Raw genomic sequence first — 144,179 nt, 5'->3', positions numbered from 1 at the left:
GAGTATAATACATATACTGAAAAGAATGAAGCCATTGTATGTCTATTGATATAAAACAATCTTTAAGCTATATTATTAAATGAAAAACAGGACTTGAATAATGTGTGTGCAATATGCCTCCTCCCTCCCTCTCTCTTTTTTATTCTAATTCTGATACAGTTAACATACAGTGTTATCTTAGTTTCAGGCGTACAATATAATGATTCAATAATCCTATACATTACTCAGTGATTGTCATAAGTGTATTCCTTGATCCCCATCTGTTTAACCCATATCTCCATCCCCCTCATATCTGGTAACCATCGATTCTGTATATTAAGGGTATGTTTCTTGATTTATTATCTGTCTGTCTCTCTCTTTTTCCTTTGCTCATTTGTTTCTTAAATTCTACATGTGAGTGAAATCATATGATACTTGTCTCTCTGACTGACTTATTTTGCTTAATAGTATACTAACTCTATCCATGTTGTCACAAATGGCAAGATTTCATTCTTTTTTTTATAGCCAAGTACTTTTCTATTGTATGTATACACCACATCTTCATTATCCAATCAGTCAATGGACACTTGAGCTGCTTCCATATCTTGGCTATTGTAAATAATGCTACTATAAACATTGGGATGGATGTAGCCTTTTGAATTAGTATTTTTGTATTCTTTGTGTAAATACCTAGCAGTGCAATTGCTGCATTGTAGGGTAGTTCTATTTTTAACATTTTGAGGAACCTCCATACTGTTTTCCATAATGGCTGCACCAGTTTTCATTCCTACCAACAGTGCAAGCGGGTTCCCCTTTCTCTACATCCTTGCCAACACCTGTTGCTTTTTGTGTTGTTGGCTTTAGCCATTCTGACAAGTGTGAGGTAATATTTCATTGTAGTTTTGATTTGCATTTCCTTGACGATGAGTGATGATGACCATCTTTTCATGTGTCTGTGGGCCGTCTACATGTCTTGTTTGGAGAAATGTCAGTTCATATCTTCTGCTCATTTTTAATTGGATTATTTGTCTTTTGAATGCTGAGTTTTATAAGTTCATTATATATCTTGAATACTAAATCTTTATTGGTTATGTACTTTGCAAGTAACTTTTCAAGTATCTTTTGGCTTTTGTCAAAGATATTACTGCCTGTGCTCTCTTCTTGGATTTTTGTGGTTTCATGTCTCACAATTTGGTCTTTAATCCACCTTGAGTTTATTTTTGTGTATGGTGTGAGAAAGTGGTCTAGTTTCATTCTTTTACATGTTCCTGTCCAGTTTTTCCAACTCCATCTGTTGAAGATACTGTCTTTTTCCCATTGGATATTCTCTCCTATGTTGTCAAAGATTAATTGACCATACAAGTGGGGGTTTATTTCTGAGTTTTCTATTTTGTTCCATTGATCTGTGTGTCTATTTTTGTGCCCGTACTGTACGGTTTTGATCACTACAGCTTTGTAGTGGAATTGTGATGCCTCCAGCTTTGCCTTTGTTTTTCAAAATTGCTTTGGCTTTTTGGGGTCTTTTGTGGTTCCACATAAATTTTAGGTTTCCTTGTTCTAATTCAGTGAAAAATGCTGTTGGTATTTTGATAGGGATTGCATTAAATGTGTAGATTGCCTTGAGTAGTATGGACATTTTAACAATATATGTTCTTCCAACTCATGAGAATGGAATGTCTGTGTGTGTGTGTGTGTGTGTGTGTGTGTGTTTTAAATGCAAGAATATCTCAGAAAGAATTCACATGAATCATGAAACTGGTAATTTTCATTACCTTCACAGAAAGGAATTGGATGCCTAGGGAACTCCCTCCCCCCATTTGTACCACATGTGTCTGTTACTTACTCCCCCAAAATTGTTGCAAGTTTGTTCAAAATACTGCTTTTCAGGAGGTACCCTTGACTTTTTCCAATGGCCAGAATGACCTGAAGAGCAAAAGTGACCATTATACCTCAGGTTAAGCAAGCTGAAACCCAGATTTCTCCTGCAAAAGAGATTCCTCTTAAAAGATATTACTGTATTCCAAAACATATACAGGCAAGAAAAAAACAAATAGATACAAGAGGGATGCCAAAAAGTGATTTATTCCAGGGAATGAGAGATGTAGTGTGATGGAGGCATAGTCATTTTGGGAGAGCGGGGTGTATAGTGAGGAAGGCATAATAGAAACAATGGAGACATGTATGTGGCAGAAGCCAGTAAGGCTAACAGAAGGGTGCTTGGACATGGTTTGTGTTAGGGAGAGTTGTAGTCTCTAAACACAGAGATCATCAAAACCCTGTAATAAAAGGAGTGTGGGGTTGCAACAAAGACAGTGAGACAAAACTCCAAACATTTTTTAAAGATTTATTTATTTTAGAGAGAGATAGAACAGGGGGAGCGGGAGGGCAGAAAGAGAGGAAGAGAGGCAGACTCCCTGCTGAGAGTGGAGCCCAACATGGGGCTCCAATTCCACAACCCCAAGATAATTACCTGAGCCAAAATCAAGAGTTGTGTGGAATACATCATATAAGAGAAGAATTTTTGTTGTGTTTTTAAAGTCGTTGTTCATAACAAAGGGAAGTCATAGGAACAGTCCTGAAAGTGTGCTCCAATTCAAATCAAGGATAAGAGATGCTTCTCTAGCTAGTGAACTTTGGATGCTAAGATCCATGTAGAGGTGAAGAAGGCATGTATCTTGGTATACAGTTTTGACAAGACCTCTAAAACTCCTTAAAATCCTGATGTGGGCATCTGGGCATTAGCACCTAGTATACCAATTCCCCATTCTATTAGATCCAATAGCAAGACTAAATGCTCCAGTTATGAATGGAATTTTGCAAACATACCTTTCAAAGTTTGATTGTAGATAGCACTGTAACGTAGAGTAATTGCTCTTCACAAGCTGTAAAATCTGTTCTTTTTAGCTGCTTATTAAGTTGTTTTACCCGAGAGTCGACAAATAACTTGCTTTCAATGTCAAAAATAGTAGTCTTACATTTATTAAGTCCTTTATAATTTTAAGAGGATTTTTAATTTTATTTTATTTTTTAAAAAATCTTTTTTTAAAAAAAGATTTTATTTATTTACTTACTTACTTATTGAAAAGAGAGAGAGCACACATGCATGAGCAGAGGTAGGGGCAGAAGGAGAGGAAAAAGCAGATTCCCTGCTGAGCAGAAAGCCAGACTTGGGGCTTGATCCCAGAACCCTGAGGTCATGACCTGAGCTGAAGTCAGATGCTTAACCAACTGAGCCACCCAGGCACCCCAAGCAAGTTCGCTTTCAAGTTCAGCAGTCAAAAGCAGTAATCCAGAGCTGGTACTCAGCAATCATTAAGTGTTCAGACCCATTCCAGTTTGTTGCTCCATTATCCTCAACACAGCTTCTGCCTCATGTCCCAAGATGACTGCTTTGCCTCAACTATCACATTCTCTCTTTTTTTTGTATAATTTTATTGGAGTTCGATTTGCCAACATATAGCACAACACCCAGTGCTCATCCCATCAAGTGACCCCCTCAGTGCCCATCACCCAGTCACCTCATCCCCCGCCCACCTCCCCTTCCACCACCCCTTGTTCATTTCCCAGAGTTAGGAGTCTCTCATGTTCTGTCACCCTCTCTAATTTTTCCCACTCATTTTCTCTCCTTTCCCACGTTCTCATTCAAGTTTTCAAGAAGAGGGGAAGAGGAAGAGTGTCTACCTCACTGTAAAGATACTGCTTAGAAGTTTCACATGTCTTATACACATGGTCTAGAATTTAGTAATATAGCCACAATTCATTACAATGGAAAACTACTGTATTTTGGTGTCTTATTGACCTGACTAAAATTCAGGGAATCTGAACTTTGGAATTCAGGGAAGAAAAAAAGAATGGATAGATATTGGAAAGACATCTACCATGTACAGATTACTACACTGAATAACTCAGAGGATGCTATTTCTTCCATGGTCTATACCATAAATTATTCAGAGCTACTATGTGAATGTAAATTAGTGAATGACACATAAAAGTACACTTATTTTATATATGGTTGAAAAGACTCCACAGATCGAGGGGCTCTAATCACCTCACAGTCTATTGTGAGGATCTTTCTTAATTATTAATATATTGAACATGAAGGTAAGTGATGACTACATGAAAGAAAACATTCCATCTATAGCTGGGTGCACTGCAAATGAAGGGGGGGCCTTCACATCCTACTCTATTCCACAGATTTTTCTGCACTTGATCTTAGCCAAAAGCCAAGAAACAATCCAGCGATCTTTCTGGACTCTATATGTTCAACGTGGAGGTAAAAGATAGCCATATACAGAAGACTTATTCCATGTTTAGTTGTGAGTACTGCACTCTCAGAAGTTGCCATTCAAATCACAATCTATTCCAGGTTTATTTCTGGATTCCTAATATGCTCAAAATAGAGGTAAGTACTAAAAAAAAATAGAGGTAAGTACTGATAATTGCACTGCACAGCCCAGTTGGTATCATTTATGTTGTATATGCCATGTAGTTTTTTGGACTCCTCATATGGTCAATGTGTAGTTAGTGATAGCCTCATAAAAATAAATGTGAATATACTCCACAATTTAAGGGATTCTGTTCATAATATAGTCTAGCTCATAAATCTTTCTGGATTTGTTATATATTTGATGTGGAAGTATGTGTTGGCCACATGAAATTAGATTGTGCTATGTATTTTGAGTACACTGCAAAACAGAAGTGTTGATAATCATATCCTCGTCTATGCTATGGATCTTTCTAATCTCTTCATATACTCAATGTGGAGGTAAATAATGGTCACATGAAAATAAATCTATCTGTATACATTTGGGTACACTATATAACTGAAGAGGATACTACTCACTATCTGGTAAATTTCATGGCTATTTCTGGCCTCATCATACATTAATGTGGAGGTAAGTGATGGTCATATGAGTTGACACTTGTTTCACTTGCAGTTGGATATACTGTGCTATTCAAGGACCGAGAGCCACATTCTAGTCTATGCCATGGATCTTAGAAAGATTTTTCACATGATCAACGTGGAGGTTAATGATGGCCTTATGAAATTAGATTTACTGCATACAGAGTTGATTGTACTGCACAGTTTGAAGGCTGTCAATCACATGATGAGTTCTGGACCCATATACTTGTGGGAGGTAAACGCCACGTTTAAGTAAATTTGTTCTGTGTAAATTTTGGTGTGCTAAAAAATTTAAGGATGTCAGTCACATCCTAATTTGTGACATAGATATTTCTGGACTCCTCATATGCTCAATGAGGAAGTAAGTGATTTCTACAGTAAAGAAGGATTATGCAAAATGAGAATCTAAACCACAGTGAGATGGCAGCTCACACCTATTAGAATGGCTATTATCAAAGGATGAAATAACAAATATGGACAAGAATGTGGAAAAAGGGAGGGCAGGGCGAGATGGCGGAGGAGCAGGGTCCCCAAGTCACTTGTCCCCACCAACTTACCTAGATAACTTTCAAGTCTTCCTGAAAACCTACAAATTCCGCCTGAGATTTAAAGAGAGAACAGCTGGAACGCTACAGAGAGACAAGGTAGGAAAGCGGAAAAAATAAACTAATTAATTAGTTAAAAAGCATCCAGTGGGGGAGGGGCCCCACGAGGAGCTGGGCTAAGGGGGGGGCAGCGAGAGCCTTCAGGACAGGAAAGCCCAGGCCTGTTGAAGCAGGAACTTTACCAACCTTCCCGGAGGGAAAGGCGTCGCAGGGAGCTCGGGCAGGATCCCAGGAGGGGCAGTGGAGCCCCCAGGTTCCCGGGGTCACTAACAGAGGAATTGCGCCTGGGGGAGAGCGCTCTGCACCCCGCGGGCTGAGATCCCTAAACGACTGGAGGGGGCTGAGCGACCCAGGAGCAGCTCCAGCAGCAGCTCCCCGTGGAGGAGGCTGCACTGCCCTGGGAGCGCAATTCCAGTGGCACAGGCCCCAGAGCCCAGGGCGCCGGGGGACACAGCCCAAGATCCAGCGCCTCCCCGCCCCCCCCCCCCCCCGGACAGGCGGAGGCCGAAAGGACACAGGACAGCAAGGACGCTCCTGCCGCTGGGTGGCCCCGAGCTGTGCAGGTCAGCAGCCCCCGCCCTCGGAGCATCCAGGCCTCTGCGGACTGGGAGCTGAGGGAGTTACTGCGGGAGCTGACTCCAGGGCTGGAGAGCTGGCCGCGGCCACTGTTGTTGTTCCTCCTAGTGTCACCTTGTGCCTGGGACTGAGCAGGGGCCTCACAGGATAAACAGCTCCCACTGAGCCGTACACCTGGCAGGGGGCGGGGCAGCTCCCCCAGGTGCACACACCTGAGAGTCAGCACAGCAGGACCCTCCCCCCAGAAGACGCACTGGAAGGACAGGGGAAGAGCCAGTTATTGATCAAGCAGCACTGGAACGCTCCAGGGGAAGTAGAGGGATTTACAGTATATAGAACCAGAGGATACCCCTCCTTGGTTTTTTTTTTCTCTTTTTTTTCCTTCCTCTTTCCATTACAACTTGTTTTTATCCACTCTGCACTGAGCAAAATGACTAGAAAGAAGAACTCACCACAAAAGAAAGAATCAGAAACAGTACTCTCTGCCACAGAGTTACAGAATTTGGATTATAATTTGAAGTCAGAAAGCCAATTCAGAAGCACAATTATAAAGCTACTGGTGGCTCTAGAAAAAAGCATAAAGGATTCAAGAGACTTCATGACTGCAGAATTTAGATCTAATCAGGCAGAAATTAAAAATCAATTAAAAGAGATGCAATCCGAGTTCAAAAAGGGTGTTGCCTGTGTTCTTCTCTAGGATTTTGATGGAATCTTGTCTCACATTTAGATCTTTCATCCATTTTGAGTTTATCTTTGTGTATGGTGAAAGAGAGTGGTCTAGTTTCATTCTTCTGCATGTGGATGTCCAATTTTCCCAGCACCATTTATTGAAGAGACTGTCTTTCTTCCAATGGATAGTCTTTCCTCCTTTATCGAATATTAGTTGCCCATAAAGTTCAGGGTCCACTTCTGGATTCTCTATTCTGTTCCACTGATCTATGTGTCTGTTTTTGTGCCAGTACCACACTGTCTTGATGACCACAGCTTTGTAGTACAACCTGAAATCTGGCATTGTGATGCCCCCAGATATGGTTTTCTTTTTTAAAATTCCCCTGGCTATTCGGGGTCTTTTCTGATTCCACACAAATCTTAAAATAATTTGTTCTAACTCTCTGAAGAAAGTCCATGGTATTTTGATAGGGATTGCATTAAACGTGTATATTGCCCTGGGTAACATTGACATTTTCACAATATTAATTCTGCCAATCCATGAGCATGGAATATTTTTCCATCTCTTTGTGTCTTCCTCAATTGAACTCGGCCATAGTAAGTTCTTGCAAGATACATCCACGAAGGCAAAAGAAACAAAAGCAAAAATGAACTATTGGGACTTCATCAAGATAAGAAGCTTTTGCACAGCAAAGGATACAGTCAACAAAACTCAAAGACAACCTACAGAATGGGAGAAGATATTTGCAAATGACATATCAGATAAAGGGCTAGTTTCCAAGATCTATAAAGAACTTATTAAACTTAACACCAAAGAAACAAACAATCCAATCATGAAATGGGCAAAAGACATGAACAGAAATCTCACAGAGGAAGACATAGACATGGCCAACATGCATATGAGAAAATGCTCTGCATCACTTGCCATCAGGGAAATACAAATCAAAACTACAATGAGATACCACCTCACACCAGTGAGAATGGGGAAAATTAACAAGGCAGGAAACAACAAATGTTGGAGAGGATGCGGAGAAAAGGGAACCCTCTTACACTGTTGGTGGGAATGTGAACTGGTGCAGCCACTCTGGAAAACTGTGTGGAGGTTCCTCAAACAGTTAAAAATATACCTGCCCTACGACCCAGCAATTGCACTGTTGGGGATTTACCCCAAAGATACAAATGCAATGAAACGCCGGGACACCTGCACCCCGATGTTTCTAGCAGCAATGGCCACGATAGCCAAACTGTGGAAGGAGCCTCGGTGTCCAACGAAAGATGAATGGATAAAGAAGATGTGGTTTATGTATACAATGGAATATTACTCAGCTATTAGAAATGACAAATACCCACCATTTGCTTCAAAGTGGATGGAACTGGAGGGTATTATGCTGAGTGAAGTAAGTCAGTCGGAGAAGGACAAACATTATATGTTCTCATTCATTTGGGGAATATAAATAATAGTGAAAGGGAAAATAAGGGAAGGGGGAAGAAATGTGTGGGAAATATCAGAAAGGGAGACAGAACGTAAAGACTGCTAACTCTGGGAAACGAACTAGGGGTGGTAGAAGGGGAGGAGGGCGGGGGGTGGGAGTGAATGGGTGACGGGCACTGGGTGTTATTCTGTATGTTAGTAAATTGAACACCAATAAAAAAAAAAATTAAAAAAAAAAAAAAAAAAAAAAAAAAAAAAAAGAGATGCAATCCAAACTGGAGGTCCTAACGACAAGGGTTAATGAGGTAGAAGAAAGAGTGAGTGACACAGAAGACAAGTTGATGGCAAGGAAGGAGGCTGAGGAAAAAAGGGAAAAACAATTAAAAGACCATGAGGAAAGGTTAAGGGAAATAAATGATAGCCTCAGAAGGAGGCTACATTTCTAAATGTAGAAAATCTACATTTAATTGGGGTTCCAGAGGGCACCGAAAGGGACAGAGGTCCAGAAAGTGTATTTGAACAAATCATAGCGAAGAACTTCCCTAATTTGGGGAGGGAAACAGGCATTCAGATCCAGGAGATAGAGAGATCCCCCCCAAAATCAATAAAAACCGTTCAACACCTCAACATTTAATAGTGAAACTTGCAAATTCCAAAGATAAAGAGAAGATCCTTAAAGCAGCAAGAGACAAGAGATCCCTAACTTATATGGGGAGAAATATTAGATTAACAGCAGACCTCTCCACAGAGACCTGGCAGGCCAGAAAGGGCTGGCAGGATATATTCAGGGTCCTAAATGAGAAGAACCTGCAGCCAAGAATACTTTATCCAGCAAGGCTCTCATTCAGAATAGAAGGAGAGATAAAGAGCTTCCAAGATAGGCAGAAACTGAAAGAATATGTGACCACCAAGCCAGCTCTGCAAGAACTATTAAGGGGGACTCTGTAAAAGAAAGAGAATGCCCAAAGAAATAACCCACAAAAACAAGGACTGGATAGGTATTATGATGACACTAAATTCATATCTTTCAATAGTAACTCTGAACATGAATGGATTTAATGATCCCATCAAAAGACGCAGGGTTTCAGACTGGATAAAAAAGCAAGACCCATCTATTTGCTGTCTACAAGAGACTTGTTTGAGACCTAAGGACACCTACAGCCTGAAAATGAAAGGTTGGAGAACCATTTACCATTCAAATGGTCCTCAAAAGAAAGCAGGGGTAGCAATCCTCATATCAGATAAATTAAAGTTTATCCCAAAGACTGTAGTAAGAGATGAAGACGGCCACTATATCATATTTAAAGGATCTATCCAACAAAAGGACCTAATAATCATGAATATTTATGCCCCGAATGTGGGAGCTACCAAGTATATCAATCAATTAACAAGCTAAGTTAAGACATACTTAGATAATAATACACTTATACTGAGAGACTTTAACATGGCGCTTCCTACAAATGACAGATCTTCTAAGCACAACATCTCCAAAGAAACGAGAGCTTTAAATGATACACTGGACCAGATGGATTTCACAGATATTTATAGAACTTTACATCCAAACGCAACTGAATACACATTTTTCTCAAGTGCACATGGAACGTTCTCCAGAATAGACCACATACTGGGTCACAAATCAAGTCTTAACCGACACCAAAAGATTGGGATTGTCCCCTGTGTATTTTCAGACCATAATGCTTTGAAACTAGAACTCAATCACAAGAAGAAATTTGGAAGAAATTCAAACATGGAGGTTAAAGACCATCCTGCTAAAAGATAAAAGGGGCCAACCAGGAAATTAGAGATGAATTAAAAAGATTCATGGAAACTAATGAGAATGAAGATACAACTGTTCAAAATCTTTGGAATACAGCAAAAGCAATCCTGAGAGGGAAATACATCGCAATACAAGTATCCCTCAAAACACTGGGGAAAAACTCAAATACACAAGCTAACCTTGCACCTAAAGGCACTGGAGAAAGAACAGCAAATAAAACCTACACCCAACAGAAGAAGAGTTAATAAAGATTCGAGCAGAACTCAATGAAATAGAGACCAGAAGAACTGTGGAACAGATCAACAAAACCAGGAATAGTTCTTTGAAAGAATTAATAAGATAGATAAACCATTAGCCAGCCTTATTAAAAAACAAAAGATAAAAGACTCTAATTAATAAAATCACGAATTAAAAAGGAAAGATCACCACCAATACCAAGGAAATACAAATGATTTTAAAAACATATCATGAGCAGCTAAATGCCAATAAATTAGGCAATCTAGAAGCAATGGATGCATTTCTGGAAAACCACAAACTGCCAAAACTGGAACAAGAAGAAATAGAAAACCTGAACAAGCCGATAACCAGGGAGGAAATTGAAGCAGTCATCAAAAACCTCCCATGACACAAAAGTCCAGGGCCAGATGGCATCCCAGGGGAATTCTATCAAACGTTTAAAAAAGAAACAGTACATATTCTACTAAAGCTGTTCCGAAATACAGAAAGGGATGGAATACTTCCAAACTCATTCTATGAGGCCAGTATCACCTTAATTCCAAAACCAGACAAAGACCCCACCAAAAAGGAGAATTATAGACCAATATCCCTGATGAACACAGATGCAAAAATTCTCAACAAGATACTAGCCAATAGGATCCAACAGTACATTAAGAAGATTATTCACAATGACCAAGTGGGATTTATCCCCGGGATGCAAGGCTGGTTCAACACTTGTAAAGTAATCAACATGATAGATCATATCAACAAGAGAAAAAACAAGAACCATATGCTCCTCTCAATAGATGCAGAGAAAGCATTTGACAAAATACAGCATCCATTCCTGATCAAAACTCTTCAGAGTTGTAGGAATAAAGGAAACATTCCTCAGCATCTTAAAAGCCACCTAGTGAAAAGCCCACAGCAAATATCATCCTCAATGGGGAAACATCTGGGAGCATTTCCCCTAAGATCAGGAACACAACAGGGATGTCCACTCTCACCATTGCTATTCAACATTGTACTAGAAGTCCTAGCCTCAGCAATCAGGCAACAAAAAGAAATAAAAGGCATTCAAATTGGCAAAGAAGAAGTCAAACTCTCTCTCTTTGCAGATGACATGATACTCTACATAGAAAACCCAAAAGCCTTCACCCCAAGATTGCTAGAACTCATACAGCAATTTGGCAGTGTGGCAGGATACAAAATCAATGCCCAGAAGTCAGTGGCATTTCTATACACTAACAATGAGACTGAAGAAAGAGAAATTAAGGAGTCAATCCCATTGACAATTGCACCCAAAAGCACAAGATACCTAGGAATAAACCTAACCAAAGAGGTAAAGGATCTATACTCTAAAAACTACAGAACACTTCTGAAAGAAATTGAGGAAGACACGAAGAGATGGAAAAATATTCCATGCTCATGAATTGAAAGAATTAATATAGTGAAAATGTCAATGTTACGCAGGGAAATTTACACATTTAATGCAATCTCTATCAAAATACCATGGACTTTCTTCAGAGAGTTGGAACAAATCATCTTAAGATTTGTGTGGAATTAGAAAAGACCCCGAATAGCCAGGGGAATATTAAAAAAGAAAAAAGGGAATAGAAGGGAAGGAAGAAGAAATGGGTAGGAAATATCAGAAAGGGAGACAGAACATAAAAACTCCTAACTCTGGGAAATGAACTAGGGGTGGTGGAAGGGGAAGAGGGCGGGGGCTGGGGGTGAATGGGTGACGGGCACTGAGGGGGGCACATGATGGGATGAGCACTGGGTGTTATTCTGTATGTTGGCAAATTGAACACCAATAAAAAATAAATTTATTATAAAAAAAAGAAAAGAAAACCAGAGCCAGGGCCATCACAATGCCAGATTTCAGGTTGTACTCCGAAGCTGTGGTCATCCAGACAGTGTGGTACTGGCACAAAAACAGACACATAGATCAGTGGAACAGAATAGAGAATCCGGAAATGGGCTCTCAACTATATGGTCAACCAATATTCAACAAAGCAGAAAAGACTATCCACTGGAAAAAGGACAGTCTCTTCAATAAATGGTGCCGGGAAAATTGGACATCCACATGCAGAAGAATGAAACTAGACCACTCTCTTGCACCATACACAAAGATAAACTCAAAATGGATGAAAGATCTAAACGTGAGACAAGAATCCATCGAAATCCTAGAGGAGAACACAGGCAACACCCTTTTTGAACTTGGCCACAACAACTTCTTGCAAGATCCATCCATAAAGGCAAGGGAAACAAAAGCAAAAATGAACTATTGGGACTTCATCAAGATAAGAAGCTTTTGCACAGCAAAAGAAACAGTCAACGAAACTAAAAGACAACCTACAGAATGGGAGCAGGTATTTGCAAATGACCTATCAGATAAAGGACTAGTATCCAAGATCTATAAAGATCTTCTTAAACTCAACAGCAAAGAAACAAACAATCCAATCATGAAATGGGCAAAAGACATGAATAGAAATCTCACAGAGGAAGACATACACATGGCCAACAAGCACATGAGAAAATGCTCCGCATCACTGGCCATCAGGGAGATACAAATCAAAACCACAATGAGATTCCCACCTCACACCAGTGAGAATGGGGAAAATTAAGAAGACAGGAAACAACAAATGTTGGAGAGGATGCGGAGAAAGGGGAACCCTCTTGCACTGTTGGTGGGAATGTGAACTGGTGCAGCCATTCTGGAAAACTGTGTGGAGGTTCCTCAAAGAATTAAAAATAGACCTGCCCTACGACCCAGCAATTGCACTGCTGAGGATTTACCCCAAAGATGCAGATGCAGTGAAACGCCAGGACACCTGCACCCCAATGTTTCTAGCAGCAATGTCCACAATAGCCAAACTGTGGAAGGAGCCTCGGTGTCCATCGAGAGATGAATGGATAAAGAAGCTGTGGTCTACAGCAAAGGATACAGTCAACAAAACTCAAAGACAACCTACAGAATGGGAGAAGATATTTGCAAATGACATATCAGATAAAGGGCTAGTTTCCAAGATCTATAAAGAACTTATTAAACTCAACACCAAAGAAACAAACAATCCAATCATGAAATGGGCAAAAGACATGAACAGAAATCTCACAGAGGAAGACATAGACATGGCCAACATGCATATGAGAAAATGCTCTGCATCACTTGCCATCAGGGAAATACAAATCAAAACTACAATGAGATACCACCTCATACCAGTGAGAATGGGGAAAATTAACAAGGCAGGAAACCACAAATGTTGGAGAGGATGCGGAGAAAAGGGAACCCTCTTACACTGTTGGTGGGAATGTGAACTGGTGCAGCCACTCTGGAAAACTGTGTGGAGGTTCCTCAAACAGTTAAAAATATACCTGCCCTACGACCCAGCAATTGCACTCTTGGGGATTTACCCCAAAGATACAAATGCAATGAAACGCTGGGACACCTGCACCCCGATGTTTCTAGCAGCAATGGCCACGATAGCCAAACTGTGGAAGGAGCCTCGGTGTCCAACGAAAGATGAATGGATAAAGAAGATGTGGTTTATGTATACAATGGAATATTACTCAGCTATTAGAAATGACAAATACCCACCATTTGCTTCAACGTGGATGGAACTGGAGGGTATTATGCTGAGTGAAGTAAGTCAGTCGGAGAAGGACAAACATTATATGTTCTCATTCATTTGGGGAATATAAATAATAGTGAAAGGGAAAATAAGGGAAGGGAGAAGAAATGTGTGGGAAATATCAGAAAGGGAGACAGAACGTAAAGACTGCTAACTCTGGGAAACGAACTAGGGGTGGTAAAAGGGAGGAGGGCGGGGGGTGGGAGTGAATGGGTGACGGGCACTGGGTGTTATTCTGTATGTTAGTAAATTGAACACCAATAAAATATAAAAAAAAAAAAAAAAAAAAAAGACCAAGAAAAAAAAAAAAAAAAAAGAAGCTGTGGTCTATGTATACAATGGAATATTCCTCAGCCACTAGAAATGACAAATACCCACCATTTGCTTCGACGTGGATGGAACTGGAGGGTATTATGCTGAGTGAAGTAAGCCAGTCGGAGAAGGACAAACATTATATGGTCTCATTAATTTGGGGAATATAAAAAATAGTGAAAGGGAATAAAGGGGAAAGGAGAGAAAATGAGTAGGAAATATCAGTGAGGGTAACAGAACCTGAGAGACTCCTAACTCTCAGAAACGAACAAGGGGTAGTGGAAGGGAGATGGGTGGGGGGATGGGGTGACTGGGTGATGGGCACTGAGTGGGGCACTTGACGGGGTGAGGAGCACTGGGCGTTATGCTATATGTTGGCAAATTGAACTCCAATAAAAAAATATTTTTTAAAAGGATGTGGAAAAAGGAAAGCCTTGTGCACTGTTGATGGGAATGAAAATTGGTACAGCCACTGTCGAAAACAGTAAGGAGGTTCCTCAGACAATTAAAAATAGAACTACCTTATGATCCAGCAATTACACTTCTGGGTATTTATCTGAAAAACAAACAAACAAACAGGGGCACCTGGGTGTCACAGTTAAATATCCAACTCTTGGTTTCTGCTCAGGTCATGATCTCAGGTTTGTGAGATCGAGCCCCACGTTGGGCTCCGTGGAGTCTGCCTAAGATTCTCTCCCCCTCTCCCACTGCCCCTCCCCTGCTTTCTACAATAAATAAATCTTTTTTAAAAAGTGCTAAGTTGAAAAGATAAATGCACCTTCATGTTCATTGCAGCACTATTTACAATAGCCAAGACATGTAAACAACCTAAATGTCCATCATGGGATGACACAGATAAGGAAAATGTGGTGTCAGGGAAAAGTCTCTTCAACAAATGGTGTTGAGAAAACAGGACAGCAACCTGCAAAAGGATGAAACTGGACCACTTTATTACACCATACACAGAAATAAATTCAAAATGGATTAAAGACCTAAATGTAAGACCTAAGAGTGTAAAAATCCTAGAAGAGAACACGGGCAGTAATTTCTCTGACATTGGCTGTAGCAACTTTTTCCTAGATAGGTCCCCTGCAGAAAGGAAAACAAAACCAAAAATAAACTATTAAGACTACATCAAAATAAAAATTTCTGCACAGTGAAGAAACCAACAAAACTAAGACAACTGAACTGAATGGGAAAAGATACTTGCAAAGGACATATCCAGTAAAGACTTAGTATTCAAAATATATAATGAACTTGTAAAACTCAAAAGACAAATAATCCAATTAAAAATGGGCAGAAGATATGAATAGACTTTTTTCCAAAAAAGACATCCAGATAGCCAACAGATACTTGAAAAGATGCTCATCATCACTTATCATTAGGGAGATGCAAATCAAAACTACAACAAGGGACGCCTGGGTGGCTCAACGTTGAGCATCTGCCTTTGGCTCAGGGCGTGATCCCGGAGTCCTGGGATAGAGTCCCACGTCGGGCTTCCTGCATGGAGCCTGCTTCTCCCTCTGCCTATGTCTCTCTCCCTCTCTCTCTCTCAATCTCTCTCTCTCTCTCTCTCTCTCTCATGAATAAATAAATAAAATCTTAAAAAACAAAAACTACAATGCCATATCACCTCACACCTATCAGAATGGCTAAAATCAACAACACAAGAAACAAATAGATGTTGGCAAGGATGTGGAGAAAGGGGAACCCTCCTGCACTGCTGGTGGGAATGTAAACTAGTGCAGACACTCAGGAAAACAGTATGGAGGTTCCTCAAAATGTTAAAAATGGAACTACCTTACAATGAAGCAATCACATTGCTGGGTATTTACCCAAAGAATACAAAAACACCAACTCAAAGGACTACATGCACCCCTGTGTTTATAGCAGCATTATTTATAATAGCTAAGATATGGAAGCAACCCGCGTGTCCATCAATTGATGGATGGATAAAGAAGACACACAGCAGAATATTATTCAGCCATAAAAAAGAACCAAATCTTGCCATTTGCAGCAACATAGATGTAGCTAGAGGGTATTATGCTAAGCAAAATAAGTCAGAGAAAGACTAATACCATACAATTTCACTCATATGTGGAATTTAAGAAGCAAAACAAATGAGCAAAGGGAAAAACAAGAGAAAGAGGCAAACCAACCAACAGACTCTTAATTATAGAGAACAAACTGATGGTTACCAGACGGGAGAGGGTCAGGGGATGGGTGAAGCAGGTGATTGGGATTAAGGAGGGCACTTGTGATGAGCACCACGTGATGTATGGAAGTGTTGGTGGGATCCTTGGGTGGCTCAGTGGTTTAGCACCGCCTTCAATCCAGGGCCTGATCCTGGAGATCTGGGATCGAGTCCCACATCAGGTTCCCTGCATGGAGCCTGCTTTTGTCTCTGCCCGCCCCCCCCATCTCTCATGAATAAATAAATAAAATTTTTTTAAAGGGAAGTGTTGAATCATGATACTGTACACCTGAAACTAACATAACACTATGTTAACCGGAATTAAAATAAAAACTTAAAAAAAATAAAATATGGTATCTACATGTTTATGTATGTGTGTGTTTATATATAATTTATATGTTATTATGTATTATGTGTCTTGTATATATATTATATTTATATAGATACATGTATTCATATAATATACATAATGCATATAATATACATACATGTGTATATATAATCCATGCACATAGTATATACATGCTTATATAATATGTATGGCCCAGTATTATTCAACAATAAAAAAGAATGAAATCTTGCCATTTATGACAATGTGGATAGAACTTGAGGACATTTTACTAAGTGAAATAAGTCAGGCGGAAGAAGATAAATACCCTATGACCTCATTTATATATTGAATCTTTTTAAAAAAATGAGCTCATGGGTATAGAAGAAAGACTGGTGGTTGCCTGAGGTGGAGAGTTGGTGAGTGAAGGAGGTCAAAAGGTATAAATTTCCAGTTATAAAATATGCCATGAGGATGTTGTATACAGTGTAGTGACTATAATTAACAATACTATATTACATATTGGAAAGTAGCTAGGAGAGGGGCACCTGGGTGGCTCAGTCACTTAAGCAACTGCCGTCAGCTCAGGTCGTGATCCCAGGTTCCTCTGATTGAGCCTCACATTGGGGTCCCTGCTCAACGAAGAATCCGCTTCTTCCTCTCCCTCAGCCCTTCCCCACTCACACATGCTCTCTCTCTCAGATAAATAGATCAGATCTTTAAAAAAAAAAACTAGCTGGAAGAATAAATCTTGAAAGTTCTCATCATGAGAAAAAAATTTGCACCATGTGTGGTGATGGATAGTAACTGGATTTATTGTGATTATTTTGCACTATATACAAATATGAAAGCATTACACTTGAAATTATTATAACATCAATTTTTTAAAAAAGGATAGTTCCCTGAAAAGTGTGCACTATACACTCAAAGGTTGCCATTCATATCAGCCTATATTATGGATCTTTCCTGAATGTTTATATGCTCGGTATAGGGGAAAATGATGTCTCATTTAATTAGATTTATTCCATGAATAGTTCTTTGTCCTGCATGCTCAAGTATTGCCATTCAGGGCAGCCCGGGTGGCTCAGCGGTTTAGCGCCCCCTTCGGCCCAGGGCATGATCTTGGAGTCCGGGGATCATGTCCCACATCGGGCTCCCTGCATGGAGCCCACTTCTCTCTCTGCCTCTCTCTCTCTCTCTCTATCTCTCATGAATAAATAAATGAATTTTTTTTAAAAGTATTGCCATTCATACAACAGTCTGGTGGTATGGTTATTTCTGGACTTCTAATATGGTAAACATGGAGGTAACTAAGGGCATCATAAAAATGAAATATTCCTTGAACTTCAGGTACACTGCACAACTCACAGGATGCCATTGATATACTATTATGTGTGTATGCGTAATTCTGATCTCCTGAGGTTCATATAGGGGTAAGAGATTACTGAATGAAAGTAGATATATTCAGGGGCACCTGGTTGGCTCAGCTGGTTAAGCATCTGCCTTCAGCTCAGGAGTCCCACATTGGGCTCCCTGCTCTATGGGGAGTCTACTCCTCCCTCTCCCTCTGCTCCTCCCCCCAGCTTGTGCTGTCTTTCTCAAATAAATAAATAAAATATTTTTTAAAGGAAGTAGATATATTTGATGCATATATGCATACACTGCACAAATGAATGGATTTCATTGACTATTTGGTCTAGTCTTTGACGTTTTCTAGACTCCTCTCTTCTTAAAGTTGTAAGTAATGCCCACATGAAAGAAGGCTTATTCCATGCATAAGTGCACTGCACACCTGAAGTAGTGCCATTCACTGTCTTACCTACTCCGTGGATATTTATGGGCTCCTCACTTCTTACCGTGGAGGTACGTAATGGCCACAATAAACTAGACTGATTCTCTCTGCTGTTTACTGCACTCCAAACCCATTTAGTACCCTTCATATCCCAGTCTGCACCATGGATCTTTCTGTCCATGCTAATGGAGAGGTATATCTGGGACACACAGAAGTAGATGGAGTTTGTTTGCATGCACTGCATAGTCAAGTTATGTGATTCACATCCTAGTCTTTGCCATGGAGTTTTTGGATTCCTGACATGGTCAATGTGGAAGAAGTGATGGTCACATGAATGTAGACCGGGTCCATGTGGAGCTGTGTGCTCTGCACACTCAAGGGTGCTATTGACATCTCATTTTATGACATGGATCTTTCTGTATCCTCATTGCACAATTGGGGAAGCAAGTGATGGCATGTGAAAGTCAGTTTATTCCATTTATGCTTGGGTATGCATGAGAAGCAGTTGGTTGAGCTAAGACTTAGAAGCAAAGAAACTAAAAAAAAAAAACTAAAAAACTAAAAAAACTAAAAATTAAAAAAAAAGAAGCAAAGAAACTGAACAGGATCATCCTCAGAGGGCCAAGGTCACCAAACTCCACCAGCCTACTTCCATTTGTTATCTTCTCAGGAAAATCAGAAATCTTTTTTGTCTTTTTAACACTTTTCCACTCCCTTGAAAACATTCCCACTATTTTGGTTTTAATCTGAGGCAAAAATACAATTTCTTAAGCACTTGCCATGTTTGGACACACTACTAAGCCCTTTACATAGTTTATCTCATTTATTCATTTCCATGGTCTCCCAAGTCAGATATTAGTCACATCTCATTTTTTTAAATGAGAAAATTGAGCTTTTTTTCACCCTCTCCACCCCCTTCTCAGCACTGCTCTGGCTGCACCCATCTTGGTCTCAGCTCTGGGCTCCTGCTATGCAAGCACCACCATCCTCTTTCTCCAGCCACCATCACAATCATCTCCTGGGACCTCATCAGCTAGGATGAGGTGTTATCCAACATCTACAAGATCTGGGAGATTACATATGGGCTGTGCCTGTGGGGGAGAGGATGGTCAGGAGAACAGAGGGTAACACCGATGCCTCACTCATTGGTGAAATGCCTCCACAGAAGGCCCTGAGGGTGAAGGTTACAGAAAGTACAGTCAGCAGTGGTATAGATACTGTCCTGAACCATCACCTGCAGAAACCAGCTGCACAACAGAAGCCTACAAGAAAGTATGTCAAAGATTACACGAGATCAATCAAAGACAAACTTGAAGAACAGAGGCCAGAAAGAGTAAAACCCTTCATGACCCGGGCTACAGAACAAACCAAGCACATCCTCACTAATTGCAAAAACCTTTATTGATGAAAACATGAACCCAGATGGCAGGGCTGCTCTGCTGGACTATTCTGAGGGTGGTGAGACCCCATATAGGATTTTCTTTAAAGATGGTTTAGAAATGGAAAAATGTTAATGAATTTGGCTATTACTTTGGATGTATCACCTGTTGTCATAACTGGCTGCTGTTCCTCATCCATATAACACCAGGACTTTGATGAATGGGACTGAGGTCATCGTGGGCTCTTCATTTATTTTAACATTGATTTATTTGGAGTGGAGGCATTTAAAAAAAAAAGAAAAAAGAAACATGTCAAGTATGTTGTCTACAAATAAAATACATTTAAACTAAAAAAAATGAGGGGACGCCTGGGTGGCTGAGTCATTTGAACAGCTAACTCTTTTTTTCTGCTCAGGTCATGATCTTGGAGTCGTGTGGTCAAGCCCCACATCGGGCTCTGTGATTAATGGGGAATCTGCTTGATATTCTCCCTCTCTCTCTCTCTCTCTCTCCTCCCTCCCTCCCCTCCCTCTGCCCTCCCCCCTGATCACGCACTCTTTCCCTCCCTCCCTCTCTCCAATGGGTAAATGGGTCTTCAAGGGAGAAAAATAGACTAAATAAACAAGGAAACTGAGGCACTTAAATGGCTCTTAAGTAATAAAGCCAAGATTTAAATTTAGGCCAATCTGAAACCAGAACTCAAAGTACATGATCTTGTTAATACGTCTTTAAACTGTGTTGTCGTTCTACTAATGGTGTTTTGAGCAGAGAAATTTAGCTGCTTCATAAATATTACATTTTGGAAAAATGGAAAGTTCATTGAAGGAAAATGTGAGCCAGAAGATCTCAGACTGTCATGTGTATAAAGTGTTGTATTAATTAATGTGCTCCAGTGGCTGAGATTCCATTCTTTTCAAAAGAGATTAAATTTTAAGATTTAAAAAATTATGATTGTAGCCTGCACTTGGATCTTTGCCTAATATGACAGTCAAGTGTGACTGAAGCATAAAGGGTTTATGCACCCCTCTCAGAGGGAGCTCAGTTCACCTTGTGAAAAGTGAGTTACTGCAGAGATAAAAAGAATGTGTCTAGAGGAAGCTATTGTAGCCATGTCTTCTTCCTGCTGGGCCTGAGCCTTCATGCAGATCCTGAGACCATATATCAAGACTTTTCTAAAAGCACCATTATAGGGATGCCTGAGTGGCTCAGAGGTTGAGCATCTGCCTTTTGCTCAGGGCGTGATCCTGGGATCCAGGATCGAATCCCACGTCGGGCTCTCTGCATGGAGCCTGCTTCCCCTTCTGCCTATGTCTCTTCCTCTCTCTGTGTGTCTCTTGTGAATAAATAAATAAATAAAATCTTTTTTAAAAAGCACCATTATATGAATTAATAAGTAAATCATTGAAAAGTGAAATTAAACTGAAATTCCTAGGAAAAGAAAATAAATACTCTAGGACACAATGTAGCTAAATTAGGCCAACATAATTAAGTTCTAGCTTTTAGATCACTCTAGTTTGTCTATCGATGTAGACAAATTGATAACAAATTAGGGATATCTGGTCTTCACCCACAAGCTTCTGTTTATAAACACCAGATATTTCTGATACCACTACTTTTGCTGGGGAGGTTTAATTTTGCCTTGCAGTTTAGTAGGATTGGAGTAGTTGGAATATATTCTCAGAGCTGAAGTATTCCTGAGCTTATACAACAACCAGTAACAAGTACACTTATCTTAAAGGTGAAGTTCAGTGGTGAGCAATTCTATGAATAGTGAATGCCTTTTAACCTACACAATACCACCCTTGACTGATTTTCGTTTTTGGAGTGTCTAGGTTCAGTTCAAAGGATTTCAGCATGAAGTACACAAATAGCAAGTTTTTGTATTAATTTATTTTCACCGTGTTTCCCCCATTCCTGTGTATATGTGCGTGTACAAACACCAACAATCTTCTTTTAATATAGAAATATAAATAATACCCACAAAAGAAGAGCTATTCTACTTTCCTTAGATGTTTAACTTATTGTTCAAATAAAAGTGTTAACAACGCCATCAAAGTCTAGCTGCCTCAAACCTAAAGATGTCTCCTGAACCTTGGATTTTTTTTTTCATTTACTCTGTTCCTGAGTCTCTGCTGTGACTTAGTATGGAAACATACACCTTGTTTGGCTTGCAATCTAAAAGAGACAGTTTCTGTCATGATTCCTTTAGAGTTTATGCTAATAATGCATCTTTTGGATTTCTGCTTCTAGCCAAGATGGAGTAACAGGGTCTGGATTTACAGGAACAAAGTTATGAAACAACAGTTTTCAAAACGTTGGATGTTAGGCAATGAAGGACAATCATCCCCAAAAAACAGGAAACATTCTATGTAAGCTTTATGATTGCCCCAGAATATTGAATCCAATAACATATAAAAAGGATACATCGTGATCAAGTTGGGTTCACTCAGGAATACAAGGCTGGTTTAATATTAAAAAGTAATCAGTAAAGTGGCATCTGGGTGGCTCAGTGGTTGAGTGCCTGCCTTTGGCTCAGGTCGTGGCTCCAGGGTCCTGGGATCAAGTCTCTCATCAGGCTTCCTGCAGGGAGCCTGCTTCTCCCTCTGCCTCCCTCTCTGCCTCTTTCTACATGTCTCTCACAAATAAATAAATAAAATCTTAAAAAAAAAGAAGTAATCCATAAAGGGGCACCTGAGTGGCTCCGTCGGTTAAGCGTCTGACTTCAGCTCAGGTCATGATCTCAGGGTCCTAGGACAGAGCCCCAAATAGGGCTCCGTGCTCAGTCAGGGAGTGCTTCTCCTTCTCCCCCTGCCCCTCACCCTCCACCCCCTACTCCCTCTCCCTCTGCCCATCACACCCCACTCATGCACATGTGCACTTTCTCTCTCTCTCAAATAAAATCTTTTTAAAAGAGTAATCAGTAGGGGATCCCTGGGTGGCTCAGCGGTTTAGTGCCTGCCTTTGGCCTGGGGAGTGATCTTGGAGTCCCAGGATCGAGTCCTGCATCAGGCTCCCTGCATGGAGCCTGCTTCTCCTTCTGCCTCTCTCTCTCTCTCTCTCTCATGAGTAAATAAATAAAATCTTTAAAAAAAATAATCAGTAAAGACTCAACAAACTAGGAATAGAAGGGAACACTCACAACCTCATAAAAGACATCTATGAAAAAATTGCAACTAACCTTATACAAAATGATGACAGACTAAATGCTTTCTCTCTAACATCAGGAATAAGGCAACGATAGATCCTCTTACAGTTCTGTTCAAAATTGTACTTGAGGTTGTAACCAGTGCAAGAAAACAAGAGAAACAAAAGGAATTGGAAGGGAAGAATTGGAAGGGAAGAATAAAACTGTCTTTATTCACAAATAATATACTTTTCTTTGTAAAAAATATCCTCTGGAATTGCACAAAAGGTACTATAATAAGTGAGTTTAGCAAGCTGCAGAGTACAATATGCAAGAAATTACATTTCTATATGATAACAATGAAAACTTGGAAATTAAAATTATAAAAATATCATGTATAGGGACACAAGAAATATAAAATAACTATGAAAGAATCAGACAAATATATGTTATACTTGTAGACTAAAATCAGAAAAAACACTGCGTAGGAGCACCGGGGTGGCTCAGTTGGTTAAGCATTCCTCTCGGGTCATGATCCCAGGATCCTAGGATCCAGTCACATGTCAGGCTCCCTGCTCAGTGGGGAGCCTGCTTCTCCCTCTGCCTGCTGCTCCCCCTGCTTGCGCGCGCTCTCTCTCTCAATCTCTCGCTGTCAAATAAATAAAATCTTTTTTAAAAAAGGAAAAAAGAAAAGTTAACAACTTACCAAATAAACATATGCCAGCCCTATGATTCAATTGTTCCTCTTCTACTTACTTGCCCAATGAAAGAAAAATAAAAGCTTATATCCAAACAAAGACTTTTTTAAATTTTTTACTTATTTATAAGAAACACAGAGAGAGAATCACAGATATAAGCAGAGGGAGAAGCAGGCTCCCCGCCGGGAGCTCGATGGGGGACTCGATCCCAGGACCCTAGGACCACGCCCTGAGCCAAAGGCAGACGCTTAACCACTTAGCCACCCAGGTGCCCTCCACACAATGACTTGTATGCAAATGTCCATAGCCGCTTTACCTGTAATTATCAAATACTAGAAACATTCCAAATGTGCATCAATGAATGAACTTAAACAATTATGATGTATCATGAGGTGGAATACTATTAATAAGAAAAGCAGGGCATCTGGCTGACTCAGTGGATAGAACATGCAACTCTTGATCTCGGGCTTGAGTTCTAGCCCCATGTTGAGTGTGGACATGACTTAAAAATAAAATCCTTTTTTTAATAAAATCTTTTTTTAAGGTTTTATTTATTTGAGAGAGAGAGAGAGCAGGAGCAGAGGGAGAGGGAGAAGAAGATTTCCTGATGAACAGGGAGTCCGATGCAGGACTCGATCTCAGGAACCTGAGATCACTACCTGAGCGGAAGGCAGATGCTTAACCAACTGAGCCACCCAAGTGCCCCAAAATAAAATCTTAAAAAAATAAACCAATAAAGAAGAATGGGCTAGTGGTACATACAGCAACAAGGATGAATCTCAAAATACTTTTTCTGTATTAAAAAAGCCAAATGGAAATGAGCATTCCTGAATGATTCCACTTAGATAATATATAAAACTCTGAAACACGCAAACTGATCAAGAGCAACAACAACAACAAAAAAAAAAAAACACCAGTGGTTGCTTGGGTAAAGGGGATGAAAAGTACAGGAGGGATGTGAAGAAGCTTTTGGCAGTGAAATATTCTTTATCTTGATCGTGGTGATGTGTATACTTCTATCAAAAGTCATCAAATTGTACACTTTGCATATGTGAAGTTCACTGTTAATTACAGCTCAGTAAAACTACTTAATTATTTTTTCTTCTGTAGCAAATTAGCTTGCTGTATCTTCTTACAAAGATTTATTTATTTGAGAGAGAGAGCACAAGCAAGGGGAGGAACAGAGGGAGAGGGAGACAAGCAGACTCGACTCAGGCTTTATCCAAGGACCCTGAGATCATGATCTGAGTTGAAACCACAAGTCAGATGCCCAACTGACTGAGCCACCAAGGCACCCCTTGCTTGCTGTATTCTAAAAGATAGATGATCACTGTTACATTTGGTGCTTTGGTATCACACTACAAAAGACTTAGAAGTATTGAACAGAATGAGAAACATGGTCAAAGGGCAGCTGCCTTGTGGGTTAAAGGAATGTAAAAATAACTTCAGTCATCTGAGAGGTTAGTACAGAAAGGGGAAGCAATTTTAGAGATGCTAATTATTCCTCATTTCATAAATTATTTCTACATATATTTTGTTCCTGACCTGTTTTGTTCCTTGAAGTTAAAGTTATTTTAAACTTAAAATTTAAAAGACAAACAAACACACACATTTCATTGAGGGAAGAGATTGCTATCACTGTGGCCAGTTACTATCAGATACTGTGGCATGGTTTGTAATATAAATTGGGGTGAGAGAAGGCAAAAAAATTTTAAGGTAATAAGACAAGGGTATTACTTTTCAATAAATAAAAGTCAAACACGTATTACAGAGGAAAATGGATTTCTCTTTCTTTTATAGACAGAACTATGGAAGAAAAATTTTTTTAAGATTTTGTTTATTTATTCATGACAGACAGAAAGAGAGAGGAAAGACACAGGCAGAGGGAGAAGCAGGCTCCATGCAGGGAGCCCGACGTGGGATTCGATCCCTGGTCTCCAGGATCACACCCTGGGCCAAAGGCAGGTGCTAAACCGCTGAGCCACCCGGGCTGCCCCTGGAAGAAAATTTTTGTGAAGACAAGATGTATTTGACTTTAAATTCTTTTTTTTAGATTTTATTTATTTATTCATGAGAGACACAGAGAAAGAGAGAGAGAGGCAGAGACACAGGCAGAGGGAGAAGCAGGCTCCATGTGCAGGGAGCCCCACGCAGGACTCGATCCCGAGGCTCCAGGATCAGGCCCTGGACTGAAGGTGGGGCTAAACCACTGAGCCCCCGGGGCTGCCCCTGACTTTAAATTCTTTAGATGATCAGGGGCACCTAGGAGGCTCAGTCAGTTAAGTGTCTGACTCCTGATTTCAGCTCAGGTCATGATTTCAGGTAATGAGATGGAGCCCCTTAATGGATTCTGGGCTGGGCAAGGAGCCTGCTTAAGATTCTCTCTCTTTCTCTCCCTCTGCTCCTCCCCTAGCCATCGAAAAGAATGAAATCTTGCCAGTTGCAATGATGTGGATGGAGCTAGAGAGTATTATGCTAAGCAAAATAAGTCAGAGAAAGACAAATACCTTATGATTTCACTCATAGGTGGAATTTAAGAAACAAAACAAATGAGTGAAGGGGGAAAAAAAGAGGCAAACCAAGAAACAGACTAGAGGGGACGGGGGTGGGGAGATGGGTGAAACAGATGATGAGGATTACGGAGTGCCCTTGTCGTGATGAGCACCAGGGGTTTTATGGAAGTGTCGCATCACTATATTGTACATCTGAAACTGATGTTACACTGTATGTTAACTGGAATTTAAAAACTTTTTTAAAAGGTAAAGAGGGGACGCCTGGGTGGCTCGGTGGTTGAGCGTCTGCCTTTAGCTCAGGTCATGATCCCAGGGTCCTGGAATCGAGTCCCACATGGAGCTCCCTGCAGGGAGCCTGCTTCTCCTTCTGCCTATGTCTCTGTGTCTCTCATGATTAAATAAATAAAATGTTTTTAAAAATAAAATAAAAAGGTAAAGAGAATTCTATAGAAGATAGGAATAGAAGATACAGAGGCTTCAAAACCCCTAGACTCAACATAGAGTGCCCAAGGAAGTTACCTCTCCCTGAAAGCTGAAATCCAGATCTTTTGGAGAAGTCAGGGTCATGACTAACTGGATGACAGAGAAGTCATTGTGGTGTCACAGCAGCAGAATTTGCTGGAAATCCGCTGATAACTTGCTGGAGAAAATCTGTTCCTCTAGGGTTCCTGGGAAGCTGTTCACAGGGAGGTGTGTCACAAGAGGCGCGCTGCTATAAAACCACTCAAGATGGGTGCCAAGGGAAGCTTCTGGATGATGGATGCTGCCAGCTTCGGTGCCCTGTGGGACCTGTGTGCTGAAGAAGTGGCACTAGTGAAGCCCAGCATCTAAATGAGCCTGCTGAGCAAGCATATCAGACCATGATGTGAAATCCTTTCCTCCTGCAATGGCTCTTCAAACACCTCTTACAAAGCTTGACACTGCAGCTAGCAGAGGACAATTTAAAGGGTTCTGACCCATTTTCCCACTGCAGGTGAAAAAGGGTAAATTTGAACCTGAGAGTCAAGGAAGCAATAACTGGCACAGGAATTGCACAAAGTGATGAAGGCCTGGGAGGTGACCGTATAGCACAGCTCACATGTGCCCACAAGGTTCTGAGAAACAAAGGAGCTGAGTGCTGGTCCTCCTCAGCCCTCCAGCCATGGGGTTTTGGATCAGCTACTACCTCTCTGCAGATACAGTTTATTTTTTTTTCAGATACAGTTTAATATATGCTCTGCATCCTACGTGTATTCCCTTCAGAAAACTATGGTGGGGCACCTGGGTGGCTCAGTCTGCTAAACATCCGACTCTTGGTTTTGACCCAGGTCATGAGATTGAGCTCCTACTCGGGCTCCACACTCAGCATTGAGTCTACTTGAGATTCTCTCTCCCTCTCCCTCTGCCCCTCCCACTAATATGTGCTCTCTCTAAAAGAAATCAATCTTTTTTAAAAGAAAGAAAGAAAACAATGGTGTCTCAGGCAGGAAGGAATATCCTCATCTTCCATGTTCTTCAGATTTCACTGGCTGTATTTATAATGTGGCTTATAGGGGCCGACAAGGGTTTACCAAAAAGTGATGGCTTGAGCAGACTAGCAGTATAGTCATTTACCCGGCTTACCCTTCCCCAGCAGGCAACCAAAAAGAAAAGAAAGGGAAATGTCAGAAACATTTATTAAGTATTCTTTACCACATAAGCATTTGTATAAACTCTATACCTATACGGATATATTTTATACACGTACATTTTACAGCAGAGGCATCTGAAAATTAGTGACTTGTCCATGTGGCAGAGCTGTGACTTCAACTCCTACCTTCTGATTCCAGTTCCAGAGTTCAGTTCACTAATCCACGTGGAATACTGGCTCCCCATAAAGATCGCCAAGACAATTTGTTGATAAGACAAAGCTGAGTTTATTCTTACTGCAGTAAAAGAGAGCAACCTTGACAGAATTTTGGGTGGGGAGGAGAAACCAAGCTGTTGTGAGATATTCGAGTTCTAGCTTCAGGAAGGCCTTTCAGTGGAGAGTCTTAGGATTAGGTAAGGATGGTGATGTAATAATTTAGGATGGGTGACTATGAGGTGAGGATTTTTAAGGCAAAGAATTCAGAGTCTGGAGGAGTAATGTATCGTTCAGGAAGTTCCCAGAATGAGCAATAAAGTTATTTGCAACTATTATCTTATTGAGCAAGAGTCTAGCTGAGACAGCAAGTTAAGGTGAAGACAGCAAAGTATGAAGTAATAAAGTCACATTAATGAGGTAACAGTAAGCTCTGTCGCTGTATATGGTTTGGGTTGTCATCCATAAAGGTTTCTCTTTTCTCCGTCTCAATGCTCAAATTTAAGCATGATGTATGACAAGTTATTCTGTTAGTGGAATGATCATTAACCAATTTCAATATTAAGACCACTCAGCATAATGACTAACTCTTACGTAGTCCTTTCTATGGGTTCTTTATATCCCACTCATTGAAATCATTGTGACTCTATGAAGTAGGTAGTATTTTCATCCACATTGTATAGACGGCAAAGTGATGCACAGAGAGGTCAAGTAACTTACTCCAGTTTACAATGCATGAGGCAGTTGAGCTGGAATTTGAATCCAGGCAGTCTAACTCCAAAGTCCTTTTGAGGACCTAATTAGTATACTAATTATTCCATGTTAGGGGTTCACGGTTACTGCTCCTTCAATTCATCTGCAATTCATATCATACAGATCAGAGAGGTGATTCAGATTAATCTATTGCCCAAGGTCATCTAGTTAACAAGTTATGGCCTTCAAACTAAGTTTGCAGACTTCCTCACCTGAGTAATTATTTTCCCCATCACCTCCCTCCAATTTGGCCTCCCACAGCTACCTCTTGATCTCCAAAGAACAATTAACACAGATGCCTGGGTGCCTCAGCGGTTGAACGGTTGAACGTCTGCCTTTAGGCTCAGGTCGTGATCCTGGGGTCCTGGGATCGAGTCCCACATTGGGCTCCCCGCAGGGAGCCTGCTTCTCCCTCTGCCTGTGTCTCTGCCTCTCTCTCTGTCTCTTATGAATAAATAAATAAAATCTTAAAAAAATAAAAAAGAACAATTAACAAATCCATTAAATATTGTCCGACAAAGACAAAATACACCCAAGAAAGCGAATTCTGTATTGTTAGGGATCTCTGCAAGTTAGAGCATGGATTGAATTCTGATTGCTTCTGTAAAATAGAATAAGAAAAAAAAAGAATTTTCATGTTCTCATGGCTTTGGAATAGCTTCACTAAATGACTTTCGTTAAAAGGAGTGAGTGAAAGTAACAATCTTTGTCTTAGAACAAATATTTAACTTTTATAATAGAAATGTAAACAGAGCAATGATTTCTGATTTCTCAATATGTTCTTTCTTGCTGAAGGACATTTAACTAGTTGTGACCTATAGTCAGGATAAGTGTAGTGCAAACTTAAAATTCCCAACAGTAAGGACACACAAATAGGAAAGATAAGCCTTGAGTGAAATCTTATTTGGCAAAGAGCACGGCACCAGTGAATTTCTAATGCTAAAGATTTTTTTGCCATTAACTCGGGAACTAAAGCTTTATGGAAGTCACTAGGGCTGACCTTCTCCTATCCTTTAACAGGATAAAACTCTTGTCTCTTTTAGTTGATGGGCCCTTTCTTCGGACTCTAAAGTTGATGGACAAGTTGCTAGATAGTCTGAGCGCCAGGGGAAAACCAATAGGCGTGCAACTTACAGAACATTGCCAATAAAAATGTAACCTTTCTTTGTTGTGCATTTCACAAGCAGATTACATAACCTTTTGGGGATATGTCATCACCACCAATAGCATTTTTTTTATTTAAGTTCTTATTTTAATTCCAGTTAGGGAACGTACAAAAATATGGAACTTTTTGCAAATTTGCCTGTCATCCTTACACGGGTGCCATGCTCATCTCTATATCGTTCCAATTTTAGTTTATGTGCTGCTGAAGGGAGCATGACAGCAAGCATATTTAAATAACAGATGCTAGGGCACCTGTGTGGGTTAGTTGGTTAAGCATCTGCCTTTGGCTCAGGTCATGATCCCAGAATCCTGGAATCGAGCCCCACTTTGGGCTTCCTGCTCAGTGGGGAGCCTGCTTCTCCCTCTCCCTCTGCCTGATGCTCCCCTCTGCTTGTGCTTGCTCTCTCTCTCTCTCTCTCTCTCTCTCGATCTCTCTTTCTCTCCCCTCCCCTATCAAATGAATAAATAAAATCTTTAAAAAAAAACATGTTAACTGTGCAAGGCTTTTTGGTAGGCGTAGTTTGATTTGGGCTTTGTTTCTTCCCTTCTTTCCTCATGGCAAATGGGGGAGGGGGAGGAATGAGAGAGAGAGAGGCAGGGGTAACAGGAATGTTCTAGTGGGCCCACTTGGAGAAAGGCACGCAGGTGCTTCCTGTTCATCCCCCCAGCCCAACACACACCCACATTGTAGAAAGAGCCCCATGTGGATGAAAGAAGCTCTTTATGTTGCCTTAAAAATGACACAGTAATTATGTGTTTCTCAGTTGCCTCTCCCTAGATTTACATGCCCAAAGCCATGCAAAATTTCCACTCCTTAAGCCACCCTCTTCATCCCCTGCTGTCTTGATATCATTTCCTTGTGAATCAACCACTGTGGAGGCTGTCACCTGGTTTCTAATATAGCTCGCCTTTAAACCAAATTTTTTAAAAAAAACAGTACACTGGAGAAAAACTGCACATCAATGAGCAAGTGAATTAGCAAAGTCTCTTTGCTAAGAGACTGTGATGAGCCCACAGCTTTCCCTGATTCCAGGTAGATCCTATACAGGAAGTGCCCTCCCAAGCAGGAGACTCTCACCCTGTTCTTGGCTGAAGAGGGACTCTCCCGTGTGGGACAGCCACCTCAGCCTTGACACTTTGCCCATCCCTCTGAAATGCAACAAATCAGTATTTTGTCTCCACTTTAAAGAGTGAAACATCTGGAACTGGGAGGCCAAAGATAAATCCTTAAGTTCTGGCTTAGTGGCTTAGAAGATACCACTTCTCTAAGTAGATCGCTCTTGTTCATGATTAATCTCTCCCATTTTTAAAAAAGATTTTATTTATTTATTCATGAGAGACCCAGAAACATAGGCAGAGGGACAAGAAGGCTCCCTGTGGGGAGCATGATGCGGGACTCGATCCCAGGACCCCAGGATCACGACCTGAGCCAAAGGCACATGCTCAACCGCTGAGCCACCCAGGTGCCCAGGATTTGTATTTCAAGTCAAATTGTATTCTCCGTTTCTTTTCCTACCTGAACCTAAAGAGCAGATTTTGTGTGCGTGTGTCTGTGTGCATGTCACGCATATACACCTCAAAAACTTGTTAACTCACACCATTTGTCAGTAAAGAGTGATGAGAGACGTTTCAGCAGGAGTTCTTGGGAGCGTTAGGAGTTTCTCAGGAAGCATGTGGAGCATGGAGTACTGCGGTGACATATTTTCCCCCTAGGAATGTGATCCCGTTGGTGGATGAAGGACTCCACAAAAGAGCAAGAGCACTGATGCCGACATAGGGCCAGCAAATACATCTTAGAAATTTTAAATGGGGGAGGGGAGATCAAGGGTTTGAGCAATTGGGAGTCCTCTTTGCTTCCAGGCTCAACACAGACACAAAACTAACTTAACAGGTTTTCCTTCAGGCAAAACTAGACATACCGTCAGTTTGAGATTATAAAGCCACATTCATCCTCTCCAGATACCAGCGTTCCAGCTCCTCTGGCTCACCTTGGGACCATCCTGTGTAATCCCAGGAGTGGCCGTTGCCCTGACATTCTATGATAGACCAAATACTGGTCGTCCTCCAATGTCCATGTCCTGACCTCTGGGGTCTTCACATAGGTATCCATACATGGCAAAAGGGAATTGAAGTTGGGGGTTGAATTAAGACTGCTAATCAGTTGACATCCTAATAGGGAAATTCTCCTAGATTATTTGGTGGGCTCAGTGTAATCAAGAGGGTCATTAAAAAATGGGAAAAAAGACTGTCAGAATGATGCCATGTAAGAAAGATTGGACTAGCCTTGCCCACCTTGAAAATGGCCTGAGTCAAGGAATGCCAGGGGCCTCTGCGAGCTGGAAAGAGCAAGAACACAGATTCTCCCCTGTGGAGCCCCGAGGAGGAATACAGCCTTGACAGCAGCTTGATTTAAGCTCAGTGAGATCCATTTTGTACTTCTGACCTCAGAACTGTAAGGTAATAAATGTGTGTGGCTTTAAGCCACTAGGTTTGTGGTGATTTGTTACAGCAGCCATAGGGAATTAAAACAGGGCCCATGTGACTTCTTAGCAATATTTTTCATTTATTTTTTTTTACTTTATTAAAGTATTGGATTTATTATTGGATTGGATTTTTTACTCAAAAACGAGGTTTTCTGTCCTTCCTCACCAATCCTATCTAAGATTATAATGTAATGTGCATTCTTCCCCAGATTTTTTAATGAAAAATTTCACTTTGCAACTTAATGTCTTTCACTTAAAATTCTATGGATGTTTTTCCAGGTCCGTTCAGATGTAACTTAATATAAAAGTTAAATGTTTATTCTTTTGATCAGAGCAATATAAAGAAAATTTACAGAAAAGGATAAACTTGGGGCAGCCCGGGTGGCTCAGCAGTTTAGCACCACCTTCGGTTCAAGGCCTGACCCTGAAGACCCGGGATCAAGTCCCACATCAGGCTCCCACGTCAGGCTCCCTGCATGGAGCCTTCTTCTCCCTCTGCCTGTGTCTGTGCCTCTCTCCCTCTCTGTGTCTCTCATGAATAAATAAATAAAATCTTTAAAAATAAAAAACAAAGGATAAACTAGAGACAAGAAACATAAAGAAAAAAATATTAACCCATGATTCTACAATCTGTGTAAAGTCTGCTGATAATTGTAAAATATCATTAATAGATATTAATAGGGAGAAAATCCATACTGTGTGGATTAGTTCAAGATATTAAGTAAGAGCCTCCCTCTTTTCCTTCATGAATATTTGTTCAAAGGCAACTACTACTCAAGGCTTCTTGTGTTTTCTTTTAGATTTTGGATATATGTGTGTGTTTGGGTATGTGTCTATCCCACACATATCGGAGACCATTCATGATTGTGTACCTTGCTCTTTTCTTCTTAATTTATGCTATAGATCTTTCCCAATGTGACATACACAGTCTCTTTTTAGTGGTCTTATTCTGTCTGAAGGCTATTTCCAATTTATTTGACCAGCTTCCAATTAATAAATGTGTTAGTGATTTCTTTCCTCTATAATAATGTTGTAATGAACATCCTTTTGAACACACTTTGAAGAACTTTTACAAGTATACACCTAGGGTACATTCCTAGCAGTGGCATTTCTGGAAGCATTTAAATGATTGTTGGCTATTGCCAAACTGCCCTCCAGAAATCACTGTATCACTTGACACTTCCTCCAACACAATATGGCAATGCCCATTTCCCCCAACTCTCACCATCACTAGATACTATCATATATTTTTATTACTAACCGTATAAGTGATGCATAGCATTTTATTATTTTGATTTTCATTTCTTTAATTATGAACAGGGTTGACGTAATAATACTTCTGACATTGAGTTGCTCTGCTTGATGATTCACATGTCCATTTGGAGGACTGACAAATCTGTTTATGACAAAATAAGTACTGTTTGTATATCTCCTAAAAATTAATTTGCAACTGACAAGTTCTGTGACTTCGAACAAATCTCCTTGGGCCTTAGTGTCCTCATTCTCACAATTAGGTTGAACCAGACAATCTCCAAGAATATACCTAGTTCCAAGTCTACAAGTTGAGTTGATAGAAGAATAAAGAATCAGGGGCACCTTGCTGGCTCAGTCAGTAGAACATGTGACTCTTCATCTCAGGGTTGTGAGTTTGAGCCCCATGTTGGGTGTAGAGATTACTTAAAAAATAATAATTTTTTAATAAAGGATCAAAGGGTATCACAATTACCAACAGTAAATGTCTGAGTCCATTTGAGCTGTTATAATGAAATACCATAGACTGGGTAGTTTATTTGAAAAATTTATTTCTCACACTTCTGAAGACTGGGAAGTCCAAGATCAAGGCACCAAGATTCATTGTCTGGTAAGAGCCCACTTCCTGGTTCATATGTCCTCTCACTAAAACCTCACAGGGCAAGAGGAACAAGGGAGCTCTCTGGGGACTTTTACAATGGCCCTAGTCCCATTTATGAGGGCGCCACCCTCATGACATAATAACCTCCCAAAGGCCTTGCCTCCAAACACCATCACAATGGGGATTAGATTTCAACATATTAATTTGGGAGGCAGAAACATTTGGTCTATAGCAACAAATAAGCCACAATGTATGGATGTTAAAAAAATAATAAGAAGAATGCACAACCCCAGGGAAGAATCTTATTTATCTCTGACTTTTTAAATGTATTTTCATATTTTTATGTTTTAACTTTCTAGTTAAATGGTAGAGAGTCAAACCAAAATGTTTAAATGAAGGGAGAAATCTTCATTTAAAAATTATTTCTTGGGGGCAGCCCAGGTGGCTCAGTGGTTTACCGCAGCCTTCAGTCCAGGGTGTGATCCTGGAGACTCGGATCCAGTCCCATGTCGGGCTCCCTGCATGGAGCCTGCTTGTGTCTCTGCTTCTCTGTGTCTCTCATGAATGAATAAATAAATAAAATGTTTTTTAAAAATAATAAATAAAAAAATAAAAATTATTTCTTGGGATGCCTGGATAGCTCAGTGGTTGAGGGTCTGCTTTGGCTCAGGTCATGATCCCGGGGTCCTGGGATCGAGTCCCACATTGGGCTCCCCACAGGGAGCCTGCTTCTGTCTCTGCCTATGTCTGTGTCTCTCTCTGTGTTTCTCATGAATAAATAAATACAATCTTTAAGATAAATAAATAAATAAAAATCTTAAAATAGATAAAAATTATTTCTTATTTATCAACAAGGTCCTTTCCAAATCTGTGGCTTACACTATGAATTTTATAAGGCTATTATGAACATTGTTCAACCATATCAATTGTTTATTTGTTTATGTAACATAATTTTATGTATTTACTTCCACATATCTATATGATCCTAACATATGTCATTTCTAATGGGAACATTAATTCATTGCCCAAACATATCACAGTTTGCCTAAAAATTTCTCCACAGTGGTTTTTCAGAAGCTTTCCAATTTTGACAAGAATTCTATTAACCAAGTGTAAAAATAGCTTTTTTTCACACAACCCTGTCAACAATGACCTGTTTAAGTTGATTTATTTTTACTAATTAAATACAGTTAAGATGCTCTAATTCACACAATTTGAAATTCTTCTGGAAGCTTAGCTTTTGTGGGGTTTTGGGGGGTTTTTTAAGGTTTTATTTATTTATTCATGAGAGACACAGGGAGAGGCCAGAGACACAGGCAGAGGGAGAAGCAGGCTCCCTGCAGGGAGCCCAATGCAGGACTGGATCCCAGGAGCCCGGGATCACGCCCTGAACCAAAGGCAGAGGCTCAACCACTGAGCCACCCAGGTGTCCCTGGAAGCTTAGCTTTTGAATAACATTTGATATATTTCTTCTACATAACTATACATTCATATTCTTTGACCATGCTTCCGTTAGAAAGTAGTTACTGCCTTTATAAACCAATGTCTCTCTTGCTTACGTATTTTGGGGGTAAAATTTCTGTTCCTACACATCAGTTACAAGTATCTCTCTCACTCAGTTTTCATTTTATTATTCATTGTTATGGGAAAACATTTCACTTCTTTTTTTTTTTTAACATTTCACTTCTTATTGTATCTATTTTTCCATAGGTATTTTTATTAATTTAATTCTCAAAAAATTATCTCCCAAGGGATGCCTGCGTGGCTCAGCAGTTGAGAGCCTCCCTTCGGCCCAAGGTGTGATCCTAGGGTCCCGGGATTGAGTCCCACATCGAGCTCCCTGCATGCTCCTCTCTCTGCCTATGTCTCTGCCTCTCTGTGTGTCTTTCATAAATAAATAAAATCTTTAAAAAAAATGATCTCCCTTCTACAACTGACTTAAGATCTGTGATTCCACTTTCTTCTAGCTTTGTGGATGGCTTTTTAATATTTAACTCTTTAATTTGAAATATTTAGGGCGTGACACAGGTGGTTTCTGTACATTTGTTTTTCTCCATTTTCATATTTATTTTCTTTTTTAAGTATTTTATTTATTTGAGAGAGAGACTGAGCAAGCACGAGTGCAGGGCAGAGGGAAAGGGAGAAGCAGGCTCTTCGTTGAGTGGTGAGCCCAATGCAGGGCTTGATCCCAGGACTCTGGGACCATGACCTGAGCCAAAGGCAAACGTTTAACTGACTAAGCCACCCAGGCGCCCCCATATTCTTTTTCTTTAATACATTTTTTAGTGATGCATTTTTATTATTTTGTGTCACTTGATGTACCATATATTGACATCTTAAAAATGTTAGTAGTTTACTCTTTATTGCTACTGTACTTTATCATTATATTTTCTCTACTTAAGATAGTACCAGAAAATTATGACAATCGTTTAAAGTTTGGCAGAGTAAATCCTACACTATTATCTTTTCATCTAAGAATATTGCTTGGTTGCATGTTTTTCCCTGAGAAGTTTACAGATAGTCAAGTTCTCTTAAGTACACTGTCTGGATTTTAATTGCTAATAAGTTAAATCTATAAATTGTGAAATACCTTTTTTATTATATTCTCTCCCCAAACAAGAGCATACATGTATTTCTTCTTGTGCTCAGGATCCTCGTTTCTGCTGTTAAAGATATCCAATCCTTTTTTATAATTACAGATGTTCTTCATCAGATTAGTACTACACAGTTAATGTTTTTTATTATCCTCGACATTTCTGAAGCATGGGTCATGCAGACTCTGTTTTCACCAACGAGTCACTTAACACAGCAGTTTCCCATCCATTATCTCATTTGAGACTCACACCAACAATGTGAGACAGGTCAAGTTCCAGACTTGTGACTTCAGAGATGAACATGTGTAAGAAGTAAGCCCAAGGTCACTGAGCCAGTAACTGCTGAAAATAAGTCTCAAGCTCCAATTAAGAAGTCTCTCCGTCTCCTTTTTGGATTGCGTTAAGAAAACAGTGAAGGGGCTCAGTCAGTCAAGTGTCTGCCTTTGGCTCAGGTCATGATCCCAGGTCCTGGGATCAAACCTCATGGGGCTCCCTGCTCAGGGGGGAGCCTGCTTCTCCCTCTCCCTCTACCTGCCCCTCCCCCTGCTTGTACTCTCGCTCACTCTCGCTCTCTCTCTCTCCCTCTGTCAAATAAATAAAATCTTTTAAAATTTTTTTTTGTATATTTTTTATTGGACTTCGATTTGCCAACACATAGTATAACACCCAGTGCTCACCCCATCAAGTGCCACCCTCAGTGCCCGTCACCCAGTCACCCCATCTTCCCACCCTCCTCCCCTTCCACTACCCCTTGTTCGCTTCCCAGAGTTAGGAGTCTCTCATGTTCTGTCTCCCTCTCTGATATTTCTCACTCATTTTCTCTCCTTTCCCCTTTAATCCCTTTCACTATTTTTTTATATTCCCCAAATGAATGAGACCATATAATGTTTGTCCTTCTCCAATTGATTTACTTCATTCAGCAAAATACCCTCCAGTTCCATCCACGTCAAAGCAAATGGTGGGTATTTGTCATTTCTAGTGGCTGAGGAATATTCCATTGTATACATAGACCACAGCTTCTTTATCCATTCATCTTTCGATGGACACCGAGGCTCCTTCCAGTTTGGCTATTGTGGACATTGCTGCTATAAACATTGGGGTGCAGGTGTCTCGGTTTTTTTAAAAAAAATTAACACAGAAAATGAGGAGTGATCTCCAAGTTTTCTTCCAACACATATATACTGTCATCCAAGGCTGTTAATTAGGGAAGCAACTTACATTTAATTTAAGGTACAATATTCATACTTGATCATTGCAGTTTCCATCTTTTACTGATGGTGGCAGTGGTTGTCTCTGTAGACACCAGAACTTTTGGAGTTAGAACAATACTGTTAGATTTCACAAAACCTTTATTAGGTCTACTACATGTTGTATATGGCATGTATATGTTGTGTAAGTGGAAATGAAGCGTAACATTGTTTTACGTCAGAATATAGTAGTAGCCTCTTTTTTTTTTTTTTTTTTTTAAGTGCACCATGGGGATGTCACTGGCCCTGAGGTCAGAATTCCTGTCAGGTGATTTGTGCAACTCCAAACCAATTCTTTACACTAGAATGTTACGACATTGCTGTTGGCTGCCACCACTGAGTCCACGTCAGTTCTCTAAGTAGGTTAGAGGTCATCCTGCACATATATATCCTGCACATATACACTATTTTATTGCCTACATGAACTTTTCGTTATTTTTAAAGATTTTATTTACTTACTTTTAGAGCAAGAGTGAGGGAAGGCACAGAGGGAGAGAATATCCAAGCAGACTCCCCCACTGAGCACAGAGCCCATGATGGGGCTCAATCCCATGACCCATGAGATCAGGACCTGCGCTGAAACCAAGAATCAGGTGCTCAACCGACTGAGCCACTTAGGGCTCCCAGCAGTGTGAACCTTTAAAAGTAGAGTTCATGGATGGGAATAAGACACTCTGGTCTACCTAGGAGACGCAGGATTTTGTATACTTTCATAAGCAGAGTTAGTCTTGGGCAAAAACTGTGAAGGTTATGTCATTTATCCTCCAGCCCCTCTTTTCTTCCAGATCCTCTCCTTGACCTTTTGCCCAGTTTTTTCCTATCAGGAGGAGCCGGATCTGAGAGGCAAAATGTAGAGGAAAGAGCATAGCTTTGGAATCAAACCCCCCCCCCCCAAAAAAAAAAACCCTCTGTTGTCATTCCTACTCTGCTATTTTGAATTTGATTGACCCCAAATTGGACCTGGTTTCCTCACTTTTAAATGGCGATGAATAATAGCTTATGAAGGTTGCCAGAAAATAAAACAAATAGGGAAGTATTTATGTAATTTATACATTTAGGTTATTAATATACCAGGATCTGAACCTAAATATTTTATGCATTGCTCCTTACAGCAATTTGTGAATAACCCCAGGGTCTTTGCATGTGCTGCTGGCTGTGCTAGATGACATCTGCCTTTAACCCTCAGGATTCAGATTCTAGAAGGATGGTTAAAATTTCCCTCTTTGAGGCTCCAATAGCACTTGTGCTTACTTCTCTTTGGTCTTTTAAAAAATATTTATTTATTTATTTTGAGAGAGAGACAGAGACAGAGATAGTGACAGAGAGCACGAGTGGGAGGAGAGGGAGAAGCAGGCTCCCCACTGAGCAGGGAGCCCAACACAAGACTCAATCCCAGGACCCCAGGATCATGACCTGAGCCATACTGAGCCACCCAGGAGCCCCTTCTCTTTGGTCTTTACCACATGTTGCAATTCCCATTTACCTGTCTATATCTCCCTCTAGACAAACTAGAGTCTTTTGGGAGCAGACACCTTGAGGACATGCATTTTTAAAGGTCCAGAAAAAATACAGGATGACCAAGAGATAACTAATATGCAGGGAATAGGAGGGAAATAATGGATAAAAACAAGTATATGTGAAAATGAGAATACATGACAGACTATGAGATGTACTCTGGGAGGTAAAGTAGGAATAGGTCATATTTCCTTAAGGGATCCACTTCATGGAAGAAGTGGAACTGGAAAAAGGCTTTGAAGGATGAGAAAAATTTGACAGGCAAACACTGAAGAGACAGTGTCCTAGATGCTGGGAGCAGTACAGTCAAAGGCACAGAAGGAGCAGGATATCTTTGGGGGACTGGACAGCACCATTGGCGGAGGTAGATTACAGATGGGGAAGTTGTGGGGGGCGGTGCAATTGGAAAGGTAAACAGAAGCTTACTCTGAATTCGGAGATGAGGAAGTTGAAAGAGTTCCCACTGCTGCTTGGCCCTTGTCCATTCCTTCCCCTAAGTGCTCAGAACAAGCTCCTCCCCCATTTCTTCTAACACTTCCAGTCAAGCCACAGCCTCCTTGCTACTCTTAGAAACTAGCTTACATCAGGAGCCTCTTCTGGGACAATCAGAGTAAACTCTGCTAGTGATATACTTTCGTTGCCTTTTCCTCCTACCATCAGTTTGGCATCCAAAAACCTCTGTCATCATCCTTACTTGCTGAGTCTTCCAACTTTGTCACCCTGATTGAAATAATCAGAATCAAAAAAATAAAATAAAATAAGAAATAAAAAAATCAGAATCTATGAACATCAGACTGCTCTGATTTTTTTTAATGGTTACATGATTTCGACATGATCCATACATGACAAATAGATAAGGTAAAACGCAACAAATCACCAGTTGAGTCACTTGGACCAGTGGTATGGGGGGTTGGGTGCAGGAAGCAGTGGGCTTACAAGACAAAAAAGCAGCATGAGTTAGCAGGATCATTCCATGGGTGTCTTTTTTTCTTGCCATGCCCTAAGGACCTTCAATAACCCTGCATCTCTGACCCTAGCCAAGTCTGACCAAAGCAGATCTTCTGGGGCCTGAAGTAGTCTTACCCTGTTAGTCTTGGGCCAGTGCTTGCCTGTTATCCTAACATCTTGCCTCTGACCTCTTCAATGTTGGCCAGATGTATGACTGTATATTTGTGTTGCTTTCTCAATGTGCACAGCAATTTGCTTATTTCGGGGAGTACAACTCTTCCCTGAACAACCTGGGAAGGTTCAGCCTCTCCTCTCCACTGTAGGACCATTACATGGCGTCAAGATTGCAGCTGTAGCACCATATTGGATCTTCTGGAAGAATAGTTTTGATCCAGAGCAAGCCACTATCCACCATCTCTCTTTACCACTAAGCCACCCAGGGATCCCTCCACCATCTCTCTTTAAACAGCCATCCTGATTACTGACAATCTGAGAAGCCATTCCTATAGTAAATTAGTTACTCTAGTCCTTAGAGTCTTCTCTTCCAGCTTTTCACCATTCATCACCACCACTACCATCTTTGTTGAGCCAAAGATGAGTGTATCAAAGACATGAAAAAGGGAAAAGTGTACTAGGTTGCCTGGTTGGCCCCAATTTTTCACCCCTAACCAGCAGGCAGACACTTGCCATAGTCTCATCCCGGGTGGAGTGAATTTTCCTGCAACTCAACTTTGAGCTCAGCCACGTAACTTGCTTTGGTGAATTATATCTGGAAGGAAGTGCCACTGACAGTTTCGAGCCTAGGCCTTAACGGGCCTTGCGCATTTCCATTTGTTCTCTCGCACTTATAATATCACCATTAGATGAACATACCTAAGAACAAGCCATCTTGACCAAGAAAAACAAAGAACACACATGGAGCAGAACCACCCTATCTAATACACAATGCATGGTGGGATACAGGGACACCCTAGCTGCCACATCCTGAAGCAGTGACATCCAGCCTGAGCCTGGCCTTGATCAATAGAACTTCAGCCAAACAGCAGATGCACAAAGACTTCCTGCCTACCCTAAATGTCCTGTGTCACCACTGCTGACCAGACCAGGGTGACCACTTGATAAAAGGGAAGCAAAAGGTAAATGAGACAAGCCAACCAAAGCATCTTTTTGAGGGTTTGTATATGGAAACAAATGGTAATCAGTAAGGGAACTGAGTCAGGTAAACTCGGAGTGTGAGGTGTCATTTAGAGCCCTGGGCAACTTGATAAATAAACAGAGAAAGGCAGTCTTGAGAGTGAAGTAAGAAAATGGCACACGTTCAGAGTTTCAGAGAAGAGTCCCTGAAAGACCAAAACAAAAAGATGGTTAGAGTATACTCAGTTCCCAGATGCCTCCAGCACCAGCAGACACAAAGCCAGGTTGAGCTGCAGGTCTCATGTCTAAGAAGTTGTCAATTGTGTCATCACAACCATTTCTCATCTCCCACTCAGCATGTGTACATGCACACACACAAAAACACACAAAGAGTTTTTAGCTAGCTTAAATGGATTTTGTTCCTTGTAACTAAATAAATGGACTAAGGGGGCACCTGGGTGGCTCAGTGGTTGAAAATCTGCCTTTGACTCAGGTTGTGAACCCGGGGTCCCAGGATCAAGTTCCACATCAGGCTCCCTGCACAGAGCCTGCTTCTCCCTCTGCCTATATCTCTCCCTCTGTGTCTCTCATGAATAAATAAATAAAATCTTGAAGAAAAAAAAAAAGAACTGGACTAAGATATTTTCCATAGTGGAAGAAGGGGAAAGAAGAGCAACCAGTTGTGTGGTCGCATTCCCTCACATGATAGAAAACCACCCTGACTACAGGTGGGACCATGTATCCTGTACCTTTTGCTGCATAAGGAACCATCTTGAAGTTTAAGGGTGTTGAACAAAAAAATATTTTGCTCACAATTTTGTGGATTGTAATGACTGGGATACTTGGGACATTTGTGATGGCTCTGCTGGTCTTGTCTGGCTGGGCTGACATGGGATGTTCTAGGATGGCCTCACATGTCTACTGATTGTTAAGCTGTTTTTCTAGTAGGGCCTTAGTGGCAACGATTTGTCTCTCCTCTGTGGGGTCTCTCATCCTCCAACAAGCTAGTCTAGGCTGCCCTATATGGAGGTTTGAAGATGACCAAAGAAGAAGCAAAAGAGCAGTAACCCAAATGAGGAAGTTTAAGTTTCTGCTCATGTCATAGTTACTAGTGCCCCTTAGCCAGAACAAATCACTTGGAGTATACACCCAGGGCGATGGAAACAAAGCAAGGGGTTACATACAGGGTGGAGTGAACACTTTGGAAGCTCTTATTGCAACAACACAGCAAAACTATAGTAGAGAGGGAGGAAGAAAGGAGTACTGCCAAGAAGGGCCTGTGTGCAAGGGCCAAAAACCAGGGGAGTAGTATTTTTAAGGGAATGAATCTAAGAAAGCCTCTGGTTTGCTGTAACTTGATCTGTATACCTCTGGAAGAGTATAAAACTTTAATTCAGGGACTTATTACTCTACATTCATGGAAACATTGATCTAAATAGTTATAAAACAGGGGTGCCTGGGTGGCTCAGAAGGTTAAGTGTCTGCCTTCGGCTCAGGCCATGATCTCGGGGTCCTGGGATGGAGTCCCACATTGGGTTCTCTGCTCAGTGGGGAGTCTGTTTCTCTCTCCCTCTCCCTCTGCTCCTCCTTGCCGCTCTTTCTCTCTCTCTCTTTCAAATAAATAAATAACATCTTTAAAAATAAATAAATAGTTATAAAATACACCCTAAGCATCTGTAGTATTTCACCCTTGCTGGGTTGCCTAACCTCCTTTTCTTCCTTTAGAAAAGAAGCATTTCAGTTGAATTAAACAGGGGGGAAAATATCAAAAGATTGAAAATAAAGTGTTTCCTGAATACAATTGATGTAATAAGTTCTCTTACACTTGATAGCAAAGAAGGCTCCCAAATAATAAACATAATTTTGAGGGGGGGCTATTCTGTTGCAAACACTTCACAGGATGGGGAGGTACCACCTGAGGCACCAAACCCTTACTTGAAGTGGAGCTTGTCCCTTTATGTATCATAACCATATAGCTGTGTATCATAAGTTAAAAGTGATCACTCTCACTCTACTCCTTATTCCTGAACATGTATGCAAGTCTGGGTATCCATATCTAAGAGGTTGGCCGACTGGAAACCTCCAAAGGTCATAGCAGTAGGGACTCTGTCACCTGTGTCATATGCAGGCATCCCAAAGGGTCTAAACATAGGCACTAGATCACAGCAAGTTCTCTTAGCTAGGCAGAGATGTCATATCACCCCATCCAGAAGAAGAAGCCATGAAAGGAGAACCATGCAAATTTATGTTTTCCTCATTGTACAAATGCTAATTGACAAACAAGTTATTTCTCCTTTAACCATGTTCCTCTTGCTATGTTGCCTAACTACAAACCAACAATTGTGACATCACCATCACTTCCAGGCAAAGAAAATTTCCATTCATAGACTGCAGTATCATTCACCAACAACCAGGGAAAAGGACATTCAGGGGAGTGGAAAAGCTAAGGTATACAGCATTTGAAAATAGAAGTTCAAAGCGTATGTGAAAGTTTTCTGAAGAGCAGGGATTGGCAGACCAACTGGTTTTATTCTATTTTGTTAAAAGATTTTATTTTTAAGTAATAAACCGTAGGGCTCAAACTTAGAACCCTGAGATCAAGAGTCACATGGTCCACCGACTGAGCCAGCCAACGCCCAAAACGTCCAACTGTTTTTATTTTTAAAGATATTATTTATTTATTCATGAGACACACAGAGAGAGGCAGAGACATAGGCAGAGGGAGAAGCAGGCTCTCCGCGGGGAGCTGGAAGAGGGACTCAATCCCAGGACCTCAGGATCATGACACGAGCTGAAGGCATATGTTCAACCACTGAGCCACCTAGGTGCCCCACCAACTGTTTTTAAAAGGAGAAAAACACCTCTGTTCCCCATAAGTTGTGATTTCACGTGTGCCAATATTTTACAAGATTTTAAAATAACCTTTAAAAAAATTAAACGTGTAAGCTTATTTAAATACAACCAAATGGATTCTAATAAAATTTATTTTATCATTAGTGAGGAAATAGGCCAACGCAAGCCATGTGGTCAAAAATAAAGAAGGTCAAGATCAGAGAATCAAAATGCCAATGGGAGGGAAACAGGAGATTTCTCAACCCAGGTAATGAATGCCCAGTAATGCACAGTCAGCCAAGGGAGACAAGTAGAGGACAGAACCATTCACATATGTTGAAACTATCTCTACAGTTTTTAAAAATAGACTTTATTTTTTAAGGATTTATTTCTTTGAAAGAGAAAGAGCACGAGTGGGAAAGGAGAGAGACCAGCAGACTTTGTGCTGAGCGCAGAGCCCGACACAGGGCTCCATCTCACAACCCTGAGACCATGATCTGAGCCAAAACCAAGAGTTGATAGCTAACGACTGTGCCACCCAGCCGCCCTAAAATCGACTTTATTTTTTAGAGCAGGTTTTAGTTTCACAGGAAATTTGAGCAGAATTTTCTTCATTTTCTTCAGCTGTAATCATATATACCCTCTGCCCCCATAGCCACAGCCTCCTCCATCATCCATATCCTCCACCAGAGGAGTCCTTTCATTACAACTGATGAACCTACGTTGACATATCACCCAGAGTCCATAGTTTACATTAGGGTTCACTCACAGTGTTTGTATTCTCTGGGTTTATTTTATTTTTTTTAAGATTCTTTTTTCTTAATTTTTATTTATTTATGATAGAGAGAGAGAGAGAGAGAGGCAGAGACACAGGCAGAGGGAGAAGCAGGCTCCATGCACCGGGAGCCCGACGTGGGACTTGATCCCGGGTCTCCAGGATCGCGCCCTGGGCCAAAGGCAGGCGCTAAACCGCTGCGCCACCCAGGGATCCCCTATTCTCTGGGTTTAGACAAATGTATAATGACATGTATCCACCATTATAGCATCATACAGAGTTGTTTCATTGCACTAAAAATCCTGTGTACTTCACCTATTCATCGCTCAGGCTCCCACACACACCCCCAAACAACCCCCTGGCAAGCACTGATCTGGCTGTCTCCGTGGTTCTCCCTTTGCCAAATTGTCATTTAGGTAGAATCCTACTGTAGGCAGCCTTTTCAGTTTGGTTTCTTTCACTTAGTAGTACACATTTAAGTTTCCTCCTTGTCTTTTCATGGCTTGATAGCTCATTTCCTTTTGGCCCTGAATAATAGTCCATTGTCTGAACGGACTACAATTAATCCATTCACCTACTGAAAGACATCTTGCTTGCTTCTAAGTTTGGCAATTATGAATAAAGCTGCTATAAGCATCTGGTGCAGGTTTTATGTGGACATAAGTGTTCAACTCCTTTGGGTGAATACTAAGCAGCACGATTACTGGATCATGTGGTAAGAGTATGTTTAGTTTTGTAAGAAACTACCAAACTGGGGATCCCTGGGTGGCTCAGCGGTTTGGCGCCTGCCTTCAGCCCAAGGCCTGATCCTGGAGTCCCAGGATCGAGTCCCACATCGGGCTTCCTGCATGGAGTCTGCTTCTCCCTCTGCCTGTGTCTCTGCCTCTCTCTCTATCTGTGTCTTTCATGAATAAATAAATAAAATTAAAAAAAAAGAAACTACCAAACTGTCTTCCAAAGTGGCTGCACAATTTTGCATTCCCACCAGCAATGAATGAGAGTCCCTGTTGCTCCACACCCTTGCCAGCGTTTAGTGTTTCTCTATAGTTTTTAATTCTTCATTCTCTAACACAGAGAGAATGGTGATAAAGACCCAGGTTTCATGCACTGTGGTGAGGAACGGGGATTTTGGAGAATGGAGTATAAAATGTATAGTAGAAAACTATGAAAAAAGACCACAGGGGCACCTGGCCGGCTCCGTTGGTAGAGCAGAAACTCTCGATTTCAGGGTCATGAGTTCAAGCCCCATGTTGGGTGCAGAGCTTACTTTAAAAAATAAAATTAAAAGTAACACAGCTTTTTTTTTCCAGTGATGGCCTAATTATTTATATATATATTATATTATATATATTATATATATTTTATAATTATATATTTATATATTAAATATAATATAATATATTTTTATAATTATATATTATATAATATTTATATGTTTACAGTATCTTTGGGAAAAGAGCACTATTGACTCATTGTAGGTTGACTTATACTCTGACTTCTTTTTTTTCATCAATTCATAAGATAAACATGTGCACCTCACCACTTGGTGACCAATTTTATACATTTAAGTGACTTTGGACAAGTGACCCAGATCCTTGCCTTTATTTTCTTCAGCTGTAATAAATGGAGTCGAGCTAGACAATTTGAAAAGTTCTTCCCAGTCCTTTAATTTTAAGAGATTACACCTGTAAAAAAAATTACACCTGTATGTTTCTTTACAAATAAGAAGTGCCCCCAAAGATACGTGATTTCAATGGATGTTTCCAAAGGCGGGAGAGTTTCCCATTATAAAGGCAATGACTGACTTACTTCACTCAGCATAATACCCTCCAGTTCCGTCGGAGAAGGACAAACATTATATGTTCTCATTCATTTGGGGAATATAAATAATAGTGAAAGGGAAAATAAGGGAAGGGAGAAGAAATGTGTGGGAAATATCAGAAAGGGAGACAGAACGTAAAGACTGCTAACTCTGGGAAACGAACTAGGGGTGGTAGAAGGGGAGGAGGGCGGGGGGTGGGAGTGAATGGGTGACGGGCACTGGGTGTTATTCTGTATGTTAGTAAATTGAACACCAATAAAAAAAAAAAAAAATAAAAAAAATAAAGGCAATGAATGGGCAGCCCAGGTGACTCAACAGTTTAGCGCCGCCTTCAGCCCAGGGCCTGATCCTGAAAACCTGGTATTGAGTCCCATGTCAGGCTCCCTGCATGGAGCCTGCTTCTCCCTCTGCCTGTGTCTCTCTCTCTCTCTTTCTCTGTGTCTCTCATGAATAAATAAATAAAATCTTTAAAAATAAAAAAATAAAAAGGCAATGAATGTACTTAAATGAAGATTGTCTGTGCTCTTTCCTCATGTGCCATTCCTAAATGATAAATGATACATTTTCTTCCAAAATTTTTCCTAATCATGTTTAAATATGGAGCCTAAACAAGCAAACTGTAGTTACCTTTTCTTTTCAAAGCATACTTTTTTAAAAAGAATCAGCAAGCGGTGCTTGGGTGGCTCAGTCAGTTAAGCATCTGACTCTTGATTTCGGCTTGGGTCATGATCTCAGGGTCCTGGGACTGAGACCTGTGAAGGGCTCCCTGCTCAGCAGAGAGCCTGCTTCTTCCTCTCCCTCTGCTGCTCCTCCTGCTTGTGTTCTCTCTCTGTCAAATAAGTAAAATATTTAAAAAAAAATTAAAACAAGAATTGCAAATTATCAGACCTTGCATACTATGCCAGAAATTCTGGGGTTGGAGTCCAGCAACCTGGGTTTTAACAAGTCCTATAGGTGGTTCTGATAATGGGTAGAGTTTGCGAATCATTGCCATATCCTAATTCTTTTACAGTTGCAACATTGCATAGAGTAATACATAATTTTAGGTAGCTACACTACCTAAAATTGTGAGTGGCTTTTCCAGTTTGCATGGGGGGGGGGAGGCTCCTAATTTGGCTTTTTTAATAAAGTATATTTAAATTCTTAATCTGTCTTTAACTCCCTCTACTATCTTGGGCAGATCACTTCTTATATCTGCCTAAATCGTCCCAGTCCCATAAAATAAAGGAGTGCCTGAGCTATTTATTATAATCCTTTCCATCACTAGCTTTCTCTCTTATGCTTTCCATTACCCATGTCAATCCCTATCCAAGTAATTGTTCTTAGTATAGCAAGAAGAGATTAAGGAAAGGCTAGCTTTCCAAATAGACTAGAAAAAATAGGGCAAATATGGGAAGACCAAGAAGCATTACTGGAACCTCCCCTGCCACCCCGCTACCTGCCAAAAAAAGATTCTCAATGGAAATGTAGTCTTTCTGCTTCTATTAATTAACAACAAAGAAACACCAGAGGAGGAAAAATTGAAACACCTAGAGACTCTCCAGTGGAAGTTGACTTTGAGTTTTTGCTCTACCGGTCAGAAATCATCAAAACCAACTCTAGATAACTCAAGCTACTTAAATTGTTTGCCTAAAGTGCCTTGGTGTTCACCTCTGGGTTTCTCTGGTGGAAACAGATTGCCAATGAAAATGCATCTTGCCTATCATGATTAACCATGCTACTTGTAGAGTGTGTTCACACTTCCTCCCATCCACGTCAATAACATTTGCCCTATTTGACAAACTAGCAAAAGGAAGCCAGGGAAGAAAATTAGTTACTTAAGGTCAGGAAGATCAAGTATTGAATGGCAGGGCCAAGGTCAGACCAAGATCCTTAGCTTTCCCAATCTAGTTTCCTCCACTGCTTTACTTTCAGACCTGAACTGGGTGGCAGGGCAAGCAAGGTGGAGCAGCATCCTGCCTTCTTCCTTTCGTGTTTATTTTTCCTTCTTTTCCTGGCTTCCCTTCCCTCAGACTGCTATAAAAGGGCAACAGGCCTGATGTCAGTCAGGAGACTGAAATTCTAGTCCTGCTTCTGTCACAGAAGGCTGGCTGGCCTCAGACAAGTCACTTAGGCTCTCTGGGCTCACGTGTCCATTGTTACTTCCAACTCTGCCTCAGTAACAGTATGAAAAATGAAATCAGACCATCTATTGGTGGGGGTCCCTGGGTGGCTCAGAAGTTTAGTGCCTGCCTTTGCTCAGGGCGTGATCCTGGAGTCCCGGGATTGAGTTCCGTGTCAGGCTCCCTGCATGGAGCCTGCTTCTCCCTCTGCCTGTGTCTCTGCCTCTGTGTGTGTGTGTCTCTCATGAGTAAATAAATAAATTTTTTTAAAGTATCTATTGGCTGATTTTTACATTCATGTAAATTTGAGTTTTCAGGGTGCAGCTAGGGTTTGAACAGTTGAGAAAGAGCAGGCAAATGGGAGTCATTCCATCTGGGTAAGAGGAAATAGGACCAGGAGACTCAGAGTAAATATTTAAGGTGTGGAGATTAGATAAGGAGAGCTAGACTCTTCTATTTAAGACCCTTGCCTTTGACCTTCCCTGATCGCCAAGAGGGAGCTTAGATGTGTGTGATTCCTGAAAGCTGAAATATTTTGGCCTCTCAGTTTTGTTTTGGTGAAAGGAATCAGGATGTGAAATTCAGACTGCTATGGGAACCACAGGATCAATATATTTAAGAATCTCTCATGTACATCTAGCCCCACTTATTCTGAAATGTTTGAATTCTGATCCCATCATATTGGTAAATAATTTGCTGTCCTCTTAGAAACTGAGAATCAAAAGTGTGTGAAAGTTGGAACATGATCAACCACTTTTTTTTTTTTTTATTGGATCGATGGGGTAGGTTTGGTGGCTTTTTACTGCCTCTTAGAATCAAGGAAATCCTTATCTATATCATTTAATTAATACCTTTCATGGTGTTTAGAGGCAAGTTAGCCTACTTCCTTTACATTTGCCTGAATGCCTGTCTGTCTCTTCTTCCAGGAAATTCAGAAATACTGATTCAACTGCCCTCTTCTCCTAAGGAGGCCAGCTTATCAGTAGTTATTAAGTCCAGCATTTGTATAAGCAGGCCTCATGCGGAATACCAGAGCCTGACATCTACACAGAGTTTGGAAAATTTCCTTCCAGAGCAAGTGTGGTTAAACTATAAACACAGAGATAGACAGGAAAGTGTGATACAGAGTAAGGGCTAGAGTGGAAAAAAATAGAAATGATGTTCCAGAACACTGAGAGATTAGGGGAAAGGATGGAAAGAAATGAAAGAGGGCCATTAGAAACAACAAATACCCACCATTTGCTTCGACGTGGATGGAACTGGAAGGTATTATGCTGAGTGAAATCAGTCAATCGGAGGACAAACATTATATGGTCTCATTCATTTGGGGAATATAAAAAATAGTGAAAGGGAATAAAGGGGAAAGGAGAGAAAATGAGTGGGAAATATCAGAGAGGGAGACAGAACATGAGAGACTCCTAACTCTGGAAAATGAACAAGGGGTGGTGGAAGGGGAGGTGGGCGGGGGGTGGGGGTGACTGGGTGACAGGCACTGAAGGGGGCACTTGATGGGATGAGCACTGGGTGTTATGCTATATGTTGGCAAATTGAACTCCAATAAAATGAAATTTTTTAAAAAAAGGAAAGAAATGAGAGAGGGACAATATTAGAGTGCTTTTGAAATTGACAGCATGGTGGTTTACATAATTAATTTAGTGACTTTCAATCAGCATCTTTTAAAAATTAGGGAATTGTATAAAATCTCGGGACACAAGAGACTTCAGTTCGAAGCTTCATTTTTCTTCCAACTGAGGAACTGTTGTGCTGGACCAGGTGGCAATTCTTTTACAAGCAATTGCTCATAAAATTTCAACAGAACAAATGGCATTCAGATTATATGAGGACAGTGAAGTGAATTAATACATACAAGGAACAGTTGTGTTTGACAGCACCGATAAAATAATAAATACAATAGTAATCAGAAGCAGCTCCACCAGTCAGCACCAAAATAGTGGGTTTTTTCTTTGTTTAAATCATGTAATTATGGCTTGCTTCTTTCCCATAAAACCCCCCTGGTTTCCCCACACGAGCAGACATTTTTCCCATTCCTCTGGAATCTGTGCACCTGAATTGCAATTGTGAGATCACAAATAAAAGTCTGTCTGCTTTTTCAGTTTTGCCTCCTTTTCTCAGTTGACAGAAACGGCATCAGAACATCATGGAATCCAAAGCGATGCACAACTCTGATTCTAGGACTGCCGTTGAATTCAAACATGGTACCTGCCTGAGCAAGCAGCTCAGAGTTCTTTTGGTGAGTTCTCTTAGTTCTGAACCTCTCTGTTTCCATAATTTCTTAAAGTAGGCTGTATGCCCAATGTGGGCTGGAACTCACAACCTCAAGATCAGGAGTCACATGCTCTACCCATTAAGCCAGCCAGGAACACCATCCTTGCCCCAACCTTCCTCTTTTTGGTTGAAGCTCAGGTCCAGGTTTGGGGTGTCTTTCCCATGTCCCATGTGGGCTGTCTGTCTGCCTGAACTACAGAGTTACTCTCTTTTGTCTGGTAAATACTAAGTGGGGTCTTTTATTTGGAAAATTGCTGCTGGACAGCAACCCTCCTGGCACCCCAGCTAGGTGTATGTTATAGGTCCATTTCTTCTAAATTTCTGTCTTGTTGGATCAATCTTATTTGTCATTACAGTGGCCACTCCGGAGATCTTTTGAGATTCCAAAATTAGTTTATTTGCATGCACAATTGGAAAAAGAAAAGAGAACCAAGCAGCTTGAGTAGGAAGCATAATTCACTTGGTATTTGGAGGCCTCTGATTCTAAACTTGCTTCCTTACACAAAAATAACTAAACTTTCTAAAGCCAACTCTGACCTCCCTCAGAAATGATCTGTTCCAAAAAAGTTTATGAGAAACTGATACTTCTCTGTTGCTCTTCCTCTACATTCTCCCTCCTGCTCTCCACCTGTATATCCTAGGATATTTTTTAAAGATTTATTTATTCATTTTGAAAGAGAGAGAGAGAGCATGAGTGGTAGAGGCAGGGAGAAAAGATCTCAAGCAGACTCCCTGCTGAGCGCAGAGCCCAACACAGGGCTCGATGTGTGAGTCCATATCACTACCCTGAAATCACAACCTGAGCCAAATCGAAGAGTCAGTTAAATAACTGTACCACCCAGGCTGTCCTGTATATCCTAGTTTTACAGAACTTCCATTCTATAATTTCAAACTGGAGTTTCCTCTGGACCCTTCAGTCATCCAAACTCCTTCTAAATTTATAACTAATGGAGGGTCTAAGACTTCATCAGTCATTTATACTCCTTGGACCAAGGCAGGCTTGTGAGCCACTACCAAGGACTTTCCCAATGCCCTTGAAGACCCTCCAGGATTTGCTAAGGAATTCATTTTAGTTATTCTGACCTATAAACCTGGTAATTCTGATCTTTATTAACTTATACATATGCTTGTAAGTGAGGGGACTATAAGCAAGGCGATGAATGGAAAAAGCAGGCTGGACAAAGCCTTTTGATGATTTTTCTAAGTGAAAAGCTATATGGACTACTGAAACATTAATTACTAAAACATATGCTTATTTACTTTTGACTTCCTATTACAGAGAGACTAAAGATATTTAGGTCTGTTGGTAAATGTTTTGTGCAATACTGAGAAATTTACTACAAGAAGGTCTATGTTTCTAAAAATTATGAAATGTATTAATAAATTTGCCAGTCCAAAGAATGCTGGTATAGCAGTACCTAGCTGGCTCAGTCAGTGGAGCGTGCAACTCTTGATCTCGGGGTTGTGAGTTCAAGCCTCACATTGGGTGTAGAGATTGCTTAAAAATAAAATCTTAAAAAAAAGAGAGGGGTACCTGGCTGGCTCAGTTGGTAGAGCATTTGACTCTTGCTCTCAGGGTCATGGGTTTAAGCCCCACACTGGGGGTAGAGATTACTTTAAAAAAATAAAAAATATAATCTTTTTTTTTTTAAAAAGAATGCTGATATAATGGTCCACAACTGTTTACTTTTTATTTTTCATTAGAAATTAAGGTTTCCAGAGGCGCCTGGGTGGTTCAGTCAGTTAAGTGTATAACTCTTGATTTGGGCTCAGGTCATGATTTCAGGGTCCTGAGATAGAACTTCATGTCCAATTCCTCACTGGGCATAGATAGAATCTACTTAAGATTCTTTCTCTCCTCTCTCTCTGCCCCCACTCCCCCACCGCCCACCCCTCACTCCATCTAAAAAAAAAAAAAAAAAAGAAAGAAAGAAATTAAGGTTTCCTGGAGTGCCTGGCTGGTTCAATTGGTAGAGCCTGTGACTTTTGATCTCAGGATCATGTGTTTGAGCCCCACATTGAATATAGAATTGCTTAAGAAAGAAAAATAAGGTTTCTACTAAATATAATTTAAGCTACTGGAAATAATAAGGAAATATTTCCACATGCCAGGAAAGTGAGGTGTTATGTATATGGTAAGAAAAGATATGAGAAATGGAGATGCGTTTTTTTTGTTGAGGGAAAATTAAGTAGTTTTGTCCTAAAGCAAGACTGGTTTAAAGAAGGAAAACAAAAACAAGGACAAAATCTAAATCTAAGGATGAACATTGTGGAACGTCCATGAAAAAAGAATCTTCAAAAAAAATTTTATGCATGGTCAGGATTACATTTGGAATGAATGAACTTTAATGTCAAAGGTACGTATACTGGTACATTAGATTAGACTTGGTTTCCTCTCGCTGTTAAAACAACAAAGTTTTCTTAGATTATTGGTCCATTCTTGATAAGAAATTGTAAACAAAGGTTTTTCTTTGTCTTTGATATAATCTAGGTAAGTAAACCGAAGTTTCAATGTTTTGTCTTTATCAGGTGTTTGATTACTAAAGGAAACTAAATCTTCTCAATATTAAAAGAGCTAAGTTTTGCAAATAAACCTGTATTTGCCTTAGAATCTTTTATTGTCACCTTGGGTAATAAATAAAAGAGCATTAAGTTTTGTAATTATCTGTGATCCTATTTAGGCATATGCTTTAAAAACTTCTGATATATTTAACAGACTTCTTCAAATTCTAATTCTAAATGAAGTGTTTTTGAACAAATTGTCAAATTACCAAAACATTGTCAGATATGTGATGATAACCCTTCTTAGGTTATATTGTATGGGTGAGTTGGTAGTAATATAACTGCTCAAGAAATAATAGGAAATTCCTAAAGTTTCAATATGTCCTGGTGCAATGTTATCACCTCTAATTCAAATTATTAAAGTGTGTGTGTCACAGAAATAACCACATTTCTTTGTCAAGTGCTTTGTGATGGACTCTCATCGGACCATGGCCATTTTGAGTCTTTTGTCATTTACAGTTCTTGTGTTATATATACTTGATGCTCTTGCAAACGTGTTTCAGCTTCAAGGAGATTCATGGAAGGGACTCTTGACAAATACAGGTTTCTGCTGATCTTAAGATCAGAAAATCGAACTGGATAAGAATTCCTGTCAGTAGTGCAAAACCTGAAATCAAACAACAAGAATTAATAACATGGGCCTGGGGATGCCTGGGTGGTTCAGTTGTTGAGCGTCTGCCTTCAGCTCAGAGCGTGATCCTGGAGACCTGGGATCGAGTCCCACGGCGGGCTCCCTGCATGGAGCCTGCTTCTCCCTCTGCCTGTGTCTCTGTGTCTCTCATGAATAAATAAATAAATTTTTTTAAAAAAAATAACATGGGCCTGAATAAACTGAGGAACATGATTGTTGTTTTTATGACTCTTGTTTGAAATGTTGCTGATTTTCTAATGTTTGCTCTTCCAGATTTAAGGAAACTTTCTCTCTTAAGCTATCTACAACTTACTGAAATTTGATAAAATATTCCTTTGTAAACAAATATGAAACTTTTGCCTTTTTCTCCCTATCCGATCCCTCCGGAGTTTAGAAGCTCTCAGTGAATATTCCTATTTTCACGGCAATTATAGTTATTTGCAAAATTGAGTAAGAATCTGCTCTCCTTGTAACAGAACATCATTGCAAACATTGGTTATATTACCCAGGCTTTGACTGGAGTGTCATGTTTGAGAGACAAGTGCATAGACTCAGATATAACTAATTTTAGGGAACTAAGGTTGACTTCATGGAGCCAATGAAGCCCCTTGGAAAAATAAGCCTGATACTTTGCTTACAGGGTTCCCAGCAGCCTTACCAGGTGAGCAAGGAAGGTCACTTCTTGGCAGGCACAGGAACCTCAGGATATTTGGGGGTCCTCAAGAAGAGAGGATTCACCCAAGTCCATAGCTATAAATTACACACAAAATTCTGATGGCAAGTGTTTGGGTTGGCTTCTTAGCCTGGAGAAGCTGTTGAAAGTTCAATCTAAAATCCTTATGAGGGACACCTGGGTGGCTCAGCTGTTGAGCGTCTGCCTTTGGCTCAGGTTGTGATCCTGGAGTCCTGGGATCAAGTCCCGCATCAGGCTCCCTGCATGGAGCCTGCTTCTCCCTCTGCCGGTGTCTCTGCCTTTCTGTCTCTCATGAGTAAATAAATAAATCTTTAAAAAATAAATAAAATCCTTATGAAAAGTTACAGCAAAGCAGACTTAAAAGAAGCTATATAATCAATCACTGTTCTTGCTACACTTTTGAAGATCAGGCCAAGGTGTTAAAATTGGACTTATTTACAAACAAATTAGTATTCATTTGGCTATCTTTAGTGGATGTGAGGGTGATTTTAGAGAATGCTAAAAAAGAAAACCCAAACTGAATGAACCTAAGGATCTAATGGGTTTTATTAAAAGATTCGTGAATCAAGCAGCATCCCATCCAGCAAATTGAGGGCAGTTTGAGAAATTGTACAAAACGGAAGGTGTTTATAGGAAGGAGGGTGGTGCTGGAAAGTTATTAGGAAAAGAAAAGGATTATTCCAGGCAAGGTCACTTTCCCTTGGGGGAAGCAGCAGGGGGTCTTATCATACAGATAACCTCATCCTCCTTTGAGGGACGGAGAGGACCCAAGTGACAGACTCTTTGGCGCTGATGAGGAAGATTCCTGACTGACCAGTTCAAATTACATTTCTGGGTTTGCAACAACGTGGATGGAACTAGAGGGTATTATTCTAAGCGAAATAAGTCAGTCAGAGAAAGACAATGATATGATCTCACTCATATGTGGAATTTAATAAACAAAACAGAGGATCATAGGGGAAGGGAGGGGAAAATATGAAATCAGAGGGAGACAAACCATAAGAGATTCCTAATCATAGGAAACACATTGAGGGTCGCTGGAGGGGAAGGTGAGGAGGGAGGGGGTAACTGGGTGATGGGCATTGAGGGCACCTGATGTAATGAACATGGGTGTTATAGAAGACTGATAAATTGGGATCCCTGGGTGGCACAGCGGTTTGGTGCCTGCCTTTGGCCCAGGGCACGATCCTGGAGACCCAGGATCGAATCCCATGTCGGGCTCCCGGTGCATGGAGCCTGCTTCTCTCTCTGCCTGTGTCTCAGCCTCTCTCCTCTCTCTGCGTGACCATCATAAATAAATAAAAATTATTAAAAAAAAGAAGACTGATAAATCAGTGACCCATACCTCTGAAACCAGTGATATATGTTAACTAATTGAGTTTAAATTTTTTAAAAAGATTATATTTCTGGGGGAGATTGAAACTGCAATCAAATTAGGTATTAAGTACCAGTTTGGAAACTCGGCCTAAGGAACACCATTTTGGGCCTGTGGTTTTCTTTTTAGAAAGAGAGAAAAAATTCTATTTCAGTAACACACGTGTGCGCATGTTAGATTCTAGTTCTGATTGAGGGTTTGTGGTTTCTCTATAAACCTGGGCTGGATCCTGAATTCTGGTTTCCTCAGCTATCTGACTGTGATTCTCCAGCTAAGGTATCTAATTTTCTTTCCTTCTTTTGACTTGGAATCACTGAGAACTAAAATTGCCACTTTGTGGATGCCCGAGTGGCTCAGTAGGTGAATTGGCTGCCTTCCGCTGCTCAGGTGGTGATCTCCAGGGAGGTGGGGGGAGGGGGAGGAAGACTGAGATCCGGCCAGTGTTGGGCTCCCTGCTAAGCTGGGAGTTTGCATCTCCCGCTGCTCCTCCCTCCCCGTATGTGCTCTCTAATAAATAAAATCTTTTCCAAACATTGCCGTTTTTTCCTAGAGCCCTGCAAACTGAAGTAGACAACTTGAGACAAACTTCAGGGACATTGCCACAACAGCCCACAGTCTTCGTGCCTGTTGCTATATGGGCCACTCAGATCACCAGAGGTATTCAGAATGCAAACCAGGGAAATCTATCGGATTGCCACTGCCTGCTCTCACTCCCCGTGAAGACGCTATGAGCCTGACATCTAGAAATCTCAGCAGAAGCACTCAGGACTCACACATTGGGTTTATAATTTGCTCTAGCCAATAACCTTTGTTTCCTTTGTTTATCTTTTGTTTCCATAGAGATGCCTCTTTTTAATCACCTGATTGCTTGCAGCAGATAGGCCTAATTTTGGGAACCCCTTTTGTTTTTTGTTTTTTAATTATTTTTTATTGGAGTTCAATTTGCCAACATATAGCATATCACCCAGTTCTCATCCCCTCAGTGCCCGTCACCCAGTCACCCCAACTCCCCACCCACCTCCCCTTCCACTACCCCTTGTTAGCTTCCCAGAGTTAGGAGTCTCTCATGTCCTATCATCCTCACTGATATTTCCCACTCATTTTCTCTCCTTTCCCCTTTATTTCCTTTCACTATTTTTTATATTCCCCAAATGAATGAGACCATATAATGTTTGTCCTTCTCCGATTGACTTATTTCACTCAGCATAATTACCCTCCAGTTCCATCCACTTCGAAGCAAATGGTGGGTATTTGTCGTTTCTAATGGCTGAGTAATATTCCATTGTATACATAGACCACAGCTTCATTATCCATTCATCTGTCGATGGGCACCCAGGCTCCTTCCACAGTTTGGCTATTGTGGACATTGCTGCTAGAAACATCGGGGTGCAGGTGTCCTACCGTTTCACTGCATCAGTATCTTTGGGGTAAATCCCCAGCAGTGCAAATTCCTGGGTCGGGTTGTAGGGCAGTTCTATTTTTAACTCTGAGGAACCTCCACACAGTTTTCCAGAGTGGCTGCACCAGTTCACATTCCCACCAACAGCGCAAGAGGGTAGGGAACCCCTTTTGTAAGACCACCTTCTGAAATGAGACACAACTGTTTGACTAAACTGACCTACTTTCAAAAGTAGGACTTGTTCCTGAGATATGGAGCAGATCTCTTACTCAAGGTCCAGAACAGAACATTTAAACTCCAGCTACCAGAAAATAATATCGATCTCTGATTTTTCTTTTAAGATTTTATTTATTTATTCATGAGAGACAGAGAGAGGCAGAGACACCGGCAGAGGGAGAAGCAGGCTCCATGCAGGGAGCCCGATGTGGGACTCGATCCCAGGACCCCAGAATCATGCCCTGCGCTGAAGTCAGATGCTTAACCACTGAGACACCGAGGCGTCCCTGTGATATTTTTGTTAAAAACAAATATTTCTGGACATAATATTCTCCATTTTGAAGCTCCATTTTTTATTTCCAACTCATGAACTCTTGAACAAGCAGACCAGGAGCAGCAATTGTTTTACAAACAGTTGATCATATAAACAGAGCAACTGGCATTCACACCATATGAGGCCAGTAAAGTGGATTAATACATACCAGAGACAGGCTGGTTTCACAGCACCAATAAAATATTTAAAAAGTAATCAGAAGTGGCTCCATGGGTTAGTACCGAAGTAGCAGTATTTTCAGTTCTTTAAATCATGTAATTAATTACCCCTTCCTTCTTGCTGATAAAAACCCCTTGTTTTCCCCACATGAGCAAGACCCTTTTCTGATGTCTTCAGAATCTGTCCACCTGAATTACAATTCTAAGACCCCAAATAAAGGCCTTTGTTTTTTCAGTTTTGCCTCCTTTACTCAGTTGATAAAACGATATTCAGTAGAGGAAGACAATGCAGAACTCATACATGGAGGGATAAATTGTTTTGGAAACATTTTCCACTAATGTAAATATACCTAAGATATATTTATGTATAAATATAGGTATCATATATAAATTATGCGCATGCACGCACACACTGTCTCTCTCTCACACACACCTGGAGTTGTCACCTATTTCTCACAGTGAGTTCTTGATTCAAAGTTTGAAAAGCCCCTGAAACCTGGGAGTCAAAAAGGATCCTGGCAAGGTAAATTCAAGGTCAAATGAGAAGAGACCCTTTCCTCTCCCTTTGCAAAGTAGAGCAGTTAATGGAGGGAGAGGAAATGGCGTGGGAGGGTGGGGACACTGGAGTGAGGTCAAGCGAGGAGCAAGGGCGCATCAGGACAGGGAGGTGCCGGATGCCCAGTTGTCAACTAAGGGACCCGGGAAGGTCGATCTTGCCGTCTTCCCTTAAATGCTAAACCGAAAGAACTTCCGCGTTCCTTGTCTCTGAAGCGTATACAGATGAGGGGTTCGCCGCGCTCCCCCCGTGCTCCCGGGGGTCACACTACTCGGGGCCGGTTCCTGCACAGGGAATTCTTATCCAGGGCAAGGATACGGGAGTGGGCGGGGCGTGGGAAGCGCGGGAAGGCCTGACCAGGTCAGTCCGCCGAGCGAGTCACGCCGCACTCTGCGGCGCTCCCCAGAGGAACCGGCAGTTCTGCACTCTGGGGCCCATTCGCGGGAGGGAGCTCCGGGGCGAGGGTTGGGAGCTGTAGCCTTTCCACGGGCCGGCGACCCTCCCCGCCAAAGGGCAGCACCCGCCCCCCGGCCCCGGCCCTGCCCCGGCCCTGCCCCGGCCCTGCCCGGCCCGGGCCCTGCCGCAGGACTGCTCCGCCGCCGGGTCGCGGGAGCCCACGTGATCTGCTGCGCGGGCCACCGCCTCCGCCGCGCCCAGGCCCCGCCCCCGTGACGTCTCCCCGCCCTCTGATTGTCGGAGCGGTCCGCCTCTTTCTGCGCTCGCTAATTGGCTGGCCCGGCGGGCAGCGCCCCCCCCCGCCACGCCCCTAAGTCGTTGGGAACGCGTTTAGGGGCGGGGCCTGGGCCGGAGGGGCGGGGTGAGGAGGTTCCGCGCGGGTAAAGGGGCTGCCTGGAGCGCGGTCCGAGCGTTCTGGCGTCGCGCGCCGCTTCGTCTACCCGGCTCGCCGCCCGCCCCTCCCCCGCCCGCCGCCGTCACCGGGGAAACGGGCCGCGATAGCCCGCTGACCCGAAGCTGGTTTCATGGCAGCCGCGAAGAAAGCAGTTTTGGGGCCGTTGGTGGGGGCAGTGGACCAGGGCACCAGCTCAACGCGCTTTTTGGTGAGCCCAGGGTGACATTTGAGGAGGCGCCGAGCCGAGGCGGGAGCCCAGGGACCTCGGGGCTGGCTGTCGCGTCCCCAGCCCGAGCCTTCCCCGACCCCGGGCCCCGGTGGCTAGGCAAAGGGTGGAGGCCAAGGCTCCCAAAGCGGGACCTGCCACGCTGGAGCTGCCCTGCGTGGGCCTCGGGGACCTCGGCCTCTCGCGACCCCCGCGGCCGAGCTGAGCAGCCCCGGCCTTGGTGGTGGAGCCGGGTCACCTACTAATAGTGGGACTCCACCCCCAAAGGGAACTGGGGCTAGCCGAGCATCCGTCCTGAGCCGCCCGCTCGCAGCCAGGGACAGGTGGCCACGCTGACCGCTACTGCGGGCTTCCCCAGGAGCATTTGGCCTGCGGGGCGCAGGACGTCCTTGGATGGGGCGAAAGCTGTGTCACGGCTCTGGTAGCCTAACATAGCGTCCTTTGGAGCAGCGGAACGAATATAGTATTAGTGTGATGGTGCGTTGTCATCCTCTCCCACAGAAACTGCAGAAGGTGGAATGCCGGCGTGGTGGAGGGGGCTGCTGAACACATTAGGAAAGTCACACTATACTGCTTTTACCAGCATCTTTATTTAATTTCGGAGACTCACAAATTTCAGTTCTGATACTTTGCCGGTTACAAACAGATGGTTTTCTCCGTGCTTCACAGCATAAAGTGACAGGAAAATTCTGTTTCTCTTTTTATTTACCATGTATGACAGCAGTTTTATCACAACGGAGTGCTATTTAAGGGACTCTGCTTATTAATATGTTTTTGCAATTAGGAAACTTGCTCTTAAAGTGATCCAGCATCAGTTTAGTAAGAGAATTTAAAAGTTCTTTAAATAAATGATTGTTAAGAACTCAAGCTTTCAGTGGATATTTGACTAATTTGACAGGTTGGTGTAAATACTGAATGATTATTTAACTCTTGTCTTCACTTCTTCGAATCATTTTTTCGTGCATTATTTTGTATGTATATATATATATATATACATAGGTGTACCTATATGTATACATTATATGTAAAGTTTATTCATTTTTTCCAAGTTCTGTTTAGCTGATCACTTGACTAAAAACCTGCATTTGTGCCTTCATATTGATATTAGCCTCTCATCTCCAGCAAAAAAGCTTTCAGTCCAGTTTAAGTTTGAATCTTCTTTAATGACTTACCCTGGTTTGAGCTGCCAAGACATAGTTCTACTGTCTCTTACATTGCTTATCTTTTAATCACCCAGGGCAGGTTTCACTTTGTCTGATTTTCATATAAATGTTTGTAAAGTAATCCTGAATCATAAGTAAGATAGTCTGTCTAACTGGATTTGATTAATACATAAAATACACAATCATCATTACCATCTCCCCAGATTAAGAAAGACCATTAAGACGTGTGCTAACTGTAGCTTAATTTTTGAAATCACACTCAAGAATTGCCCACACAAATGCCTGCAGGGGCCAGCCAGGTAGAAGGTGGAGAGCAGGCCAAGGGGACAGCCTACAGCTGCCAAGCAGGAACATCAGCCCAGTGGTTGCCAGATCTTCAAATTCTTTAAGAAAAGCTGATAGTCTAAAGTTTTCAGTGAAATCTTTCAATTCTTAAATGTTGGCAACTAGTTCATAAAGCACTGGGAGAGGGTCAAACTAAACATGGTGATTGTTTTCAAGTTTATGCAGCTTTTGCCCTCTATGAATACACGTAAAGTATTTCATAACTTTGTAGGCTTCCCTTTTAGGCGCCAGCCTGTACGTGACTCTTCACTGTTGCTGTCCTACTGCAGCTTGTTCTAAAGATTCTGTTGCCCAAGAGGCATCTTTCTGCCTTGGTGGGGAAAGAATTCATCAGGTTCATATTCTCACGATCATCTATCTGTTCGGTGTGTGACATGAACAACACAAGCCCCCAGAAGTTGAGTTCTGTTTGCTGGGCTCTGTGCGGCATGGTCTCGTTGAGTAAGCTAAGGTGCAAATTCACATCATTCCATCCTACTTATGGAATGATGTGAAAAAGTTAGTCAATTAAGTTTTCTGCCTCTTGAGAAACAACTGTGAAAGCATGCCTCACAGGTAGATAAAAGACTTAGAGATCATGTGTGAAGTCAAACAGAACTTAGGAATAGTTTAGCGAGGTGTTTTCTTCTTTGGTTATAAGGAAAGTGGTTGCTAAACCACTCCCTGCAAAATACAGATAATGGATTTGCTGAATAAGTGCTTCAATCCCAAGGTGATTCCCAGGAGTTGTTCCAGTAGTTTTGTTCCATGTTGTAATTATGATTCAAAACTCATTGCTTACCTTCTCCGGGAAGAATACAGTGGATAAGAACTGTCATAAGGAACCTTATAAAGTTAAAGGTGTTTGAATAATTTCCTGACCATTATTCATTAGATTTACATATCATTTGACTTTTATAAGACCAATAACCTCTGCAAACTTTCTTCTTCCTTTTCCTATACTAGTAATGTTCGCTTTTCTCCCATGATGGACACAAGATTTCTTTATTCGTGCTCTTCATCTGTGTGAATTGCCTCCTCCCTTATTCCCCAGATCTGCTGCTTGAAATTTGAATCTGCCTCCAAATAGTGCCTCAACTGCCATCTCCTAGCAGGTCTTCCTCAAACTCTTGGAATTTTCTATCCCTTCCTTTTTTTTAAGATTTTATTTATTCATGAGAGACACAGAGACAGAGGGACACAGGCAGAGGGAGAAGCAGGCTTCATGCAGGGAGCCTGATATGGGACTCGATCCTGGGACTCCAGGATCACGCCCTGGGCCAAAGGCAGGTGCTAAACGGCTGAGCCACCCAGGGATCCCCTATCCCTCCCTATACTACTTTTCTTACACCTCTATTCATAGCTCTTATCTGCTTTGTATTATAATTATATACCTTCTGTAATTCGGAGCCAAAAAATCTTAAAACTTCCTGACTTGGGTATGCTTAATTACTTAATTTCTTCTATTTTAGTAGTATACCTGCCATTTTACAACATGCTCACTTCTAGTTGCCAAAAAGTCCACCCTGGGATCCTCTGGATAGGCTTTGTACTAAAGGAAAAATTTCATACTTGTGTGATAGGACAGTGAACTGGGGTTGGCACGTGATTACTCAGATTACAGAATAGGAACTTCTTGGAAAGAGAATGAGTGTAACAGGTTTTAAGGAGGGGCCATTTCTTTAGAAGACCAAAGTTTCAGCTGAAATAGTCAACTTCCTTCTTTAATTTGGTAACTTTGTTTTTCTCCCGTTGAGTTGAATGTTACAAAAAGCAAAGGCTTGGAATGTGGTATGACTTGAAATGTGCTGGATGCTACATTTGAGGATTTTCCCATAATTATCTCATTTAATCCTCCTAACAACCATGATGTAGGTAGTATTATTAAGTTCCTTTCCACAGGTGATTGGACTGTGCTGCTGAACACTGTGCCCAAGATCACAGAGTAACCGGTGGAACTAGGATTCAAGGCCAGGTCTGTCGCACTCAGAAGCCTGTCCTCTTAATGCCCTGCCCTAGGCTCCCCGGCTGCTTGGAGTGATGTGACAGGAAAATGAGAGACTGGGGAAGGCCACTTACCTATCTTTCAGATGTCTGTTCTGATTATAATCACGGATAAATCTTCACCAAGAAAAACATACACATACTATTGGTTTCGCAATATGTAAAAAACGTTGCCTTTGAATAAGTCTTGCCGGTTTTGATCATCTTGTGACTCAGATTCAGCGGGTCCTGGGCAGGGCTCAGGTGTAGTCACCGTGGATAAGGTTACGCAACCATTTTGTTCCAATAGTCTCCAAAGCATGGCTAGAACTGTAGTTTCGTGCTTGCTTTGGCAGGAAGCATTGCCTTGGCCCCAGTTGTTCGATCATGCTTTCAGATCTCATAAGGCTTAGGGACAGATTTCCACTTTCTTTCATGTATTTATTTGACACATATTTATTAAGCACCCATGAAGGGATAGCCACTAATGAACAGTAAATTTGGTTAAACTATTCTGGCTCATCGGTAGATTGAGGCCACTGTTGTGATAACTACAGTTGCGCTTCTTTTGTGTTTTCTTTTTTCCACTAGGTTGGCTTATTTTCTTGCCCATTATCACCTTACACAAATGGCAAGAACACGGTCTCATAGAGCTGTCACCCTCTCATCCTCTTGTCTCCCGTAAACATTGCATGTTAAGAACTTTTAATTTTGAGTTCCCTAAAGGGCAGGATAGTATAGGTTTTTTCCTCCCCAAGGCCTAACACAGCATCTCACATGTGGTGGGTGCTCATTACATGACTGGACATCTGAGCCCTTCAGATGTGTTGACTAGAACTCTAGGGTTGGAAGACTAGGAAGGGTAAAATTTGTGGAGTCTTGGAAAAAGTCTAATTTGGCAACTATAGCTATATTAGAGATTATATGCTATTTAATATGGTTTCGTTTTTAAGAAAAATATAATGTCATTCATGTTTTCCTTACCTCTGTGGCTTGTTGGAAGATGCCAGTATACCATTTGTGGTCTCAAGTTTACAATGTAATATATTTGTAGCTAGTATTTTTTAAAGATTTTATTTGTTTGAGAGAGAGAGATTATGAGCAGGGGGAGCAGCAGGCAGAGGGAGAGGGAGAAGCAGACCTCCCGCTGAGCAGCGAACCTGATGTGGGGCTACATCCCAGGCCCCTGGGATCATGACCTGAGCTGAAGGCAAATCCTTTTACCGACTGAGCCAACCAGGCGCCCCTGTAGCTAGTATTTTTATTTTAGGTCATTCAAATTTATATAGTATCATAGAGTTCTAGAGAGGGAGTTTACATTCCTAAAAAAATGTTTTATCACATAGTAAAGCTGAGTGTGGTGTAAAAGCGTAGGCTAGTGGGGAAATCACGTGGGGAGGGAAATGAATGTGCATGTTTATGATGGGCTGGCTGAATTAGTCATAGGATGAGTGAGCAAGGATAAGTGAATTCATCTTGGGACCCCAAGGGACAGTTTCTTAGTAAGGACAGCATGCCGATCTCCCTACTGCTCTCCTTCTAAGACAAGGAAGGCTTGCTTTGTTTCAGAAACTCCTTAAATAGTTTTTTTGTAAAATTAATTTTCCTTGTTTCTTCATTTTTTAAACCATCCCTGTCCAGCAAAGCTGGAATTGAGTCATGAATTAGGCTTAAAGATGACTATAGAGCTGGTGATTTCTAATTCTATCACTTGAGGGGAATGGTAGTAGTAGTAGTAGCCCTAACAATAGGAGTAAGCATTAGTAGTGGCGGCAGCAGCAGTAATGATGACATTTTTAGGATGTATGCTATGTGCCTGCACTGCCAAATTCCTCTCCTACATTCACTTCTTTCTTCAGTTTATTTTTACTTTTAAGGTTTATTTATTGAAAAAAAGATTTATTTATTAAGAGATAGAGAGGGAGCACACTTGCACGCAAAAGGAGGGGGAGGGGCAGAGAGGGAGGGACAAAGAATCTCAAGCAGATTCCCCAGCCAGCAGGGAGGCCATTTCATTGGGCTCTGTCCCAGGACCCTGAGAGCATGACCTGAGCTGAAATAAGAATCCAAAGCTTAACCGACTGAGCTACTCAGGTGCCCCTTTGGTATCATTCAGGACTCAGATGTTCAGTATTCCTTTTTTGGAAACAACAACAACAAACCTCTCAAGTTTGTAGCTGTCCTCCCCATAAAACAGAATCTAGAACTGCAAAGTGATTTGTGCTTAGAGATGAACATAGCACAGGTGGCTTTGAATCCTAACTCCCACTGGTGGGTCGTGCTGCTGGCTGGTGGTAGTAGTAACAGCAGTAACAGTAATGAAAATAGCAGTCGCCATAGCACCGGTGCTTGTCCTGTCATTTGGATAACATACTATGTACCTGCCCTGTGTGAAACACTTTCCATAAATTCTTCCATTTAATCCTTTGACAGATGGAAAAGTCGAGGTTCAGGAAAGTTAAAATCACACCACTGACATGGGCAGGACTGGAGCTTGACCCGCACCCTCAGCTCTGTGTGCTTCCCGGGCCTGTGCTCTTTGCCACCGTGTTACACCAACCGTGAAGATCTCTTCTGCCTCTCTGGCCAACACAAAATTCTGAAAACAGTTCTCTTCCTCTCTCTTTTTTTTAAAATTAAAATATAACCAACAGGTAACAGTATAAGTGTAAGGTGTACAGAGTGTTGTTTGATCCACTTGTGTATTGTAATACGGTTACCATGGTAGCATTAATACTTCAATCATGTCACATAATTATCCTTTCTTTTTTGTGGTAGGAACAGTTAAGATCTAGTTTCTTGGCAACTTTAAAGTTTATAATACAATATTATGGGCTGTACTCACTGTGCTCTGTGTTAGATCTCCAGGACCTAACCATCTTACTAGTTCCAGGTTTGTAACCTGAACAAATCTCATTCTTGAGGCTTATGACCTAAAATATAAGCAGCTTCCCACTGGGCATCTCAACATCTATGCCTGAATGACACCCCAAATAACACATTATCTACAATGAACTTTGAAATCTCCTTAACCCTTCTGTGTGCCACAACCACTGTTCCTACTGTATCCTGTATTGTGTAAACACTGCCTCCTGCTAACCTGTCCCCTGTCCTGCATGGGTGTCCCTCATTTTCCTTGACTCCTCCCCCTCCAAGCCCTTGATGCAGCTAATTGCTTATATCCTGTTAAGTCTCTCAGCAATGTACTTCCTTTCTTTCAATCCCCGCTGCTGCTCCCAGTCTGACAGGAGCCCTCAGCTATCTCACCTGGATCCCCACAGATACATGGCAGCTGCTCTCCCCCCTTCATCCTAACCTCCCATTCCTTCCCAGGCCCACACGCACTCCCTTCGAGTCCACCTTCAATCTTAGTCTAGAAGTTACTTATTCTGATATGATAGCCCCTCTCCGACCCCCAGAAGTCTGAATGAGGTATCCTTTCTCTTTTGATGTCCTAAAACTCCCGTATATGCTGCCATGTAATGGAGGATGAAAAGACATAATTTATATTAACATGATTTTGTACTGGAAAAGCACTGAATTGGTATTTAGGAAACTCAGAGGTTAGCTCTGTTTGTATTAGACAATCTTCTGGAGCTCACTTTTTAAGCACAGTAGCATGACATTAGGGCCATGGGTTTCAGTTAGTGTCATCATTTGTTTTTTGTTTTAGAACTCCATTGTTAGGCTTTTCTCTGGAAGGACCTAAATCTCGAAGCTAAAAGTGATAAAAATGTGAAATCCAGGGTATGGCATAGCCCAGAGGCTCAGCTGGAGCTCCCTGTCCTCCTTCCCAGCTTCTGAAGGGTCCTGGAGATGCAAGGAGTACATTTTGAAAATGCTGGCCCTGCAGGATCTCAAGGATGTCTTCCAGGAAGCATAGACTCCTTGTGCCTTCAAATATTCCTTTTAATTAATTTTCTTAGAGACCCTTCGGTTCTGTGCTGTTATACATCTGAAGTCTTAACTGACTTAAAATTTGGTGAATTGCAAATCTGGAAAGGGAGAAAAAGGTGAGGGCCATCTGTAATTCCGAAGTCTTTCTCCTTTGCCACCTAATGAGTTTTAAACAATGACCATGCTAGAACTTTTATAAGACAAACTAGATAGCTACTGCCATCTTTAGTTGGCAGTGGCTTTTACAATCTACTGGAAAACATCAGATTAGCACTGTTGCTACTGGGCATTGTGTTCTCATATAAAATATGTAACCTTCCAGGCAGAAAGGATTCTGGAAGCATCACTAGCCTTCTTTGTACATTTGTCCATCTGCAGGCAAATGGACAGCCATTAAAACTCTTCACATAAAATAAAATAAAATAAAATAAAACTCTTCACATGAACCTAGATGTATGAGGAAAAATAGTACTGCAGAACTTCACTGTCTTGTACAATAGCCACTAACTAGCAACATGTGGCTATGGACCACTTTCAATGTGCTTAGTACAAATTGTGGTGGACCATAAGCAAAACATATACCAAACTTCAAAGAGTTACTTCTAAAACAAGTAACAGATCTCATTAATAGGTTTTGCTATTGATCACATGTCAGAGAGATAATTATTTTAGATATATTGGCTTAAATAAAATGTTACTAAAATTAACTTTACCTTCCTCTTTTTACTGTTTTTTTATGAAAATACTTAAAATTACATAAGTGGTTTGCTTTATATTTCTGTTGGACAGTGCTGCAGAAAGTTGATGATTCCAAAAAATATTAAACCTAGAAAGTGTCCCACAAACTTGGAAGTGTTACCACAGGGTCAAATCCTAAACATCTAAAGGTAGTGTCTATATGCTACAGTTTCAGAGCTCTGAAGAAGTAAGGAAGTCCAGGTTCCATCCTTTTATATCCAAATGCTGTGTGATTACCAGCATCATGGTCTAATAAGCCAAATGGAATTTACCAAAATTCTTCCCTTTTCTGTGCCTGTTTCGAAGGCCCACAAATCCATTGTTAGTGTAGACTCCTGAAGTTAGCCTCCTTAAAACTAGTAGGTGATGGAACAGGGATCCTACTCCATTCAGAGCCTCATAGATCTGCTATAGAGGTCTTTATGAATCCAGCCAACCAAAAGGGACACTTTTGGGATCCCTGGGTGGCGCAGTGGTTTGGCGCCTGCCTTTGGCCCAGGGCGCGATCCTGGAGACCCGGGATCGAATCCCACGTCAGGCTCCCGGTGCATGGAGCCTGCTTCTCCCTCTGCCTGTGTCTCTGCCTCTCTCTCTCTCTCTCTGTGACTATCATAAATAAATAAAAATTAAAAAAAAAAACAAAAAACAAAAAAAAAAACAAAAGGGACACTTTTCTCCTAACCCAACGCCCTTTGGGGATTTGCGAGAAGGCCCTGGGAGCAGTACTAGTATGAATAAAAATTATACAACTATGGTTTCCTCTTAAGAGTTTTTCTGCCACATAACCATTTCTCGTTTGATTTGATAGTTTTTCTCCCAATAAGTACCTGGTAGGCCATATTTTTTTCAGACATTCAACAAATATTTATTGTCAGTCCTATGCCATGTACTATTCTAGGCCTTAGAGATAATCCAGATAAAACAGGACAAATGGAGTGAACATCCTAGAGATACACTCTACGGCTAAGTTGTAAATTAGGGGGATATTATTTGGGGTTCTGTCAAGTGCCTTTTATTTATGACATGTCAAGTTAACCTTTGGCTTGTAAGATATTTTATCTCCGCAAAGAACTTGAGAATTTACCTTCTTAGCTTTCATTAGATTCATTACTTCCTCACAAAAGGGAGATAGTGTCCTGGGGAGGGAGGGCAGCAGCCACTCATGGTGTGTTTTCTCTTTTTACTTTCCCTTTCGTAGCCTGCAATGAGCAGGTAATTTTCTCCCACAGGAAAGCTAGGCATGGAAACACTTTCTTACCTAATTGGATGTAACTTTACTGCTGTAATTACAGTGATTTCGGAAGCTGGGTTTAATTAAAATACGAATCCAGACTCTGAAAGACTAAGTACTTTGCCACTCAAGTATAGGTACACGCAGGTCAAAAAGAATGTACATGAGGAAAGATGGCTAAGGGTTTTTCTTTTAACGTATTGTTTTAGTAGTAGTAAAATTGTGGAGGATTGTACAGCACCTCTTTGGGAGCTTTATGATTTTAATGTTTTATACCAAAGGTCAACAATTCATAATTGTGTGACAGGGAAGCACTCAGCCAGATGGATGCCAGGATACACTTCTCCCCCTGTGGATAGGACCCCATTTACCTTTATAAGAGCTAGATGCATTGCTGTGCTTCCCTTCAAAGGGATTTCCACAGTGCCCTTCTCTGCCTGGGCACCTATGACTTTTTATTTATTTATTTATTTTAAGATTTATTTATTTGTTTATTCATGGAGACAGAGAGAGAAAGAGAGAGAGAGGTAGAGACACAGGCAGAGGGAGAAGCAGGCTCCATGCTGGGAGCCCGACATGGGACTCGATCCCGGGTCTTCAGGATCATGCCCTGGACCGAAGGCAGCGCTAAACCGCTGAGCCACCCGGGCTGCCTGCACCTATGACTCTTAGTGTGTCTCCTCATCCAAGATGGAAGCAGAATGGAACCTTCCAGCGTCCCCATCGGCATTCTACCTCCTTTCTCTTATTCTTGGTTTTCCTATTCTCTCTTGAGATCCATGCTATTAATTGGTTGATGTATTAAATTTCCTACAGCTTGGAGCCAGTTGTGCTTTTTTTAAGATTAAGAAATTGCCCCTTAGCTTCATGTTCAATAGATTTCTCTTTATCGTGATTCTGTCTGAAAGAACGTAGAACATCCCGTGTGGCATTTCATCTGATTGGACTTTTTTTTTCTGTTGGTGACTGACGACTTCAGTTGCCTAATAGCTTTGAACACCTTTCCTCTCTACCTGCATTTTCACCCTAACATTGCAATATGTTTTTCAGGTTTTCAATTCAAGAACAGCCGAACTACTTAGTCATCACCAAGTGGAAATAAAACAAGAGTTTCCAAGAGAAGGGTACGTTCCCTGATTTACTATGTAAAGCTACCTTGTATTTATTAATCCATCTCACCTTACCTGCCCAGTGGCTTTGTAAGGTAAACTTGACCGAACCCCTCCTGAGAAGGCTTGAGAGATAGGTTTTAGTCAAGGAAAGAAGCAGTACCTCGGTGGCTCAGCAAAAACATATGGGTGATTGACGGCTTGGGAATTCAGTGACAGGAAAGGAAGTGATAATAAAGTAGCAAGGCAGATGAGCATTAAATAACAGAAATTCCACATTGACCTCGAAGGCATTTAGTTCTATGTCCATCCTTGGCAAACACTGCTTTGCTGATTGGAGTGTAAACATTCACATATCTTATCATCTAATGCTAAAATCACCCTTCTTGGAATAATGTGCATATGTAGTAGTTGTGATTAAATAGAATTCTAAGTATATTATTTAAAAGTTAATGATGTTTATGATACAAGTACTTTGAAAAATGGCAGCAGTTTCAATCAGCCATATATCTGCAGATTCTGCTCTTAGGAATTTATCCAAGAGAAATGAAAGCAGAAAGCATATGGCTATAGAAAGATATACATGAATGTTTATAGCAGCTTTGTTCATAATAGCCCAAACTGGAAACAACCCAAATGTCTGTCATCTGTAGAATGGATAACAGTGAAATACCATGAGGCAATTTTTAAAAAGTGAACTGATGCATGCTACAACATGGTTGATTTGTATTAATATCATGAAACATGAACAAAGCTGAACACAAAGGAATACACACTGCATGGCTGTATCTGAGATATAAGAAGAGACTAAGGTAATCTAAGATAATAGAAATCCAAAAATTGATTGCCTGTGGACTATGTGATTGACTTGAAAGAGGCATGAAAGAACTTTCAGGAGCAACAGAAATAATTCTGTATCTTGATTGGGATGGTGGTTAGATGGGGACATACATTTGTTAAAACTCAACAGATTATGTACTTTTGATCTATTTATTTTACTTAACAACTAAATGCAATTTAAGAAAGAGAAAAAAAACTTGATGCCCTACCAAATTTTAGTATTTCCTTTTCATGAAAAATGTTCTCCTGCATTTTAGAGAATTATTTTATTTTATTTTATTTTTATTTTTTTTAAGGTTTTGTTTTTTTTTCATTCATGAGAGACACACAGAGAGAGAGAGAGGCAGAGACATAGGCAGAGGGAGAAGCAGGCTCCCTGCAAGGATCCCGATTCGGGACTCAATCCCAGGACCCCAGGATCATGACCTGAGCCAAAGGCAGATGCTCAACCCCTGAGCCACCCAGGTGCCCCTCTCTCTAGAGTTATTTTAATAATGAAAGCTATTGATACCATACTAGCCTTAGAATGACTGTCCACAGGCCTAATCCCAGTGCAATATGGAGACAGCACCTAGGTCTTGAATGGACAAAAGTTAGAAATATGTGGAAGGAGCTTAAGTTTTTAGAAAAAGAATTTAGAGACTACTCAAAGCTCAGGAGAGCCAGGCAGGCTCAAGGAAGGCCAAGAAAAAAGGCATTTGGAATTCCCTTGGACTTCCAGATTGTAGGGTAGGATTTTTTAAATTTGGGTCCTTTCTACTTGTGGTTTTCCTCAATTGCCATTTTGGTTTTTTCCATACTTCTTTTCCTTGTCATTTATGATGAGCCTTTCATCTTTCTGAGGTCCTTGTACCTTACCAAAATGGCGCCAGGATTGGGTCTGAAAACTGGAAGCAATGCCTTGTCTACATGAAATAATTACTGGATGTAATTTAAATTTTTCCCCTAAATTCTCCCAAAATATTTTGGGAGAAAAATGGCAAAAGAGATTAGTATACTTCTTTTCAGAATTCCTTTTGCTTCACAAATAAATAAGTACATACACAAACAAGTAAGTAAATAAGTAGATCAGTCACTGCCCCCATCCCAAGAGTGATATATGTATCTCAATCTACTTAGAAATAGCTAGTGACTAGTGAAAACATGCAGTTGGCTTATCAAAATTCATCAAAAGTCACAGGATCTAAAGAATTGGGGAGCTAATTTTTTATTAGATTCGAAAATAATTATTTAAAAGTAGAGTATCTGCTATTTATGGTCTGCCATTGCTTGCCTTCTTTCAAATGAGTAATTACTATGTGAAGAATGAGAAAAATGTAAGGGAAATGGGCTTTTGTTTAAATCATTTCTTTGGAATACTGGTGATACTTTCCTTTGCTAATGTAATTTTCTTTGATTTGTGCACCTGCCACACCTTCATAAGCATACATATCTAGAGGAATAAGCTATGTTTATATTGCTTCCTTGTGGACTAACCAAATACATTCTTTTGTTCAAAGATGGGTGGAACAAGACCCTAAGGAAATTCTGCAGTCTGTCTATGAGTGTATAGAGAAAACATGTGAGAAACTTGGACAGCTCAATATTGATATTTCCAACATAAAAGGTATTTTTAATAGAATGTTTTTCTCCATGTATGATTATCTCAATTGAATTCAATCATTCATTCATTCAGCACATAGCCAAATACCTGTGCAATGGCAAGCATTTCTGTGCCAACTGAGGGAGTGACAATAAATGGGTAGATGAAATGTTCTCATGAAGCTTTCATTCCAGTGGATGTAAGAGCAGGCAAATGCAAGCTGATCTCAGGTCCTGGGAAGCCCTGTGCAGGGGCTAAAACTGAGTTGATACTGTAGGGTGGGCCCAGAGAGGCTTACTTTAGATTGAACAGCTAGAGAAGGCCTCTCTAAGAAGTTGACACTGTTGCCAAGGTCTCAAAAGCCGAAAGGGGCCCACCATGCAGATGGCTGGGAGAAGAATGTGTAAGGAAAAGGAAGCAGCATGTGCAAAGGTCCTGAGGTGGGAATACGCTTGGCCTATTTCTGGGTTGGAAAAAGACGAGTGTGTGAAAAGTGGAGAAAAGAAGGGTGAGGGTGGGGGTGGATCAGAGGTTTCAGTAGGAGCAGTAATCAGGGAAGCCAATAGGGCCTTGTCAGCCACAGTTAGGAATTTGGGTGCTATTCTTAGTATCACGGGAAGCCGGCAGTGAGAAGGTTTTAAGCAAGGTGACGGGATGACAGGATCTGACTTGCAGTTTAAAGACAACTTCCTCACTGCACTGTGGAGCCATGTGGGGGCGGACAGTAAAGGTCTGAGTGGCTGCTGTGGAAGTCCTGAGAAAGAGGATGGGGACCTGACTGGCAGTGGTAGCAGGGGAGGTGATTTGAGGGGGCAGAACTGAATGATACATTGGAATTCAGGGTAGTAGAGAGAGCAGTATTGTCAGGGGACGTGATTGGTCAAAGATGATGCTTGGGTTTTTGCTGGAGCCCCTAGATAGATTGGGGAACATGGGCGGTGGGGGGGGGGGATGAAATGAAAGCATTTCACTTAGAGCATCTCCTTGAAATAACTGGAAGTGTTAGATTAGATTATTACAGGATCTGTATTAATTCCAAGTAGTTTATTGTTTTTGAAGATTTATTTATTTGAGAGAGTGAAAGAGAGTGCAAGAGCATGAGCGGGGAGGGTGGCAGAGGGACAGGGAGCATTCTCAAGCAGACTTGGAGCTGAGCAGCAAGCCCGATGCAGGGAACAATCCTACAACCCTGAAATCATGCCCGGAGCCAAAATCCAGTCAGTGGCTTAACCAACTGAGCCCTTGTAGGTAGTTTGACCCCAAGTAAGGGCAACCATCAATTGGTGGTAGTGGTGCCTTGATTCACATCATCTTGGCTATGAGATTTACCAGCACTCCTGAATTGAAGCTTTGATTGTTCATTTTGGTGGAGACGCTGGGGAGAAACTTTGAATTTTTTTTCAGACTTTGCTCTATTTGTATAAATAAAATTTACTTTTAAAAGACTGAATGGAGCATCTAGATGGCACACTTGGTTAAGCATCTGACTCTTGGTTTCCACTTGGCTGGTGGACTTGAGCCTCATGCCGGGCTCTGTGCTCAGCGGGTAGTCTGCTTCGAATTCTCTCTGCCTCTCCTGCTCTGTTCTCTCTCTCTCTCTCTCTCTCTGTCTCAAATGGATCCATCTTTAAAAAAAGACTGAATGTTATCAAAATCACTTGTTCAGCAGACTCACATGCTGGGTATGCTAGGGAAACAGTGGAGCACAATAGGATTGTGCCACCAACAGCCAAGTGAGGGAAGCACATGTTAATGCTATCACAAATTAATGGAATATCCTACCCCGTTTGTCCCTATATCAATGTGGAAGTGTTTCAAACTTCTTTTAGAGTATCACTCACCAAGTTCTAGATGAGTTGTGCAAATCAAAGTGATGGTTGGTTGTGTCCTTGAATTGTTCTCCCAGGTTTTCCAGCCTCAATGACCTAAACATATAGGAGGCATTCAGTAGTACACTCCATTGTCAAAATATCTTATTACCAAAGACATGAAAAATCTATGTGGCTTATAAAGCCACACTCCATTGTCAAAATATCTTATTACCAAAGATAACTTCACAAACCACTTCACTTTTTTTTTCAAACCACTTCACTTTTTAGCTCTAGTGTAGCAAATAACTCTAGCTAAAAAGTGATTTATTTGTAGTCTTACCTATTAATCATTAAGAATTTATCATAGCTGGTTATATTTCTTTTAAAAAAATATTTTGCTTATTTTTTTAAAGATTTTATTTTTAAACAACATTTACAGCCCTCTGCACCCAGCATGGGGCTCTGACTCAAAACCCTGAGATCAAGAGTCAGATGCTCCCCTGATTGAGCCAGCCAGGTGCCAATCGCTGGTTGTTTTCTTTTGCAGAACCCAGTTTGGAGTTAGTTGTCCTCCACCAGAAACTTTATAGATTTCAGGTATGGATGAGCAATGTCTCCAAAATCAAAGTTCACTCAGTACAACAGCACATAGGAGTCCAAGACAAGTAAATAGGGGGCTGCTTTTCTTCTTAGAGTGGGCAGCTCTGTTTAAGCCTGCCATTGAACTGAAGGCGCTACAAAGTTCATCCTCATGTGGTAGAAGCAAAATATTACATACACTGCTTTAACACTGAGACTATAGGGGCCCCTGGCTGGCTTAATCAGTAGAGCATGCAACTCTTGAGCTTGGGGTCATGAATTTAAACCTCAGGTTGAGTTATGAAGATTACTTTAAAAAAATAAATTTTAAAAACTCAGGAGCATAAAATTTTCAGCTGCTAAATTCCCTTGTATCCAAAGTAGTTAAGTAGTTACCACACTATTGGAGAAAAGGGAAACCACCCCCCCACCCACTGCCTTGCCCTGCCAAACATCCACACACATTTCTGTCTTCTATCTACTCTCAGGGGGTCTCAGAAAGGTACCATATTCTCCAAAATAGCTTCCCAGCTGTGGCTGGATCTCATTTCCAATTGTTATAACGTGCCTCAAGCACACATCTTCCAGAGACTGTTTTTCTTAGAGCTTTACACCTCTTCCCATATGGCACTTTTAGTAGCCCCAGAGCCTTCCTCCAGGGTTCTTATTTCACTTTGGGTGGTTTTAGAGTTTTGGGGTTTTTTTTCCCCCTAAAAACTTGTTCCAATTATAAATTATGACTTTATTTTTATTTATTTTTATTTTTTAAGATTTTATTTATTGATTTTTAAAGTGGGTTCTAGGCCCAACATGGGGCTTGAACTCAGTACCCTAAGATCAGAGTTGCATGCTCTACCAACTGAGCCAGCCAGGTGCCCTGATTTTATTTTTAAATAAGGATGCATACCATCCATAATTCTACCAACAATTATAACACCCTACAGTATTTCCAAAGTCTTTTTCTAAGTATATTTTCTTAACTATGATCATAGCTTTTCACAGGCAATATTAAGCAAAATTGAACCAGAGATTTTGAAGTTAGCATTTGACTAGCTAATTTTACTCGCAGCACTCACTGTCCAGAAAAATACCTCCTGAGAAAGAACATGCAGGTGAAGCTTGAACTTCCTAGATACAGTGTACTGCATTGGGTTTTATATATGCCAATGATGATAGTATCTGTAACTAAAAGACTGTGGGACCATGAAATTATACATACTTGAGACATGTAACTCTCATATGCTCCTAAGTGGGAGATAAACCAGGGTAGAGAATTACAGGACCTGAATATGTAATTCTGAGAAAGAAGGAATTAAAAATTAGGCACTATTTAGAGAAGCATGTGTGCTGGGATTGGCAAAAAAAGTTTTGTTTTTATTTAAATTTAATTAACATATTGTATTACTAGTTTCAGAGGTAGAATTTAGTAGAGTTGTTTTTTAAAGATTATTTGAGTGGGGGGGTGCCTGGGTGGCTCAGTTAGCTAGGCGTTTGCCTTTTTGGCTCAGGTTATGATTCTGGAGTCTCAGGATCAAGGCCCACATAGGGCTCCCTGCTCTGCAGGGAGTTTGCTTCTCCCTCTGCTCCTCACCCAACTCGTTCTCTCTCTCTCCCTCTCTCTCTCTCTCTCTCTGTCCTCCAAATAAATAAATAAATAATAAAATCTTTTTTAAAAAAGTATTTGAGAGAGAGCATGTGCACACACAAACACGAGTGGGGGGGGGCGAGCAGAGGGAGAAAGAGAGAAGCTGACTCCCCACTGAGCACAGAGCTCATCATGGTGCTCAGTCTCACAATCCTGAGATCATGACCTGAGCTGAAATCAAGAGTCTACTGCTCAAGAAACTGAGCCACCCAGGTACCCCAGAAAAGTTTTCTTTTTTTTAAGATTTTTATTTATTCATGAAAGATAGGAGAAGCAGGCTCCCAATGGGGAGCCTGAAGCAGAATTTGATCCCAGGACCCCAGGATCACGAACCAAAGGCAGACGCTCAACCACTGAGCCACTCAGATGCCCCTAGAAAAGTTTTCTTTAAAAAAAAAACAGGGATCCCTGGGTGGCGCAGCGGTTTGGCGCCTGCCTTTGGCCCAGGGCGCGATCCTGGAGACCCAGGATCGAATCCCATATCAGGCTCCCGGTGCATGGAGCCTGCTTCTCCCTCTGCCTATGTCTCTGCCTCTCTCTCTCTCTCTCTCTGTATGACTATCATAAATAAAATAAAATAAAAGTTTAAAAATAATAATAAATAAATAAATAAATAAATAAATAAATAAATAAATAAATAAAAACAAAAACCAAAAGGGTGCCTGGCTGGCCCCGTAGGTAGAGCATGTGAGTCTTGATCTCAGGGCCATGAGTTCAAGCCCCACATAAAACAAACCTTAAAAAAATACAGAGGATTTTAGGGTAAAATAGATGTTGGAACACTGAAAAAGTTCAGAAGAACTACATAAAGCCTGCATGCGCTGGGGAGAAATCAGTAATGGAGATGTGTTTATGGCAGCAGGAGAATCCTAAGAAGCTATTTCGCTGGACTTTGATCGTCTGCAAGAAAAGCAATTTTACTTAGGACAAAGGAACCGAATTAAGATAAAAGGAAAAGAAAGAGTGGTCAGGGAGGAATCTGTGACCAATGAGTCAGATAGAAATAGCTCTCAATTACATTCTGAATGTAAGTTAGAATGAGGCAATAAAGAAAGGTAGCCCAAAGGACGTAGGATAGTGACTCAGAGACTGTGGCTAAGCGAGCAGCCAGTCTATTTATGGAAAATTAATGTAGTAGGGAAAAATAGGAGATTTTACTGGACTATGAATTCATTGTGATCTCACAGTGTAAAGTTGTCACAGAACTATTATGTTCACAGTATTCCAATTTAGCAGTCTGTTGCTGAGGTCCAACTGAGTTCTCTGGTCTCTGTATTGTGTCCACAGTGCTGCCGGGAAATTCCTTTATGAGTCCTGCTTAGCTCAGTCCCATTCTCTGCAACTAATAGTTCACTCTCTCCTCAGCAATATTGATGAGAATGAGGGGTACCTGGTGGCTCAGTCAGTTAAGTGACCAACTCCTGGTTTCCACTCAGGTGGTAATCTCATGGTTTGTGGGATCAAGCCCTGTGTTGGCTCTGAGCTCAGTGTGGCGTCTGCTTGAGTCTCTTTCTGCCCCTCCCGCTCGTGCTTTTTCTTACTCTAAAATAAATTAATTAAAAATAATATTTTAACAATGAACGGACGCAGTAAGAAACATTTATTGAGCAGTTATTATGTGCCAAGCACTGTTGTAATACGTAGTAACTCACTGTAACCCTGTTAGGTGGGAACTATTCTCTAATTTACAGAAGATAAAACAGATTGAGATCCAGGGTCCTGCTGCTAGGAAACAGGAATTTGAATTTGAACCCCAGCAGTCTGGCTTCAGAACCTGAGCTCTAATTGAATGATGCCCCAAACTCATGATCCTAATTTGCTTGACCCCATTTGAGCAGATAACCTTGTGTGCTACTTCACAGAGAACATTGAGGCTCTGGGGCCTTAATTCTTCATTTCCTTTCCCCATACTTGGATAAAGGTTATTTAGATGAACTGTTAGCCGGACTACCTAAAAACAAAATAAATAAATGAAAGGGTGGAAGTTACAACTGATACCAAAGAAATACAAAGCATCGTAAGAGAATGCTATGAACAATTCTAGGTAAATAAATTGGACAACCTAGAAGAAATTGATACATTCCTGGAAACCTACACTCTTCCCAGACTGAATCACAAAGGTATAGAAAATCAGAATAGGCCAAACATTAGCAAGGAGTTTGTTTTTTTGTTTGTTTGTTTGTTTGTTTTTTATTTTTTTTAGCAAGGAGTTTGAATCAGTAATCAAAAACTAAACTAAATTGAGCTAAAAAGCTTACTGCACAGCAAAGGAAACCATCAACAAAATAAGCAACCTACTAAATGGGAAAATATATTTGCAAATCATTTATCTGATAAGGGGTTAATACCAAAGCTACAAAGAATCCATACAACTCAATAGCAAACAGATAGTCTGATTAAAAAATGATCACAGGACCCAAATGTCTTTTTTCCAGAGAAGTCATACACATGGCCAATAGGCACCTGAAAAAATGCTCATCATCGCTCATTTTCAGGCAAATGTAAATCAAAATCCCAATGAAATAATCACACCACACCTATCAGAATAGCTATTCTCAAAACTGTGACAACTGTTGGTGAGGTTGTGGAGGAAAGGGAACCCTCGTGCACTGTTAGTGGGAATGCAAACTGGTGCAGCCAACTGTGGAAAACAGTATGGAGGTTTCTCCAAAAACTAAAAACAGAACTACCATATGATCCAGCAATTTTACTTCTGGGTATTTATCCAAAGAAAATGAAAACACTAATTCAAAAAGATAAATACACCCCTATGTTCATTGCAGTGACTCACAATAGCCAAGATATGTAAACAACCAAAGTGTCCTTTGATGGATGAATATACAATGGAATATTATTCAGTCATAAAATGAAATCTTGTCATTTGTGACAACATGGATGGACCTTAAGGGTATGCTAAGTGAAATAAGTCAGACAGGAAGACAAATGCTGTAGGACTTTACTTTTATGTGGAATTTTAAAAACAACATGAACAAAACAAAACTCATAGGTGCAGAGATCAGATTGGTGGTTGCTGGGGGGAGGGCCCAAAATGGGAGAAGGGAGTTGAGGTACAAACTTCAGTCATAAAATAAGTAAGTCATGGGGATATGATGTGCAGCATGATGACTATAGTCAACAATATTGTATTGCATATTATGTAACTTTGTATGGTGACAAGAGGATACTAGATTTACTGTGATCTCTGCAGTGTATCCAGTCATTATGTTGTATACTTGAAACTAATGTTTTGTGTCAACTATGTACCTTAATAAAAAGTATGTAGCTCATTTTCCACAGGCCAGTTTTCATTGCTCTCTATTACATATAAAATCCCCTTACAGTAAAGTCTAATTACTTTTTAGTTTAGATTCTAGTGTATGGTTTTAAAAATAAACTGTTGTTTTGAGCTTTAAAACAAAGATTATTTAGAACAAGGGAACTATTGGTTCCCCCTCAACTCTGTGCTATTCAGAACATTCCAGTTATGTTTTATTCTAGGTATACAATTTGAACAATCTGGACAGAAAGTTGTGTGTTCCTAGGGGAGGTGGTCAAGGGACTTTCAGTCATACCACGTGGAAGGGGGCCTGGCTGGCTCAGTCAGTAGAACATCTGACTCTTGATCTTAGGGTTGTGAGCTTGAGCCCCATGCCGGGCATAGGGATTACTTAAAATAAAAATAAACCATACCATATGGTGGGAGCAGTAGAAGGAAATTGGACTGTTTAGCTTATATAGGGGAAAAGAAGACCTGAGGGACCATACAACTGCCTCAAGTTCATGAAAAACTCACATATAAAAGTATTAATCTTATTGCATGTATCTCCAAAGACTGTAGCTAAGATCTGTAGGTGAGAGCTACAAGGAAGAGGATTTTTTAAAAAAACAAAGTTGTGAATAAAGATTGGTCTGCCTCGAGAGGTACTGAGTATTTTGTCACTAGAAGTGCTGTCTGAATGGTCACATGAGGAGTCGTTTTGGGGGAAATTTAACCGGAAGACCTGTCTATTATTGATTATGTAGCCTTTAAAGTCGGTCTTCACCTTACATTCTGAAAGAGTTCAATCCTTCAGGCCAGTGTGTTCAACCCAGGCTGCACGGTAGAATCACTCGGGGAACTTTAAGGAAAAATAGTAATGCTCAGATCCTACTCCGTCTGTTAAATTGGAATGTTTGGGTCATGGCCTGGGCATTGATGTTTTTTTTAAAGCTCTCCAGTTGATTCTAATGTACAGCCAAGTCTGAGAACCTGTGAGTTAGCTGAATCAAGCTGAATTGAGTAAAATGGTATGGATTAGTGTTTTACTTATAGTAACTGTAACTATGGCATTTGAGTCCTATGAAGGTCAGTATAATGTAAATGCCATCACATGTTGTATTTATGCCTGATTCAAATTCATATGTCTTACAACATACTCAAATATGAGAACAAAACAATTCCCAAAGAACCACCATAGGAGGTTGCCCAGCCTGAAGGATTTTATCTGTTTTCTTAAAATGCAGGTGCATGCATGCACAGAGAGAGAAATCGCTTATAGCAATTAGTAAATAAATGGATGAGATGATTGTTGGTCTCCTTAGAATAATAAATTGGGCACTGTAAATTTGGACTTAGTGCATTCCCTTTTTTATAAGGTAACCTGGGAGCCTTTCATTTGGATATTGATCTGGGTTCATTTTGTGCTGGTGGTGAGGCAGGAAGCAGTCTGTAGAAATAAAAAGAAGCTCTTGACAGTGGGTGTTTACTTTTCCTGGAGCCACTCACAGACAATATATTCAGTACCACAACAAAAGTGCCAAATGTTTTTTCAAACTGTTATGTTTAGTTATGCCTATTAAAAAGAAAACATGAGAACTATTCTCCTGAAGTAGTTTTCTACTTGTTTAATTTGTACTCCCTTCTGTTTAATTTTCTCTTTCAAGCTATTGGTGTCAGTAACCAGAGGGAAACCACTGTAGTCTGGGACAAGTTAACTGGAGAGCCACTCTACAATGCTGTGGGTAAGCTGTTATTCATGGATGTCAAATGAGAGGCCTTTCTCCACTTGCAGACACTGTCACCCTGAAAGGTCTGGCTGAGAAAGCATGTGGTCATGTTTCCTAGACTCAGATGGGATGGGCACGTATAGTCCTCTAAGAAATCAGTTTTTAGGTATTTACCATCTTCTGGTATTTATTCACATCTTGAATTAACTTTTCCCCTTGTTTCCTCCTTTTCTTGATTATTTGTATCATACAAATGGTTCAGTGTTGCCCAAACTGTTTCATGGTCCCTGTTGCTTTTGAAACCTAAAAGAGATCCCGCCTCCTCCCCTTAAAAATCGAAATTACACATGTTCACATACCTATCTCTATAAAGTACTTGTGTACTTGTTTTCCCATCTGGTAATTTGAATGGACTCACCTGAGGTTCTGAAAATAAAATCTCAAAATTTTAGCTCCTTCCGCTACACATTTGGCTATTTCAACTGGGGTTCCAAAACTCAAAATCTCAAATACACCAACATTAGCTATTACATCTTACTTAAATGTAAATGACCATGAGCGTATTGTAGTATTCTCTTAGCACATGACATTAGGTACTAAATGACACTGTCATTTGCTAAAAGGAAACTTCTGTTGTAAATACACAGTCACTAAAACACATCATTCTGTTCACAAATAACAAAACACAATTTTTTGTCAATAAAATACCAGGTTGTGAGGTGTGGAATGGAGGTAGAAATTGTCAGAGATGGTATGATTTTTAGAGTGAGCTATTTTTACTTTATAGTTACTTTAATATTGATTGGAAGAAAGTGATCTTTGAGCAGAAAATACACTAAAACGGTGCCTGGTAAGAGTAGCATAAAACCTTTGGAAATAATCTTTGTAAAAAATTAGATATTTGCTGTAATTGTGTTATTAGAGACAATTTAGTATATCTTCGGTACTTTGTTTAAAAAAATTAAAGACTCAAAAAATGTCAATTGTAACTATAGGTCCTGTTACACAAAAGTACACGTTTTAAATCTTTATTTTGTTCTCATTCTCATGAGCAAATCATTTTGAATATAAGCAAAGCAGGATATTACAGTTTTAATGACTGATACCTAGGGGGTATTCTTTCATGGATCACTATTAGCCAACATCTTGAACTAGTTAGGTTTTGCTTTTTTTTCCCATGGGGGAAAAGGATGGACCTTCTCAAAACAACCAGAAAGTTCCTGTTAAACTCTAAACTTTGAATTGTAAAAATGCAACTTTGGACTTTGAGTTGTCATTTTAAAATAATGCAACTAGCTTAGTGGAAGTTATAGTAAAAGATTTAAGTAAATATTTCACCAGAAATAACTTTGTTTTCTGATTTGCTTATGTAGTCATTTCCTTTTCTTCTACCTTTGTCCCTCTGTGCCCCATCCTATGTGCTTTTCAGTATTAATTTCTACTGCACCTATGGGATATGAGGAATTTTTTCTTTTTTTTCTTTTTTTTAAAAAGATTTTATTTATTTATTCAGAGAGAGAGAGAGAGGCAGAGACATAGGCAGAGGGAGAAGCAGGCACCATACAGAGAGCCTGATGTGGGACTCGATCCCAGGTCTCCAGGATCACACCCTGGGCTGCAGGCAGCGCTAAACTGCTGCCCGAGGAATTTTTTTTCAATACTGAACCATGCACATGTCTTGAGAACCTCTTATGTTTGGTGCTATACTACATGTGTTATGGAGACTATGAGTTATTGGGCAGTTTTATAAGAGGCTAACACAAAATTAGGGAATAGTTGATAAGCTATGCTGATAAAATGAATAGGAATTAGAGGAAGTACACGTTAGTATGGATTTTGAATTTTGGGCATACTTCTGCAGGAGCTTGAACTCCATTTTAGGGCTTGTAGAATGTGTTGGATTATATTAGGAAAAGGGAATATTGAAGGCTAGTGTGAACAAGCGATGAAGGTGAAAATGTCTATACAATATTTCACCAAAGAGTGAAGAGACTGATCAGATTCGTGGGTAGGATGGCTTCTTTATTAGTTTTAATAAAACTAGCAGTGATAATAATGCTCAGTAAGTGCTAACATTACTGTGTACTAAGGATTTTGCTAAACACTTCATCCCTATTATTTAATCTCAATGACCCTGAAGCAGGTTTTACTTGCCTTTTCTTACAAACGAATTAGGGGGGTGGAGGGGGCAGCTACATACCTTGTCCAAGGCCGTATAGCTGTAAATAGAGGTAAAGCCACAGTTTGAACATAAACCTCTAACCCCAAAGCCTATTTTGGATAAAAAGGGGTTGGGGAGGATATAGAAGGCACTGAAAGCCATGCTCTGGGTAACATGGGACAAAATGAGTAATAAAGGAGAATGTACCTTCCCTTATGGAGGAATGGGTTGGTTCAAATGTACCTTTCTACTGAGAACAGTTCAAGAAGTTAGACAAAACAAAAGAAAACTCTGTCTGAGGGACTTGAAGGCTACCAAGGCAGTGAGGAATTATAGGACCAAGATCCAGGAGAGAAGGAAAGCCTAGAGAGATAAACCTGGCATTCAGTGCTGCTTATTCCCTAGAAATACTGGTAGATTCTAAAAGGAGTATCTGAGGCTAAGCAGCATTTTCATTTCAAAAGGCAGTCAGGCTGCCATGGGTAGAGATGAATAGGGGCAAAATCCTAGACTTTTGATTGTGATTGTGATGGGCCAACCCAAAAAGTGAGGTAAACTGGAAATACTCTGTCACAGGAAGTAAAGCCCAGATTCAAGTAATTTAAAGCACTGAGCAGATTATGATGATCTAAGATTGCTAATGCTCTTAGCCTAACTTCCTTTCAGAAACAAAAATGAACCCTTTTTGGAGGAAGATTATCTCTAGAGTTTTTCATATATGATTTCTAGTTTTCTACTAAAAAAAAAAGAATCAAGCATACAAAACATGACTAAAAACCAACAGAAACAAATAACCTTAAAAACCAACCCATAGGAAATCCCAATATTAGACTTCTCAGTCTTTAAAGTAATACATGTTCAAGGAATTGCTTGACAAAATTAATCACCTTAGCCAAGAGTTGGGAATTTAAAAATAGAAATTCTGGAGCTGTGTTAAAAACTCAGTTGATGAGTTTCGCAAAAGATTAGACACAGCTGGAGATGAATCAGTAAACTGAGAGAGAGACCAGAAGTAAATATCCAGACTAGAGCACAGAGAGATAAAGGTTTAGAAAACAGAGAAGAATCTAGGAGAAAGATGGAGTAAGGTGAGGAGGTCTAATATATTTGTCACTGGAGTCCCAGGAGAAGAGGAAAGAGAAATGATAAGGTTTTTCAAAACTGATGAAAGCTATCACAGATTCAAGAAGCACTGTGATTCCCAGGCAAGATAAATACAGAAAGCCATATATAAATATACGAAGAGACCTGAAGATAAAAAGAAAAATGTTTACGTAGCCAGAGGATATGACCTTCAGGAGTGCCACACTGACTTTCAATTGATTTCTCAATGGAAACAAAGTAAGTCAGAATACAATAGAATGAAATCTCTAAAATGCTTTATGACTATAACTTCCACCTAGGATTCTATACCTGTGAAAATATTCTTACGTAATTAAGGTGAAATATAAAGGCAAAGACAAACAAAAAAACAGATAGAAATCATTGCAAGCAAACCCCCACTGAAAGAAAAACTAAGCACTTTTTTCATGTAGAAGGGAAATGGTCTCACCCAGGAGTTTGGCAATGTTATAAGGAATGGAAAGCTCTAGAAAGGGTCAGTCTAAATGAATTTTGATGGCATGAAACAATAACATCTTATGTTCAAAATACATTAAGTATTAAAATGCACGGCAGCAGTTGTACATGAAAGGAATTTGGGGCAGACGAGTCTAAACTGTTTTCTGGTCCTTGTATCGTCAAGGATGCGTGTTGCAATAATTTCGGGGAAACAATGAGAGTAAAATAATGTGTAATTAACAAGCTTATAAAGGGGAAATACTGAATGATTTTTTTAAAAAAAGGCAAGGAAAGAATAAGAAATGGGAAACAGGAAGGAAGGACATATAGAAAGCATTTAAATCCAAATATGTAGATAAGTATATGAAAAGGGACAAGATTTGTTTCTCGGGATCCCTGGGTGGCGCAGCGGTTTGGCGCCTGCCTTTGGCCCGGGGCGTGATCCTGGAGACCCGGGATCGAATCCCACATCGGGCTCCCGGTGCATGGAGCCTGCTTCTCCCTCTGCCTGTGTCTCTGCCTCTCTGTCTCTCTCTGTGTGACTATCATGAATAAATAAATAAAATTTAAAAAAAAAAAAAAAAGATTTGTTTCTCCACCATAAATTCTGGCAAAGGGGTTGAGACTGCTAATCAGTGGATGGGATTAGTGCCAAGACATTGGAGAGAAGGCAAGCTGGAGAGACCTTTCAGAGGAAAGATATCACCTGTATGTTTATAAATCAGATGGGGCATAAAGATAAGGTGGGGGGGGGCAGGGGAGACAGAGCTGCAGATTTTTAGCCTGAGAGAACAGAAGGAAATATTTAAGGAGTGCCAGCCTGGGAGAAGAATGGCTTGCTTCTTTGAACGAGGTGAGTATTGGACTTGTAATCAAAGCTCATTTATGGGCAATTAAGTTTGTGGCTCTTTTATAAAGAGATTGTTCAAATGTAAGATGGAGACTTAAAGTCGGCACCGGACAGTCGCAGTTTATTATCGATGACTTCACTATAGGAATGAATGTAAATTCAACAAAAGTCAAAGAACCCTTCTGGGTACAGGTTCTGTAAAGAGCCCTAGGCATCTAGTGACAAACCAGGCAGGCCCGGTGCTTGCCTTTGTGTCTCAGAGGGCCAAGGAGGGGAATCTGGAAGTAAAAAGGAGGAAGGCAGATAGAAAAGGAGGAGAGAGGAGGAGTAATTGCCTGAGAAGGGAAGCCACTCCGTCATGCCAAGGATAGATTCCGCCTCCAATTTTATGTCACCCGGGAAAATGCTAAGGTGTCATACCTCCATGCAAGTCTCAGTTGAGAACATCAACATAATATTAAATCTTCGGCAGCTTTCTCTTAACACAAGGTGGGGTTGGTGGAAACAGAATCAGATTTTCACATATCTTTGTCTTTGAGCTTCGTCTTTGTTTATATCACAGCCTGTGGATTTTATTCTCTCTCCTCTCTCTTTGTCCCTCTGTCACTCTAGTCCTGTCCTCCTCTTCATCTCCCTCTTTACTCACTCAATTATGTAACTGATGAGCAGTGTTTGCTATAGACAGGCCAATGAGAGAAGCAGTCTACACTTCTCTTTTTAAAAATTGCTTTTTTTATGTGGTCTTCTTGTTTATGGCCCAAGGCATCTGTGATAAGCAATCAGCTCACTCATCCCCAGTACCAGGACAGAGGTAGGAAGCCTTCAGGGTCCTATTTGTGGATCTGAAATACACTTGATGAAGAAGTTAAAGACTGAGAAAGCCTATTTTTTTCTTGCTTCCAATAAAAGTGTGTGTGTTTACTGACGTCTTTTATAACAGTTATAAGCACAGAAAAAAAAAAACATTTAAATCTGTCCATTGAGGCACCGATGGCTAATTCCATACAGTTTTAGAATTTGTGTGCTAATTGTGTGGTGGGCGAGGTAAACATTGGTGTGGTACCTAAAATAGAGCAGTGTCACTTTGCATCACTGCTCTGCGGTCACTGTGCCCTGATGCAGCCGTTGATTCTGATGGCCCGGGTGGACTGCAGGAGCTTTGTGGCCCTGGATCCTTTGACTGTCTTCACTCATCCTTGCGAGGCTTTTTTCTCTCCCTCTTAGCATTCCCTTCATCAGTATTCTTTTCCAACGACTTCCCTGCACCCCAATCCCTACTACTTTTCTAAGCCTTTTCCTCCCAAAACCAGTTCTTATTAGTGGTTTAGAGACCTTGCAGTCTCCTAAGAATTAGTGAAAGAAAGGTTGGGGTTTACAAATACACCAAAGACGAAACTGAGCACAACTACAACTGCACAGCCAAGCCCAAAACCACTGAAGTGGTAGGAAAAGGCTTGGATCAGTGATGTTTAATATCTTCGTGTGCAATTTCACTGATGCTGCCAGTGAAACATTCTGGCCTAATGAGGATGGCCCAACTGTTTTTCTGTCCTTCTTGGACAGTTTTTGTCACTCTGTTACTTACACTTGATGAGTGTGCATGGCAAGCCTAAGTGCAATATGACCTTGCTACAGTAGCTTTCTGTAGAGCATAATTCATGATGTAATATAAAAATATGCATATTAAAGACTAATATCCAGAGAGGCAAGAGTCACTGATTTGAGACCCTTAGTATATGAAAGAAAACCACTAACAAGAATAATTTGTCCTCAATTTTTCTTTATTTAAATGGTATTGCAAACATTTATTTCTAAGATGTTGGATTTAAAGTATCCTGTGGGGCTCCTGACTGGCTCAGTCAGTGGAACACGTGACTCTTGTTCATGGGGTTGTAAATTCGAGCCTCATGTTAGGTGTAGAGATTACTTCAAATAAAATCTTCAAAAATAAAAAATAAAAATAGGGGCCCCTGAGTGGTTCAGTTGATTGAGCGTCTGACTTGATTTCTGCTCAGGTCATGAGATCAAGCCCCATGCTGGCTCTGCACTTGATACAGAGTCTGCTTGTCTTTATCCCTCTCTGCTCCTCCTCCCACTCTCTCCCTCTCTCAAATAAATAAAAAAAATAAAATATTAAAAAAAATAAAGTTCCTATATAGCTCTTCATGCAGTGTTGCAGTTGTAAACATTGATCATCCTTTTTGTCTTTTTTAGTTTTTACATACTGGTTAACCCCGGGCCAATGATTAAACCCGTGTAATCATCTGTCAAGATCTGAAGGAACCTTGAGCTCAACTTTTTTTTTAACCTTTTCTGGGACTGGATTATGTTTCAGAGTGTCAGCATGAAAAAAAAAACCATAAATGGCAAGCTACCTAAAATTTGGAAGCACACTTGTCTTGAAACAACAAAAGTGTGGTTTTGTTTTTATTGCTGTGCTTTGGAAGGGAGCAAATTTTTTTTTACTTTTGTAAAAATCTGGAATATTCAGCTTGATCAAGATATACTTAATTTCTCCTTATTTCGAGTCCTTTATTACAAAATTCTTTGAATGCCTTACATTTCCTTCAATCCAGGGTAAAAAAGAAAATTTCTGTGTATTTTGCAATTGATAAATTCTTCAACTGTGGCCAATTTAAAGAGAAACTGAATCTGATTTCAACTTTGAAGTTTCTGATCTTTAATATTTCTTTATATTCTGTTTAAGACTTTGAATTCATTCTGGCTTATCTGTGTCGTAGTGGTTTCATGCTGGATTCAGACTGTGGGTTTAAATCCTGGCTTTTCCACTTACTACCATTCTGTACCTGTTCTCTCTACAGTTAAATTGGAGAAATTGAAAGTGTGAACCTCCTAGGCATGAGGTAAAAAGAAGTGAGTTAATATGTGTAGAGTTCCTAGCAAATTAGAAGGCTTCAGTGTTAGCCATGGCCACTGTTCTGAACTGGCTGATAGTCTTTTTACAATTCAGGAATGCCAGATGGAATGATTGATTTATACATGACAGGTGTTCTTCGGAGAAATGCAAAGCTTACCTGGGTCACAGACACCTGTGTCAGTCATCAGCATTCCAGCATTTATTCACCCAAGAGCTGAAATACTTTTCAGCCCCAAGGTGTGGCACATATATGTTTTAAATCACCCCCCTCCCTAATGCTCCATTTTTCTTTTGGCCCCAGGTGATTTCTGAAAATGCCATCAGGTGAGGGACAGTCATCGATTATAGTCTCTTCTCCTTGGCAAGTGACCTCTTGCCCAGCTTAATTAATAGCTTAACTTTTGGCAAGTGATAACACATAGCAATTAAATCTGGTTTACTATTATCCTCTCTCGTGGGGGAAGCAAGCTGATAGTACTTTGTGTAACCGTCAGCAGTCCTTGCTTAGGGCGTGCTCTGTAACCTGGGGCCTCACCTTCGGGTCACTTCCCATCAGGCTGGTAGCTCCACACAGTCAGCCCTCTCAGAGATGTATTATTTGCCTTTGCTTCTAGTCCATTGAAAAACTCAGATGATTTCTAGTTAATTTTCAATTTTTTTCTTAGGTACTTTTCCCTTCTATTTTTATGACTAACCAAAAATGATGCAAATTTAAGTATTCTGAAAGTCATTTCTTCCTCTGTACTGTCACTGCATCTCCAAACTGACCCTGGTCTGTGGGCATTGAGGTAACTGCATATCTCTTCACTCTTAAAACTTTGGTTTTTCAGACCAGACTAAATCTAAACAGAGCTATATTTTGGTTGCGACTTTATTTAATACAAATGAAAGTTTATCTTGTCATCCAACTGGGTTTAAAAAAAAAACTTTCTCATTTCATGGTTTGAACCATTTAAATCAGATTTACTGGGTCTGAATAAGGGACATGCCTTATAAAAAGCAGGCTGTATGGTGTTCTGGACTCCCTAGCATCTATTTTCCTTCTTTTTTTGTTTTTTTTCCAAATTACTTTAGAACTTAGAAGTTCCTGTTCCCTCTAGCCACGTTTTTCCTGTTTGTGGTGGTGGGCTTCACCTCCTGCTAACCCTACCACGGAAGTGCTTTCTTGGGGCCTTGCCTTCCCAAAGCAGCCTTTTCACGTCTCCCTATAAATCACCCCAACAGAGATTGTGGCACACTCCTTAGCGTTCCTTTCTAAGGAACAGTCCATGACCTTTCGATTCAGATTCACTGGTCGCTGGTCAGGTGAGCAGTCAGTAACCGGCGGAGCCACTTTTCTAAGGAGGGTACAGATACGTTGCCAGGTAGGGAAGACTCATCCTGAAGTACAAGCACATATAACCTGGTCTTTGTCCTCATGGGTGAAGTCCCCCGAACTGGAGAATCTGACCCGACTGCCTTCGTTTCCTTTCTACTCCTTGGCTCTTCCTTTCTTTTTCTATGCTCAAATGCGTAGAAAATGTTTGTTCTGATTAACTCGCCCAAGTGATCTGCCATTTCCTAAGTGGTCAGCGAGACAACACAGACCTTGAATCTGGCCACCTCTAGCATGAATTGCCATTATTTCTCCTAATGCTCCAGCTGCTCCAGTTTCTCCTGGTCCTTCAGATCCAGTTGCCGCCGTCCCCTCTGGCTCTGCAGTTCCAGCTGCTGGCACTTCCTCAGGTATCTGGCGCTCCGGCCCCTGCTCACTCCCGGCCTTCCGACCCAGACCCAGACACGTGATGGGGGAAATTGACCACCGCTGCTGGATCTGGATCTGGCACTTCTTTTGATTGTTCTCAGAAATCACCTCCACCGGGGGCACAGTCCTCCAGCTTGGGGTCTTCTCTTTGGCTTTTGGTCTCTTCGTCTGCAAATCTAATTCTGCCATCTTAGCTTCTTTAATGAGTTTTCTAATTTTTTTTGTTCTTAATTCAATTAATTTTTGAGCATTTGTGAATTGTTTGGTAGTGTATCAACCACTGACATTTTTCTCCTTGGCAGTTGTACTAATTCATTCCATGTATTCTAATTGCCTTAAACTCTGGGGCTATAAAAACAAAGTGAATCTGCCAGCCTTCTGTGATGGTGGAATAATGGTGGGAGAGGGACTACGGACACCATCTAGTCTCACTGCCTTATTTTATATTCAGGAAATCTAAGCCACGAGAGGTGAAATAACTTGCTTAAGTCACATAACTTGCTGGTGGCAAAATCAGAAGACCTAGAACTTTGGTCTCCTGATTTCATGCCCAGTGTTTTGACTCTTTTTGGTGAGGGATTGATTCTGTGGATTCCACTGTGGAAACTTCCAAGCTCTCAAGTGAAGAGTAAAGTGTCCAGTTATGTAAGTGGTCCTTGTCCAGGAGCAATAGAGTCGCAGAGCCACTGGAACTCCGGGGAACCACCTGGTCATCAGTTTGTCATTTTGTTTTTAAAGAAATAACTGGAACAAATTCTATATCCTAAATACCATGCCCTAGAAAAGAGCTTCTCAAGTTCTAGTATAACACTGAATAACTTGGGATGCCCCTAACAAAAATAGACTCAGGCCTTCCTTGCCTAGACCTGCAACTAGAATCCTGCAAAGTAGGGCTTGGAATGTGTGATTTCAAATTTTTCCAGGGGATTCTGGTATGCTTTCTGGGTAAGGACCACTGCTGTGGAGTCTAGCAGTGTTTCTTTTTTTTTTTTTTTAATTTTTATTTATTTATGATAGTCACAGAGAGAGAGAGAGAGGCAGAGACACAGGCAGAGGGAGAAGCAGGCTCCATGCACCGGGAGCCCGACGTGGGATTCGATCCCGGGTCTCCAGGATCGCGCCCTGGGCCAAAGGCAGGCGCCAAACCGCTGTGCCACCCAGGGATCCCTAGCAGTGTTTCTTAAAGGGTGGGCACCTATTTATTTTTTTTAAGATTTTATTTATTTATTCATGAGAGACACAGAGAGAGGCAGAGAGACAAGCAGACTTCCTGTGGGGATCCCGATGCAGGACTTGATTCCAGGACCCAGGGATCATGACCTGAGCCAAAGGCAGATGCTCAACCACTGAGCCACCCAGGTGCCTCTGGCTGGCACATTTAAAAGACATATTTCTGGGCTCCCTCCCTGGACCTACTTTTCTAGAATATCAGGGAATGGGGTCCACCTTTAAGCTCCTTAGTATAGTAACTCTTTACATTAAAATACAGAAAAGCCCTGATCTAGGAGGCTTTGAGCCATTAAACAGCCTAGAACAATGACTTTCAGGTCCTTTGTTCATGTCTCTTAATAAGAAAGCTATTTTATATCATGATTCATCAAACTCCCATAACTAAAACAAAAGTTTCACAAGTCCATTCTTAGCCTGAGTTCAGTGAACTCTCTTATCATTCTAATCCATCCTATTTCATTTTTTTAAAAGTAAGTAGTTGAATCACACTTGATTGATTTTAAACCCCCCAGCCCGGTGTAGCTCGAAACACTGAGAATTGAGATGTGTTTGTTGATTCTACCTGTCATAGACTCAAACTTTCTCTCTGGAATTCCTCGCCTTTTCCCAATTAGTCCTGCTAGTACCTGCTGGGGTTGCTTGCCTAATGAGGAAGGTCTGCTTTTGCCACAGTCATGCAATCCCGCCCCTGTGTGCAAAGTGGACTGCCTCGGTTCCCTGAGCATGGGGGTGCTTGCCCACTCCATGCTGCTGCTGCTAATGAGCTTATATCAATCACAATGCAAGTAATAGAAAACTCAACCCTCACTAAATAAAGTAAAACAATTTTTTAAAGTAATTCTTTAGTTCCTGGAACCAGCAATGCAACAGTAGCTTAGTTCAGGTGCTAATTCTAGACTCAGACAATATGACCTGGATTCCCCACAAATCTTTTTCTGGGATGGCTCCAGATGTGGCCAGTTCAGCTCCTCTCTTCATGGGGACAGCAGTCCCAGCCACACACTGCCTAGTAGAGCTGAGGAGAGGGGCCCTGTCAGACTGAGCACAAACCTCCATTGGGCTGATTAGACTCCACTCTCTACTGAATCAGTCACCGGGATCGGGACATGATGCTGGAGCTACGGGTAGGGTCAAATCTCCGGCAAACCACATGGCTGAGGATGAGGGAGAGACCATTTCCTGAAGAGAATTTGAGATACTTCCCAGGAGCAAGAGGAATACGTGGTGGGCGGCAAATGCAGGTGTGCTGTATAGGCCATGCATTCCCCTGGTGTTCCTCTCTGTCTTCTCTTTCCTCAGTTGTGAGGAGCCTTTTCTCACTGCTTTTCACACCTGTGGAAACCAGTCTATTGTCCTGAAGTAGCCACTGTCAAAATCAAGCTCAGGCAGCCCTCGGGGGAAATGACAGTTGAGGTAATTAGAAAGAACTGATTAAAACTCACTACAGAAAAGAACTGGTTTTTAAATGAAACGACAGGAATAGTCTAGTTAAGGGTGAACCAAACTATGCACTTAAGTGGCCAGCATTCACGTGTGCAGTGGGCAAGCCTGTTTTATCTTCCCTGGTGCCCTGTAAATAAACTATGGGCCTGAGGCTTTTCAGGAGGCATCTGAGCACAGTCCGTGCCAAAAATAATGTTAGTGACTACTAACAGATTAAAAGTGATAGAAATTAAGTACAAAACTTAAATCTGACAAAGAAAAGTCAGCTGACCTATTGGTTACCTTTCACAGTTGCTTTATGTGATACCTTTTCTTTCTCAGGCCTTCTGTCATGAAGCAGAACAGAAATATTTTCTACTAGAGGATCTGAAAGTGGATGATAGTTACTTAGTATAAATAATGATCTCTTAAAACAGATTTTTTTACAATCTAGTGTGAAGCAAGAATGCTGACCTTTAAACAATTCTTTTAACAATTCTGGCTTCTAGCCTACTTTTGCAATGGAAGAGTTTAACGTACATAAGCATTTCATATATAAGAAACTGAATCTTAACTTTTTCCTTCAATAAATAGTACCAGGTTCTCTGCTTTGTCACAAATTGCTCCCAAGTTTTCTAAAATACCTGCTTTATACCCAGTATGGTGATCCTGAGCTATGTATCCTGCCCCGGTGACTAGCCTGCCGAGCATTTAGACTTTGTCTTTACTCATGTATTCTTAGAAAATTCTTATCCAAAACATTTTTTCATTGTTTTTTTTCTATAAAAAGGATACAAAATAAGTACCTTAAGGTTTGTATTACTCTCCTAACTTGGTCTGTAATTTGGCATAAAAGCTTTAAATTCTTCCTCATAAATTTATTCTTTTTTCTAACAATATACCCATTCATTTCTAATTTTCTAATTTCTATCTTTTGAAACCTCTAGCATTTTAATTGCTTACGGAAACTAATCAGTATCCTATCCTTGACAATGATTTCATTAAGATCTGATTTTTTTAAACGAAGTTTTTCATATATGTTATTATATTTTGGTCTATAGTGTGGCTTGATCTAAGAACCCAGTCTACCGTTGAGAATCTTAGTAAGAGAATTCCAGGAAATAATAACTTTGTCAAGGTAAGAGATCTCTTTAAAAGTATACTATAAGAATGCTTGTTTAAAAAAAGGGTTTAGAGATTTCAACTGAAAGACTATTTGGGCCTTACATCCTTTTGCATAATAGTTAATTGATACATTTTACAGACTATTTCTCTGCTGACAATTGAGGACAGCTCAAGTATTTACCTTCCTGTCTTCATGCCTTAAGGTGGATTAGAGCATTCATATTCTGAGGTTGATAGGCTGGAGGGGATTATAAAATAGTGTCCTAGTGGCTTAAACCATACTCCCTCATGTTTTCTTCTATCTGTCAAAGAAAGTTCTGGATGCTTTTTACTTTTTAGGCATCTAGATTCAGGGAGAAAAAGTTAAAAGACACTAGCCCCTCACTGAACTCCTTTTCCACTTTCTTCCTATGAAGAAGGCTGATAAAAAGTGCCTGTATTTCAGTCTATATGTAGAGCTCTCTTCAGTTAAGTGGAGAGAATTTTTGAAATAGGCAAGGTATTTTTCTTAGGAAGATCAAGGCCCACTTCTAACATCCAAAGGAAGTTCTCTTTTTTTGGTTTATCCCCTTTATATTTATTTGTCAGTGGGACTCTTAGGACAGTGGTTCTTGGTTCTGAAACAAATCCCATTAATTGTAGCAATTTAACAAACCATTCCCTGCCTTTGCCCTGGGAATAACTTCAGGCTAGTCCTGAATATACCCTTACCCATTTCCTATTCTGTTCTTCCTTGTCACCCTGCCCAACCCTTACCCCCACCTCCAGCTGCACTTGCTTCAAGGGGTACATGTTTTTCTCTTCAATGCCATTTTAGTCAACTTCTACACTTGCTACCTAAATCATTCAAATGGGATATTATCGACTACCTCACTGTTGGCTTTGTGTGATGACCCTTGGTCCTTCAAATCAAAGAGGAATAATCCCATATATTATTTCCTTTCATTATTTTTGAGTATTGATTTTATTTTTTTTTTCTAGGAAAGCTAGAAAACCATGAGTTAAAAGAGTCTTAAAGAGTGCATTAAACTATTAAATGGTTGGTTTGAATCTTTCTACCAAACATATCCATAGCAGATAAGAAGGAAAAAGGTATCACTTTCTGTACTTAGGTAATAAATCAAGAGACTAAGGATTAGGGGAGGGGAGAAAGAGTTGCATTATTTTGGTGTATATATCTTCTTAGCCACTTTCATCAGCCCTTGTAAATATATTTGGTGTTTAATATACTAACAGAAATAATAGTTGAACCTGATCCATTCTCAAGGAAGATTGATAAGCCCATATGTATCTTATATTTACCATTTATCCTTTATTCAATACATCCTCTCTTTATTTAATGTACTAGCTGAGTTTTTAGGCAACTACTTTCTTATAGATAGTGACTCACTATTGCTTTCATCTGGCATGTCCTTGAGCTCTACTTTATTCTTCACTTATGATATTTGAATATGTATGTGTTTATGTATATATCACTTAGAATATATATTTTTTACACATATAAGTATATTGTTGTTAAGCCTTCTATATTAAAACAAATTTTCTAGTTATGGTCATTAGTTTATGATGCGATATGCTCTCTGATTTTTAATAGTTTAAAATATCACTTTCATGAACTAGAAAATGAAAAAGCAGAGTTTCAGACTGGGTTCTGCATGTAATACTCATCACAAAAGCTAACATCTACGTGTTCACTATCTAGATTACAGGGTGTTGTGTCATTTAATTCTCTTTACCTTGCAACGTGGATGCTCTTTGAACTGCAAACATATCATGTTGATCTTTGTTCATGAACATGCCTTCCTGTGCCACAAGATAGGAAAAATTTTTTATCCATAATACCATGAGATTGACTTTTGGGCCATTGAATATTTTGTGATTTGTGGAGTTTGTTGGTTTGGTGTTTTATTTTTTAAACTGTTCGGAATTTAATTTGCTGGCTGAATTTCATAACTGTTTTTAGTCCAAGACAGGCCTTCCACTTAGCACTTACTTCAGTGCCGTGAAACTTCGTTGGCTCCTTGACAATGTGAGAAAAGTTCAAAAGGCTGTTGAAGAAGATAGAGCTCTTTTTGGGACCATTGATTCATGGCTTATTTGGGTACGTTTAAATAGAATGTATGTATGGAGAAAGTTTTTCAGAAATTTTTTAGACTGGCTTGCCTACTCTCTGTTTTGTACTAAGAGTTCAAGCTTTTTTTAAGGTTTATTCATTTATTTGTTGGCTGGGGGGCGGGGGGGGGCTTGTGTGCATGCGTGAGTGGGGTTGGGGGAGGGACAGAGGGAGAGGGAGGGAGAGAATCTTAAGCCGTCTCCATGCCCAGCCTGGAACTGATGCCAGTTTGATCTCCCAACCCTGAGATCATGACCAGAGCCAAAATTAAGAGTCAGACACTCAACCAACTGAGCCACCCAGGCACCCTGAATTCAGACTTTTTCATTGGCAAAATTATTAAGAAAAGTCACTCAAGAGACAGCAGAACATTTCAGCCTCCATTTAAGAGACATTTTTGCCTACTTCCTCCTTATTTTTCTTGCTTTATTTTCATAAAAATGGAGGGTGATTACCAAAACCACATCTCATATCTATTATCTTTAGAATAAGTAATTTAAGTAATTAGTAATTTAGGTAGTCTTTTTCTCTTGCCTTTCATAAGCTCTTTTCCAGTGGTCATTTCTTAAAAGAAGTAACAATTTAACATCATAGAACATCTATGTGACTTTTATCATTTGCTTTCAGCATTGCACAGCTGTCTCTAATTAAGCCATAATACGAAAAATCATAGTGGGATTTCAATGTATAATCTTTTTGCCTAAGCTGAACACAGAAGAGTAGAAACTCACATTTTAGACGTTTCCCAGAGTTATCTTAAAAGTGCATGTTCTGGGATCCCTGGGTGGCGCAGCGGTTTGGCGCCTGCCTTTGGCCCAGGGCGCGATCCTGGAGACCCGGGATCGAGTCCCACGTCGGGCTCCCGGCACATGGAGCCTGCTTCTCCCTCTGCCTGTGTCTCTGCCTCTCTCTCTCTCACTGTGTGCCTATCATAAAAAAAAAAAGTGCATGTTCTCTCTCACTTTGTCTCTTTTGTTCTCTGTTATTTTTATTACGGCCATTTCCAAATGTACCCAAAAGCAGAGGGGACAGTGTAATGAACTTCTGCAACAGTGGGCCAGCTACAGCAATCAACTATGGCCAGTCTTGTTTCAACTATATTCATATCTTCTTTCTCCCCACAGATAATTGTAAAGTAAATCCCATACATATAATTTCATTTGTAATTACTTCAGTAAGTATGTGATTATCTTTTTCAACATTCAAGAGAGCTTCAGGGGAATATTGTCTCTATTCTCTCTTGCCACATCCCCAGAGCACATCTTCCAGAACCAGTACCAGGAAGTGGCACTTTTTCCACCCCTCCCTGGGCTTGGTGCTCCCTTGGCCCGCAGTTTCCATACCTGTCACAGTTGAAATAGTTCAAATAGTTCCAGACAACAGTTCTGACAATCAGTTGCTTGAAACCAGAGTAAGGTCAGGGTGTGGCACCTGTGAGCTGCAGGAGATGGGGGAGCTCATATGGCTGCAGGGCGGGGACCTATTCCTGGGATGCCCAGATGTCTTTTCTCGCTTTTGTTCCGTTGTTACTTACTGCTCCCACACAAAAGAAAGCAGCAGTGCTTTCAGCTCAGGCCCGAGGGTATTAACACTAGAGAATTTAAAACCCTGCTTTCAGGATACATGCGTGGGTAGGCACAACCCAATGACAATTATGATTCCAAAAAAATAAAAACAGAGAAATGGCAACACAAAGGTCTGTGAGATCCTGAAAAGGCAGGCATATTGATATATTTCACTTTGCCAAATTTAGTAAGAGTGCATTTTCCAAAGATAATGGATAAAAATAAAACAGATTTTTTTTGTTTAACCATCAGTTTACTAGAACTCTTGCTGTCTAATATCATTGCTGGTTGAGCACATGTGGCTATCAAGCACTTGAAATGTAACTAGTCTGAATCAAGATGTGCTATGAGTGTAAAATAAAATATACACTGGACTTAAATAGGTAAAATGTTAGGGCGCCTGACTGGCTCTCAATCAGTAGAACACACAACTCTTGATCTGGGGGTTGTGAGTTCAAGCCCTGTGCTCAGTGTAGATATTACTTAAAAATAAATAAATATGGCAGCCTGGGTGGCTCAGCAGTTTAGCGCCACCTTCAGCCCAGGGCGTGATCCTGGAGATCCGGGATCGAGTCCCATATCGGGCTCCCTGCATGGAGCCTGCTTCTCCCTCTGCCTGTGTCTCTGCCTTTCTCTGTACATCTCTCTGTGTCTCTCATGGGTAAATAAATAAAAATTTTTTAAAAAAATATTTAAAAATAAATACATAATACATACATACATAGGTAAAATGTCTCAGTAATTATTTTTTATGTTAAAAGGATATTTTGGGGGGTGCCTGATTGGCTCAGCCAGTGGATCATATGACTACTGAACTCAGGGTTGTAGGTTCAAGCCCCATGTTGGGTGTAGAGATTACTTTAAAAAAAAAAATAATAATAATAATAACAAATCTTAAATGAATGGATATTTGGGATATATCAGGTTAAATAAAATATATAGTGTTATTAAAATTAATTTCACACCTGCTTCTTTATACTTTTTAAATGTAGCTACTAGAAAATTTAAAATTACATAGGTAGCTAGCATTATATTTCTATTGGACACCACTGGAAACCAGAAAATTAAATAATTGAAACGTACCATTCTCCTGCTTTATGCACTCTGCTGCTTATTATGGTCCTTGGCAACATGTAAATTAAATTGCAGATTAGGGAGTGCCTCAGTCAGTTTGAGCATCTGACTCTTGATTTCGTCTCAGGCTCAAGTCATGATCTCAGGGTCTGGGAATCAAGCCCTGTGTCTGGCTCTGTGCTCAGTGAGGAGTCTGCTTGTGGATTCTCTCTTGCTCTCTCTCTCCTTCTGCCCCTCCCCCAGCTCACATATTCTCTCTCAACTAAATAAATCTTTTTAAAAATAAAAATAAGTAAATAGCAAATTAGTACAAATCTAACATGTCCTTTTATTCTGTCTAGAGTTTGACAGGAGGGGCCAATGGAGGTGTCCATTGTACGGATGTAACAAATGCAAGTAGGACAATGCTTTTCAACATTCATTCTCTGGAATGGGATAAAGAGCTCTGCGAGTGAGTTGTTTTGCCCTAAGAAGCACTTCCCAATATATTACCTATATATAACCTAAGTCTTAGTATTTTCAGATGTTGGTAGAACACCAAACTTTAATTGTTGATATTTCAACTACAGTATGCAAGTCTGTACTGTGTATTCAAAGAAGAGACTATTGTTGCATATATAGCAAACAGGCAAAATTAATTGTCTTGTTTAGGAAGATTAAGTTTCTTTAGAAAAGTACTTTGTTTTCTGTGTGCTTCTTAGTTTTTATTGGTTTCTATAAAGTTAGAATGTTAAATATCCAAACATACAACTATGTTGTCCTGGCTTATTTTTTTAAAAGATTTTATTTATTTATTCATAGAGATGCAGAGAGAGAGAGAGGCAGAGACACAGGCAGAGGGAGAAGCAGGCTCCATGCAGAGAGCCTGCCTGATGTGGGACTCGATCCAGAGTCTCCAGGATCACGCCCTGGGCTGCAGGCGGTGCTAAACCGCTGCGCCACCGGGGCTGCCCTGTCCTGGCTTATTTAATTCTGCACTCCATGGGATCCCTGGGTGGCGCAGCGGTTTGGCGCCTGCCTTTGGCCCAGGGCGCGATCCTGGAGATCCGGGATCGAATCCCACGTCGGGCTCCCGGTGCATGGAGCCTGCTTCTCCCTCTGCCTGTGTCTCTCTCTCTCTCTCTCTGTGACTATCATAAATAAATAAAAATGTAAAAAAAAAAAAAAAAATTCTGCACTCCAATACATCCATTTTTTAATTGCTATTTACATTTTTTGCCTTTAAATCCATATAAATGTTTCTAGATATTTATTTAAAATAGTGATATAAAAAAATAATAATAATAAAATAAAATAAAATAGTGATATATACCCAATCCTATCTTACTGTTTTCCAGATTTTTTGAAATTCCAATGAAAATTCTTCCAAATGTCCGGAGTTCTTCTGAGATCTATGGCCTAATGGTAAAAAAAAAAAAAAAAATTAATTTCATTTTTAAAAAAGCTTTGCTATTCAGAATTCGAAGATAAGTTGTATTATGTTTTCTAGTTTGAGAGTTGTGACTCTTCTGTAAGTGTTGATAGTATGTAAAATAAGAATTTAGTGCTGTTTAAATAGTTTTATAACTTAAAAATTTTAGAATCCTTCTTACCAGTTGATTTTATATTTTATAAACATTAATTGGCTTTTCTTTGAGTATTCTAAAGTATTAATGCAAAAATCTAACTACAGAGGGTAGCATGGGAATGTTTGAGCTTGTTTATTCTTTTAATTGAAATAACTAGTAGATGTGGTGTTGTGTGCTTATAATTTATAGGAAAGACTCTTCACATTTTCATGTTCTTTTTCCTGTTGAATCTCTTTTAATAGCCAAACCATGTTTTTTATATTAAATTCTTGGTCAACTTGAGCAAAACTTTAACAAAGAAACCAAAAAACAAAGAGTCTGTTTCTGATTTGTGATTGCTAATTAAACTGGTTTCTGTGATGGACATTTTACTGTTGCTTTCACTGAAACCGAAAGAAAAAGTACTTTCAGCAAAAAGTGTGCTTAGCATCATTGAGTATCTCTGATTACACATCAGGGATGAAAACCTCCAGGAGGATTTGAACTGGTATTTGAGCACAAAAATCTAGAATTTATGTGAAACTTAAAAATATGTCTAAGGTCAATTGCAAAAAAAAAAATATTGTTTAGACATTTCATGACAAGTATTAGAAACTCTACTTATAGAGTTAACAATAATAGAGTTGAATACTAAGTGCTCTGGATAAAGTTTGAGCAGAGTTCTTAAATATTTCATTTATAATAAAGCCTTCTAATGCATCATGGAAATTTTTAAGGGAAGCACTGCTCATCTACAATAAAAATAATTTGATGACTTCATAGTCTACAGACTGACCTGGGTCAGGGAAAAAAAACCTATCTTTGAGAAATAGTTTTAGAGAATGGTTGAAATATCATTTACTGGCCTAGTTTTTTTCTTGCATTTAAAATATTATGCTTCTGTCCTCCTTTTTCCCCCTTGCTGACTATAGAAAATCTCTCATAGCCTGGTGAGTAGGTTGCCCACCAATTATGCTACCCATTCATTTGGAAAAGATACAGTGCATTTCCATTTAGTTTTAGACAAGCATAAATCCATTTACTAAGCAGATTGATCTAGAATCTCCATGACCCACCAAATTGCTATAAGCTCTAGACAAGCTCTAGGTTTTCTTTAAACTCAGTCATGTCTCTTTTTAAGCTCCCCATAAGACTGAAAGTGGGGTTTCAAAATAAAAGACTAAGCTAGTTTTCTGGACTGAGAAATTCTGATGTCTCCCATTACAAAGTACACCTGTGATGTGCTTTGGGCTTTAGCATAACAGGGAAATTAGATGTAGTTTTTAAACATCCTAAACATCTATCTTAAATGATACTTGACCAACCTTTCAGACTAGTTAGTTGGAAATGCACTGTCACTTTTTCTGCATGCTTCACCAGAGGACGTGCCCAGGAATCCTCCAGAAACCCCTCCCTGTGAAGGCAAAGCGCTTTATGTGCCTGAATGCACATTAGTAGATCCTGCTGGTAGTTTGATAATACCTTCGACAGTGTCAGCAAAGACTTCTTTTCATATTTAAGTATATAAAGATATACAGCCTCCCAGTTTCTATGGATTCACTTTCAGCTCCTTATAAAGGATACCTGTCACTTACTACCCAGGTTCAGGTTTCCCAAGAATATTTAGTCAATAAAAATGGTAGCTCTTGAATTAAGCAGAAAGCATGAAAGAAATGAAATAATATCCACCATCGAGAAGATGTTTTCTGTTTTGTACAGGGTTTCCACATGTATGCTATTACTTTCTTATCATTGTAGCCATGTGAGGTGGCTTCTGTTCTTAGCCTCACTTTTCCAGATGGGGAACCTGAAGCTCCCAGAGGCTGGGAGACTGGCTCACAAATGGCAGACCAAGGGGGGCAGTCAATGGAGAGCTTTTGTTTGGTGCTGTTCCTAGTATACATCACACTACTTCATGGGTCATGTTCCTTCCCCCTAATTCCTTAATGCCAGCACAAATTGCTTTGTATTAAAGGTTTTTTAAGTTAAGATTGGTAAAATACATAACCACTCTCATTTTCCTCCCTAGAATGCTAGCCATACTTTCCAAATAAAAACCACTATTCATGACCTAAATTAACTCTTGCTTATCTAAACTTGAAGAATAATGCCGGCTGCAAACCAAATGCTCTTGGGTTCCTTGCTTCTCTTAAGAGCAGTTTTGGGTAAAGAAAGCTAATTGGTAAAACACAGCCTTCCAAAGTGAGGCTGTTCCATGCTGGTTTGATAGCTGCTCATATGTTCGTTTTAAAGGATGTGTTAGTCTTCTTATTAATGGCAACAATAACAAAGAGTTATCAGACCTAGGCATTCATGTTACCTGGACTCCATTTTGTACATCAAGAAATTGAGGCATAGAGAAGTTTCAGCAGCCTGCTCAGTGGCTTAACACCAACTAACCAAGAGTAGACCCCTCGTCTCCTGACTCAGTCCAGTGTTCGATGTTCATTCTCCCTCCAATGCTATGTCTCTTCTTGTCACTCTAGAAATACGTCTAGTATCTGTCTCTGAACCACATATGTAGTTGAAATACTTGCTTTGTCTTGTCTGCCCACATGCTCTGGCATGTTGCTATTCATGTTCATTCCTGTTGCAGTTGTGTTAGTAGAGATAACAGTTTGTGATTACTCATAATCCTTTTTTAAAATTTTATTAGAAAGCTGGAGCCTTGGAAGGTGTGCCAATATCTGGGGTAAGTTCCATCTCCCGGCTACCTCCTCGACCCTATCCCCTTCCGTGTTATGGGCTTCTTCCTACATCTTAATCAGTCTGCACCTTCCTAAACTATGGGGAAAAGGTAAAAGCAGCAAAATTGGCTGATTTTTGTTAGTAGGTGACACAGTATGGGCCACTGAGAATCTTTTGACTAAGTTCTAACTCTTCCTTTCCATTCCTACTATCTTGTAGGAGATATTAAGAAATGGGAGAATGGCCAAATGGAAGCAATGCAGAAATCAAAACAGTTCACTCCTTGATAAATATAAAAGGAAAAATAAATCCTATGACTGATCTAAAAGGGAAATTAATAATATTGTCTTAGTGTTCTTTATTGTCATTTATGCTTTCAGTGTTTGGGGGACCAGTCTGCTGCATTGGTGGGACAAATGTGCTTCCAGGATGGAGAAGCCAAAAATACGTGAGTTTGAGAAACAGATCCAAAACCTGTGGTGTTTTGTTTATCTGTTTCTCCCTTTGATGTTTTGAATGAGAAAAATCTGTTGAAGTTCATCCAGGCTGAAAATCAATAGCTTAAGAGTTCAATAAGTTTTTGCCATTCAGTTTTCTTTCTCTCCAAATAAAATACATTATGCTGTATATAAACACACTGCTAAGGCTTATAAAGACCTTAATTGGGGATCCCTGAGTGGCTCAGCAGCTGGGCGCCTGCCTTTAGCCCAGGTCATGATCTTGGAGTCCCAGGATCGAGTCCCACATTGGGCTTCCTGCATGGAGCCTGCTTCTCCCTCTGCCTGTGTCTCTGCCTCTCTCTCTCTCTCTGCATCTCTATGAATAAATAAATAAAATCTTTATAAAAAAGACCTTAATTTATAAGATTCAATACTTTTTATATCCAGAAACTAAATTTTGGTGCTTTGTTTTGTTTTTAAAGATTTTATTTATTTATTTGACAAAAAGAGAGTCCACACAGGCAGAGGGAGAAGCAGGATTGTGCTGTCTCTCACTTGCTATCTCTCTTAAATAAATAAAATCTTTAAAAAACATTTTTAATTTAAAAACAATTTTAAAAAGATAAAAATGAACTGTATTTCTCAACATACTGTTCCTGCTTAGACTTTCTCACTATAACTATAAAATTCTATTTTTGTGGGATTTTCAGTGCTGGCATTGTGCTTTCTCCCCATTACCCAGAGTTTCTCCTTCGACAAGAAGTAGAAGGAATGATGGAAGTAGAGATTTGGTGCATTTGTTTCCTAATCTCATCTCCTTACTACTGATACATGGGGAGTCTATAATAAGCCTAAGAGTGATTAAGCCTAAGGTTTCTGAAAACAGATGTTTAGAGTGGTTAAGCTAGTAAGTGAAAGAAGGAGCAGTCTTTGCTCCCGGATCCATCTGATTTGACTTAGCCAAGGCTCTTAACCAGTCTATGTTACTGTACCCTGTGTAGAAAAGATTCCCATAGACCCAGCAGGATACTGTCTACATTTATTCTTTTTTAGAGGATTTCCTACTCCTCTCATCAATATTAACCTCAGTGATGAAGTTCTTCTTTTGTGAATAATGGAATGTCTAACATTTTTTAAATATTTATTATGTTATTATTTTTATTATATTTATTTTTATATATTATATTTATTTTTATATATTATATTTATTTTTTATTGTTTATTTATTTATTTATTTATTCATTCATTCATTCATTCATGAGAGACACAGAGAGAGAGAGGAAGAGACATAGGCAGAGAGAGAAGCAGGCTCCGTGCAGGGAGCCTGATGTGGGACTCGATCCCGGGACTCCAGGATCATGCCTTGGGCCAAAGGCAGACACTTAGCTGCTGAGCCACCCAGGCATCCTGGAATGTCTGACCTTTTTTTAAAGATTTTATTTATTTATTTATTTATTTATTTATGAGAGACACACGGAGAGAGGCAGAGACACAGCAGAAGGAAAAGCAGGCTCCATGCAGGGAGCCTGACATGGGACTCGATCCTGGGTCTCCAGGATCACACCCTGGGTTGAAGGCGGCGCTAAACCGCTGAGCCACCTGGGCTGCCCACATCTGACATTTTTAATGAAATGTTCTTGTGGTCTAGCACGGTCAGCAGTCTTCATGTGAGAGTTTGACATCATTTGTGAGAGATTTTTGGAGGGGGAGGAGAGATACGAAAGGTCATGGTATCCTGAGGTTATGACCAAGAGAGTTTGAATGAGCATGGGTCTGGAAACATACTCTTTGAATTCTGGCTTCCAAGCAGCTATACCAGGAGTCAAGAGAAATGTGTAAGAAATAGGCTATTTCCTCTACACTGTTCCTCCTCTGCTACACGCATTTATGCTAGTAAATCAGATGTGCTATTTGTCAAGTACCTAACACAGTGTAGAGCACATGGGAGGTACCCAATAAAATTGCTGGCTTTTCCTCCTCTTTCTGCTCCCTTCCCACTTAAGCATCATCAGCCAAGTCCTGGAATGATGAATTTAAGTGAGGCAGGGCTTATGGAATACCTCTGCACCCACTGCAGCATGGAGGAGGGAAATAGCAAACTGTAAGATCTTTGGGCTTGTATTTCACTTCCCGAGAGGAGACAAGACAAATACACAGTTAATCATATGAGAAGTCAGAACTTACGTGCCATAGGAAACATTGAAATACTGCTTGGGTTTCAGAGGAGGAGGAGAGAAATCACAAAAGGTTATATTAATAATGAGATGTTTTGAAGAAGGAGCTATGCTGGTGAGGGCACAGAACACTGAACAAATATGCAAAGAGGTAAATGAAGACTCTGTTTAGAGAATGTAGAGAACATTCAGCTAGGGCAATGATAAAAAATAAGGCTAGGATCATGTTGTGAAGCCCAAAATTTCAGACTGAGGAGTTGTTTTTTTTTTTTATTCGGCAGTGGGACACTTCTGAATGTTTACGAGGTGGTGTTCAGAGTGGCTAGAACTGTTCATTAATAATATCGAAGTTTTTGGCCAAAGTAAAGAGAGACTAGAGGCAAAGAGGCCATGTGGGCATCCTGGTTCCGAATACAAGGACTAAAAGTTAGGATGAGGCCAGAGAGGGAGGCTGTTGGTGGGTATCCAGGGCACTGTCCAGGGACAAGAGACAGGAAGTAGTTATGGGGTCTAGTCACCTTGGCCCTGTGGGTAGGCTTAGCCTACTATAAGGAACAGTTCTGAATGGTATACTTTCTATTTGAGATGTGTTTATGGCTCTGGTAGGCTGTATATTGTCCACATTTGTAAGTACGAAATGAGTTCAGTATAAAAGTAGAGATTTTTAATTTCCTTACATAGAGGTGATTTTTGAAGAAGTAGGAATAGGCACAATTACCAAGAAAAAGTATACAGGTAGAAAAGACACAGGGATGGGAAGTTCATAAAAACAGAATGAAATTATTCATGAATCTGGAAATCCAGGGTAGAGATATTTAAGAGAGAGACTTGGTCAGCAGTGTAAAATACTACATAAAGGTCAGGAGGCTGAGAATCGAAGAGACCATTGTACATAGAAAGTAGGTCTTCAGTGGTGACTTCTAAGAATGAAGCTTTAGTAGAATGCTCAAGAGGAAAGCCGGGTGGCAAATAGCCAAAAGGGATGTGGGCCGGTAGAAAATAGAGACAGCAAGACAGAATGTAGTTTGCAAAAATGACCATCCAGAAGCTGTGAGCGAAGTAGGTGGTTTAAGTTAACAGCATCATGCCAAGCATGGGGCATTTTGTATGTGCTTTTAAGTTATAGTAAGACCAGAGAATGTTTCTTTGCAGGCTAAGTAGAGAACAGATGGGAGTTGTAAAATGAATAAGAGAGAAGCAATGGGCAGCAGTCCTAAGAGGTTGGAGAGGATGAAATTGAGAATTGAGTCAATCTCTTCCAACCTCAGCAGGGAGCAAATGACTGCCAACTCAGAATTGAGTGGAAAGCCCATCTCTGTTGGTGCGGAGGGACAGATTGTGGATTATTCTAATTTTTCTCTTGGCTTGTCTATATTTTCTGTTTTTTTTCTTGCATGAACATGGATTATTTGAACATTTATTTTTTTTTAAGATTTTATTTATTCATGAGAGAGACACAGAGAGAGGCAGAGACACAGGCAGAGGGAGAAGCAGGCTCTATGCAGAGAGCCTGATGTGGGACTCAATCCCTGGACTCCAGGATCACACCTTGGGCCAAAGACAGGCGCTAAACCACTGAGCTACCCGGGCTGCCCTATTTGAACATTTAATTTTGCTTTTAAGGACGAGAACCTAAGATAGGTGCCCTCTCTCCCCAGAGGCCTTAAATATCCTAAAGGAGCCCTTGACCTCCCTCACGGCTTTGGCTGGGGCCACTCACCCTCCTCCTGTGTGCCAGCTTTGGCACACTCCTCCACAAGGGAGAGTGGGAAGCCATCAACTTCACAGAGGTTAGAAAAGTCAAACATCTTTCTGGGATTCAAACACAGTACGATCTTGAGAAAGGATAGGTAGACCATATAAATGCTAAAAACTCCATATGTTTGATGACTTGGAAGAAAAAGTAATACAATTTCAGAGGAAAATAATTGCCTCTGTACTGCTTTGAAAGCTGTGGCCTGTATCTATCTAGAGTCTCCTCATACATTGATAATGTTCATTAATTACTTATGAAGTATACTAAGATAACAATTCACTTTTATTAAATGCCTTGAGCCTCTGCATCAAATTGGTACTCTGAGACTTGTGCACTACTGTTTGATAGGCAGGCTGTTTATATGGGGACTAGATTTAAAGATTTCTCCTTTAAAAAGCGTGCAACATGTAATTTCCATTTTTAAGAATATTTATTAAAGGAGATTAACTTAAAATATATAGCTTTTTCAGCATCGTGGAAGTAAAAGACTATGGTGATTTATGTGTTTGCAGTTAGTAAATGTATTATTACCTGTACCTAGTGCTAGTTGGCTGGTGTCTTTAAAAACATAGGTACTTGTTAATCACATACTCCCTGAACGTGTTGGCTGTTTGTCTACAGGCAGAGAATACATTTGCATGAAAAGAGGGTGTCTTGGGTGAATTCTTATTCATGACCTCAGTGCCTAAAAATGCGTGCTGGAAAAAATTGCGCTCGGTTTCTGTTTGCTCAATACCACTCATGACTGCTGACCTAGTGCTTACTGGTAGTAGCTTCTGCTGGGACCCCTCTGCCTGCCTCTGAACTGAGTGCTCCTCGCTCTCCCACCTGCTGGAATGTCAAAGAGCAGAGTAGCAAGGCCCATGAGGGGGCAATCCCAAACTTGGGCAGAATGGTTGTAGAGAGCCAAGCGTAACAGTCGCAGCCAGCTCAGTGGAAAACTGTTTCCCTGGGACCCTTCCCTGTATCACTTTGGATTACTTCTCTGCCTGGCACAAGTCAAAACTAGTCATTAATGTCCAAATGCCAGACTTGCTGCAGAGTCCAAAGCTTCTACTTACAAGGCTGCCATAAAATAAATTCAGTTCTTCCATGGCAGTCGTGTTCCATTCTTGCTCTGACTGTCCTACCTGTTAAAATGCCCTAGCCTGCAGAGAGAATGGGAAAGCTAGGGCTTCAGTAGTTTTCCCCTCTGTGCCACTCTTGTCCCCAAGATCCATCTCTACTTACCCACATTCTGGACCTAACCTCCCCTCCATGCCAGCAGACAATAGTGTTTCTCAGCTCATGACTGTACTATTGATAGAGCTAAGCAGCCAGCCCCATTGGTGAGATACTCCATTCCACGTGGGTTAGTAGCAGCTTAACTGTGACTGGACACAGAATTTGTTGTACTTTGGTGACATTTTATCGACACAAAGTCCTGGGCTACAACTAGGCACTAAATATTTTTCCACTAGGATTGCACTAAGTACATATTCTTTTAGGCTTAGTCTTTAAAACGGTATTCCAAATGGAGTATGTGATGCTTGTTAACTTTTGGAACTTTTCTAAAAGTTTAAGATAATGGCTTTTGTTGTACATCAGGCTAAATGATTTATATTATTGACAATTCATGATTTATTTTTAATAAAATTGTCATATTGTTCATTCTTCCCCCAACTATAGGTATGGAACAGGCTGTTTCTTACTATGTAATACAGGCCGTAAGGTTGGTTTTTCCCAATTAAAAGATTGACAGTCTTCTTTAACTTCGTATAAATAATGCCTGAGCATAATTTGCTATTGTTACTTAGGATTCTGCAGATTTAGTTTGATTTTCATTAGGATTTAATTTAGAGCTCAGTAAAAATGATGAAAATCACTAAATTTAAATGACTCTAATAAGAACCATTTTAGGTTCTTTGAATTTTTTATGTGTGTTTTTGATTGTTGGTGGAAAATCTATACCAGGACTGTGTCATATTCTTAATGCAAATCTAATTTTGAACAAGGGATAACCATTTTGTACTATTGACATGAATTGTCCTTATTACTGGTAAATTGGACTCTTAAAGATTTATTTTTTAATTGTTACATATTTGTTGAATTATTTTGTACCAAGGTCATCTTAACCTTAAGAAATATTTTTCTGCTAGCTTTTTATATTCCTTGCTGCTGAAATATTTTTCTCTTTCCTACAGTGTGTATTTTCTGAGCATGGTCTTCTGACCACCGTGGCTTACAAGCTCGGCAGAGACAAACCAGTGTATTATGCATTGGAAGTAAGTACGTTTCAATCAATATGAGTAGTATGGCAAACAGTCAGAACCAGTGAAAATCATGGTGCTCTCTGATACCTTTTCTGGTAAATCTTAATATATGGGACTGAAAAAACTCCATTTTTTTTTCTTGGCATTTGGTTGAGTGGAAGGAACCCAGCACTGAGCTGGGGTCAGGACTCCCAGGAGATCTTGAGCATATCGGCTCCTTGATTCTTTGACCAGTCCCTTGTAGCCATGTGTCAGTGTAAGATTTTCTGTGTCTGAAGTTTATCGAAGGTGTTGACTTGCTCTCCAGGTATTTCTGTCAACTGGAAAATTCTGTGTCTTAATAACTATGATGCCCCAGTGTTCTAAAGAGAACCACTGGGGGCAAAAGCAGAGGAACTCTATTCACATGTCTCCCCATAAAAATAAATTTTGCATCCGATTTTGATATGGGAAAGAAAGTGAGAAGATTTATGCCATATTTCAGTGGAAGCATTTGTTTCAAACACATTTATAAATTCTAGTAGGAATATATCAAATCTAAGTCTGTAGGGCACAGTGAATTTATATTAGAAACATTAGTAATTTTTATTGGTAAGGGCAAAGAAGCAATACTCTTTTTATCAAATCGGATATAGTCTTTTTTCTAAGATTTTATTTTTAAGTAATCTGTCTACATTCAGTGTGGGTCTCAAACTCAATCCCAAGTCACATATTTTACTGTTTTACTGACTGAGCCAGCCAGGTACGCCAGTCTTTTTTTTCTTTTTTCTTTTTCTTTTCCTTTTTTTTTTTTGAGTATAGTTGACTCACAATGTTACATTACATTCAGGTGTACAGCTTAGTGACTTAGCAGGCTTACATACTCTGCTCACCACAAGTGCAGCTCCCATCTGTCCCACACAGCACTGTTAAAAATTTCATTAACTGTATTCCTTATACTGTGCCTCTTATTCCTGTGACTTATTGATTCCATAACTGGAAGCCTGTATCTCATTCTCCTTCACCCATTTCACCCATTCCCCACCCCCTCCCCTTAGATATCTTTCTTAAAAGCATCTCTTTACAATTCATTTTCATTGGTTCCCTTGTAATGTACAAATATACAATTGATCTGAAGGCTAACTGAGGCTTGTTCCCTAAAGTATCCAATAATAATTTGGTCACAAGTGTTAGACTTCTGTTTATAGTTCAAACATTTTATTAGTTGCTATGCCTAGAGCACAAAGAATTTATTTCCAATTTTTTCTTGCATCCTCCCGGCATAAGCACTGTACTCTCTCCCCTAATCCCTTCTCTGTAGATAATAGAAGCATTGGGAAACACTTGCTCTGTCTAATAATGGTATCATATCATTTCTCAAAAGTTGAATTCCTATGAGCCTGTCCTGCTCTGTTTCTACCTGCAGAAAATGCTTAGTACAGTGCTGGGCACATTGAATATGTACTATTTGATAAATGTTACCTATAGCAATTAAGTATGCTGCTCTCTTTTTTCCTTATACTGGAGACAGTCATTTAGAATTAGAGATGCTTTAGACCAGGAAAAGGCCTCTGGGATATGGCATATCTGGTCTTAACTTCCTCCCAACATGAAGAGCCTTCTCTTCTTTCCTTCACCAATAGCCCTCCAACTTCTGTTTGAAGATAGCACCAAAAACTGCTTCTTACTAATACCTCAACCACTAGACCTAGATTAGCTGTCAAGAGCATTCAAATACTAGCAGGCAGCTATCACTTTTTCTGGGTCTTTCTACTCCAGGATGAATTTCTTCATGCCCTAATGTCATATGGTTTCTGGATGCTCTCCAGTTCTGGACTCCCTTCGTTAGATGCATTCCAATCTGTCAGACTCTTCCAGAATGGAATAGAATGTAATCTGACCTGTACTGACTAGTCTGATTTATTCCTCTCTGACCATAAACACTGCTTCAGCTACTATAGCCTGAGAATTCATTAACTTAGTCTAATAACCCCATCATATCATTGGCTCTAGGAGCAGGTGTTAAAATATCTGGCTCTTACCAAAAAAAAAAAAAAAAAAAAAAAAAATCTGGCTTTTTTTCAAATGATTCATAGTCATGCCAAGTCCTCTCCATTCTGTATTTGTACAGATCTTTTTATTTTTCCCCTTTTAAGTAATCTGTACACCCAAGGTGGGGCTTGAGCTCATGACCCCGAGATTAAGAGTCAAATGCTCTATAGACTGAGCTAGCCAGGCACCCCTGCAGATCTTTTGTTAATCTAAATGCAGGTATTTGGGCACTGAGGGGGGCACTTGACAGGATGAGCACTGGGTGTTATTCTGTATGTTGGCAAATTGAACACCAATAAAAAATAAATTTATCATTAAAAAAAATAAAAAAATAAATGCAGGTCTTTGTGGGGGATCCCTGGGTGGCTCAGCGGTTTAGCGCCTGCCTTGGCCCAGGGCGTGATCCTGGAGTCCCAGGATCAAGTCCTGCGTCGGGCTCCCTGCATGGAGCCTGCTTCTCCCTCTGCCTGTGTCTCTGCCTCTCTCTCCCTCTCTCTCTGTATCTCATGAATAAATAAAAATCTTTTTTAAAAATTTAAAAAAAATAAATTCAGGTCTTTGCTTCTTCCTGTCAAATTTCATGATAGTAATTTCAGCCTATACTGACACACTCTGGATTCTTTTTCAGTCTTTGCTCTGTTACTTTTCCCATTTTGCCTCATCTAGAAAATTAACAAGCATATGCTTTATGATTTTGTTTCGATTCATGTAACTTTTTTTTAAAGATTTTATTTATTTATTCATGAGAGACACACAGAGAGAGACGCAGAGACACAAGCAGGCTCCATGCAGGGAGCCCAACGTGGGACTCGATCCCGGGTCTCCAGGATCACACCCCGGGCTGCAGGCAGCGCTAAACCGCTGTGCCATGGGGGCTGCCCTCATGTAACTTTTTTTAAAAATTCATAGAATTTTAAATCTGAGAGGAACAGTAGATTAGACTGACAAACAGGCTTTGTTATGTTCTCATAAGGCCTTTGAGAGTAGGAAGTGAGGGATCCCTGGGTGGCGCAGCGGTTTGGCGCCTGCCTTTGGCCCAGGGCGCGATCCTGGAGACGCAGGATCGAATCCCACGTCGGGCTCCCGGTGCATGGAGCCTGCTTCTTCCTCTGCCTGTGTCTCTGCCTCTCTCTCTCTGTGTGTGTGACTATCATAAATAAATAAAAAAAAATTAAAAAAAAAAAAAGTTACTTGGCTATGGTAACTTTTGATAGCTAGTAAGTAGCAGATCCAGGATGCAAATTCAGGCTATTGGACTCAAAATCTAGACACCTGGCCAGCACTATGCCATCGCCAGTCTCCCGAGTCGAGTTGTTCTTTTCATTGCATCTCAGATATGTCACTTTCTTTGTCTCCTCTCCTAGCAGCCTGCCTGAGCCACAACATATACACTTAAACAGATGGTGAACATGGACACTCACAGTAGTAGATAGGATTTTTCCTGTATTTTCTAACTTTTTTGTTCCAACTAACAGACATGTAAAAAAATTGAACCAAACCAGAAAAGAGGGCAAAGCCTAAAGCTACATTGGTAAAACTTTTTCTCAGTAAATTCCTGCTAATTCCACTTGGTCACACCACTTCCACTTTTTGTAAGTAGTGTGACCAAGTGTATATTTACACTTATTTATATATACACTGACAAAGTGTATATTTAATAATCATTTTTTAATTAGGTTGTTAGGTTTGGCAATCTGAGGTATTAAAATTTTACTTTCCCTTTTTTAAAAACTAAAATTATAGCTTCCCATTTTAGGTCTTAATCTTGCATTCTCCCTGTGCTGATTTGGAAGCAACATCATGTATTTCCTATTGTTGTTGTTGTTGTTTTGGGTTTCTTTTCTTTTGTGGGCACCTTAAAACTTTTTAAATATTATTTAACTATAGGGTACCTGGTGGCTCAGTTGGTAGAGCCTCCAACTCGATCTCAGGATCATGAGTTCAAGCCCCACATTGGATGTAGAGCCTACTTAAAAATATATATTATTTAGCTATATATTTTCCTAGCAGTGTTGATAGTTTAGTAATTTGAATGTCCCACCCATGATGATGACCTCAAATGCTTTTCCTCTGTTACCTCTGCCAGCAATCCTGTCATTGAGTTTAAAGTATTCATCCCCGCCCCCCTTTTTTTAAAGTAGGCTCCTCGCCCAACATAGAGCCCATAGGGCTCAAACTCGACCCTGAGGTCAAGACCTGAGCTGAGATAGAGTCAGAAGCTTAACTGACTGAGCCCCCTAGGCACCCCCTCCCCTTTTTCTTAAGCAAGCAGTTATTCTGTTTTCTTATCAGTAGATAATAAGTCATATTAAATGGCTTATTTTATCATTTTTTGTGGCCAGAGTCATTTCTTTGGGGTCAAACCTTTTATGGCCCTACCTCCATTTTTTTTTCTTGCAGAGGGGCATTCTTTTGTGGTTCTCTTATTAAGAGCCTTGGGTATTTAAGCCTATTCCTTTTAGGTTTGTCTTTATTTCACCCTCTCTCTGGGGTGGTTATAGAATCTTAGGGACGCCTGGGTGGCTCAGTGGTTGAGCATCTGCCTTCAGCTCAGGGCGTGATCCTAGAGTCCCAGGATCGAGTATCGCATCGGGCTCCTTGCAGGGGCCTGCTTCTCCCTCAGCCTGTGTCTCTGCCTCTCTCTCTCTGTTTGTGTCGCTCACAAAAGACAATTGGGTTTATATTTCATTTTACTGATCTTGTTAGATAAATTGGATACACGTGTGCCTTCGATTCTAGAAAATCTTCAGCAGTTACCTCTTTAAGCATTGCTACTCTACCATTACCTCCAGCCTCTTCTGCAGTTGCTATTGTATGGATTTTGGAACCTTTCCTCCCATCCTCCCCGTCTCTTGAACTGTTCTTTTATATATTTTTCATCCCTTTGCTTCTCTGTGCTGCATCTCTGGCTAGTTTCTACCTACCTACCTTTCTTTCCAAATTCTCTTTAAAACAAAGCTGGGGGGCAGCCCGGGTGGCTCAGCAGTTTAGCACCGCCTTCAGCCCAGGGCGTGATCCTGGAGACCCAGGATGGAGTCCCACATCAGGTTCGCTGCATGGAGCCTGCTTGTGTCTCTGCCTCTCTCTCTCTGTGTATGTGTCTCTATGAATAAATAAATAAATAAATAAATAATCTTTTTTAAAAAAATAAATAGGGCAGCCTTGGTGGCGCAGCGGTTTGGCGCCACCTGCAGCCCAGGGTGTGATCCTGGAGACCAGGGATTGAGTCCCACATCGGGCTCCTTGCATGGAGCCTGCTTCTCCCTCTGCCTGTGTCTCTGCCTCTCTCTCTCTGTGTCTCCCATGAATAAATAAATAAAATCTTATAAATAAATAAATAAAATAAAATAAAAATAAAATAAAATAAAATAAAATATAAAAAATAAAAAATAAGAAATAAAAAGTAAATAAAAAATAAAACAAAGCTGTGATGCCTGGTTGGCTCAGTGGTTGAGCGCCTCCCTTCAGCCCAGAGTGATCCTGGAGTCCCACGATCAAGTCCCGCATCGGGTTCCCTGTGAGGAGCCTGCTTCTGTCTCTGTCTCTTATGAATAAATAAAATACTTTAAAATAAATAAATAAAACAAAGCAAAACAAATCTTTTTATTGTGAAGCAGAAAACATGTACAGAAAAATGCATAAAATATCAATTTACAGCTTGACAAATGATTATATAGAGAAATTAATGTATCCTCTACCCAGGAAGCAGAAAACTGGCAGCAACCAGGAAGCTGTGTGCTCCTCCCACTCACAGCCTTTCCCTCTCCCCTAAAGGCACCAGTGCCCTGACTTTTATTATAACCTCTACCTTGCTTTTTTTTAAGAGTTCCAGAACTTTATATGTGCAACCCTCTGTGCACCTGAGTGGCTCAGTAGGTTAAACATCTGCCTTCAGCTCAGGCCATGATCCCAGGGTCCTGGGATCTAGCCCTGGATCAGGCTCCCTGCTCAGCGGGGAGTCTGCTTCTCCAGCTCCCTCTGCCCCAACCCCTCCACACACACACTCTTGTGCGTACTCTCTCTCTTAAATAAATATTAAAATATGTGCAACCCTCAAAACCAGAGTTGAGTTTTTCAATACTTTGTATATTAAAAATATAAAAGAGAAAGTGAGAGAGACTGAGTCATATGGTATGTATTCTTTGATGTGGCTTCTTTCACTCAACATGACATTTGTGAGGTTCATCCATGGTGTTAGATAGAGCTTTGACATCATTCCTTTTCGTCACCATATGAAAATATCACAGCTTAGTATTTATCCATCTGTTGACCTTTTGGTTGTTTTCGCTTTTCATCTCTGATGAAAAATGTTACTATGAACATTTTTGTATACATCTTGCTATAGGAATAGAATTTGTAGGAAGTAGATTATGTGTATCTTCCCTTTGAGTAGATGATGCAAACCATTTTTCACAGTGAAGGCAGCAAATTACACTGTCACCTCCAGTGTATGGAAATATCATCTCGTCTTTTCTCAAATGGATCTCACATATTACACTCTTAAATTTCAGTCAATAACTCCATTCCCATGATTTTTAACTGGTTAATTGTTCATATCCACCTGATCTTGTTTTATTTCTCTTTTTTTTTCTCTTTTCTTTTGATACATAATTTCCTGGCTGGTTTTTAAAAATGGAAATCATGCCTGAATCCATTTCTTTGAATTCTTCTCACACTTAAGTATTTTAAAGTCCTTGTCAGATTGGAGTGAGTTCTCTTCCAGCTGTTAAGTTTTGTTGACTGTTGGTAATAGATTTCTTCATGTGTTTTGGAATTTTTACTTCTGGTCTCATCTATTAAGCCTTTTTCAGCAAAAGTTATCCATAAGCAAGCAGGAGAGCGCCACCTAGCCCCTGGCTTCAAGCCCTGACGCTGATTTCCATTCCTTCTCTTTTGCAAACCACTCTGGAGCTCTTTGCTCAGGAGAAGCCAGTTCCTGGCCATGCTCCTGCTTCCTGACATTTACTGAAGAACTAAGCAGAACCTCCTATGCCTGTGGTCTCAAGCCCTGCTCAGTTGTGCGTTTCTGTTTCTGTCCACATCTACCACTGCTCCACATTTGAGTCAGCATATGTTGTTTGGGTGTTCCCTTTTTACATTTTGCCCTGTTATCCTGTTTCTAGAACAGGGGATTTTTAAAGCGCAAACTCACCATTTCTGATGTGGACATCAAGAGAATTCTTTTTTTTTCTCCCTCCTCCCTAGCATGTGATTCATCTGGGCCTGACACGTTAACATCCCTAGGCTCTTACTTTCATTATCAGTAAAAAGGAATTGGGGCACATGATCCTTGGATTGTTCTAAGACTTTATTTTTTTGTTGTTGTTTTAAGACTTTAAACTCATATTAAACTGCTTCAATTTGTCTTACCCTTTCACTGGAAAATTTTCCCTTTTTTCTTTAAAGATTTCTTTATTTTTAAGTAGTCTCTACCCAACGTGGGGCTCGAACTCAAAATCCTGAGATCAAGAGTCACACACTCCAATGACGGAGCCAGCCAGGTGCCCCCCACCAGAAAATTATTCTTAGTGGTAGGAGAGGTTGAAGCAAAATAGAGCAGTTGAGTAGGTCTGCCTTTTCTGTGCTGTTAATCGGACACCATCTTCCTTAAGCTGTGCTTCTCCCTTCCATTGTTTATCTTTTTCTAAATATCATTTCACAAAACAAAAATCCTTTGGGGGCCTTTAATATTTAAGAAGTTGAGCTTACTTAGAATTGGAGACTTCTGTGTTCTGTATTGTCACTGAGCTGCAAGTTCCCTGAGGCCATGGTACTTGTCTCTCTGCTTCACCTCTCCATGGGAGCAGGCTGGCATGTAGTAGATAATAAATACTGTTTATATACCAAATCTTATGCCATTTTTATCCATTTTAATATGAATTTCTGAGGTACCTGGGTGGCTTGGTCAGTTGGGTATCTGCCTTCAGCTCAGGCCATGATCTCTTGGTCTTGGGATCAAGCTCAGTGTTGGGCTCTCTGCTCAGCAGGGAGTCTGCCTCTCCTCTCACTCTCCCTCTGTGCTCTCTCTCAAATAAATAAAATCTAAATAAATAAATAAATAAGAGTTTCAAAGAGGATTTCCCTCTATGCCCCCTAGGTTTCTTTAAATGTCCCTTCTCAGGGATCCCTGGGTGGCTCAGCGGTTTAGCGCCTGCCTTTGGCCCAGGGAGCGGTCCTGGAGTCCCGGGATCGAGTCCCATGTCGGGCTCCCGGCATGGAGCCTGCTTCTCCCTCCTCCTGTGTCTCTGCCTCTCTCTCTCTCTCTCTCTCTGTCTATCATAAATAAATAAATCTTTACAAAAAATAAAAATAAAAAAATAAAAATAAAAGTCTCAGAACTTTAAAAAATAAAAAATAAAAAAATAAATGTCCCTTCTCCCATCTCTTCTTTGGTATGTTTTATGATGATGGTGTCAAGTTTTCCTTATTAGAATTTTTCATCCTTCTTAAGCCAGGTATTCCATTTTTGGTAGAAGCCTATGTATTAGTTAGCTATTGCTGTATGACAGTTTTACCACAAATGTAAGTAGCTTACAACCACTTGTCTTATAAGTCAAAGGTGTTGGCTTGAGGGTGTGGTCTCATCCAAAGCTCCATCTGCTTCCATGCCCACTCACTCAGATTATTGGCTAAATTCAGCGTCAGTTTCTTGGTGTCAGTCAAAGGCTGCCCTCAACTCCTAGAGACCATCTGCACTGTCTTCTCATATGAAAGACCCCAACAGAGGACCCCCGCTGCTTTCTCAAAGCCAGCAAGGAAGGGAGAAAATCCAGACAACAGCCACGATAATCTTATGTAACTTAATCCCGTATACTCCATCACATGCATCCCATCACCTCTGACATGTCTATTGCATGGAAGCAAGTCCTAGGTCCCACCATGCTCAAGAGAGGATCCATGTGGGCATCAACACCAGGAGGTGGGGACCATGGAGGCTGCCTTCATTAAGAATCTGCCTGCCACAGTCTATAAACGTTGTTTGTGAACTTCTACAATGTATTTTCTTGGAAAGTAAACTTTCTTAGTGGTAAATGCTTTTTATCTTAATTTCCTTACTTGTTACTGAAATATTAATAATATAGATTATATTTTATTTACTTTTTTAAAAAATTTTTTTAAAATTTTTATTTATTCATAGAGACACACAGAGAGAGAGGCGCAGACACAGACAGGGAGAAGCAAGCTCCATGCAGAGAGCCCGACGCGGGACTTGATCCCGGGTCTCCAGGATCATGCCCTGGGCTGCAGGTGGCACTAAACGGCTGCGCCACTGGGGCTGCCCTATTTTATTTATTTTTAAAGATTTTATTTATTCCTGAAGATACAGAGAGAGGCAGAGACATAGGCAGAGAGAGAAGCAGGCTTTCCACAGGGAGCCTGATGCCAGATTCAATCCCAGGACCCCAGGATCATGATCTGAGCCAAAGGCAGACACTCAACCACTGAGCCACCCAAGTGCCCCTATAGATTACAATTTAAAAATGATATTCCCCCAATTTAACTCTAGGTTTCTGTTCTCTCTTCTATGCAACTAAAAATGGTATGGAGTTAGATTTTGCATTTATAATCTTATACAAATTAAGTACAGTATAAATTACATACATAGAGATAACATAGGGGATCCCTGGGTGGCTCAGCGGTTTAGCGCCCACCTTCAGCCCAGGGCCTGATCCTGGAGACCCGGGATCGAGTCCCATGTCAGGCTTCCTGCATGGAGCCTGCTTCTCCCTCTGCCTGTGTCTCTGCATCTGTCTGTCTCTCTCTCTCTGGTGCCTCTCATGAATAAATAGATAAAATATTTTTTAAAAAATAGAGATAACATATTACTGTAGCATACACAAAGCTATGTTTTCTATACCTAATGGATGATTTTAAGCAATTTATTTTTTTAAAGATTTTATTTATTTATTCATAGAGAGGCAGAGACACAGGCAGAGGGAGAAGCAGGCTCCATGAAGGGAACCTGATGTGGGACTTGATACTGGGTCTCCAGGATCACACCCCGGGCTGCAGGTGGCGCTAAACCGCTGTGCCACCAGGGCTGCGCCCCCCCCCCCTTTTTTTAAAGGATTTTAAGCAATTTAAAGATAATCTTAATTTTACATAATTTTTCTCCATACCCACTGATTTTAAACACAACTGCCTTGTTGATAGAACTACCCCACATCCAGAAATGTCTCCTTAAAATAGATACTGTTGGTGGCTATGGCATTCGTGGCAAGGAGCTCTTGAGGAAAAGTATATTTGTCTGCTATGATGTTACATCAGTTCTGCTTCATTATTTTTTTTTTTTTTAGAGACAGAGCATGCACAAGCAGGGGTGGGGGGAGAGGGAGAGGGAGAGTGAATCTTAAGCAGACTCCATGCCCAGTGCAGAGCCCAAAGTGCGGCTAGATCTCATGACTGAGATCATGACCTGAGCTGAAATCAAGAGTTGGTTGCTTAACCAACTAAGCCACCCAGGTGCTCCCTACTTCATTATTTTTATAATTTGCTCTTTCCATAGCCTGTTTCTTAGCCTCCCACTTTCCAGGCTATGTATCTAATTTTAAATGATTTATTCCTCTTATCCTGTTCATCATTTCATTTATTTTTCTTTATACCTTCTCATTTCTTTTTGTCTTTCTTAGGGTACAACTACTCAGCTTACATGCACCTCTCCCATAGGTCATGTTTTCTAATGAGAGTTCATTCATGTTTGTAGATGTTGCACTGAAGTATTGGATCTTTATAGTTAGGATATAATTGACAATAACTTATTTGATAGCAAGTAGATCACCACCTTCTGTCATTTTAGGTTTCTGTTCCTGTACTCTTTTTCTGACCCATCTTGAAAGCAATATACCATCTCCCACTTTATCTTCTGCCTCTGAATTCAAAAGACCCATTTTTTATGAATTTAGAGGTTCCTTTCATTTTTATTAATTTTTTAGAAGGCCAGCTAATACCATGTGTTATATCCTGGTACCAAAATTATATTCTTATTTCAGATAAGTGTTTTAATCTGCCTTTTATTTTCTTATACTGAATTTTATTTTTTCAGTCATTCCTGAATCAAACACTCCTGTACACTCCTGATGATGGAATTTAAAATAATTTTCTTCAGGAGCTTTAAGAGTGGCTTTGTATTTTTTCTCTTTTGTTTCTTTTTTTTTTTTTTTAATTTAAAGACTTTATTTATTCATAGAGACGCGCACAGAGAGAGAGAGGGAGAGAGAGGCAGAGACACAGGCAGAGGGAGAAGCAGGCTCCATGCAGAGAGCCTGACGTGGGACTCGATCCAGGGTCTCCAGGATCATGCCCTGGGCTGCAGGCGGCGCTAAAACAATGCGCCACGAGGGCTGCCCTTCTCTTTTGTTTCAATCTAAGTAATGACCTCTAGCTCACAACCAGTTACTTTTCATTAAAACCTTGAGGGCAGCCTGTGTGGCTCAGCGGTTTAGCGCCACCTTTGGCCCAGGGATCGGGATCAAGTCCCATGTCAGGCTCCCTGCTTGGAGCCTGCTTCTCCCTCTGCCTCTCTCTCTCTCTGTTTCTCTCATGAATAAATAAATAAAATCTTAAAAAAAAAAAAAAACTTGAGCTTCCTTTTGCTAAAACAATATTACTTCCTCTCCCCCACAAAAAATTATCTAAGCCCATTACATACTGCCTTTTCAATGGAAATGAGATTCATCAGTGTTCGCTTTCCCAAAGTATAAAGTTCCATTAGCTAATAACCACAAAACCATTCCACTAGACTTCTTGCACAGTAGCTGTTTGAAGTTCATTAGTTTACTCACCAAAACTATTGAAAATCTATGCATTTCTTGGTTAGATGTGATTTAGGGCCAGTATTTTTTGAGAGTATAGGGAGAAAGGGACACTTGTTTTTTTCAATTAGATCTAGAATCGTGCTGTCCTGTATGGTAGCTACTAGGAACATGTGGCTAGTCCAAATTAAGATGTGTCAGAAGTGTAAAATATATACCCGATTTCAAAGACTTAGTACAAAAAATATCAAATACCTCAATACTTTTTATATTGATTGCATGTTGCAGTGATAATACTTTTAATATGTTGGTTTAAGCACAATATATTACAATTAATTTAACCTGTTTCATTTTACTCTTCTAAAATGGTAACTACAAAGTTTGAATTACATATATGGCTGACATTATATTTCTACTGAACAGTGCTGGTCTAGAATACCTTAGACATTTACTTGTCTTTGACAACTACCATCTCTGAATTGTTTGCTTCCAAAGGAAATTTGAGAGTGAAATTCTAAAATCTCTTTAACCCCAAAATTTTGTTTTCCTTGATGGTTCCACTAAGCACCTAAACATATATCAAAATTAGGAAGTGTATTAAATTTTTTTTCAGAGAAAGAGACAGTGGGTTAGAGTCCCTTCAAGGTATTCGTTGAATTGGTTTTTTTCCCCATTTTTAAAGCTTGGTTAAATTTGCCCTGCGATGTCAAATCTCTTCCTCAGTAATTTTCTATAGCTAAAAAGCTGCTGTATAAAGAGAACAATTGTAGTATTCTGCACTTTGCAGTGACATATAGTGACTTGTCCTCATAGAAGCTATGAATGATAGAATGAATCAACATATTCTACATCTTGTTTGTTTATATCCTGGAAATTAACAGCAAGGAGAGTGACCATTTATAATTCAGCTAATTGAGTTGGTGACAGGATGGTAGGCAACAGAGAAAAAACATTCTGTTGCCTGCACTTAGTATCACCTGATGTTTTGGTTTAGGATGACTCTGTGAAAGTAATTTGCATTAATAATATGTATGGGGGGAATCCCTGGGTGGCTCAGCGGTTTAGCACCTGCCTTTGGCTCAGGGCGCGATCCTGAAGTCCCGGGATCAAGTCCCGCGTCGGGCTCCCTACATGGAGCCTGCTTCTCCTTCTACCTGTGTCTCTGCCTCTCTCTCTCTCTCTCTATGTCTATCGTGACTAAATAAATAAAATCTTTTTAAAAAAATAAATAATCTGTATGAATGAAACATCAGGCCCCCAAAACATTTTTTTTGCAATTCCTAATGGTTTGTGTTGGTACTTTCTTTCCTTTTGCCCCTCAGGATCTTTTTATAATAGCCTTATTGAGAAATAATTTGCATATCATATGATTCATCCTTTTAAAGTATACAGTTCAGTGGTTTTCACTATATTCACAGAGTCATGCAACCATCATTGCAGCCAAACATTAGAACATTTTCATCACCCTCAAAAAATAACCCCACCACCCCAGCCTTAAGCAACCACTAATCTACTCTTTGTCTCCATGGATAGGCTTATTGTGGACATTTCATATAAATAGAATCATGCACTTTAGAGTCTTCTGTGACCGGCTCCTTTCACTTAGCATAATATTTTCAAAGTTCACATCTTAGCAGAACTTCATTCCTTCTTGTGACCAAATAATATTCCATTGTGTGGATATACTATATTTATTTGTTCATTCATCAGTCAATGGAATTTGGATTATGCTTTTTTAACACATAAAAAATTAATGAAGCTAATATTTACATTCAGTAATAACCTTCCCCTCCAGTCTCATATCGAGCCTCATAGTAGTTTAAGTAGGTGTTGTGATAGTCAAGCACCATTTTATAGGTCATGGAATGGAGGCTCACCAAGCCTAACTAATTGGCCTAAGATCACATAGCAGTTAAGAACTAGAACTTGGACTTAAAGCCTGTTTATCTGACTCCAAGTTGTGTTTTTCTTCCTTATTGCCATAGCCTCATCCCCCGCACCCCATCCCCTGGTGATTTCGTTGAATAATGGCTTTGTAGTTAGCCTCTTTGCTAACTTTTTGTTGCTGTTTCTTGATTTAATATACTGTTAGATACAGGAAATGGAAAAAACTTTTAATGTGGCCTCTTCTGATAACTCGGGGGATAAGGTGGAAATGTTTTCTGGGTGATAATCTACCTCATAGTTTAACAACAGTCCGTAGAACAACAGCTTGTACAGGTCCAAGGGTGTGCTGGAGGCCTCACTTTTTGTCCGTCTCATGAAAAAACTTCTAATGACCTAGATAAAACTACATTTGTATTAGTAGACCTAGCTTATAAAATAAAAAATAAAAAAAAAAGTAGACCTAGCTTATGATACTTGTAAAAGTCTCAAACTTGAAATTTAAAAATTTTATCCATCTTCTAGTGTCAGACATAGAGAAATGCTCAAAAAAGTCTTTTGATAGTGATAACATATTCTCTCTGGGATTCCTTCTCTTTTGTAGGGTTCTGTAGCTATAGCTGGTGCTGTTATTCGCTGGCTAAGAGACAATCTTGGAATTATAAAGACCTCAGAGGAAATTGGTGAGTATGTTCTACCAAAGCATTGGCATCTAGATAATGAAAATTTTAAATATTTTACCTTTGCAGTCTGTTAATACTTGTACTTTGAGCCATATGTGATATTAGATGATATAGATTCCTATTACAAGTTGGATTTTTATAGAAAAGACTATCTTGTGAAGATTGATAAAACAACAAATTGGCATAATTAGTGGTGGCTATTAACAAACTGGTAAGGCAGGACATAAAAATTACCCAAGTGTAAAATCAAACGCCAGAGATTACCAGAATATGCAGGTAGAGTAGTCCCGTTAAATTTATCTGATGGGAAAGAGCTTTAACTCTTAGATTAGAGTGAGCATTAAAACACCAGTACCTATTATGTAACTATTAATGTGGCTATTTTCCGTATGGATAATTGTTTTTTAACTCATCTACCCACTTTTTCATCTACTTGTTTACTTCAGCCTGAAGGTAAGATGATCAGAAATGCATTTCTTGGGATGCCTGGGTGGCTCATCAGAGGAGCATCTGCCTTTGGCTCAGGGCATGATCCCTGGATTCCAGAATCGGGTCCCACATCGGGCTTCCTGCATGGAGCCTGCTTCTCCCTCTGCCTATGTCTCTGCCTCTCTCTCTGTGTCTCTCATGAATAAATAAATAAAATCTTTAAAAAAAAGAAACGCATTTCTTACGGGGGACACATTGGAGGCTACTTTTTCGTCTCCTAGTCAACAACCTTAGAAATAGTGGAAATGAGTTAAAATACTTCAATGAAACTAATCTAATTCCTTTATTTCTTGGCCTGAGTTACATAGTAGTGGGAGATATTCAACGTGGTGAATTTGGTTTTTGTTGCTCCCAGCTTACGGCTTTGATTCAGAACATTTTGCTCCTCTAGGGAATAAGAAATCAAAAGCCCTGTCCTGGGCAGCCCCGGTGGCGCAGCGGTTTAGTACCGCCTGCAGCCCGGGGCGTGATCTGGAGACCCTGGATCGAGTCCCGCGTCAGGCTCTCTGTGTGGAGCCTGCTTCTCCCTCTGCCTGTGTCTCTGCCTCTCTCTCTCTCTCTCTCTCTGCATCTCTACGAATAAACAAATAAAATCTTAAAAAAAAAAAAAGCCCTGTCCTAAATTTTTATTCAGAGGTATTGACTATCTAAAGTAATAGAATAGGGATCCCTGGGTGGCGCAGCGGTTTAGCGCCTGCCTTTGGCCCAGGGCGCGATCCTGGAGACCCAGGATCGAATCCCACGTCAGGCTCCCAGTGCATGGAGCCTGCTTCTCCCTCTGCCTATGTCTCTGCCCTTCTCTCTCTCTCTCTCTCTCTCTCTCTCTCTCTGTGTGTGTGTGACTATCATAAATAAATAAAAATTAAAAAAATAAAGTAATAGAATATATTAGAGTGATTTTTGTTTTTCTTTTTTTTTTAATGTTAGAAAAACTTGCTAAAGAAGTGGGTACATCCTATGGCTGCTATTTCGTCCCCGCGTTTTCAGGGTTATATGCACCTTACTGGGAGCCCAGTGCAAGAGGGTAAGAATCTAGTATGAGGTATGCTTTTGAGGGCCTTTATTTATTTACTAAATCGGCTAATAACTTGTTAGTTACTATTTTCCTATCTATTTTCAAATGATTTTAAAGTGTGAAGGAAAAAAAAAAAGTGTGAAGGAAAGCTTTTCTGTTTGGAGAGTATTAATTTCAGAACCTTTAAATTGCAAGAAGTTATAAATCATTTGGCAATAAGCTTCCCTGCCACATCCACGTTAGTGTTATGACCTTTTATCTTCAAGGCATCTGCAAATTCTGTACTGAAGGGGCATCGTTTAGATGAATTCTGATGGTATCACATTATTGTTATCCATTCATTTGGATCCCAGGCTTTTTCCTATGTGGATGTGGGATTGTGAACCATAAGGACTTTCTAAGCTGCTTAGTGTTGATGTCTGCTTTCCTTTATGTGTATTTTTTTTCCCTGAACCTCTCTATCTACTGAGGTCAACCCTTTCATATTCAGGACATGTCAGACTGATGACTCGTGTACTCTGCTCTAATTTTCACAATCTTTGTGTGTGTTTTTAGGATCATCTGTGGGCTCACTCAATTCACCAATAAATGCCATATTGCTTTTGCTGCATTAGAAGCTGTTTGTTTCCAAACCCGAGAGGTAATAAGGGCTTTTTTCCTGTACTTTGTCTTTTTTTTATCACTTTTAGACAAATTCTGTATTAATGCTGAAAATCTACTAAATACTTCATTATTAAATACCTAATCAAAAGTGATGCCTTCCTCAGCTCTATTCTAATAAATATAAGTTTCTCCTCTTTTTCCTAGCTGTCATTACCTTTGAGTTCCTGTCATCCTGCCAGGCACTGGGTGTCTTACAGTTGGGAGGATGTTGAGTAGTACATGTTCAGCAAAGGAAATAATAAATAGCACAAACATAGGCATCAAGGCAGGAAACCAGGATGCAAAATTGAGGTTTTTGGCGTGACAGGCTCTACGAGGGAGGGCAGAGGTGTAGTGAAAAAGAAAGGTTCGTGTGACTACATCAAGGAAAGCTTGGAAGACCAGAATAAGAAATCTAAATTTCATTGTGTAGGCTTTGGGAAGCTCTTAAGGGCTTTTGAGTAGAAGATGGCCATTGTCAGAGATGTCATTCTGAAGTTGGAGTTTAATTATGTTCATTGCATTTATTTAAGATTTTGGATGCCATGAACCGAGACTGCGGAATTCCACTCAGTCATTTGCAGGTAGATGGAGGAATGACCAACAACAAAATTCTTATGCAACTACAAGCAGACATTCTATATATCCCAGTAGGTCAGTAAGCCTTCATGCCTTTAAATTCTTAGAGTACTATCTCTTTTGGAAGAACTGGTATTTTAGGCATACATAACTGCAAAGATGTTAACGTTGCCATCTTCCCTCAGTGAAGCCCTCGATGCCAGAAACAACTGCCCTGGGAGCTGCCATGGCAGCCGGGGCTGCGGAGGGAGTCGGTGTTTGGAGTCTTGAACCCGAGGATCTGTCAGCAGTCACGATGGAGCGATTTGAACCCCAGATCAATGCTGAGGGTATGTTTAAAAAAATGAAAATCTAGGGACGTCTGGCTGGCTCAGTCAGTAGAACACATGGGACTCCTGACATCATGGTCATCAGCTCAAGTTCCATGTTGGGTGTAGAGATTACTTAAAAATGAGATGTTTTTTAAATGTAAAGTTAATAGTATCCCTGTTGAAAGGAGAGGGCATTTTCCTTTCTGTTTATTTGTAAGTTCAGAAACTAAGTAATATAGCAAATACTACGGTTTTAAACAAGCTACTAAGCATATTGGAGTACACTGAATATGAAGGAGAGAAAAAGTGCCTTATATTAAAAAAAAACCCTTCCAATACCACTTTTTTTGCCATTGACTTCTGCTTACAGTCACTTCATGCAAGTGTCAACTACTTCTAGCTTTGCTAACTTAGCCTTTTTTAAAAGTGAGAAGGGAGATAGATGGGCTGCAGAGCTGATCATCTTTGGTGCCGGTGGCCCAGTTGTTAGGACATGATTAGCTGGGCTGAGGGACATCCTGGTAACTTTTACACAGAGGAGAGCTGGCCTGACAAAAGCAGCCACAATGTAAGTAAACGAGCCTCAAAGACCTGATCCACTGTCCTAACCAGCTAAGCTAAGCCATAAGCTCTGACCAACACCTTTGTTACAATACAGTGGTACATCTCTTAAATTGAAAGAAATGTGAGTACAAAAATAAGGTTTTACATATATTGAATTTGGTTCTATAACTTTTTAAAACCTATGTATAAAATTGCATCAAAGTAGGTTTTGCACTACTGGGAAATAAGCTTTCAAATGCATTTCTCTTTAATTTTCTGGAAGACTAAGCCAGCGCTTCTTAATTTTATTTCTTCCCACATACAAGAAAATGGATTGTAACACTAGTAATTTTATAGTCAGACAGTATGCCATGTAACTTGATGTAGAAATGTGTTTCAAAATCTGATATTCTATCTGTAAGTAATTTTTAACTTATATTGGATTAAATGGGGAGGAGCTCAATAAATTTTCCACCTCTCAAAAAAATCAATTTTTTAATAAATAATGTTCAGAGTGAGCATATGTTTTCGAGATGGTAATCCCACTCTTAAGGAAGTTTTGTGCAAAGGGTTTCCTGTTTTCTGAGAGCCTTCTTTGCCGGTTTTTAAGGCCTTAGCCCAGAGTTGGTCAGTGATGTCAGCTGCCCTTCCCTTCACTGGCCCCACTCCTCTCCACACATACACACACGTACATGTGTGTGCATGCCAGGCATGTAGGTCTAAATAATTCATTCTCCAGCAGATTTTTTTTAGAGCTGAGTCTGATGTGGGGATATAGAGATGAATAAGACCAAGTCCTTGCCCTCCCAATGACTTATGTACATTGGAAGAGGCAGACAAAGCCATGTCAGGTCACTGTAGAGACTGATAGCCTGAGTTATGTGTGGAATACTGTGGGAAGATGGAGGAGGGGCATAAGTGGGGCCCTGGAAAGCTTTCTGAAGTGAGCGATGCTGGAGCAGTGTCGCCCAGGTATTGCCGGCTTCAGGTGCCGCGGAAAGGCCTGGAGGCCTGACAGGGACACCTTCCTCTGTGCTGTTCCCTGTTACTAGAAGTACATGTGGGCGACATACCAGTGGTGTCCATTTTTGTTTAGTACTCTGACTGGATTTCTATTGTACAAAAAAAAAAAAAAGTACTGTCTTACCGGGATCCAATTTGAATCTTGTGAGAAATCAATAGTTGTTAAATCCTTTGCCTAGACCGACTAATAATTCTCCTTCTAGTCTTTCCACATCGTAGTATACCCTTCCCTGTATCCCAAGCTCCCCTCTCCTCGCAAAAAGAGAGAACAGATCAAATGGGAATCCCTTTCTAATTCATCACCACGTGTTTGCAAATGGCCTGGTCTTCACCTGTAGCCCGGCTCCCGGCTCCCTTCACCCTGGCACACCATGCTGAATTTCGCCTCTGCCTTCCAACAGGTGTCTCTCTTATTTACTGGCAGTTGCTAGACCCCATGGTGTCCCAAATCCAAGTTCTGGTAAAGCCCCATGCCAGTTGAATACGTATCACCGTTTGTTGAAAATGCTGAGTGAACTTAAGTATGGTGCTTAGACAATCTCCGTAAACTACTTTTTCCTACCTTCTATTTCTAGAAAGTGAAATTCGTTACTCTACATGGAAGAAGGCTGTGATGAAGTCAGTGGGCTGGGTTACAACTCAGTCTTCAGAAAGTGGTAAAAATGTTTTTATTATCCTTGCCACTTTGCCTTAGTATGTTAAAGAACTTATTTAAGTATTTAACCATTTACACTTAGCAAGGCTGCTCTGAAGGAAAGCATTATTGTATGTCCAGAGTTTCTGAAGTTTTGAAAACACTTTAAAGTTCTAAATCTACAATGTAAATTATCAGGTTGATAGACACGTACTTAATTCTATCCTGCCCTCTCTTTTCCTCATTAGTTTACTCCTGGTGCTTCAGTGGGTAACTGAGCTTTTTAAAAGTAAAATTCTTTCTTTCTTCTCAATGAAAAAGAAAATCAACCAGAGTCTTCCTTTTCTTTATTTTTTCACTTAAGTGTCTTTTTTTTTCCCTTTTTGGGGGGCTGTCTTTATGGATGGAACCAACTGAAACTTCTGTTAATTTCAGAATATATTTCACTACTTCCTAGGCTGATTCCAAGTTCTTAGCGATGTATATTATGAGAACTATTGGAATCAGAGAGGAAGAAATGTACCAAACAGTAAATTAGAAGTGTCCTACCAGATTGGGAAATGCTCTTGGCAGAAAACAGAGGACTCGTTTTTTTTCAGTCACTTAAGTATGAAGGTTTTGGGCTTATTTAAACCATTCAGTCATAGACAGCCTTGAGCTAGCTGCCTTTACTATGCACTTGATAATTAAACAGACTTAAACATGCCTTTAATACGCCATAATATTTTAATTCTTTGCTAAATGAAGATTTAGAACATAATGAGTAGAATAATGTCCAATAATCTACTGAAGCATACACTTTAATGGAGAAGAGTTTACACATGAAATATTACCTGCCTTCCAACCCAAAACTGAGTATAAAATTACTTTTAGGGATCCCTGGGTGGCGCAGCGGTTTAGCGCCTGCCTTTGGCCCAGGGCGCAATCCTGGAGACCCGGGATCGAATCCCACGTCGGGCTCCCGGTGCATGGAGCCTGCTTCTCCCTCTGCCTATGTCTCTGCCTCTCTCTCTCTCTCTGTATGACTATCATAAATAAATAAAAATTAAAAAAAAAATTACTTTTAATATATCTGGCTTCTAGGAGACACTTCTAGAACCCTCTATTACTTCTATTACTATAGATCACTGATCTATATTTTCAGTCCTGGATGTTCCTACCTGAAGGGTTTTTTCTCCTAAATAAGCTTAATATCCTTTTTCTTTAAATCTTTTGTTCTGGGCAGCCCCGGTAGCGCAGCAGTTTAGCGCCACCTGCAGCCCAGGGTGTGATCCTAGAGACCCAGGATCGAGTCCCACATCGGGCTTCCGGCATGGAGCCTGCTTCTCCCTCTGCCTGTGTCTCTGCCTCTCTCTCTCTCTCTCTCTCTCTCTCTCTGAATGAATGAATGAATGAATGAATGAATAAATAAATAAATAAATCTTAAAAAAATAAAAATAAAAATAAACAAAAATAAATAAATAAATCTTTTGTTCTGAGACTCAGTTTCCTTTCCAAGATAGTGGCAAAGCTTTTCTTACTAAGACCTTTTGCAATTTTGAGACCATTTATGATTAAACTTCATCATAAGTGTTTGCCCAGCTAGTTGCTGTGCAAGATATAACGACATGGACCCTGATTTATTTTCTAGCTACCCTTAATCAATGGCTAATGAGAAGTTGAGTCCTATAATTTCTTGTTGGATTTTTTTATATGGCACAGTTGTCCCTTTGTCCCTCCCTACACCACAGTGCTGCACACACACACATCTCACAGGCAATTGAAGATAAAATTTTAACTGCAAAATCCCCACAAAACCAATGGATCATTTTCACTTTGTTTGCATACCTTACTGTCAGAGTGAGTTTAAAACAAAAAATTGTTGAAAGGAAATTGCATGATGTCTTAAGTTTCTGCTATCAGCATTGATGATAAAAGTAATTTGAATTTTTGAGAGTTTTATATTTTTCACATTTTGTTTTTGTTTCACTTTGCAGTACATTTAAGAGTTTGAAGACTTTTTTAGTAGATTTATGAAACACACTCTATAATATTGAGTCTCTAAGCTATATAATAAACTCTAAGAATAATATTCAATTAGTGACATCCTAATTGTATTTCTTGAGGCAATATAAACCACATAATTGTATATAAGTATATAGTAGCAGTACAGATAGAATCCTATTTTAATAATCTTGAAAGTATACTAGAATCGCTACCTGGTCTTTTATGCTCTTTAAATTGCTTTAATTTATGAGGAAAATTTTATGTTAGCTTAATTTCCAAAGCAGTTTGGCACTTTTGAAGCAGTCATATTTATTTTCTTATTTCTAACTATATTTGAACATATTATAAATGATTTTTAATTTGCATTTTGACATGTGTTTAAAATGTTGTAGAAGTGATTGGGGGGGTTGATGGTTTGTACTCCAAACACACCAAAACAACATTTTGAAAACAGGTCAAATTGGTTTAAAAATACACAGCTATCAGGGATGCCTGGGTGGCTCAGTAGTTGAGCATCTGCCTTCGGCCCAGGGCATGATCCTGGAGTACTGGGATCGAGTTCCACATCGGGCTCCCTGCATAGAGCCTGCTTCTCCCTCTGCCTGTGTCTCTGCCCCCACTCCCACCCCTGCCCTCTCTCTCTCTCTCTGATGAATAAACAAATAAAATATTTAACAACAAATAAATAAATAACAGTAATATTAATTGAGGCACATTTCCTTACATAGCAAATTCTTTTTTTTTTTTTTGCAAATTCTATTTAAAAGAGAAAACAAAACCACTATCTTAGCAAAAATAGGGCTTGAAGTTCATTTTCAATAGAACAATATTACTCTTCTCCGATAGCTAAGGGATCTCTAATTTGAATCTTGGGGAAATTGGATTGCTCATTTAGTATCTTTGGGGGTAAGAATCAAAAGAGCTAAAATCAACAGCCTCCCAAAAAGTTCTCCATCAGCTCTCTTCGGCTTTGCCAATGGAAGGCTTATGTGGGTTTATACGTATTATGTTCTTGGCTACTTGTGGCATGCTATCTGTATTGTTTGTTAACTGTCATAAGCCTTCAATATTGATTATATTTTTGATTTGAAGTAATAACTCTGCTAGCTTTGATGAATATACTATTTTTATAACTTATTATGTTTTGCTGTCATGTGATTCTTAACACAAATATTGTAATTATGTGTCTCTCTTTTGGTTTGCTTGACTGGAATTCCCTTCTACTTGGATGACCACAGGTGACCCTAGTATCTTCTGTAGTCTACCCTTGGGCTTTTTTATAGTGAGTAGCATGGTAATGTTAATCGGAGCAAGGTACATCTCAGGTCAGTTACTCTTTAAATTAGACAATTTTATTAGTTAGCACTAATGTATTTGTGTATAACTTGACAGAAAATGTTCATTGTTTTTCATTCTTCCTATGCTTAGGAACCTGGAAGATCCCTGAAAGGTCTAATTTGTTAGACTGTTTAATCTTTCGGGGCAGTCAGAATCGAGGACTGTGGCTATGCTTAATTCTTTTATTATTAGTAGATGACAATTTCTTTGAGGGGTTACATTCAGCTGTGAGCTGCAGCAGGAAGCAAAAGTGAAAGTACTGCTGTAAAAGCTTCCATGAAAGGGCTTTCAGAGTGACAGATGAATGTTAAAGTACAATTTTTGACATTCATTAAATTGGCTTTCAAATGTACATAAATTCTTCATACTTAAGAAAATTTGCTATGCGACTCAATATTTCAGTTCTGGTAAGAATTTCTACCAGAGTATGTTTAGCAGAGTCTCTGGAAAACCCTACAATTGGGAAATATGTATAGTTGCCTTTATTTTAGTTAAAAGAATATATTTTGTGAAATGAAGTCTTTTAAATTACTGCTAAAATAATTGGAGTCGAAGTTAAAACCAAATTATTTTGTGCACATTAACTGCTGAATATTCTTAGAATAAACCAAATTATTTTGTGCACATTAACTGCTGAATATTCTTAGAAAAGTAAAATTGTTCAATGTGTTATGAAATACTTTGACAACCTGTGTTAATATAAATGTGACAATCACTTTGGGAATCTCTTCCTAATGAGAGCTCCACGTGTCTTCATACTGAAGCTTAAGAGCTTCTGTGGCAATGACCTGTCCCATATGTTACCAAGAAAGTGAAATGTTTTTTTAATCTTCGTGATTAAGGAAAGAGTTAAATTACTTCTCTTAATTAATTAGTTGATGACCTGGGTTTACCATGTAAAATGTGAACTTTATTGATGCGGAGGGATTGTAGAAATCTGATGAGCCTTAACTTAGCTTGACATCATTGGTTTGGAGCTACATATAAATAGGGAGTGAAAAGTAGTTCCATCAGCAGAACATTAGATTGTCTTTTAATGATAAAATAGGAGTTACTTGCATAAGAACTTAAAACTAGACTACCATTTTCTGTATCCTTCATATTTGGGATAAGTTTGTTCAAATCCGCTTTCATAAAAAAAATACTTTATATTGGTATTAGTGCTTTCCACCTCAGTAAAGGCTTCTGTATACATAAGTCTATGCAGAATTTGCAGATGTTTATTAGATGGCTGTTTTCTTTCTGCTTCTAGGGAATGTTTGGTAGAAAAGCCCAAATGCTGTGATTTTTCTAAAATGAATATCCAAAATATTTTCCAAATACAGTGATAATCCAAAAATAAGTAATTTAAATTTATAAAGGAACTTATGTGCCATTTTAGTAAAAGTTCTATATATTTTTTTCATTATCTTGAGTTTTTCTGGCTGCATAATGATGGTTTGGAAAAGGGGAAAGAATATTGCAACTGAATGTTTTCACTGATTTTTTTTTTCCTCCTGTTTCCCCCTTGATACCATGAGGGATAAAAAGGCCTACTCTCAGGAAACTGAGACATAGAGCTTATCTCTCTAAGCTAAGGAATACATTGCCTGTCTAAATTCCTAGGCTTCCAAATGGATGTGGTTATCATCTTTAGGTTCTCTCTCTTGGTAACATATGCTGAGATTGGATAACAGTGGGAATTGCTTGCCTTGGTAAACAGTTAGCAGTAGGGTTAATATTTGCTAATTTTGGAATCAGCCTAGTTATATTTGCTGCATTTTAACTGTGAAGCAGTATTTAGAAATCATGTGGAATTTGTAGCTCAATAAATGATTGAATAGTCTTCATTGCCTTAACTCCTAAACTGTGTTTATGTTGTTATTGACATATATGATTTTTGTTCCCCATTTTAGGTATCCCATAAATGATACCAACTCATGGATTCCAAAGATGCGAGCTCTTTGCCTAATGGGAGAATCCAACGATTGTCTTTTAATGTGATGACACTATTCATAGACTCCGATTTTATTTATAAGCCACTTGCTGCATGACCCTCCAAGTAGACCTGTGGCTTGAAATAAAGAAAATGCAGCAGAAAGAATGCTATAGAAACATTTGGTGTGTTTTTTAACATCAAAAGTTAAGATTGGACCAGCCACCTTGGGGGCTGACCCCTCCTTTACCTTCGCGTCCTGCCCCATTCCCTCTGAGATCTAGGAAGAATTCGGGTCCATCACTGGAATCTTTCATCAAACACACTCAAATGCTGATGGTCTAGGATTTGATTCTCTACACTACACACACTTGACTAAGGGGTGATTACTAACGAGCTAAAAATGAGTGGCGTTTTGTTTTGTTTTGCTTTGTTTTGTTTTGTTTTGTTGTTAACAGACCCTTTTAAAAGTCCTCTTTTCTGCATATTAAGGAGACCACAACATCTTCCCTGTATGTTTAAGTGGAAACCTCTACTAAATTCTTAAAATGGAAATTTAGTACTCTCTCAGAGCTTAGATATTTTTCAGAAAGGTATTTGCCAAAACTGAATTTCTTCAGACATTTTACACGGTCTCACTAATTCATTGAATTGCCATCTGGGTCTTCTAGGGAAGGACACTTTTTCCTTTCTTTTTTCATCTCTTTTTATATTTTTCACTTTGTATATGTAACATACATGCCTATATTTTATATACTGAGGGCAGCCCATTTATAAATTAAGAGTATGTTTTACATGATCTCACTAATTACACTAAATTTCTGTCTAGATCTTACAGGGAAGAACACTTTTTTTTCTTTTCATCTCTCCTTTTTATATTTCTTACTTTGTATGTATAACATACATGCCTATATATTTTATATACAGAGGGTAGCCCATTTATAAATTCAGAGTACATTGTATTCAGTAGGATATAATGGGGCTGGCCTTAAGTGGACCACTATGTGTATAAATATTTCGGGGAAAACACTGTTATACCATTTTTGGGCAACAGTTATGCATATTTACGAGGAGAAACTTTTTCTTAAAGAGCCAGCATTTAAAGTTTATGTTCTATGTCAATAAAAGAAAATGTACTTTTTGTGACTTCAACTATATTTCTTATATCTTACCTTTTTATTTAATTGTTTTAGCTGGATATATGTTAAAAAAAGAAAAGAAAAGAAAAGAAAAAGACCAAAAAAGCTGTGGAATCCTATGGTAAATACTGTTTTCAAACAAGCACTAGTCCATATAAAGTCATCTTCCTTTGACAAAATTTTAGACATATTTGGGATTCTTTTGAGGGGATATCAAAAAAAGGTTAAACACTTAAGTAGAAGAAAACCTTAGGAATGAAGCCAAGAATCTTTTTTTATCCAAATATGTTATTAGTTCTGTTTGGGATCACAGAGAATTATCTCCACTTACTGTCAATAGTACAACTGAAGAAAGGTTTGCAGTTAGAAATGGCTTCCAGTGAAACCAAGAATTTCTCAAAATATTTAGTATTACATGTTATAAAAACCTAATCTAGCATCTTAATGTCAGTTTTTTAAAATCGTCAGATTAATTTGTTTACTACAAATAAAATACTGCCTTCTAATATTTTCTTCAACCTGTGCTGAAAAAATGGGAAAATATTTATATATTAGTATAAAAGATTTTGTTTTGTTTAGAATTAATGGTAGCTTGCATTTGCAGTTCTGATTGTACTGTTTCTAAATTATTGAATCTACTTGGGTTTTATTGATGCAGCTGCCATTTGAGTGACAAAAATATTATAGAAAGGCATTGTGAAATTATTACTTTGTGATGAGGGTACTTTTAAACATAATTGTTTCTACAAAAGTAGGTTAATTGTAAATGTTAAATGTTCAGGTAATTTTAAGATTACATTAATTTTCTATAAACGGCAATATTTATAAATGTTTGAAACTGTGCACATTGGTATTTAATGATAAGTTGACTTAAAATAAATTGACCCCTCATTCTTACTTGCATTTCTCATTTATAGACTTAGATCAAAGTTAAATCAAGAAGGATGTTTCAGGAAACCTAAAACTCAACTGTTAGTACTCAATCAGGCATACTCTGAAGAATTAACCAAAAGCCTAAGTAGTTGTTTCTGGAATGATGAACACCTTAATCATTCTATTGGAAAAGACTGCACTGTTCTATCTCAGCATCCAGAAAATACTTGCTGCTGTCAGAAGTCCTTATCAATTAGGGCCTCTCATGGCTAGCCATGCCTTTCTACTGGTTTCTTTCTGTTCTATCTGGGTCTGAGTTGGCAGAGTCAAGTGTGCTATTGTTCTCTCAACTTGATAGCCCATACCTCAGTCCTTTGTTTTTTAGTTAATCAGTAAAAGAAGTAAATGCATCTTTGCTTCTCTAACTATTCTTAGATATCTTAGAATTTTCAGTGTTTCTTTTGAAGCACCAGAATTCAATTCTTTGATTTCTGAATGTTTTGCATCATGTGGGAATGAAGAATGATAGCTATTTATGGGAAACCAGCAAACAAGATGTCCCAGCGCAGAAACTAACAGCGTTGATGGTAGAGTGGGTAGTGTTTAACTCCTGGCGTCTGCCTAATAGTAAATAGAAGTACAGAAGTTATTTTTTACACCTTTAATGAGGTATAAAATTGATACACAGAAAACTGCACAAATTTAATGTATACAATTTGGGGTTTGGACATCTGCAAACACCCATTATACCATCACCACAGTCATGGTAATAAACATACCCATCCCCCCTCACAAGCTTCCTTGTGTCCCTTTGCTTTGGGTGTGGGTGTGGTAAGAATGCTTACCTTGAGGGCAACCCCGGGTGGCTCAGTGGTTTAGCACCGCCTTCAGCCTGGGGCCTGATCCTGGAGACCTAGGATGGAGTCCCATGTCAGGCTCCTGGCATGGAGCCTGCTTCTCCCTCTGCCTGTGCCTCTGCCTCTCTCTCTCTCTCTGTGCGTCTCATGAATAAATAAATCTTAAAAAAAAATGCTTACCATGAGATCTACCCTCTTAACAAATGCTTAAGTGCACAGTACCCTGTTGTTAACCATAGACCGCACATTAGACAGCCACTCTCTTGAACTTACTCTTCTCATATAACTAACTGAACCCATTGAACAGCAACTCCCCATTTCCCCAACCCCTGGTAAGCACTAATTTACTCTCTGTTGCTATAAGTTTGACATTTTTGTTTCCTCTTTAGATTCCACATATAAGTGAGATCGTGCAGTATTTGACTTTCCTTGTGTGGCTTATTTCACTTCGCATGATGTCATCTAGGTCCAGTGATGTTGCAAATGGTAGGATTTCCTCCCTTTTTAAAGATTTTATTCATCTGAGAGAAAAAGCACGAGCAGGGAGAAGGGCAGAGGGAGGAGGAGCAGGCTCCCTGTTGAGCAGGGAGCCGGATGTGGGCCTCCATCCTAGGACCCTGAGATCACAACCTGAGCCAAAGGCAGCCACTTCACTGATTGAACCACCCAGGTGCCCCAGATTTCCTTCTTTTGAGGCTAAATAATATTTCATTGTATGTATGTACCACATTTTTTTATCTATTCATCTGTAAATGGACTTTTGGCTTGTTTCCATAACTTGGATGTTGTGAATACTGCTGCAGTGAACTTGAGACTGTAGATAATTCCTTGAGATCCTGATTTCCATTTTTGTGTATAAATACCCAGAAGTGAGATTGTTGAATCTTATGGTAATTCTATTTTTAATTTTTTAAGGAATCTCCATACTGTTTTCCATAGGGACTGCGCCATTTTACATTCCTATCAACAGTGTACAGGGGTTCCAAAAATTATTTTTTGACTAAATTTATTTTAAAATGTATTTATTCATGAGAGACACAGGCAGAGGGAGAAGCAGGCTCTCCGCAGGGAGCTCAATGCAGGACTCAATCCCAGGACTCTGGGATCATGCCCTGAGGTCAAAGGCAGATGCTCAACTGCTGAGCCACCCAGGCTTCCCTTGACTAAATTTTTAATAGCTTATTTTATTTTTTTAAAGGTTATTTATTTGACAGCACAAGCAGGGGGAGTGGCAGGCAGAGGAGAGGGAGAGGGAGAAGCAGGCTCCCCACTGAGCAAGGATCCTGATGCAGGGTTCAATCCCAGGACCCTGAGATCATGACCTGAGCCAAAGGCAGATGCTTTTTTTTTTTTTTTTTCCAAAGGCAGATGCTTAACCAACTGAGCCACCCAGGTGCCTTGAAAACTGACTTTTGAATCAACTTGATTGCTACTTGTACTTTATAGGAATGTATCTTAACTGTGGTTTTATGATAAAATATTTTTTTTAAAAGATTTTATTTATCCATTCATAGAGACAGAGAGAGAGAGAGAGAGGCAGAGACACAGGCAGAGGGAGAAGCAGGCTCCATGCAGGGAGCCTGACATGGGACTCGATCCCGGGTCTCCAGGATCACACCCCAGGCTGCAGACTATACTAAACCGCTGTGCCACCAGGGCTGCCCTATAATAAAATATTAAATGTGCTAAACACCATAGAGAAAAAACTAAAAAGTATTTCCTGAGATTTTCCTTTCATCACATTTAGTGAAAAATACCCACTGAATTACATGTGGGGATATAGATATAAAGGTAAATATTCTGATAAGCATAAGGTAGGCTCAAGACAAGTTGCTCAAGGGGTACCTGGCTGGCTCAGTTAGTGGAGTATGCAACTCAATGTTGGGGTTGTGAGTTCAAGCCCCACACTGGGTATAAACATTGCTTAAGAATAGAATCTTTAAAAATGAACTGTTATAACCACACAACAGAATGTGTAGCTTTAGAAAAGAACGATACTGTAGTAACATGAAAGCCTATCCAGGAAAATTGAAAAAGTAAAGTGCAGGGGAGTGCCTAAGTGTTCTCTCATTCTATTTAAAAAAGAGAAAACTAGGATGTTTGCTTATGCTGTGAGGATACCTAAGGAACTGTTAATAGTGTTTACTTAGTGGGACAGAAAACAGTGAAAATTGGGCATGTGGGAGACAAGGGTGAAAAAAAAACTTTTCACTGTTTATATATATTTGAACTATGTTAATTGTGTTGTGATCTTGAACCATGTTAATGTATTAGCTGTGTATAAATCTAATTTAAGGGGTGCATGATCTGGTGAGTTTAAGCCCCATGTTGGACTTCACACTGGGCACGGAACTTACTTTAATAAAATATAATTTAAAATTTTTATTTTATTTTTTTTTAATTTTTATTTATTTATGATAGTCACAGAGAGAGAGAGAGGCAGAGACATAGGCAGAGGGAGAAGCAGGCTCCATGCACCGGGAGCCCGATGTGGGATTCGATCCCGGGTCTCCAGGATGGTGCCCTGGGCCAAAGGCAGGCACCAAACCGCTGCACCACCCAGGGATCTCTAATTTAAAAATTTTAAATTCAGAGTTCAGGGCACACGGGTGACTTGGTTGAGCATCTGCTTTTGGTCCGGGTCATGATCCCACGGTCCTAGGATCGAGTCCTGCATCAGGCTCCCTGCTCAGCAAGGAGTCTGTTTCTCCTTCTCTCTCTACCCCTACCCCCTGCTCGTGCTCTCTCTCTCTCTCTCACACTCTCAAATAAAATCTTTAAAATAAATAAATTCAGAGGTCATTTTACATGAATGTTCACGGCAGCATTATTCATAATAGTAAAAAAACAGGAAACAATTCAAATGTTGATGACTGGACAAACAAAAGGTGGTATATCATACAGTGGAATATTATTCAGGTATAAAAATGAATAAAGCACTAATACATTCATGTTGGAACATGAATGAACCTTGAAAACTACAAAGTGAAAAAAATAAGACACAAGCCACATACTGTATGATTCCATTTGTAGGAAATGTCCAGAATAGAAAAATCCATAGAGGGAAAGATGATTAGTAGTCACCAGCATCTGACGAGGGAGGGGAAAGAAGTAACTGCCAATGGGTACAGGGTTTTGAGGGTGAGATGATAATGTTCTGGAATTAGTGGCAATGGTTGTACAACTTGGTGAATATACTAAAAACCACTGAATGATACACTTTATTTTTTAAAAAAAGATTTTATTTATTCATTCGTGAGAGACACAGAGAGAGAGGCAGGCTCCATGCAGGGAGCCCAACAAGAGACTCGATCCCGGGTCCCCAGGATCACGCCCTGGGCTGAAGGCAGTGCTAAACTGCTGAGCCACCCTGGCTGCCCTGAATGATATACTTTATTTTTTTTAAGATTTTTAAAAAATATGTTATTTATTTATTCATGAGAAACACAGAGAGAGAGGTGGAGACACAGGCAGAGGGAGAGCAGGCTCCATGCAGGGAGCCCGACGTGGACTCGATCCGGGGTCTCCAGGATCACACCCCGGGCTGAAGGCAGGTGCCAACCCGCTGAGCCACCAGGGCTGCCCTATTTTATTTATTTTTAAAGATTTTATTTATTCCTGAAAGATACAGAGAGAGGCAGAGACATAGGCAGAGAGAGAAGCAGGCTTTCCACAGGGAGCCTGATGCCAGATTCAATCCCAGGACCCCAGGATCATGACCTGAGCCAAAGGCAGACACTCAACCACTGAGCCAACCAGGTGCCCTTATAGATTACAATTTAAAAATAATATTCCCCCAATTTAACTCCAGGTTTCTGTTCTCTCTTCTATGCAACTAGAAATGGTATGGAGTTAGAGTTTGCATTATATTCTCTTTTTTTTAAGATTTTAATTATTCATGAAAGACACAGAGCGAGAGAGAGAGGCAGAGACACAGGCAGAGGGAGAAGCAGGCTCCATGCAGGGAGCCCGACACGGGACTCGATCCTGGGTCTCCAGGATCAGGCCCTGGGCTGAAGGAGGCGCTAAACCACTGAGCCACCCGGGCTGCCCTGAATGATATACTTTAAAGGAGCATTTATGGCATATGTATATATATCAATAAAATCTTTAAGAGTTCAGATGTTACAAGTTAGTTACCCACAGGCCAAATTCAGCCCACAGGCTTGTTTAAAATATCAAAATTATTTTTAATTCACACTTATGTAAAGTCAGCCTATGACCAGTCCCTAATGGCATTTAAGTTTGTAATCTCTGAAATGAGCCCTTGGAAGGAAGGCTCCTTGAGAAAATGGAGGTTAATAAATTTCACTCCTTTTTATTCCACTTTTATTAACTTTTTAAAGCATCTAATATTGGAAAAAAGGAAAATGCCTTAGACACTAATACATAAAAGATTATGATAAAATGAAAGATCTGGCCTTCTATTCACCTTCCCGGAGATTTCCATGGTCTCTCCAATAGAATATACTCTATACTAATATTAAAGGAAGCATCTGACCTGTTTCCCCCAAAGCCTTGATAAAGAGCCAGTCTTCTGAAAGTGTTAACCAAAATATATTACCAAAATTACCAGTAACTTGATTTTTCTCTAAGCAGAACCCTCTGTCATTTCTTAAGGATCTAAACAGTTCTTTTTTTAAGATTTATTTGAAAGAGAGGAAGAGTGTGGAGGGGAGTGGCAGAGGAGAGGGAGAGAGAGTCTTAAGCATACTCCACATTGAGCTCAGAGCCTGAGGTCATGACCTGAGCCAAAACCAAGAGTCGGACATTTGGACACTCAAGATTACACCATCCAAGTGCCCCAGGTTCTCAACAGTTTAGTTTCATATGTTCATTATCCTTTCTCCCCAAACTGTTTAAACTGTCAGCCCTTTGCTAACTTAACACCGCATTTTTCTTTACTACAAAAGTTAAAGGAAGAAACAATAGGTATGTTTGTAATCTACCTCTTCAATTAACTGCAAATCTAATCCAAAGGACAGTGAGGGACGCCTGGGTAGCTCAGTGGTTGAGCACCTGCCTTTGGCTCTGGGCATGATCTCGCTGTCCCAGAATTGAGTCCTATATCGGGCTCCCCGCAGGGAGCCTGCTTCTTTCTCTGCCTGTCTCTGCCTCTCTCTCTCTGTCTCCCATGAAAAAATAAATAAAATCTTTAAAAACAAAACAAAACAAAGGACAGTGAATATTTGCCAGTTCACAGTCTACATCATTGGTTTCTCAGCTCAGGGAACTCTTTTTTTTTTTTTTTTTTTTTTTTGACTTTACACCCAATGAGGGGCTCGAACTCATGACCCTTGAGATGGAGTCACATGCTCTACTGACTGACCCAGCCAGTACCTCCCAGGGAGCTCTTTAAAATGAGCAACTGGGGATCCCTGGGTGGCGCAGCGGTTTGGCGCCTGCCTTTGGCCCAGGGCGCGATCCTGGAGACCCGGGATCGAGTCCCACGTCGGGCTCTCGGTGCATGGAGCCTGCTTCTCCCTCTGCCTGTGTCTCTGCCTCTCTCTCTCTCTCTCTCTGTGTGACTATCATAAATAAATAAAAATTAAAAAAAAA

The 144,179-nt window shown here is 40.1% G+C and overlaps 1 protein-coding gene, 2 long non-coding RNA genes, 1 other non-coding gene and 1 pseudogene across 10 annotated transcripts; 3 read left to right on the top strand and 2 right to left on the bottom strand.

Annotated features, from left to right (window-relative positions):
* The first annotated feature begins 19,070 nt into the window (after positions 1-19,070).
* Positions 19,071-20,151, top strand: LOC144307865 (translationally-controlled tumor protein-like; annotated as a pseudogene).
* A 5,064-nt stretch (positions 20,152-25,215) lies between these two features.
* On the bottom strand, positions 25,216-28,323 carry LOC144307866 (uncharacterized). Its single transcript, XR_013374550.1, has 3 exons — positions 27,856-28,323; positions 26,649-26,925; positions 25,216-25,612 (listed from the first exon to the last, which is right to left on the bottom strand). It is a non-coding gene; the product is annotated as an uncharacterized LOC144307866 (long non-coding RNA).
* Positions 28,324-29,979: 1,656 nt separating this feature from the next.
* Positions 29,980-30,083, bottom strand: LOC144309273 (U6 spliceosomal RNA). The gene has a single exon (XR_013375329.1). It is a non-coding gene; the product is annotated as a U6 spliceosomal RNA (small nuclear RNA).
* A 13,927-nt stretch (positions 30,084-44,010) lies between these two features.
* Positions 44,011-58,436, top strand: LOC144307995 (uncharacterized). Its single transcript, XR_013374649.1, has 3 exons — positions 44,011-44,089; positions 51,306-51,423; positions 57,271-58,436. It is a non-coding gene; the product is annotated as an uncharacterized LOC144307995 (long non-coding RNA).
* A 1,769-nt stretch (positions 58,437-60,205) lies between these two features.
* On the top strand, positions 60,206-137,787 carry GK (glycerol kinase). Of its 7 annotated transcripts, none has more exons than XM_077889018.1 (22): positions 60,206-60,441; positions 70,846-70,919; positions 73,244-73,350; positions 82,285-82,362; positions 91,438-91,521; positions 95,254-95,330; positions 97,281-97,418; positions 100,411-100,520; positions 101,407-101,473; positions 102,549-102,566; positions 104,273-104,308; positions 104,685-104,752; positions 110,343-110,385; positions 110,858-110,938; positions 125,198-125,276; positions 126,693-126,789; positions 127,336-127,420; positions 127,956-128,076; positions 128,187-128,330; positions 130,454-130,531; positions 133,737-133,823; positions 135,732-137,787. In XM_077889018.1, exons 1-22 carry the CDS (start codon positions 60,364-60,366, stop codon positions 135,740-135,742), a joined length of 1,761 nt encoding a protein of 586 aa, XP_077745144.1. In that variant the 5' UTR covers positions 60,206-60,363; the 3' UTR covers positions 135,743-137,787. The 7 variants fall into 7 exon arrangements, with proteins under 7 accessions (XP_077745144.1, XP_077745148.1, XP_077745143.1 ...); XM_077889017.1 differs by having other exon boundaries at positions 60,208-60,441; positions 130,454-130,534; XM_077889022.1 differs by lacking the exon at positions 133,737-133,823 and having other exon boundaries at positions 60,207-60,441.
* The last annotated feature ends 6,392 nt before the right edge of the window (positions 137,788-144,179 follow it).

Source organism: Canis aureus, chromosome X (genome assembly GCF_053574225.1).
Source record: "Canis aureus isolate CA01 chromosome X, VMU_Caureus_v.1.0, whole genome shotgun sequence".
Classification (NCBI taxonomy): Eukaryota; Metazoa; Chordata; class Mammalia; order Carnivora; family Canidae; genus Canis; species Canis aureus.
Note: the sequence above shows the minus strand (reverse complement) of the source record. Positions and strands in the feature narration are given on the sequence as shown.

Coding starts and splice junctions, on each gene's coding strand:
- GK (XM_077889017.1), top strand. CDS start 60,364: ATGGCAGCCGCGAAGAAAGCAGTTTTGGGGCCGTTGGTGGGGGCAGTG. Junction 104,309..104,684: donor AAGGTGTGCCAATATCTGGG/GTAAGTTCCATC, acceptor TTATGCTTTCAG/TGTTTGGGGGACCAGTCTGC. Junction 128,077..128,186: donor CATTCTATATATCCCAGTAG/GTCAGTAAGCCT, acceptor ATCTTCCCTCAG/TGAAGCCCTCGATGCCAGAA.